General features: G+C 47.2%; 1 protein-coding gene across 3 annotated transcripts; it reads left to right on the top strand.

Annotated features, from left to right (window-relative positions):
- The first annotated feature begins 82,513 nt into the window (after nt 1-82,513).
- LOC100279629 (Zn-dependent exopeptidase superfamily protein) lies at nt 82,514-122,742 on the top strand. Of its 3 annotated transcripts, none has more exons than XM_020540463.2 (21): nt 82,514-83,057; nt 83,147-83,232; nt 91,016-91,117; nt 91,919-92,025; nt 92,117-92,217; nt 92,782-92,869; nt 93,962-94,050; nt 100,671-100,810; nt 100,889-101,048; nt 101,205-101,340; nt 105,165-105,261; nt 105,932-106,028; nt 106,915-106,974; nt 114,514-114,632; nt 114,970-115,094; nt 116,902-117,123; nt 121,299-121,459; nt 121,607-121,764; nt 121,850-121,932; nt 122,018-122,103; nt 122,366-122,742. In XM_020540463.2, exons 1-21 carry the CDS (start codon nt 82,812-82,814, stop codon nt 122,507-122,509), a joined length of 2,607 nt encoding a protein of 868 aa, XP_020396052.1. In that variant the 5' UTR covers nt 82,514-82,811; the 3' UTR covers nt 122,510-122,742. The 3 variants fall into 3 exon arrangements, with proteins under 3 accessions (XP_020396052.1, NP_001146097.1, XP_035816428.1); NM_001152625.1 differs by having other exon boundaries at nt 82,707-83,057; nt 105,932-106,010; nt 122,366-122,719; XM_035960535.1 differs by having other exon boundaries at nt 82,713-83,057; nt 90,973-91,117; nt 105,932-106,010.
- The last annotated feature ends 21,437 nt before the right edge of the window (nt 122,743-144,179 follow it).

Below are 144,179 nucleotides of genomic sequence, written 5' to 3'. Positions count from 1 at the left end.
CATGTTGTACCCTTTTCTGTGCTTCCTTCTTCTGTTTCTTGTTGGCTGGCTCTGAGGACGAACCACCTGTGATCGGGAGCACCAGCTTCGGGTCCGAAGCAGCTCCAGCTTGATTGTTGAACGAAGCCATCAGCTCAAAAAGTGGAAGTGAGTTTACCGGAGGTGGGCGCCAATGTTGGGGACTTGTTCTCAAATGCTATGAATTAAGAACAAGGCAACATAAAGTGTTAAATGTTAATGCCCTTCGTCCATGAAACATTATTCCCTTCAGGATAATGAGCCTTGGACGAAGGTAAATGAGAATATAATTACGAAGCTTAAGTCTTCGTAATAAAATTTCAATAGACATTATAAGATAATATAAATAAAAGGGTATAAAAAGGAGTAAATTAATCATAGACAAATTATATGTATTCATTTAACGTATTGAATCATTGAATACAATAGTACCTCTGCCTTGGCAAAGATTGGTTTCCGAAAGATGCGATTGCAATTATCAGAATGCCTGAACAGTAAAGGAATACTGTTCACTATTTATAGGCACAGGACACAGCCTGTGAGGAATTACAATTATGCCCCTCATAAAAGTTTACAACATTGACTCAGACCTTTATGGACTAAAAGGTCATTCTATCTTTAAGTCGGTTTGTAATACCGAAGCTTCATGAAAAGGAACCTTCGGCCATCTTATACAAACAGCTTCAGCCGAAGACCGCTTCTTCCTATAGGACCTTCGGCGATGAAGCACAGGCCCAACAAAGCCAATCACAAGTTTATTGAAGAATGACACTAAATTCAATTGGTCTTCTAAGTGTAATGAAGCCTTTGAGCAATTGAAGACATTATTGACCACTGCTCCGGTATTGGCTCAACCGGACATCACCAAACCTTTTGATGTATATTGTGATGCATCAGGCAGTGGACTCGGCTGTGTATTAATGCAAGAGGGCCGAGTAATTGCATATGCTTCAAGGCAGTTGCGCCGACATGAGGAGCATTACCCAACTCATGATCTGGAGCTAGCTGCTGTGGTTCATGCCCTGAAAATTTGGCGTCACTATCTGCTGGGAAATATCTGTCATATTTATACAGATCATAAGAGCTTGAAGTATATCTTCACCTAGTCAGAATTAAATATGAGACAAAGACGATGGCTTGAGCTTATTAAAGATTATGAACTAGAAATTCACTATCACCCAGGCAAAGCCAATGTTGTGGCAGATGCACTAAGCCGTAAGGCTTCCTGCCACTGTATTATGGTGAAAACCTCTGACAACACATTATGTCAAGAGATGGAAAAGCTAAACCTGGGGATGGTCCAGCAAGGGACCCTGAATCAGCTAAAGCTTGAGTCAATCATTTTGCAAAGGATAATTGATGCTCAAAATGATAATTTGGGTATGAAGCACATACGGGAAAAGATAAGGGCTGGAACAGCCAAATGTTTCAAGGAAGACGATCAAGGTGTGCTATGGTTCAATAACCGCATAGTAGTGCCAAAGAATGAAGAACTCCGCCAGCAAATCTTAGATGAAGCGCATCTTAGTCGCTATTCTATTCATCCGGGAAGCACTAAGATGTATCATGATCTAAAGCAGTACTACTGGTGGACGAAGATGAAAATTGAAATTGCACGCTATGTGGCTAAGTGTGACACTTGCAGACGTATCAAAGCCATACACATGAAAATTGCTGGTCCATTACAATCTTTGCCGATCCCAACATGGAAATGGGAAGATATAAGTATGGACTTTATCGTGGGATTGCCCAGGACCGCAAAAGGGTATGACTCTATTTGGGTTATCATTGATCGACTTACCAAGATCGCCCACTTCCTCCCTGTCAAAGTAAAATATCCCGTCATCACCTATGCGGAGTTATACATTGCTTGTATTCTTAGTCTGCATGGTGTTCCGAAGACCATTGTGTCGGACCGTGGATCCCAATTTGTAGCCAAGTTTTGGGAAGCACTTCACAAATCCTTGGGTACTAAGTTGCTCCATAGTTCGGCATATCATCCACAAACCAGTGGACAGACTGAGAGGACTAATCAAGTACTCGAAGATATGTTGCGAGCATGTGTCCTGGATTTCTCACCAAAATGGGATGAATGCTTGCCTTTGGCGGAGTTTTCACACAATAATAGTTATCAAGAAAGTATCAAGATGGCACCTTTTGAAGCTTTATATGGACGACGGTGTCGAACTCCGCTAAATTGGTCTGAACCTGGAGAAAGGTATTTCTTTAGGCCTGATATAGTGAAGGAGGCCGAGGAAAAGGTTCAGAAAATTATTCATAATATGAAGAAGGCACAAGCCCGTCAGAAGGGTTATGCAGACAAACGGCGAATGCCCTTATATTTTCATGAAGGGGACTATGTCTACCTGAAAGTTTCACCCATGAAGGGAGTATCGTGTTTCGGGGTTAAAGGGAAACTTGCACCCAGGTACATTGGTCCATTCCCGGTACTTGAGCAATGTGGACCAGTGGCATATCAACTGCAGCTCCCCGAAATTTTGTCTGCTATCCATAATGTGTTCCATGTATCACAATTGAAGAAGTGTCTACGGGTTCCCGATCGAACCATTGAAGTGACAGATGTTGTCCTGGAACCAGATTTAACCTACTCGGAACATCCTATTCGAGTTCTGGATCAAAAGGACAGGGTTACCCGGAGAAAAACTATCAAGTTTTATAAGATACAATGGAACCAACATTCTGAGGAAGAGGCTACATGGAAACCCAAGACTTTTTAGATAAGAATTTCCCAGGCTTTCTAGCCTCATGTAATTTGTAAAGTGTATGTAGTTACTGAATAAAGGAGTGAACCCCCACACCACCCCTGCCTTGTACCAGAAATAAGGGAATAAAGATGTGACACATTTCCTTTTCCATTACTCACCCTAGGACTTAAAATCTCGGGACGAGATTCTTTTATGGGGGGAAGGATGTAACACCCCTGGTGTTACTGTAACTAAAACTTGAGCATGACATCATAAACATTGGCATTGCATATGTTTGACACACCTAGAGTGCATCCACTAGGTAAAAATTTCGAGCAAGTTGTATTGTTATAGTATTTTGCAAATAGGACCCTGGATAGGGAACCTGACTCTAAATAAGGCTCAAAGGGGCAAAACTTAACCCAAGATGAGAAAACCTAAGGGCTTTAGGGGAAGAGTCATAAAATGTCCCCAAAAACAAAGTTGAATCACATTTATACCCCTGGGATACCAAAAATCTCAATTAGAACCCTGGAAAACTCTAAATCCCAACCCTAGGGACCTATGTGCAAAATTAGTCCACTTTTGGACTAAAAGTGCAAAAACCAAGTCAAATAAGTATTTTAAGTCATTTGGTTCACAAATGTGTGGACTTGTAAGCCAAACATTGGATTTTGGACTTAAATGCAAAATGGACCTCACTTAAGTTCTATTCTAAGTCTAAAATTCAGTGTTAAGGGCTCAACTTTGGAACCTTGTATCTTTAAAATTCTAAGGTTTTTGCCCTAGGTCACCACATCAAAATTGTAGCCCAATTATAGGAGAACAACTTTGCTTAAGAGTGCAAGCCATGTTCTTGTGAGAAATTTGGAGATAATCTTGCCTAAAGTTGGGCTGTCAGGATGAATAAGTCTGAAAATCAGACTAACAGATTGATGCCATCAACTTCAAGCTTAAATCCAAGCATGATCCAATGGGTTTTTGTGGCATCATCATATTACAAAGTTGTAGATGGAGTATTGCTCTACACTTTTGCTGCAGAGCTTGACTTGTGTTGTCATTAGGAATTTGGAGAAAAAGGGCTCTGAAGTTGCTCTGTCAGCTGCTCTGATGAATTGTTCACCATGGTACAGTATCACGACTGAAGAAGATCAGATCGCCAGCACACCCACCACCGATGACCGATTCCGTCGTGATTCGTGCTGTTGCCGGCCCAACTTGTGCTCGGGATGGGCAGATAAGGACACACGGTAAAAGATCCTCGCCGGCGGTGAGCTGGAGATCACTCCGGTGACTCCCGTGGCTCTCTCTTCCTCTTTACGGCTGGAACAGATGTGCTCGCCGGTAACCGCCGCCACCCGGCCGTGCGCCGCGTGGCCTAGCCTTTCTACCGCGTCGCCGTGACTCCCTTGGGCCATCCCATCATCGCCGGGGAGGTTGCCACGCCGTTAGCCACGAATTCACGTGCGCCGGTGTTTTCTTCCACCTCCGACTGCCGCGTGTCCTTCGTAAAATTCCCGGCCACCGCTCGCTCTACCTATAAATTGAGCCCTCGGCCAGCTGCGCTAGGTCATACCGAAGCCATAGCCACCACTCCCGCCTCCGATTAGCCCCCATAGCCGGAGAATTGCTCATTTCCCGCAATTCGAGTTTCCGCCACCCGAAACCGACCTCAACGCGGCCAGCTCCCTTCCCGGTCAGTCCAACCCTCCCTCTCCCTCGTTTAAGCTTTCTCACATGTCTACGATGCTTGCCGAACCACCCATTTGGACTGCGGGCTCACCAATCACCGGGAACGCACTTAACTGTCCGCCACCCATTCGGTTCACGCGGTCAGAGCTTGATAGCTCACCATTTGTACAATTAGGTTAGGGGAAACACTCGGGGTAGGTCCGATGTGATGTCCGCCGCTCGGGAGCGCCGGTCGTCGCCTTAATCGGCCAGTGCAGATGCTCGTCGGAGCTCTGCCGTGCGGAGCGCCGTCGTGGACCTCGGTCTGCGAAGGAATAGAAGCTTAAGGGCTTATCTGCAAACTGTCAGTGATACATAGAAACAGTGAAAGAACTCGTTCACTGTTAGACAAAAACGCAAGGGCCGTTCTGCAAAACCGCCAGCGCGGGCGCGGGCGCGCGCACGCTTCTGCGTGGACTTGGGCCGCTTAGGCCAGTTTGGGCCCAACACTGTTGAGTCTTTTTCTTTTTCTTTTTCAGAAGAACTTGGGAAATTTGTTATAAAATGTAGAAAAATCCTAAAATTGTGAAACCAATTTTCCTAGGTTCATTATTTTCCCTAGAATTTAATAAAAATAGTTTTGTGATTTTTAGAGGAAATAAGGAATTTTAGGGCATTTAAAATAGCTTAAAGAAATAATTCTGGATTTTTAAAAAGATAAATGGTACTCCCAAAAATGCTCAAAATTTTTATATGAGTTCCTCATATTATTTAGAAGCCTTGGGTAGAATTTGGGTTGATTTGGACCTTGTTTGATTACTAAACCCCAAAACACCCCCCCTGCCCTGTGAACTCCTTTACTGACTCCGGAAACCCTAAGTTCTCGGAGTTCCGTGAAGGAAAGTTGTATTCAAGACTTAGATAATAAGTTTATATTATCTTTGCACCCTCATGAGCATCCCATGGCATCCATTCTTATACATATGTATGGTTATGATTAGAACACGAAGAAGAAGTGGAAGCCACTGAAGAGCAAGTACCACCACCTTTGGAAACACAGGCTGAGAACTGTTTCTACTTCGATATTTGTGGATCTGAGCCTGACACACCCATAAACAAAGGCAAGCCCCGGTGCATTTGCCACCCCCCTTGTGTTTTAAAATCTTTCTGACTTGCTTGATGCGCTAGGTGATAGGTGTTGATTGCTTAAAACAATTCCTGCATTACTTTCCTTGGAATTGATTACCTTCCTTGATACCCGGGTTTACAAAAGGTTTTATTATGCTTAGTATTGCTTTAGCAAAACAAAAGGATTTGTTTTTCAAAAGATGTTTGGCAAAGTGGGAGGGTTGTTTTCAAAATAAAACTTGATGGTGAATCTGTCAAAGGCCTTGATGGATTCAACATCAGAAAAGATGTACCTCTGCCAGGTACCAACCTTTGGGGTTAAAAGATTAAGCTGAGACCGGGCGGGTGACTTGCACGAGAAAGAGAGTCTCGGTGTAGTGTCTCCGTCTAAGTCGATTAAGGACCTTGTCGATGTAGGCTTGATGATCGAGGACCCATTAACTGGTCACATGCCTCGTCATGGGTAAGCCTTGCCTCGGGCAGACTAAGGCCAGAATAAGATAACACGAAATGGGCGTGGAGCGGTGGCGAGAGTAGCGTGTACCCTCTGTGGCAAGAGGCTGGACGGTGGTGTATCTGTGCTCTCGGTTTGCGTGAACCTGATCTGGTCTTAAGAAACCTGGTGGCGGGTTGACATATGCAAGGGTTAAGTGCTACATATGTCGTGTGATCGGAGATCCTCAGCTGAGTATAATCGATTCGGATCGCCGTACCTTCACGGTTATGAAGACTTGGTCACTGCCCTACACGTAGCAATCCATTGAAGATGAAGGATTGATAAGAAATTGGCTAGTGCAGGTCAAGTGATTGAACTAGGGTAGAAAGAACTCTAGCTGCAGGTAACTTTACTTAACCTGACAAGTAAAATTGGAATTTTAAGGATCCACTCATAGTAAGCTTTTCTGCAAAACAGAGTCTTTGATTATTGAAAAGCCTTACCTTGACTCCCATATAACCGGCATACCCTTGAGAGTCTATTCTTTAGTCGGGTAAGACTTGCTGAGTAATTCCATACTCAGGGTTTATTCCCCATTGTTTTTAGGTGAGGAGACAACAAACTTTTGTTGTTTTTGTACCAAGGTGGTGAAAAATGAAGATAATCAAGAGTGAAGCTGCCGAAGGACCGGGTCCTCCTTAAAAACTTTTGTGTAAAGGAACTTAATGGGAGGAGTTTTTACCTCCCAAGTATTGTAATAATACTTTTCAGCACTCTCTGATCTGTACTAAATAACTTACTCTTACTTTTTAAATAAATGTAAGTTTATGTAATCACTTCCACATTTCCGCATCTCCGATGAGCATACTGTCTGTCAGACGGGTGAAACGTTCCTGGAAAGGTAAGGGAAATAGATACCGAACTTGTCAAGTGATTCAGGAACATCTACAGGGTTGTCTGATGTCTGTTGGACAAGGACAACTGTAGGTGGGCCTAATTACTTGGAAGGTTCCGTCACATGGACAATCCGCCGGTGCGCGCGGCGCAACAGACGCCCGCGCCCGGACCAAGCGGCAGGAGGCAGCGTCGGAGGCCGCGACAGAGCCAGCTGAGCCAGCAAGCCAGGCACACTGGAGCGGACGACGCTTGCGGCCAACCGGTCCAGCGTTGCCGAAGTTCGCCCCTCCGCAAGGTCGGTAAGCGCCTTCTCCCCTAAATGCTGAAGGAGGAGACGGCCTGCCGGCCCATGCGGGAGGAAGAACCCCGGCTCAGCTCTCCCTCCGCCTCAGCAAGGATGACGAAGATCCTTTAAGCTAAGGGCAGGGCGGAGGCCGCAGCCCGGCTTGCTTCTCCCCAACAAACTACCCATTGGTGAGGGAATGCAGCCGGGCTGCACGACGAAAATCCTTGAAGCCGAGCGATGGCTGAAAGGTGCCGATCTCCGCGAGGTCGCGCTCCCCCAACGACAGCAAGAGCAAGGCGACGCTGGTGCACCCCATCCGGGGGCTCAAAAGGTGGAAGGGCGCAATGCATGAGGGGAGAACGAAGGCATGGCCACTACCTAGGGGATCGATCCCCCTTTTATAGGCAGACCTCCTCACTTGCACCCCTTAGCGTCACGGGCGAAATCTCCACTGACATCCTCCATGGTTCTCCCCCTATGACATGGGGGCTGGGACCCACACGTCATACGAGCTGATCTGAAGCACGAAGAAGGCGAACCACCGCACGCGAGGCATGTAACCGTCCCGCGGTTACAAGCGCTCTCCCATCTTCGCAGAAACCGGTGGTCGAAAGGGTGGACTGCCACACGACAGGCATCCAACTGCACCGCAACTATGCACCCCTTCGGCTTCGACCACATCCGGCGGACCAGCGCAAAGGAAGCGGGCCCGCATGTCATGTAACCGGCGCACCGGTTACGACGTGCGAGAAGTTACACCGCCACTCGCGCCAATGTTGTGCCTCCTCGACTGCGGAACTAGTACCACGACTCGAGGTAGCCCTGCGCATGACCCAACAGTGCCGGTTAAAGGTGACGACCACGGGTCAGTCAGCCGCGGGGTAGGCACGACGGTTGGCATGGTCAAAAGCGGGCCGACAGTAACTGCAGCGGAAGACGAGTGGAGGCAGCGGTCAAGTCGCCTGCAGGCTCGTGTCCCCTCCTGAAGCGACGGGAGAGCCCTCCCCCATGGCGTGAAGACGACGCGCCCGTGCCCCGTTCCTCGAACGGCTCGCACGCGCAACGGGCGCCACGCGAATCGCCCGTCCCATCGCATTAACTCCCCGACGGAGCAGGCGACACCTCTGGCAGGCGAGGCGGGCGTCGCTTCGCCTTCGCCATAATGACCGCGTCAAAAAAGGTGTGCGACCTTATTTAAATTCATATCCTTCCCCTCCTCCTCCTCTCTCTCTCTCTTGCCACAGGGACCGGGAAAGGGGACGTTGTGGAAAGGATCCTTCTCGGCGAAGGAAGCGGGCCCCGAGCCCTCCTACTGATCAGGGGTTCGAAGGCTGGCCCCTCGGAAGGGTTTCGACAGCCGCCCCAGAGCACTCGGACTTCAAGCCCATTACTGATCAGGGGTTCGAAGGCTGGCCCCTCGGAAGGGTTTGACAGCCGCCCCAGAGCGCTCGGGCTCCGTGCCCACTACTGATCAAGGGTTCGTAGGCTGGCCCCTCAGAAGGGTTCGACAGTCGCCCTAGAGCACGCAGAGTGAGGGATGACTCTGGGTACGTTCGATACATAACCGAGGCTCGGGCTACGCTCCCGAGGTACCCTAGGACATTTCCGAGACCGGCGGGAACGATTTGTAATGGAATCCCACCGGAGGGAGGCATCGAGCCCTCGGACCCTGTCGAAGGGGTCTGGGTCCGGCAAATCACCTGCAGGTACTTTTGGAGCGCGCCTCTGGGCCACCAGCCGACCCCTAACGAACGGGGCACGGGCGTCCACTCGGATCACCCGTTAGTATCTCATTGGAAACACCATGTTCGGCGCCCTCCGAGGGCAACGTGGCGCTTTCCCCCTCCTCCTTGCGGAAAGGCGACGCAGGGGCGTATGATAAAAGTCGGGAAAGTCCTTGATCGTCCTCTTGCTCCGTGCAGAGCCTCGAGGGCTGCTCTCGCACCCGGCTACGGCCAAAACTGTTGACAGCGTCAACAAACCAGCTTGATAACTTGGAACCCGACCACGCACCCGGGCTACGGCCAGGCCGCATGAGGGAACGATCAGACCGACCGAAGCACCACGAAAAGCATTCAGACCTCAGAGGAGTCAAACCACTCCTCCGAGGCCTCGGGGGCTACACCCGGCGGGTGCGCTCGCGCGCACCCACCAGAACAAGGCAAAAACCGAGAAAGGCCGGTCCCCTCACCGAAAACGCGGCAAAAGCCTCCAAGCGAGTACCAACACTCCCTTCGAGGCTCGGGGGCTACTGTCCGGTACCATAATTAGGGGTACCCCCAACGCTCCTAATCACGGCTGGTAAACACCCTCAGACCAACTGACGGGTGCAGTTCAAGTCAAGACTTCGTCTACCCGAGGGACGCGATCTCACCCGAGCCCAGCGTCGGGTTGGAACAGCAGTCCCAGACAAGTTCACGCCTTGCCTGAGGGCCTCCTCAAGCAGCGGGCGCCCCCTCGGCTCTCCTGAGGCTCGGCTCGGGTAGGCTTCGTTGTGAAGCAACCTTGGCCAGACCGCCTCACCAACCGACCGCTTCGCAGGCGCATTAAATGCAGGGGATACCTAACGCCGTATCCTGACACACACGCCTCAGACGGGCAGGCCGAAGTGACCGCAGTCACTTCGCCCCTCTTCTTTACTGTCTGATATGACAGGAAAACAGCACCGCTCGCTCCGCTCCGACTTACGTGTCAGCCACCCCGGCGACGACTGACAATAAGTCACGATCAACCACCGAGTTCAGCCTCGGGCGCAAAGGAAGCTTCGCCTCGCCCGACCTCATGCTCCGGCCACGGGAGGAGGTTTCCGCCTCGCCCGACCTCAGGCTCCGGCCTCGGGAGGAGGTCTCCGCCTCGCCCTGACCCCCGGACTCGGCCTTGACCCCGGTCTCGGGAGTAACCGCATCCTCGCCCGACCCTGGCCTCAGCCTCAAGAGAAGTCTCTGCCTCGATCGACCCTGGGCTCAGATCGACCACGCTAACAGGGGATACATCATTTCCCTATTCCTAGCCTGCTCAGGCTACAAGGAACAAGACCGGCGTCCCATCTGGCTTACCCCGGCGACGGGTAATGATGATGCCCCACGTGCACCATGACGCTGGTGGCTCTCAGCCCCTTACGACAGCAAGGAGACATCAGCAGGATCCTCGTTGCACTGCCAGCTGTGCTCCTACAGGACTCAGGCGCTCCTCCGACGGCCACGCCATCACATGTACAGGGCCCAAGCTCTCCCCCAACGGCCACGTTGGCATGTACACAGGGCTAAGGCACTCCATTGTCGGACACGTTAGCGCATAGCTACGCCCCCTGTTGTACGTCTGGACCCTCTCCTTGCCTCTATAAAAGGGAGGTCCAGGGCCACCCTGAGGGGGGTTCGCGCGAGGGAAGCGACGGACGAACTCTGTGTCTCTCTCTCCCTCACGCGACGCACTTGTAACCCCTACTGCGAGCGGCACCCCTAGTGTAGGATAATACAAGGCTTGTCCCACCTCTCGTGTTCCATCCTGCACCAACCCATCTGGGTAGGGACACGCAGCGATTTCACTGGTAGGTCCAAGGGACCCCCCCGGGTCCGAGACACCGACAGGGCTCGGAACCGGGCAAGGAACGGCGCTCGTCGTATGGCCCGTCTGAAGACTCGTGGACCTGGTGGCTCGGGCGAGGGACTCTGATCCTCCTCACTGCGCAGCGTGCCCCACGCATGGGGTGGTAGCCTCGGCACACCTTCTCCTCGAGGCGGGCTCGATGGTCGCGACGGTGTTGCTCGTCGCCGAGGCGGTCCCGGGCAGCAGGTGTCTCGTCCCACGTGCACTCGGGATGGACCGAGGCCTCCCACATGCGTCGAGAGGACGCCGCGTGATGCTCCGAGGGGTCAGCTCGCCTTTGGGAGGCAGAGCTCTCGGCTCGTCAAACTGCAGCACCTTCCAGGAGATCCTTGAGTTCGCCCTGGATACGCCGCCCCTCGGTGGTGGATGGCTCTGGCATGGTTCGAAGTAGCATCGCCGCTGCAGCTAGGTCCTGGCCGGACCCGCTGACGGCCAGGGGCAGCGCTGCCCTAGCATTGTCAACGATATGGCGCTGGACGTCCCGGGCCTGATGACGGGCTCCTCCGGCGAGTGTTCGGTCTGCCCACTCCTGCTCGATGTTCTGTCGGAGCTACACAAGTCGCCCTGCTTCCTCGTCGACCTTGGCCTGTATCTCACGGATTTGCTTGAGCTGTGTGTCCTGACCCCCCGCAGGGACTGGGACCACAGCTAGCTCCTACAGGATGTCAACGCGAGATGCGGGCCCGGGGGGATCGCCAACCTCCAGCATGCCGAGGTGGTTGCCTTCGTCGTGATCTCCCTGATCAACGTGGAAACATTCGTGACTTGGGCCATAACCCTCGTCGTCAAGGCCATGGCCATCGTCAGAGCAACCGGAGAGGCAGTGGTCACATGCGGACATGAAGTCCCACATGGCACCGGGATCACCAAGGCCAGAGAAATCCCAACCGAAGTCAGGGTCATCCTCTTCCTCGAAACCCGTTGGTCCGGAGGTTGAGACGGCTATCAGTCGGTCCCAGGTTGACCACATATGGTACCCTGAAAGGTCTGGATACGCCCTCTTGGTCGATGGACGGTGGTGAAGTCGCGTTGGGGGCGGAGCACACCATCATCTCAGGTACGAGGGTAACGCCCAGCAAGTCCTTTGCGAGGGTGCTGGTGTCATCAGCCCGCTTGGGGCTGGCACGTTGCGGGGAAGCGACGCTCGTCATTGTCTCAGGCGCGAGGACAACACCCGACATGTCACCCGGAGGAGTGCCAGCGTCGTCGACTTGCTCTGGTTCGACAGCCGATAAGGTGCCGCCTCCTGCGTGGCCACGGTTGCCCCGTCTCCATCTCCTCCGGCGAAGAGGGTGGCGGGGACGACCCAGGTGTTCCTCTTCCGCCGCGGGGAGATGTCGTCGTCGAATTCACCGCCGCCGGGCGAGCCGACTATCGTTGTTGTCGTGCTGCGAGGGGAGGAGTACCATGTCGTAGCTGCCGTCGAGGGACATGAACTCGAGACTCCCGAAGCGGAGCGCCGTCCCAGGCTGAAGAGGTTGCTGAAGTCTACCCATCTGGAACTCAATGGGAAAGTGTTCGTTAACACGCAGCAGGCCCCTACCTGGCGTGCCAACTGTCGGCGTTTCGGACCCGGGGGGTCCCTAGATCGACTAGTAAATTTGTCGCTGCGTGTCACTGCCCAGATGGGTTGGTGCAAGATGGAACACAAGGGGGGAATGAGACTTGTATTATCCTGCACCAGGGTGCTCGTAGTAGGGGTTACAAGCGTTGCGAGAGAGCGAGAGCGAGAGAGAGAGCACGAGAAAGAGAGAGAGAGAGAGGGTTTGGCCCTGCTCGTCTTCTCCCATCCCTTTGTCGTGCGTCTACTCGTCCTCCTGTCGTGCGTCCGTCCCCCCCTTCCATGCTGCTGGACATCCCCTTTTATAGACATAAGGAGATGGCCTAGCTGTACAATGGGGGTGTAGCTGTGTGCTACGTGGCCAGCGGGGAAGTGCCTGGTCGCTATGCACGTGTTAACGTGTCCGTTGGAGAAGTGCATGAGCCCTATAGAAGCACAGTTGTTGGTGCTGCATGGATCCTGCTGACGTCTCCTTGCTTCCGTAGGGGGCTTGAGAACCACCGACGTCATGGACGCATGCGGGGAACCATCATTGCCTGTTACCGGGGTAAGCTAGATGGGACGCTAGTCTTGTTCCTTCGTAGCCTAAGCTAGCTAGGAGTAGGGTAATGATGTATCCCTTGTGGCACGGTCGATCTGAGCCTGAGGTCGGGCGAGGCGGTGGCTCCTCCGAGGCCGAGGCTGAGGCCGAGGCCTAGGGTCGGGCGAGGACGTGACTCTCCCCGAGGCTGAGGTCGAGCCCTGGGGTTGGGCGAGGCGGAGATCTCCTCCCGAGGCCGAGGCCGAGGCCGAGGCCTAAGGTCGGGCGAGGCGGAGCTTCCTGTTGCGCCCGAGGCTGAACTTGGCTATTGTTGGTTTCACCCGGGTGGTTGGCACAGCAGCCGAAGCGGGGCGGGCGGCGCTATTTTCCTGTCAGATCGGTCAGTGAAAGGGCGAAGTGACTGCGGTCACTTCGACCTTGTCGACTGAGGCACGCGTGTCAGGATAAGGTGTCAGGCAATCCTAGCATTAAATGTGCATGCAATACGGTTGGCTAGTAAGGCGATTTGGCCAAGGTCGCTTGCACGACAAGGCTTGCCTTTGGCTGAGCCGAGGGTGTGCTCACTGCCTGAGGAGACCCTCGGGCGAGACGTGAACTCGTCCGGGACCACTGTTCCCGCCCGAGGCCGGGCTCGGACGAGGCGAGATCGCGTCCATTGGTAGACGAAGCGTTGACTTTGACCCGAACTGTCAGTCTTCATGGTTTGCTTTGAAGGTGTTTACCAGTCGTGTTCAGGAGTGTTGGGGGTACCCCTAATTACGGTACCCGACAGTAGCCCCCGAGCCTCGAAGGGAGTGTAGGCACTCGCTTGGAGGTTCTGCCGGATTTTTGCGAGGGGACCAGGCTTTCTCGGTTATGTTTCGTTCCGGTGGGTGCGTGCGAGCGCACCCGCTAGGTGTAGCCCCCGAGGCCTTGGAGGAGTGGTTTGACTCCTCTGAGGTCTTAATTCTTGCTGTGATGCCTCGGTCGGCCTGGTTGTTCCCTCATGCGGCCTGGCCACAGCCCGGGTGCATGGTCAGGCTCCAAGTTTTTTGAGCTGGTTTGTTGACGCTGTCAACAGTTTTGGCCGTAGCCGGGTGCGAGGGCAGCCCCCGAGCCTCTGCACGGAGCAAGAGGACAATCAAGTACTGTCTCGACTTTTATTATACGCCCCTTTCGTCGCCTTTTGCAAGGAGGAAGGGGGGGGGAAGCACCACGTTACCCTCGGAGGGCACCGATCATGGTGTTTCCAGTGAGTTGCTAACGGGTGATCTGAATGGACGCCCGTGCCCCGTTCATTAAGGGTCGGCTAGTGGCCCAAAGGCACGCTCCAAAAGTACCTACTGGGGATTTGCTGGACCCAGACCCATTTCGATAGGGTCCAAGGGCTCGGTGCCTCCCTCCGGTGGGATTCCATTACAAATCGTTCCCGCTGGTCTCGGAAATGTCCTAGGGTACCTCGGGAGCGTAGCCCGAGCCTCGGCCATGTAACGGACGTACCCAGGGTCATCCCTCACTCTACGTGATCAGGGGTTCGAAGGCTGGGTACGTCCATTACATGGCTGAGGCTCGGGCTACGCTCCCGAGGTACCCTAGGACATTTCTGAGACCAGCGAGAACGATTTGTAATGGAATCCCACCGGAGGGAGGCACCGAGCCCTCAGACCCTATCAAAATGGATCCGGGTCTAGCAAATCCCCTGCAGGTACTTTTGGAGCGCGCCTCTGGGCCACTAGCCGACCCTTAACGAATGGGGCACGAGCGTCCACTCGGATCACCCGTTAGCAACTCACTGGAAACACCATGATCGGTGCCCTCCGAGGGTAACATGGCGCTCTCCCCCCTTCCTCCTTGCGAAAAGGCAATGAAGGGGCGTATAATAAAAGTCGAGATAGTCCTTGATCGTCCTATCGCTCCGTACAAAGGCTCGGGGGCTGCCCTCGCACCCGGCTGCGAGCAAAACTATTGACAGCGTCAACAAACCAGCTCAAAAAACTCGGAGCCTGACCATGCACCTAGGCTGCGGCCAGGCCGCATGAGGGAACAACCAGGTCGACCGAGGCATCACAACAAGAATTAAGACCTCAGAGGAGTAAAACCACTCCTCCGAGGCCTCGGGGGCTACACCCGGCGGGTGCGCTCGCGCGCACCCACCGGAACGAAACATAACCGAGAAAGCCTGGTCCCCACGCAAAAATCCGGTAGAACCTCCAAGCGAGTGCCTACACTCCCTTCGAGGCTCGGGGGCTACTGTCGGGTACCGTAATTAGGGGTACCCCCAACTCTCCTGAACACGACTGGTTAACACCTTCAAAGCAAACCATGAAGACTGACAGTTCGGGTCAAAGTCAAAGCTTCGTCTGCCAAGGGACGCGATCTCGCCTCGTCCGAGCCCGGCCTCGGGCGGGAACAGTGGTCCCGGACGAGTTCACGTCTCGCCCGAGGGTCTCCTTAGGCAGTGAGCACACCCTCGGCTCAGCCAAAGGCAAGCCTTGTCGTGCAAGCGACCTTGGCCAAATCGCCATACCAGCCGATCGTATTGCATGCGCATTTAATGCTAGGATTGCCTGACACCTTATCCTGACACGCATGCCTCAATCGACAAGGTCAAAGTGACCGCAGTCACTTTGCCCTTTCACTGACCGATCTGATAGGAAAACAGCGCCGCCCACCCCGCTTCGGCTGCTGTGCCAACCACCCGGGTGAAACCGACAACAGCCAAGTTTAGCCTCGGGCGCAACAGGAAGCTCCGCCTCGCCCGACCTTAGGCCTCGGCCTCGGCCTCGGGAGGAGATCTCCTCCTCGTTCGACCCTAGGGCTCGGCCTTAGCCTTGACCTCGGGGAGAGTCACGTCCTCGCCCAACCTCAGGCTCAGATCGACCGCGCCACAAGGGATACATCATTACCCTACTCCTAGCTAGCTCAGGCTACAAAGGAACAAGACCGGCGTCCCATCTAGCTTACCCCGGTAACAGGCAATGATGGTTCCCCGCATGCGTCCATGACGTCGGTGGTTCTCAAGCCCCCTACGGAAGCAAGGAGACATCAGCAGGATCCATGCAGCGGCAACAGCTGTGCTTCTACAGGGCTCATGCACTTCTCCAACGGACACGTTAACACGTGCATAGCTACCAGACACTTCCCCGCTGGCCACGTAGCACACAGCTACACCCACATTGTACAGCTGGGCCATCTCCTTATGTCTATAAAAGGGGATGTCCAGGAGCACGGCAGGAGAGGAGGGGGAGGAGACGCACGACAAAGGGACGGGAGAAGACGGGCAGGGCCAGACCCTCTCTCTCTCGCTCTCTCCTACTCGCTCTCCCGCTCTCGCTCCCTCGCAACGCTTGTAACCCCTACTACGAGCACCCTGGTGCAGGATAACACAAGGCTCATTTTCCCCTTGTGTTCCATCTCGCACCAACCCATCTGGGCAGGGACACGCAGCGACAAATTTACTAGTCGGTCCAGGGACCCCCCGGGTCCGAAACACCGACAGTTGGACGGCAAGGCCGACCGAGCCGAGGGAATCCTACGCCTCCGGGATACGGATACCTCGCTCGTCACCTTCCGTGAAGGTTGCGCCCTGTGGGGTCCAGCAGCCGCCCCAGAGCACTCGGGCCCCTGAGCCCTCCTACTAATCAGGGGTTCGAAGGTTGCGCCCTGCGGGGCCTAGCAGCCGCCCCAAAGCACACGAGCCCCCGAGCCCTCCTACTGATCAGGGGTTCGAAGGTTGCGCCCTACGGGGTCCAGCAGCTGCCCTAGAGCACTCGGGGCCCCGAGCCCTCCTACTGATCAGGTGTTCGAAGGTTGCGCCCTGCGGGGTCCAGCAACCGCCCCAGAGCACTCGGGCTCTGCGCCCATTACTGATCAGGGGTTCGAAGGCTAGCCCCTCGGAAGGGCTCGACAGCCACCCTAGAGCACTCAGGCTCCACGCCCATTACTGATCAGGGGTTTGAAGGCTGGCCCCTCGGAAGGGTTCGACAGCCGCCCTAGAGCACGCAGAGTGAGGGATGACCCTGGGTACGTCCGTTACATGGCCAAGGCTCGGGCTACGCTCCTGAGGTACCCTAGGACATTTCCGAGACCAGCGGGAACGATTTGTAATGGAATCCCACCGGAGGAAGGCACCGAGCCCTCGGACCCTATCGACATGGGTCCGGGTCCAGCAAATCCCCTACAGGTACTTTTGGAGCGCGCCTCTGGGCCACTAGCCGACCCTTAAGGAATGGGGCACGGGCCTCCACTCGGATCACCCGTTAGCAACTCACTGGAAACACCATGATAGGTGCCCTCTGAGGGTAACGTGGCGCTTCCCCCCCTCCTCCTTGCGAAAAGGCGACGAAAGGGGCGTATAATAAAAGTCGAGACAGTCCTTGATTGTCCTCTCGCTCCATGCAGAGGCTCGGGGGCTGCCCTCGTACCCGGCTGCGGCCAAAACTGTTGACAGCGTCAACAAACCAGCTCAAAAAACTCAGAGCCTGACCATGCACCCGGGCTACGGCCAGGCCGCATGAGGGAACAACCAGGCCGACCGAGGCATCACAGCAAGAATTAAGACCTCAGAGGAGTCAAACCACTCCTCCGAGGCCTCGGGGGCTACACCCGGCGGGTGCGCTCGCGCGCACCCACCGGAACGAAACATAACCGAGAAAGCCTGGTCCCCTCGCAAAAATCCGGCAGAACCTCCAAGCGAGTGCCTACACTCCCTTCGAGGCTCGGGGACTACTGTCGGGTACCGTAATTAGGGGTACCCCAACACTCCTAAACACGACTGGTAAACACCTTCAAAGCAAACCATGAAAACTGACAGTTCGGGTCAAAGTCAAAGCTTTGTCTGCCAAGGGACGGCTGGTAAACACCTTCAAAGCAAACCATGAAGACTGACAGTTCGCCTCATCCGAGCCTGGCCTCGGGCGGGAACAGTGGTCCCGGACGAGTTCACGTCTCGTCCGAGGGTCTTCTTAGGCAGTGAGCACACCCTCAACTCAGCCAAAGGCAAGCCTTGTCGTGCAAGCGACCTTGGCCAAATCGCCTTACCAGCCGACCGTATTGCATGCACATTTAATGCTGGGATCGCCTGACACCTTATCCTAACACGCGCGCCTCAGTCGGCAAGGTCGAAGTGACCGCAGTCACTTCGCCCTTTCACTGACCGATCTGACAGGAAAATAGCGCCGCTCGCCCCGCTCCGGCTGCTGTGCCAACCACCCGGGTGAAACCGACAACAGCCAAGTTCAGCCCCGGGCGCAACAGGAAGCTCCGCCTCGCCCGACCTCAGGCCTCGGCCTCGGCCTCAGCCTTGGGAGGAGATCTCCGCCTCGCCCGACCCCAGGGCTTGGCCTCAGCCTCGGCCTTGAGAAGAGTCACGTCCTCACCCGACCCTGGGCCTCGGCCTCAACCTCGGCCTCGGAGGAGCCGCCGCCTCGCTCGACCTCGGGCTCAAATCGACCACGCCACAAGGGATACATCATTACCCTACTCCTAGCTAGCTCAGGATACGAAGGAACAAAACCGGCGTCCCATCTAGCTTACCCCGGTAACAGGCAATGATGGCTCCCCGCGTGCGTCCATGACGTCGGTGGTTCTCAAGCCCCCTACGGAAGCAAGAAGACGTAAGCAGGATCCATGCAGCGCCAATAGCTGTGCATCTACAGGGCTCATGCACTTCTCCAACGGACACATTAACACGTGCATAGCGACCAGGCACTTTCCCACTGGCCACGTAGCACACAGCTACACCCCCATTGTACAGCTAGGCCATCTCCTCATGTCTATAAAAGGGGATGTCTAGGAGCACGGTAGGGGAGGGGGAGGGACACACGGCAGGAGGACGAGTAGACGCACGACAAAGGGATGGGAGAAGACAGGCAGGGCCAGACCCTCTCTCTCTCTCGCTCTCTCCTACTCGCTCTCCCGCTCTCACTCCCTCGTAATGCTTGTAACCCCTACTACGAGCACCCTGGTGCAGGATAATACAAGGCTCATTTTCCCCTTGTGTTCCATCTCGCACCAATCCATCTGGGCAGGGACACGCAACGACAAATTTACTAGTCGGTCCAGGGACCCCCCCCCCCCGGGGTCCGAAACACCATCGAAGCAGTCACTCTTGTTTCAGCAGCTAAAGAGGCTTCCTCGCCAAACTCTGGCACCACGGCCGGTTCAATATAACGCGGCCGGTGGGTAAGAACCTTCATCTTTTTGCCCTTCGGCACAGGCTCAACTAGAGCGACCGAAGCAGCAGCCTTTCTCTTTTTCCCCTGTCCCCGCAGCGGGTAGCGGTAGTCGGGGTAGACAAAGCCAATGGCGTCAAAAACTCTGTTCATTCTCTTTTTTCCCCGACCTCCGAAGGCTTCAGACAGTGCATTATCTTCTGCCTTGGAATATGCTCCAAGCAGATCATCACTTGTAGCTTCAATACATTTCAGCCAGTCGTCGTTTGGTTCATCGAACTTATCCCTAAACCTGAATGTATACATCAGCCGGACCAAATCATCTTCGCTAGACTTAGTGATGGTCTCCTTCGGCATTTCCCAGCTTTCTACAAGCGGCCACACTCTGAATGCTATATGCTCTTGAACTAAATCTCTTGTGCCGATGAAGGAGCAGACAGTACTGAAGGCCTTCTGACACGCTTCGACGGCGTCATCAATTTCGACCTTCGGCCTTCGAAGGTTGAAGCAGGACCAAATGGAGCGCATTATGACTTCCTTAATATATTCTCTCGCTGACAAATCATTCTTCACATAGAACCATTCTTCCATCCAAGCCCCGGGCCATCTCTTCCGAAATGTTGGCACTAGGTGGCTTGCATTGGGGCGAGCGATAAATCCAAAACGACCAAAGTTGTTGTGGTACTGTTCTTTACCCGTGGCCTTCGTCTCATATAGAAGTTCGTGCATACTGCAGAAGCACTTCGCACTTGGCTCTAGCCCTTGGCTCCTTACTGCCTAGACAAAAATCCCCATCCTTATTATGGCTTCGGGGGTGATCTGATGAAGGAAGATTTGGTAGGTCTTCAGCACTTCAACTACAAACTTACTTAAAGGGAACTGAAGCCCAACCTTCAAGAAGCTTCGGAAAATCACAACTTCGTTCTCCTCAGGAGCAGGGACGTTGTTGTCGCCGCCAGCCCTAACAATAGATATATCCCGAAAGTATCTTCCTCTCATATTTTCAAGATGACTATGTTTGATGGTTGATTTTCCGAAGATTGTATGACTTGGCCTCCAGGGCTGATCCTTCGAATCTTCGTCCCCACTTTCCACATCATAGCTATCGCTGTCTCCAGTATCTTCAGACAAGCCCTCCAGTATCTCTTTAGTAATTTTTTCTATATTTGTTTTTGCCATCGACTCCACAAATCCAGCAATATAAGGATCGACAGTCTTCCTCTCCTCAAATAGCTTCTCCTCCTCAGTCGGCTTCGTCTCAGCAGCAACCTTCTTGCCTTGAGACATTTTTTCTTCAGACACGGAGAAAACGCGTCTTTTAAACCGAAGCTCAAAGAGCTTGAAAAACTATCAAGCGCTAGTGAGCAAGAGCTATAAAATTGAGAAAATAAAACAAATGGCACAACTAGTGTATCAAAATGCTGCTGGTGTGAGTTCTTACTTATACGCTCAGCGCGCTGCAAGTTGGAGGGCCCCGTCTGTCATTGACTGTTGCTATTCTAGCAAAGGGAAGGTGTTTTTTCAGACCTTCAGCTTAAGGCCTTCATCCATGTCGCAGTCTGAATTCATTATCTTAACAAATTAATACTGCGAGGGGCTACTGTTGGGGGGCTTCGTCTTCTAAAGGTCCTCAAAAACATGATTAACAATGTTTTCCCAAGTGTAATATATGTACAGGAGCCTTCGGAATCGGAATGAAGCTGTCCACAATATGAAAAGAACGGTTGGGACGAAGGTTGAACCAGTTCCGAAGCTATGCGCAAGGAAGCTTCGGCTCAGTAGCATAAAAGGAACTGACTTAAAGAGGAAAAGGCTTTTTAGACCTCGATAGATTGTCCTAATGTCAATAGTAAACATGAAGGGCATGAATGTAATTTTGCACAGGCTACGCCCTGTGCCTATAAATAGATGAACAGTACCCCCGTACTGTTCACGCTGACTTGTATTCATTTGTGCGTCACACTTGTGCTTTTGTCTTCCATCAAGCCGAAGGTACATTTGTAATTCAATATTGTTTCTGTCTTTCAGTAATAATATAATGAGAATGAATTAATAATGTTATATGATTGCTTGTGTTATCTTCTATATTCTATATGCTTCTTCTTCTATTATCATATACTATGGTGATGAAGGTATGTCCTTCGTAACCTTCGTCTAAAGATCATTATATCTTGAGGGGAATAATGCTTCGAAGGACGAAGGGTATTGACATTTAACATTTTTGTGTTGCCTTGTTCTTAACTCATAGCATTTGAGAACAAGTCCCCAACAGACATGTTCATGAACCAACGATTATACTAGAAGCTGTCGCAGATAAAGATCTTTGGATTTGGCATGCATTCTTTGGGATGCCTAGTTCGCACAACGACATCAACGTTTTGCATAGGTCATCTTTATTCGCATGGCTAGCTGAAGGTCAAGCTCCACTGGTCAATTATACCCTTAATAACAACGAATATACAATGGGTTATTATCTAGTAGATGGCATATATCCCTCGTGGGCTACATTTGTGAAGACCATACCTGAACCACAAGGTAACAAGAAAAAATATTTTGCCACTGCACAAGAAGCTTGTAGGAAAGACGTGGAAAGAGCGTTTGGGGTTCTTTAGTCTCGTTTCGCTATCGTTAGGGGGGCAGCTCATTTCTGGGACAAGCACACTCTCGAACTAATCATGAGGGCTTGTATCATTATGCACAATATGATAATAAAGGACGAGCATGAGGATGAAGATGATTTTAATTATGATGGGGTGGGAGAAAAGGTGAAGATTTCTCGTGACGAAACACCAGAACTAGATGAGTACATACAAAATTATAAGAAAATAAAGGATAAACATACTCACAGTAAGCTTCAAGATGATCTCATTGAGCACTTGTGGCAACATCATCCAGACGTCTACAGATAAATTTCTTTATGTTCATTTGTTCTTTGGATACTTTTACTTTAAATAATTAACATACATTTTGTAATTTTCTTGGATTTATGTTCTAGTTTATAATAATATTTATGGTTCACATACTTAGTCCTTTATGTGCCTTCGCTGGAATGACAACTACATAAGCAGTAACTATGCCCTTATACATGTGAACCATGAAGCATGACAAAGATGACCACGACGGAATATGGTTGACAGTAAGCTTCGATGGTTCACAGTAAGCTTCCTTGAAGCACGACAAAGAGAACTATGGTTCACAGCAAGCTTCTATGGAATGACAACCAATAAGCAGGACAAAGTATATTCTGTTGCAATGACTACTCAGAACCAGAATAGGGAAACAAATGACAGGAATTGACATATGCACTATCAGACTACATGAAAATGCACTAACTTCATAAATATTCAGTTTCTCCATAGGTTTGCAGTAACTCCATGTCATGCTGGCCACCACCCAATAACTAAGTTATAAACAAATGTCAGGAACTAAGATAAATAAACAAATGTGAAAGAAGAGTGACACAAAGTAATCAAACCTAAGTTGAAGGTGTAGCTGCATTTCTCATGATCTTAGCCCGTAAGCCCATGTAGTAGCTCATCTGGCATAGCAGAAAGATCTAGGGTCAAAATTCTCTCTTCATCCCTCTGTTTCTGCAATTCAACCTCTTGTTTCTGCAGTTCGACCTCTTCTTTCCTCACCTCCAGAAGGAGCTTTTCATTTGTAACTCGCTCTTGTTCTAGCGCAAATGCTTTATTGAATCTCTCCTCTTTTTTAACTTCCTTCTCCCCATCAGTGACTTCTTTTGTGCCCACATGTTTTCTAAAATTGTTGTCACACTTTTTCTTTTTTCTTGTAAAATTGTTGCTTTTGAATTTTTTTTGTTGCTTTTGAATTTTTTCTTGCCAATTGGCCTAGTCAATGCATGATCATCTCTAGCTTGAACTTCACCATCTCCTTTTTCAGTTTGTAAGATTAGACTAGCATCAACATTTGGGTTTGTTTTCTGTTTCTTGTTGGATGTTCTACCAGCAGCTAAATCATCAAGTTTAGCTAACCATTTAGGTTGTGTTCTTAGCTTGTTCCAACAATGCATGAACTGAAAAGATTTTTGATGCTCATCTTCAGACTTGTACAAAGCACATGCATGTGCAACCTATTCAATATTTTTAGATTTGTGAGAGACATATAACGATATTCAAAGAAAACATGAGTGTGCAAATAATGATCTTACCATGTCTTGCATTGTAGTACCGCTCTGACGTCTTAACTCAATCCGTGATAGACAACCACAGAACTTATTGACACATTTTTGAATTGTCTCCCATTGGTGCATAAGAGAATTAAGTGTACGCTTTGATTGACACTTCTTATGTTCATGAAAGTACTCGTATATACGAGACCAATACCTTCCACCTTTTTGATCTTTGCCCACAATAGGATCCAAACTTATATTGAGCCACGCTGAAACCAAAACTTTGTCTTATTCATCACTTAAATTTTTGGATCTCTTATTGTTCGGTCTTGCGTTGGGGGGTATTGGACCAACTAGCATTGATTGTGACTGAATTTCGGGGCATGTATTGCTTTGAGTATCAAAACCTCTTTGAATGTTGTCATCCCTCATCATGCTAGAAAAGTATCCATTTCCTGCAAACATGAGAACTCAACCCACTACCATATCAATGCTTGATTTCAGTTTTACTCATCTCAACGTTTCAATTTCAGTTTGGTTAAAAAAGGTTCAGGGTTTAGGGTTTAACTGGTCCAGATAACTGCAGATTAGAAACTGGTCTAGATGGCTGTATCCCAAACAACGAATTTATATGAACTAAAAATGGCTATAGATTGGAAACTCATCCCAAAGGACATGGTTCTTGTAAAATATATCAGGAAAGAGGTCAGTGTTGCACATAGCAGCTGCCAAACTATCATAATGTTTTCTATTGATACGTAACGTTGCTGATAGTGTCACTCAAATGCTAGATATGGCTAAAATAGTAGTGATCAGCAGGCAGAAGCTACATATGAGATTTGCAAGACCACACGTAGCTCTGCTCCATTTAGAATGGGTAAATATTGTGCCTCACTGGTTCAATTCAAGTACTATCAGTCCACCATTGACGTAATATACTTTATTCCGTACATTCAATCAACTAAAAATTGAAGCATGAACAATCATTATATTTTTTATGATGAAGTCAATTAATAATTCAGTCAAGAACAACTCAATTAACACAAAAATGAATTTACAATCACCATATAGATTATCTGTAATACCCAAAAAATGAGAGTAATAGAATGTACAAGAAATAAAAAAAGGGTTCATTTGACCATGGGTGTTGTTATTCTCATTTGTGCATATCTCAAATCATGGGATCAACCCTGACTACCAATAAAAATACGAAATAAAAGGTTGGTGCATCATATTGGATTTTTGTGTTGAGAATTTAATACTAGCCATGTTACCATGAACATGCTAAAAAGATCAAACTAGGGTTTAACAAAAATGTTCAATTGAAGGATTTTGAAAATAACCTAAAAAAAGAGGCGGTGACAATCCTACATAATATAAAATAAAAATAAGAATAAACACCTCCTACACAGGTATTTTCAAATTGTACATTTAACCAAGAACAAATTCAGCACAAATTGGAAATTCAAATGGAGATTCAAAGATAAAAAAAGAAAACTAAACTCCTTAACAGGGCCGCCAGGGGGGAATTCTGGCCCAACAGCGGGGCTACCACGCCGCGCGCTGCTCCTCTTGGGTCACCGCCAGGTGGGGCCCAGGGGTCAGCTGCTTCTTCCAGACGTGTGCGTTGGCCTCCTCCGCATCTTCCGTCGCGCACCTAACCCCATCCATCGCGCCAGCCCAGGAAGGGAGCTCCTGTCGCCTGATGACCCAGTGCCGACCCCACCTGGCCCCACGAGTCAGCGGGTAATTCCCGACTTCTTCGCTGGACCGTGGACCGCGATGCCAGAAACTTCCTCCTGCTTGGATGGCTGATGGTGCCGCGCGGACTCCATGGGGTTCGTTGTACCCAACTCCCCGCAATCCGTGCTGGCTACTCAGGCCCCAAGACCCCGCACCTCGCGGCTAGATAAGGGAGGGCCACCGTTTCTTCCTCCATGCGCGACCCTCTTCGCCTTCTGTTGCAAGCGCTCGTGTAGACGCAGGTCCGCCATAGGCCGAGATTTAGAGCTAGCGCCGCCGACTGACGTGTGAGGCTTGGGTTTGGCGCCGGTGGTGGTGGAGTGTTCTGTTGGTGCGCGGAGTGACTGTGCGCGGCACCGGTGCATCAGTGTTGCCGCGGGCTGGGCGGAATTTCTCATCGACGTTGTCTGCCGCCGTGTGCCCGCTGCCCCGACGTGAGCGGCATCCTGGGCACTTCGTGTTGAGGTAACAAACCTGTAAACCAATTCGCTTTATCCTGAGTTTTCCCTTGCCGTGAGAATCATAGTGATTTGAGTCCGAATTTCGTAGTCGCCGCGGTCTCCGGCATGCGGCCGCCGTGGAGGACGGCGCTGCTGCATCTGGACAGCTCTGGGTAGAAGAAAGTGTAGGTGCCGTCCGATGTTGTTTGAACGGTGGAGATTAGAAGCAACGGTGTCCGTTGGATCGAGTTCTGGTGGTTGAGATTAGTTGATGCCTTACCCCTTCGTCCCAGTGAACCCTGGCCGTCCATCTGCGAACGAGCGGATACGGTTCAATATCAGTTATTTAAAATCCGAGCCGTAGATGCGAGATCCTGCGGCTGTGTGGGCGTACCGATTAGTTAAGCGTTCGGATCTAATCTGGGCGCCTCGTCTCAGATCGGACGACCGATATTAAGCGATACCTCTTCGGCTCTGGCTTTTTGCGTAAGAAACCCTGGGGTTAAAAGAATTCAACCCGCCGTCCACCCTGTCGGTGCTCTGAGTCTGTGGAAATCTTGCGCCAGACCCCCTGCGTTTTCCAGAAAATGAGGCTCCGTCCAGAGAATTATAAAATCAGGGAAATGAATTAGAAAATGAGTTTTTAATATAAAAACAATTCATATAATTTGTATAATTCATAGAAAATGCATAGGAACTCCAAATTGGTCCATTCCAGTTCCTAAATTTTTGTAATATTATTGTCTATCCATTAGTGCCTCTGTTTTAACATGAAAGACAAATTAAAATTTATCTAGCACTCAATCTTGTATTAAATACATAAAACCTTGGAAAAATCATAACTTAAAATCTATGACTCCAAATTTAATGATTCCAGTTCCTATGATCTTATATTAATGTCTAGATTATTTCTGTGTATTTTGTTTACATGGTTGGTGTAATGTTAATTCTTGCTATACTATGTATGTATTGTGTTGATGCGAGTAGACGAGCAAGCCACTGTGGAATCTGAGGTTCAACAAGTAGAAGTAGCTGAGCAGGAGCTCGTTGAAGGCAAGTTGTGCCCTTGATCACTTCTTTTACCCATTCATGTTCTTATTAATCATAATGATCTGCATAGGTTAATTTTGCTGGGACCCAATAGGATACCCTAGATTTGACTATCTTTATACCTTGCTTCACCACTGGTTTTACTACTAACGTTTTGGGTAGTACATGCTATTGCTTTATGTGGATTTGGGTATAGAGATATTCATCACTCATTGTTATACTATTTATTGTTATCTGTTTTATTCTTCAATGTTCATGTTAAGATCATTATGTTAATGGGAACATGGAGAACCACCCGGGAAAACAGTGCTACCACAAGGGTTTAATGGGACGCCCTTGGCTGATTAACTAGGAAAGCTAGTGGAGGGCTACCTTACCCGAAAGGGGAAAGGGCAGTAGGGGAGTGGTCAGTGTAGGGAGGTCCTTGGGTTGATTTTGCTGCGATGGCGGTCAGACAAGAACCCTGCACTGGAGCTTCCTATAAACTGTAGCGGGTAGTCTGAAGCTAGTGGAACTTTGTAAAGGCCTCGTTGTGGTACCCTGCCTCGCTTCCTAGGTAGAGGTGTATGGAGTCTGATCAACTCCGTGGCAAATGGGTAACACGACTTGTGGGTAAAGATGTGCAACCTCTGCAGAGTGTAAAACTGGTATACTAGTCGTGCTCACGGTCATGAGCGGCTCGGACACTCACATGATTAATATATGGAACTTAAACTTAATCTGTCATTTCATTGCATTTGGGATTATTTTATTATTACTTTTATTTATTATTTCTAAGGTTTGGTATTTACTTACACTTAGTAACTGCTAATAAAATTTTGACCAATTTAAAAGCAATGCTCAGCTTCAGCCTTATATCATTGGTCAGCCTTACACTTCATGAACTCCCACCTTTGGTGAGTTCATGCCACATTATTCCCCACAACTTGTTGAGCGATGAACGTATGTGAGCTCACTCTTGCTGTCTCACACCCCCCCAGGAGAAGAACAGGTGGTTCAGGAGGAGCCACAAGGCGAGGAGTTTGATCTGATCTAGGTGGCGTTTCTCAGTTGACATCTGCGCCGACGATCCTTAGTTCGTTTTATAATTATTATTTTATTTTGTAATAAGTCTTCCGCTATGTAATAAATACTATGATGTTTTACGACATTTATCTCTATACACTCTGTTATTGTATATGTTGTCTTCTTGGCGCATATATGAGATGCACCCGGCTTTGTTCCTTAAAACCGGGTGTTACAGAAGTGGTATCAGAGGAAATGTTGACTGTAGGACGAAACCTAGATAGAAATGGACAAACCCTCTCCTACTTACCTTACTCTGACTCATTCTATACTTATCTCATCTTGATCTTATCTTTTCTACTCTAAGACAAGATGGATTTCACACTTTGGAATCCTACATTTATAATTTTTTTTAAGAGATAGGAGACCTAAGACAAAAAAAATTAAAACTATTTTCTCTATTAAAAAAATTTGGTTGATTGTTCTGATGATAAATGCTTGATTTGCTTCTTTGATTGATTGAAACATTATAGTTGGGCATTTTAGCATTTACCACCATAAGGTAATGTATTAGCTTTAGAGGATAACACACTAATCTACTTAGCTAATAAATCCCCCGCAGTAACATTTCTCGTAATTACTCGCTTTGTCTACAATTCTTCCTTTCTTACCCTATATTTCTAACCCCAATGGGCTACCCATATACTGTTAGAAGAGAGCAGTATAGACTTGATCCTTGGTATGTCATGGTTAAGAAAGGCAGAGGCAGTATATACACTATGCTAAGGGAACCGTAGAACTCACCAGTTCCAAAGGACAAAGATTTGAAGTTGAAGTTGTAGTAACTACCACTACCTGACGTGTGGCATTCTTCATAGATGAGAAGTTTGTGGGTGACAACATTCATGCAGTTAGAGATTTTCTGGATGTTTTTCTAAGAGGAGTCATTAGGGATGCCACCAGATAAGGAAGTTGAGTTTGTCATTAATCTCTTACCTAGGACTGCCCCTATTTCTAAACGGCCATACATGATATCCGTAGAAGAGCTAAAGGAACTTAAGAAGCAGTTAACGGAATTATTGGATGTTTGGTACATTCGTCCAAGTTCTTCACCTTGGGGAGCACCGGTTCTATTTGTACAGAAGAAGGATGGATCCCAGAGGATGTGTGTGGACTATAGATCACTTAATGATGTTACTGTGAAGAACAATTATTCGTTACCCCGTATTGAGGATTTATTTGATCGGATGAGAGGTGCAAGGGTATTCTCGAAGATTGAACTCCGATTGGGTTACCATCAAATGAAGATTAGGCCATCAGATATTCCCAAGACGGATTTCTCGACTCGATATGGATTATATGAGTTCACTGTTATGTCGTTTGGATTAACTAATGCACCAGCTATTTCATGAATTTGATGAATAAGGTGTTTATGGAGTATTTGGATAGATTCGTCGTGGTATTCATCGACGATATTCTTATTTATTCTTAGAGTGATAGCGATCATGAGGAACATCTGAGGTTGGTGCTACAGAAGTTGCGAGATAATCAACTCTATGCTAAGTTTAGCAAGTGCGAGTTTTGGATTGACAAGGTGCCATTCCTTGGTCATATTATTTCTCATGGAGGAATAGCAGTGGATCCTGCTAAAGTGAAGGAGATAATGGAGTGGAGAGTGCCCACTACAGTTACGGAGATTCGGAGTTTCTTGGGACTAGCAGGATATTATCGGAGATTTATTGAAGGATTCTCTAAGATTGCCAAGCCTATGACATCGCTTCTGGAAAAGGAAAAGAATTTAAGTGGGATGAGAAATGTCATGAGAGCTTTGATCAATTGAAGGAGAGATTGATGTCACCTCTAGTGTTGGTAATGCCAGACTTACAAAAAGGATTTGATATCTATTGTGATGCATGTGGCCAAGGATTGGGATGTGTGCTCATGCAAGAAGGACATGTGATCGCTTATGCATCTCGTCAGTTGCGGAAACATGAATTGAACTACCCCACTCATGATTTGGAATTGGCAGCAGTTGTGCATGCACTTAAGATTTGGAGACACTACATCATGGGAACTAAGTGCCAAGTATACACGGATCATAAGAGTTTGAAGTATATATTCACTTAGAAGGATCTCAACCTTAGGCAATGCCGTTGGTTGGAGCTCATTAAGGATTATGATTTGGAGATTCACTATCACCCGGGCAAGGCGAATTTGGTCGCAGATGCCTTGAGTCGGAAAGAACGTGTTCACTCCGCTTTTGTTGTCCAGCTACCCGATGAATTAGCAAAAGACTTTGAGAGGCTCAACCTGGGAATTGTTACACACACGGAAGGAGTCACCATTGAATTGGAACCTACCTTGGAGCAAGAGATTCGTAAAGGTCAGGTTGGTGATGCAAAAATCCAAGAGATTAAGGATCTGATTACTGAGGGTCGAGTTCTGGAATTCACGGAGGATGAGCAAGGTACTATATGGTTCAAAGATCGGATATGTGTTCCAGAGATTGATAGCCTCCGTGAGACTATATTGAAAGAAGCCCATGATTCTGATTATTCTATCCACCCTGGTAGCACTAAGATGTATCAAGATTTGAAGCAAAAGTATTGGTGGTATGGACTGAAGAGAGATGTTGCTGCCCATGTGGCTAAGTGTGATGTGTGTCAAAGAGTTAAGGCTGAACATCAAAGACTAGCTGGACTACTGCACCCATTGAAGATACCTGAGTGGAAATGGGAAGAAATTGGTATGGATTTCATTGTTGGACTACCCCGCACCCCTGCTGGGTATGACTCTATTTGGGTGATTGTAGACAGATTGACAAAAGTGGCTCATTTCATACCTGTGAGGACTAATTACACGGGAGCCAAGCTAGCAGAATTGTATATGACTCGAATAGTTTGTCTACATGGAGTGCCTAAGAAGATCGTGTCTGATCGAGGATCACAGTTTACTTCTCGATTTTGGAAGAAGTTGCATGAAAGCTTGGATACAAAGTTGAATTTTAGTTCAGCCTACCATCCCCAGACTGATGGACAGACAGAGAGGACAAATCAAGTACTAGAGGATATGTTAAGAGCTTGTGCTCTTAAACATGGTGGCAGTTGGGAGAAGAGTTTACCATATGCTGAGTTTTCTTATAATAATAGCTATCAGGCCAGTTTGAAGATGTCACCATTTGAAGCTCTGTATGGTAGAAAATGCAGGACTCCCCTATATTGGGATCAGACTGGAGAAAGACAGTTCTTTGGGCCTGAACTTATACAAGAGGCAGAAGAACAAGCTCGAATGATAAGAGAAAATTTGAGAATTGCACAATCCAGGCAAAAGAGCTATGCTGATAATAGGAGAAGATTACTGGAGTTTAAGGAGGGTGATCATGTCTATTTGAAGGTGTCACCTCTCCGAGGTATGAGGAGATTTAAAGTTAAAGGAAAGTTATCCCCTCGCTTCATTGGACCTTTCTTGATCTTAAAGCGAGTGGGAGAAGTTGCATATCAACTGGAGTTACCCAATCATCTGTCAGATGTACATAATGTATTCCACGTGTCACAACTGAAGAAGTGCCTCAGGGTACCTGAGGAGCAACTACCCATGGAGGACCTTAGTGTTCAAGATGACCTGACTTATGCGGAGTACCCTATCAAGATTTTGGACACTTTGACTCGAGTTACCAGAAATAAGGTGATAAAGATGTGCAAAGTACAATGGAGTCACCATGGTGAAGATGAAGCTACTTGGAAAAGAGAAGAAGAGCTTCGCATAGACTTCCCCCACCTTTTCCTTAGTTCTTCTTAAATCTCGAGGACGAGATTCTTTCTAAGGGGGGTAGGATTTGTAATACCCAAAAAATGAGAGTAATAGAATGTACAAGAAATAAAAAAAGGGTTCATTTGACCATGGGTGTTGTTATTCTCATTTGTGCATATCTCAAATCATGGGATCAACCCTGACTACCAATAAAAATACGAAATAAAAGGTTGGTGCATCATATTGGATTTTTGTGTTGAGAATTTAATACTAGCCATGTTACCATGAACATGCTAAAAAGATCAAACTAGGGTTTAACAAAAATGTTCAATTGAAGGATTTTGAAAATAACCTAAAAAAGAGGCGGTGACAATCCTACATAATATAAAATAAAAATAAGAATAAACACCTCCTACACAGGTATTTTCAAATTGTACATTTAACCAAGAACAAATTCAGCACAAATTGGAAATTCAAATGGAGATTCAAAGATAAAAAAAGAAAACTAAACTCCTTAACAGGGCCGCCAGGGGGGAATTCTGGCCCAACAGCGGGGCTACCACGCCGCGCGCTGCTCCTCTTGGGTCACCGCCAGGTGGGGCCCAGGGGTCAGCTGCTTCTTCCAGACGTGTGCGTTGGCCTCCTCCGCATCTTCCGTCGCGCACCTAACCCCATCCATCGCGCCAGCCCAGGAAGGGAGCTCCTGCCGCCTGATGACCCAGTGTCGACCCCACCTGGCCCCACGAGTCAGCGGGTAATTCCCGACTTCTTCGCTGGACCGTGGACCGCGATGCCAGAAACTTCCTCCTGCTTGGATGGCTGATGGCGCCGCGCGGACTCCATGGGGTTCGTTGTACCCAACTCCCCGCAATCCGTGCTGGCTACTCAGGCCCCAAGACCCCGCACCTCGCGGCTAGATAAGGGAGGGCCGCCGCTTCTTCCTCCATGTGCGACCCTCTTCGCCTTCTGTTGCAAGCGCTCGTGTAGACGCAGGTCCGCCATAGGCCGAGATTTAGAGCTAGCGCCGCCGACTGACGTGTGAGGCTTGGGTTTGGCACCGGTGGTGGTGGAGTGTTCCGTTGGTGCGCGGAGTGACTGTGCGCGGCACCGGTGCATCAGTGTTGCCGCGGGCTGGGCGGAATTTCTCATCGACGTTGTCTGCCGCCGTGTGCCCGCTGCCCCGACGTGAGCGGCATCCTGGGCACTTCGTGTTGAGGTAACAAACCTGTAAACCAATTCGCTTTATCCTGAGTTTTCCCTTGCCGTGAGAATCATAGTGATTTGAGTCCGAATTTCGTAGTCGCCGCGGTCTCCGGCATGCGGCCGCCGTGGAGGACGGCGCTGCTGCATCTGGACAGCTCTGGGTAGAAGAAAGTGTAGGTGCCGTCCGATGTTGTTTGAACGGTGGAGATTAGAAGCAACGGTGTCCGTTGGATCGAGTTCTGGTGGTTGAGATTAGTTGATGCCTTACCCCTTCGTCCCAGTGAACCCTGGCCGTCCATCTGCGAACGAGCGGATACGGTTCAATATCAGTTATTTAAAATCCGAGCCGTAGATGCGAGATCCTGCAGCTGTGTGGGCGTACCGATTAGTTAAGCGTTCGGATCTAATCTGGGCGCCTCGTCTCAGATCGGACGGCCGATATTAAGCGATACCTCTTCGGCTCTGGCTTTTTGCGTAAGAAACCCTGGGGTTAAAAGAATTCAACCCGCCGTCCACCCTGTCGGTGCTCTGAGTCTGTGGAAATCTTGCGCCAGACCCCCTGCGTTTTCCAGAAAATGAGGCTCCGTCCAGAGAATTATAAAATCAGGGAAATGAATTAGAAAATGAGTTTTTAATATAAAAACAATTCATATAATTTGTATAATTCATAGAAAATGCATAGGAACTCCAAATTGGTCCATTCCAGTTCCTAAATTTTTGTAATATTATTGTTTATCCATTAGTGCCTCTGTTTTAACATGAAAGACAAATTAAAATTTATCTAGCACTCAATCTTGTATTAAATACATAAAACCTTGGAAAATCATAACTTAAAATCTATGACTCCAAATTTAATGATTCCAGTTCCTATGATCTTATATTAATGTCTAGATTATTTCTGTGTATTTTGTTTACATGGTTGGTGTAATGTTAATTCTTGCTATACTATGTATGTATTGTGTTGATGCGAGTAGACGAGCAAGCCACTGTGGAATCTGAGGTTCAACAAGTAGAAGTAGCTGAGCAGGAGCTCGTTGAAGGCAAGTTGTGCCCTTGATCACTTCTTTTACCCATTCATGTTCTTATTAATCATAATGATCTGCATAGGTTAATTTTGCTGGGACCCAATAGGATACCCTAGATTTGACTATCTTTATACCTTGCTTCACCACTGGTTTTACTACTAACGTTTTGGGTAGTACATGCTATTGCTTTATGTGGATTTGGGTATAGAGATATTCATCACTCATTGTTATACCATTTTATTGTTATCTGTTTTATTCTTCAATGTTCATGTTAAGATCATTATGTTAATGGGAACATGGAGAACCACCCGGGAAAACAGTGCTACCACAAGGGTTTAATGGGACGCCCTTGGCTGATTAACTAGGAAAGCTAGTGGAGGGCTACCTTACCCGAAAGGGGCAAGGGCAGTAGGGGAGTGGTCAGTGTAGGGAGGTCCTTGGGTTGATTTTGCTGCGATGGCGGTCAGACAAGAACCCTGCACTGGAGCTTCCTATAAACTGTAGCGGGTAGTCTGAAGCTAGTGGAACTTTATAAAGGCCTCGTAGTGGTACCCTGCCTCGCTTCCTAGGTAGAGGTGTATGGAGTCTGATCAACTCCGTGGCAAATGGGTAACACGACTTGTGGGTAAAGATGCGCAACCTCTGCAGAGTGTAAAACTGGTATACTAGCCGTGCTCACGGTCATGAGCGACTCAGACACTCACATGATTAATATATGGAACTTAAACTTAATCTGTCATTTCATTGCATTTGGGATTATTTTATTATTACTTTTATTTATTATTTCTAAGGTTTGGTATTTACTTACACTTAGTAACTGCTAATAAAATTTTGACCAACTTAAAAGCAATGCTCAGCTTCAGCCTTATATCATTGGTCAGCCTTACACTTCATGAACTCCCACCTTTGGTGAGTTCATGCCACATTATTCCCCACAACTTGTTGAGCGATGAACGTATGTGAGCTCACTCTTGCTGTCTCACACCCCCCCCCACAGGAGAAGAACAGGTGGTTCAAGAGGAGCCACAAGGCGAGGAGTTTGATCTGATCTAGGTGGCGTTTCTCAGTTGACATCTGCGCCGACGATCCTTAGTTCGTTTTATAATTATTATTTTATTTTGTAATAAGTCTTCCGCTATGTAATAAATACTATGATGTTTTACGACATTTATCTCTATACACTCTGTTATTGTATATGTTGTCTTCTTGGCGCATATATGAGATGCACCCGGCTTTGTTCCTTAAAACCGGGTGTTACATTATCACAGCTTGGTATTTGAATTAACAAACAAATGTTCATACTGTTTGCGCCCAGGTCGAATGAGGAACAGATTCCTTCCCCGGATCCAAAGAAGGCTGATGGTAATGGATCAATGTCAAATGTCCCACGTCCTAGAACCAGAGGGCGCGGACCTCCCCCACCTTGGCCTGTACCTCACCATGCGCCTCCTCCGTCGTGGTGGTGGCCATCGTCGCCGCCCAGCTGCCATGGGTGGCTCCTTCCACCGATGGACAGGACATCCTGCATCACTTCACTGTCCACGCCTCCTGGCTGCATCATGAGATCCAATTGTCTCTGTTGCCGCTGCAGAAAACTCCCTCTCCACAAACGCTTCACAGCTTCTCACAGGCAAGGAAAAAAGCGCGTGCACGACTAGGAAACGCGGGAACTAATAAGGATGCACGCGCGCAAGTGATTTGGGGGGAGATTCCACTCGCGCATATCTGCGGGGTGCCGTCCCTGGTTTGCGTGGCACCGAAATATGCGGGGGAAAAAAAGGAGAGCCTGTTGGAGTAAATGGAAATCGTGTTTCGCCATCAAAAATGTTTTTGGGAAGCTTTTGCGTTATTTCTTGGAGATGCCCTAATGTGGACACTACCATGACTTCACCCTCACCACGTCCAGCGTCCACAAAAAACAGTGTAGATTGAGCACTCGAACCCACCTCCTTTTTGCTCTAGAATGTGAGGCTAACCATCAGACCACACGTACCTTAGTGTTTAGAAATGAACAATAATTATATTTACAGTCTAGGCGCCGCTCCACCCACTCCCTCGCCTCACGGCAATGCACGGGCATATACCTAGTAATAATAATAATAATTTATTAAGAACTTAATATAGGCACCTGGTGATACCATAGCTTCACCCTCCGCACTACCACACCGTGCAAAAAATAGTACAAAGCGAGCACTTAAATCCACACCCCTTAGTTACAAACATTTAGGGGTAACCACCAAACTACACATACCTTAGTGTTTATAAATAAACAATAATTATATTTAAATAAACATCTTGATACATATTTATCTTACTACCCTATTAAGAACTTGATGTGGGCACCTGGTGCTACCATAGTTTCACCCTCCATGCTTACACTCTAGGCCCGCCCCACGCACCTCAACTGGTTCTCCCGTCCCTCTCTCAGCTACTGCCCTGTGGACACGCTAACACTCTAGGACCGTCCCACGCTCTCTGACTAGTTCTCCCGTCCCTCTCTCAGCTACTGCCCTGTGGATCCTAGTGCCCACACAACCAGCTACGTGCTTGCTCAGCACCGGACCCCACCCACGCAGCTACCACACCATGCAAAAAAGTGCAGAGCGAGCACTCAAATCCACACCCCTAGCTTCAGAAATGTGAGGCTAACCACCAGACCACATGTACCTTAGTGTTTAGAAACAATAATTATATTTGAATAAATATCTTAATACCTATTTATATTATATATAAAAACTGTAGCAAAGCACGGGCAATAGGCTAGTAAAGTATTAATAGGATATAGAAAAGTTGTTACAAATGTGAAAGATATAGAAATTGGTTTTATGTAAATGATTATTCAAATGATAATTTAGAGACTGAAATTTAGAAAGACTCTTGGAAATATATACTCTGTTTTTTCAGCAATCCGCAATCAGCTTTAACCTACAAATCGATTTTCAAGGATAATCAAAATACACTTTGCAGATGGTTTTTTAATCGACCTTCAACAACTGGTTCAAGAAAACAAACATTTATATAGGACGCACCTGAAAGGGAAATGTGCCCTTGGGCCATTTCTAAGTATTTTGGTGGTTTAGTGTCCAACACAAGTGCCTAAGTGTAAAATGGTGGACAAAGTACAAATCAAGGATAAAGGTATGTTTCTCAGACTTAATACATTGTTTTAGAGACTAATGTATTGTGTCTAAGTGCTGGAAACAGGAAAAATCGAATTGGAAATGAGATGGCCTTGTTCAGCCAAACTCTGCTGAGTCTGGGAGCACCGGACTGTCCGGTGGTGCACCGGACAGTGTCCGGTGCGCCAGGCTGGCTCGAGTGAACTGGCCGCTCTCGGGAATCCACCGGCGACGTACGGCTATAATTCACCGGACTGTCCGGTGTGCACCGGACTGTCCGGTGAGCCAACGGTCGGCCGAGCGATCTGCGCGGGACACGTGGCCGAGCCAACGGCTAGAAGGGGGCACCGGACTGTCCGGTGTGCACCGGACATGTCCGGTGCGCCAACGGCTCTCTGGCGGCCAACGGTCGGCTGCGCCAGTTAAGGAAAGAAATCGGGCACCGGACAGTGTCCGGTGTGCACCGGACTGTCCGGTGCGCCACTCGACAGAAGGCAAGAATTGCCTTCCCAGATTGCTCTCAACGGCTCCTAGCTGCCTTGGGGCTATAAAAGGGACCCCTAGGCGCATGGAGGAGTACACCAAGCATTCCTACAACATTCCTAAGCACCAAGACATCGATTCCGCGCCTTTGATTCTTTGCGATAGCAATTAGAGCTCTAGTTGAGTGGTGAACTTTTTGAGTTGTGTTGAGAGCTCTCTTTGCGACTTGTGTGCGTGGTGTTGCTGTGATTTCTTGTCTTGAGTGCGTTGCTAATCCCTCCCTTGCTCTGTGTTTCTTTGTGATCTTAAAGTGTAAGGGCGAGAGGCTCCAAGTTGTGGAGATTCCTCGCAAACGGGATTGAGTAAAAGCAAGCAAAACACCGTGGTATTCAAGTGGGTCTTTGGACTGCTTGAGAGGGGTTGATTGCAACCCTCGTCCGTTGGGATGCCACAACGTGGAGTAGGCAAGCGTTGGTCTTGGCCGAACCACGGGATAACCACTGTGCCATCTCTGTGATTGATCCTTGTTGGTTATTATGTTTTGTTGAGGATTCCTCTCTAGCCACTTGGCAATTATTGTGCTAACGATTAACCAAGTTTTGTGGCTTAAGTTTTCAAGTTTCACAGGATCACCTATTCACCCCCCCTTTAGGTGCTCTCAATTGGTATCGGAGCCGTTCTCTTCACAAAGGGACTAACCGCCCGAAGAGATGGATCCTAAGGGGAAGAGTATCGTGATCAACGATAAAGAGAAGGAATCTTTCATCAACGAGCCAAAGGATGACAAGCCTACCGACTCGGGCTCGGGTCATAGACGAAAAGATGGGAAGAAGAAGAAGACAAGGCGCATTAAGGAGATCGTCTACTACGACGACAGTGATGAGTCCACTTCTTCCCACAAGGAAAACGACAACAACGACTACGACAAACGAAAGACGGTTAACTCGAACTTTTCTTTCGATTATTCGCGTATTCCTCAAAGTGCAAATGCTCATTTATTATCTATTCCACTTGGTAAACCTCCTCACTTTGATGGAGAGGACTACGGATTTTGGAGTCACAAAATGCGTAGTCACTTGTTCTCTCTCCATCCTAGTATATGGGAGATTGTAGAGAGTGGAATGCACTTTGATAGTTCGGATAGTCCCATGTTCATTAATGAACAAATTCATAAGAATGCACAAGCTACTACTGTTCTTCTAGCTTCATTGTGCAGGGATGAATACCACAAAGTGAGCGGCTTGGATAACGCCAAGCAGATCTGGGACACCCTCAAGATTTCTCATGAGGGGAACGACGTCAACTTGCTCACCAAGATGGAGTTGGTGGAGGGCGAGCTTGGACGGTTCGCGATGATAAGGGGCGAGGAGCCGACACAAACATACAACCGGCTCAAGACCCTTATCAACAAAATAAGGAGCTACGGAAGCACGCGATGGACGGACCATGACGTCGTCCGACTAATGCTAAGGTCTTTTACTGTCCTTGATCCTCATCTTGTAAACAATATTCGTGAGAATCCTAGGTACACCAAGATGACGCCCGAGGAGATACTTGGAAAGTTCGTAAGCGGGCGAATGATGATCAAGGAAGCAAGATACGTGGACGACGCATTGAATGGTCCAATCAATGAGCCTCAACCCCTTGCTCTCAAGGCAACAAGAAGCAAGGAGACGCTACCTAGCAAGGTGGCACAAATTGAGGCAGCCGGACTTAATGATGAAGAGATGGCCCTCATCATCAAGAGATTCAAGACGGCGCTAAAAGGTCGCAAAGAGCACCCCAACAAGAACAAGATGAAGGGGAAGCGCTCCTGCTTCAAATGTGGTAAGATTGGTCATTTTATTGCAAACTGTCCCGACAATGATAGTGATCAGGATCAAGGGAACAAGAGGGAGAAGAAGAACTATAAGAAGGCAAAGGGCGAGGCACATCTTGGCAAGGAGTGGGATTCGGATTGCTCCTCGTCTGACTCCGACAATGAAGGACTCGCCGCCACCGCCTTCAACAAGTCATCCCTCTTCCCCAACGAGCGTCACACATGCCTTATGGCAAGGGAGAAGAAGGTATGTACTCGAAACTCTACTTATGCTTCTTCAAGTGAGGACGAATCTAGTGATGAGGATGAAATAGATTATTCATGTTTATTTAAGGGCCTAGATAGAACCAAGGTAGATAAAATTAATGAATTAATTGATGCCTTGAATGATAAGAATAGGCTTTTAGAAAAACAAGAGGACTTGTTGTATGAAGAACATGACAAATTTGTAAAAGCACAAAAATCTCATGCCTTAGAAGTTAAGAGAAATGAAATGCTTTCTTGTGAATTATCTTCTTGCCATGAGACAATTTCTAGCTTAAGGAGCATTAATGATGATTTAAATGCTAAGTTAGAAATAGCTAATAAATCAACAACTTGTGTAGAAAATGTTGTTATTTGCAATAGATGTAAAGATTTTGATATTGATGCTTGTAGTGAACACATAGCTTCTATTGCAAAGATAAATGATGAAATGGCTAGTCTTAATGCCCAACTTAAGGCTAGCAAAAGTGATTTTGATAAACTAAAATTTGCTAGGGATGCCTACACGATTGGTAGACACCCCTCAATTAAGGATGGGCTTGGCTTCAAGAGGGAAGCCAAGAACTTAACAAGCCATAAGGCTCCCATCTCCGCCAAGGAGAAAGGGAAGGCCCCTATGGCAAGTAGTACTAAAAGGAACCATGCTTTTATGTACAATGATAGAAGACAGTCTCATAGGAGTTGTAATGCTTTTGATTCACATGCCTATGATTCTTATGCTATGTCTGCTCCCAGTTCTTCCTATATACATGGTAGAGATATGCCTAGGAAAAATATTCATCATGTGCCTAGAAAGAATATTGTTCATGTTCCAAGGAAAGTTATGAATGGACCCTCTACAATTTATCATGCTTTAAATGCTTCCTTTGCTATTTGTAGAAAGGATAGGAAGATAGTTGCTAGGAAATTAGGGGCAAAATGCAAGGGAGATAAAGCTTGCATTTGGGTCCCTAAGACAATTATGACTAACCTTGTAGGACCCAACAAGAGTTGGGTACCTAAGTCCCAAGCCTAAATTTGCCTTGCAGGTTTATGCATCCGGGGGCTCAAGCTGGATTATCGACAGCGGATGCACAAACCATATGACAGGGGAGAAGGAGATGTTCACCTCCTACGTCAAGAATAAGGATTCCCAAGATTCAATCATATTCGGTGATGGGAACCAAGGCAAGGTGAAAGGTTTAGGCAAGATTGCAATATCCAATGAGCACTCTATCTCTAATGTGTTTTTAGTTGAGTCTCTTGGATATAATTTACTATCTGTTAGTCAATTATGCAATATGGGATATAATTGTCTATTCACTAATGTAGATGTGTCTGTCTTTAGAAGATGTGATGGTTCACTAGCTTTTAAGGGTGTACTAGACGGCAAACTTTATTTAGTTGATTTTGCAAAAGAGGAGGCCGGTCTAGATGCATGCTTAATCGCTAAGACTAGCATGGGCTGGCTGTGGCATCGCCGCTTAGCACATGTGGGGATGAAGAACCTTCACAAGCTTCTAAAGGGAGAACACGTGATAGGTTTGACTAACGTGCAATTCGAAAAAGATAGACCTTGTGCAGCTTGTCAAGCAGGTAAACAAGTGGGAGGAGCACATCACAGCAAGAATGTGATGACCACCTCAAGACCTCTAGAGCTGCTGCATATGGACCTCTTTGGACCCGTCGCTTATCTAAGCATAGGGGGAAGTAAGTATGGTTTAGTCATTGCGGATGATTTTTCCCGCTTCACTTGGGTATTCTTTTTACAGGATAAGTCTGAGACCCAAGGAACCCTCAAGCGCTTCCTAAGGAGAGCTCAAAACGAGTTTGAGCTCAAGGTGAAGAAGATAAGGAGCGACAATGGGTCCGAGTTCAAGAACCTTCAAGTGGAGGAGTTCCTTGAGGAGGAGGGGATCAAGCACGAGTTCTCCGCTCCCTACACACCTCAGCAAAATGGTGTGGTAGAGAGGAAGAACAGGACGCTCATAGATATGGCGAGGACTATGCTTGGAGAATTCAAGACCCCCGAGCGTTTTTGGCCGGAAGTTGTGAACACGGCTTGCCACGCCATCAACAGGGTCTACCTTCACCGCCTCCTCAAGAAGACGTCGTATGAGCTTCTAACCGGTAACAAACCCAATGTATCTTACTTTCGTGTATTTGGGAGCAAATGCTACATTCTAGTTAAGAAGGGTAGAAATTCTAAGTTTGCTCCCAAAGTTGTAGAAGGGTTTTTGTTAGGTTATGATTCAAATACAAAGGTGTATAGGGTCTTCAACAAATCATCGGGTTTAGTTGAAGTCTCTAGCGACGTTGTATTTGATGAGACTAATGGCTCTCCAAGAGAGCAAGTTGTTGATCTTGATGATGTAGATGAAGAAGACGTTCCAACGGCCGCGATACGCACCATGGCGATTGGAGATGTACGGCCTCAGGAACAATTGGAGCAAGATCAACTGTCTTCCTCAACTATGGTGCTTCCCCCAACCCAAGATGACGAACAGGTACCTCAAGTGGAGGCGCATGATCAAGGGGGAGCACAAGATGTTCAAGTTGAAGAGGAAGAAGCACCTCAGGCACCTCCAACCCAAGTTCGAGCGACGATTCAAAGGGATCATCCCGTCGACCAAATATTGGGTGATATTAGCAAGGGAGTAACTACTCGTTCAAGATTAGTTAATTTTTGTGAGCATTACTCCTTTGTCTCTTCTATTGAGCCTTTCAGGGTAGAAGAGGCCTTGCTAGATCCGGACTGGGTGTTGGCCATGCAGGAGGAACTCAACAACTTCAAGCGCAATGAAGTTTGGACACTGGTGCCTCGTCCCAAGCAAAATGTTGTGGGAACCAAGTGGGTGTTCCGTAACAAACAAGACGAGCACGGAGTGGTGACACGGAACAAGGCTCGACTTGTGGCAAAAGGTTATGCCCAAGTCGCAGGTTTGGACTTTGAGGAGACCTTTGCTCCTGTGGCTAGGCTAGAGTCCATTCATATTTTGCTAGCATATGCCGCTCACCATTCTTTCAGGTTGTTCCAAATGGATGTGAAGAGCGCTTTCCTCAATGGGCCAATCAAGGAGGAGGTGTACGTAGAGCAACCCCCTGGCTTTGAGGATGAACGATACCCCGACCACGTGTGTAAGCTCTCTAAGGCGCTCTATGGACTTAAGCAAGCCCCAAGAGCATGGTATGAATGCCTTAGAGATTTCTTAATTGCTAATGCTTTCAAGGTTGGGAAAGCCGATCCAACTCTTTTCACCAAGACTTGCGATGGTGATCTTTTTGTGTGCCAAATTTATGTCGATGACATAATATTTGGTTCTACTAACCAAAAGTCTTGTGAAGAGTTTAGCAGGGTGATGACGCAGAAATTCGAGATGTCGATGATGGGCGAGTTGAACTACTTCCTTGGGTTCCAAGTGAAGCAACTCAAGGACGGCACCTTCATCTCCCAAACGAAGTATACGCAAGATTTGCTAAAGTGGTTTGGAATGAAGGACGCCAAGCCCGCTAAGACGCCGATGGGAACTGACGGACACACCGACCTCAACAAAGGAGGTAAGTCCGTTGATCAAAAAGCATACCGGTCCATGATAGGTTCTTTGCTTTATTTATGTGCTAGTAGACCGGATATTATGCTTAGCATATGCATGTGTGCTAGATTTCAATCCGATCCTAAGGAGTGTCACTTAGTGGCTGTGAAGCGGATTCTTAGATATTTAGTCGCTACGCCTTGCTTCAGGATCTGGTATCCAAAGGGGTCTAACTTTGACTTGATTGGGTACTCAGATTCCGACTATGCTGGATGTAAGGTCGATAGGAAGAGTACATCGGGGACGTGCCAATTCTTAGGAAGGTCCCTGGTGTCATGGAACTCTAAGAAACAAACTTTCGTTGCCCTATCCACCGCTGAGGCCGAGTATGTTGCCGCAGGACAGTGTTGCGCGCAACTACTCTGGATGAGGCAAACCCTCAGGGACTTTGGCTACAATCTGAGCAAAGTCCCACTCCTATGTGATAATGAGAGTGCTATCCGCATGGCGGAAAATCCTGTTGAGCACAGCCGCACAAAGCACATAGACATCCGGCATCACTTTTTAAGAGACCACCAGCAAAAGGGAGATATCGAAGTGTTTCATGTTAGCACCGAGAACCAGCTAGCCGATATCTTTACCAAGCCTCTAGATGAGAAGACCTTTTGCAGGTTGCGTAGTGAGCTAAATGTCTTAGATTCACGGAACTTGGATTGATTTATAGCATACACGTGTTTATGCCTTTGATCATGTTCCTTATGCATTTTGTTGCTTAGTTATGGTGCTCAAGTTGTACAAACACTCCCTGGACCTCACAAGTCCGTTGCAAAGTGATGCACATTTTTAGGGGGAGTGAAAGTTCCCTTTGACCCGGGAATAGGATCTGGATGTCGCCTAGAGGGGGGGATGAATAGGCGAATAAAACTTATTACTTTAAAACTTAAATTCTTACTCTACTCGAAGACTTAGTACGCAGTGGAGTGAGAAGACTCTTCGAGTAGGTTGCAGCGGAATGGAAGATCCTGTCTCAAAAAAATGTCCTGCACTTCAAATAAAGCTTATACCACAGATAAGTATTGAAGTGCAGATATAAAGACGAGTAAGACAGAGAGTCAGGATACAATACAGAACAGAGCACACAGACGCAAGGATTTATCCCGAGGTTCGGCCAAGCCTGAAATGCTTGCCTAGTCCTCGTTGGAGTTAGCCACACCTGGGCTTGGAGTCTATTTCAACTCCTTCCTCCGTTTGCTCAGATCTGTCAGTATGACAGATAGAGCCTTTCACTATTGAGTGGGGTTACAACAGAACCGCGGCTGCTTACAAACTTCTTGGCAGCACCCCAGCAGAGTAACAATACGCTCAAGACCTTGCTCTAGCTCTAAGCAGCACTTCTCCTCTCTCTTAAGGCTTATAGTTGTGCCTTCTACACAAACTATAGAGTTACACACAAGAGGGAGAGTGAGAATTGATTCGAGTGAAGTCTACACTTGTTGGCTGCTCTTCTACTCCTCTTGGAGGCGCCTAGGAGTCCCTTTTATAGACCCAAGGGGCCTAGGAGCCGTTGGACTTCATTTGGAAGGCAATATCAGCTTTCTGTCGGGTGGCGCACCGGACAGTCCGGTGCACACCGGACACTGTCCGGTGCCCGATTTCTTTTCTTCTATGGCGAAGCCGACCGTTGGGGGTCTTGGAGCCGTTGGCGCACCGGACATGTCCAGTGCACACCGGACAGTCCGGTGCCTCCATCTAGCCGTTGGCTCGGCCACGTGTCCCGCGCAGATTGCGCGGCCGACCGTTGGCCCGGCCGACCGTTGGCTCACCGGACAGTCCGGTGCACACCGGACAGTCCGGTGAATTATAGCCGTACGTCGCCGGTGAATTCCCGAGAGCGGCTAGTTCGCCAGAGTTCAGCCTGGCACACCGGACACTGTCCGGTGCACCACCGGACACTGTCCGGTGCACCACCGGACAGTCCGGTGTGCCAGACTGAGCTGCCTTGGCTGTACATAGCCAAGCCCTTTGCACCTCTCTTCTTTTCTTCTTCTTTCTGTTTCTAACACTTAGACAAGTATATTAGTCCACAAAACCAATGTACTAAGTATAGAAACATACCTTCTCTTAAACATTAAATCTATAGCATTCCACATGCTTGAGCTTTGATGTTGGACTCATAAATCATCAAGTCGGCTTGACTTGATCTAGATTGACATCACTTGGCTCCAACATCCTGTAAAGGTCACATAGAACATCTCCAAACATGGGAACAACCCAAACTAAAGATCAAAGTGAACTTAGCTCTTTTGGGCTGCTTCCAGTTCTGATTTTGACACTTGTTCTCCTTCTAGTGACCTTGATTTCCTCCTTAAAGCTTGATCTTGAGCCTTATGACTTACACCACATAACTGTAGCTGTTACCTCATTGGCTGTAAGTCACGTCCTTATGTAGTGATCCTTGATGTGCCGTAGCTGTTCTCAACTCGATCACCCTTGACTTTGCAAGCCTTCTTCTTCACCCTTGGCTTTGGGTTCCTCAGCCTCCTTGACCCTCTCCCGTGCACTTGGTACCTCGAAGCTTTTCTTGCCTTCGTCCTTGGCTTGATCAGTTGTCTCCGAGCTACGCACTCGAGTCTCACTTTTGCAATGTCCATCTTACTTGTGATGTCCATTATGTATCCATAATCCAGTTCTTGGACCATCACATTTGTTCACTTGTGTTGAACCCTGTAGGCTTTACTTTAAGCACCTGTTCAACACTTAGTACACTTGTTAGTCCTTTAATTGAGTTGTCATCCAAACACCAAAACTCACAAGAGAGCTTTCAATCTCCCCCTTTTTGGTGATTGATGGCAACACAATTAAAGCTTACATAAGAATAAGATTTGAAGCACAAATTTGAATTCTAAGATTATAGAATGCTCCCCCTAAATAAGTGCTTACTTCAAAAACATAATTTTGGCCTCAGACGCCAATTTGCACATACTTAGGCAATTCGAAACATTTCTGAAAGGGAAATGTGCCTTTGGGGCATTTCTAAGTGTTTTGGTGATTTAGTGTCCAACACAAGTGCCTAAGTGTAAAAAGGTGGACAAAATACAAATCAAGAATTAAGGTATGTTTCTCAGACTTAGTACATTGTTTTATGGACTAATGTACTGTGTCTAAGTGCTGGAAACAGGAAAAATCCAATTGGAAATGTCTTGGCTCGAGCAGCCAAGAATCTGCTAAGTCTGGGAGCACCGGACTGTCCGGTGGGTCACCGGACTGTCCGGTGGTGCACCGGACAGTGTCCGGTGCGCCAGGCTGACTCGGCGTGAAGTGGCCGCTCTCGGGAATTCGCCGAAGGCGTACGGCTAAAATTCACCGGACTGTCCGGTGTGCACCGGACTGTCCGGTGAGCCAACGGTCGGCCGGGCCAATGGTCGGCCGCGGAATCTGTGCGCGACACGTGGCCGGGCCAACGGTCGGAAGGGGGCACCGGACTGTCCAGTGTGCACCGGACATGTCCGGTGTGCCAACGACTCCCAGATCTGCAACGGTCGGCTGCGCCATTTTAGGAAGGAGATCGGGCACCAGACAGTGTCCGGTGTGCACCGGACTGTCCGGTGCGCCCGATGACAGAAGGCAAGATTAGCCTTCCAGAATTGCTCTCAACGGCTCCTAGCTGCCTTGGGGCTATAAAAGGGACCCCTAGGCGCATGGAGGAACACACCAAGCAACCTTAGAGCATTCTTGATCATCCACACTCAGTCCTTGCGCACTCGTTTGTCATTCTCAGTGATTCGAGCTCCGTTCTAGTGAGAACTTTGAGATAGTCTTTTGAGCTCGATTCTTGGCCGTGTGTGTGCGCATTTTGCTGTGGATTTGTGTGTGTTGCTTCCCTTCCTTACTCCGTGATTCTTTGTGAACATCAAAAGTGTAAGGGCGAGAGGCTCCAAGTTGTGGAGATTCCTCGCGAACGGGATAAGAAAAGAAAAGCATAACACTGTGGTATTCAAGTTGATCATTGGATCACTTGAGAGGAGTTGAGTGCAACTCTCGTCCGTTGGGACGCCACAACGTGGAGTAGGCAAGTTTTGTACTTGGCCGAACCACGGGATAAATCACTGTGTCTTCTCTGTGTTGAATTCTTTGTGATTATCGTATTGTGCAAGACCTTCTCTCTAGCCACTTGGCGATTATTGCGCTAACACTTAACAAGTTTTTGTGGCTATAAGTTTAAGTTTTCACAGGATCACCTATTCACCCCCCCCCTCTAGGTGCTCTCAATTGGTATCAGAGCCGTTCTCTTCAAGAAGGGACTAATCGCTCGAAGAGATGGATCCTAAGGGGAAGGGAATTGTGATCAACGACAAGGAGAAGGAGTCCTTCGTCAACGAGCCGAAGGATGACAAGCCTACTGACTCGGGCTCGGGCCACAAGCGTAAAGATGGGAAGAAGAAGAAGACAAGGCGCATCAAGGAGATCGTCTACTACGACGATAGCGATGAGTCTACTTCTTCCCAAAAGGACGACGACAACGACTACAGGAAGACGGTCAATTCAAACTTTTCATTTGATTATTCTCGTATTCCACATAGTTCGAATTCGCATTTGCTTTCCATTCCTCTTGGCAAACCTCCTCACTTCGATGGGGAAGACTACGGATTTTGGAGTCACAAAATGCGTAGTCACTTATTCTCTCTCCATCCAAGCATATGGGAGATTGTAGAGAATGGAATGAAATTTGATAGCTCGGATAGCCCTATGCTTATAAATGAACAAATCCACAGAAATGCACAAGCTACTACTGTTCTATTAGCATCTTTGTGCAGGGAAGAGTACAATAAGGTGAGCGGCTTGGACAACGCCAAGCAGATATGGGACACCCTCAAGATCTCTCACGAGGGGAACGACATCACCATGCTCACTAAAATGGAGTTGGTGGAGGGCGAGCTTGGACGATTCGCAATGATAAGGGGAGAGGAGCCAACCCAAACTTACAACCGGCTCAAGACCCTCATCAACAAAATAAGGAGCTACGGAAGCACGCCATGGACAGACCACAACGTCGTCCGCCTAATGCTAAGGTCCTTTACCGTTCTTGATCCTCATCTCGTAAACAATATTCATGAGAATCCCAGGTACACGATGATGACGCCCGAGGAGGTACTCGGAAAATTCGTAAGCGGGCGGATGATGATCAAGGAGGTGAGATACGTCGACGACGCTCTAAACGGTCCAATCAATGAGCCTCAACCTCTTGCTCTCAAGGCAACAAGAAGCAAGGAAATGCTACCTAGCAAGGTGGCACAAATTGAGGCGGCCGGACTTAATGATGAAGAGATGGCTCTCATCATCAAGAGATTCAAGACAGCACTAAAAGGCCGCAAGGGGCAACCAAGCAAGACCAAGACAAAGGGGAAACGCTCATACTTTAAATGTGGTAAGCTTGGTCATTTTATTGCTAACTGTCCCGACAATGATAGTGATCAGGATCAAGGGAACAAGAGGGAGAAGAAGAAGAACTATAAGAAGGCAAAGGGCGAGGCGCATCTAGGAAAGGAGTGGGACTCGGACTGCTCCTCTTCCGACTCCGACAATGAAGGACTCGCCGCCACCGCCTTCAACAAGTCATCCCTCTTCCCCAACGAGCGTCACACATGCCTTATGGCAAGGGAGAAGAAGGTGAGTACTCGAGACTCCACTTATGCTTCTTCTAGTGATAATGAGTCAAGTGATGATGATGACATAGACTATTCATGCTTATTCAAGGGCTTAGATAGATCTAAGATAGATAAGATTAATGAGTTGATTGATGCTTTGAATGACAAGAATAGATTACTAGAAAAACAAGAAGATCTTTTATATGAGGAGCATGATAAATTTGTTAGTGCACAAAATTCTCTTGCTCTAGAAATTAAAAGGAATGAAATGCTCTCTGGTGAATTATCTACTTATCATAAAACCATTTCTACTTTAGAAGGTGTCAACAATGATTTAAATGCTAAATTAGAAGTGGCAAATAAATCTAATTCTTGTGTAGAACATGTTGTAATTTGTACTAGGTGTAAAGATTTTGACGTTGATGCGTGTAGTGAACACCTAGTTTCAATTTCCAAGCTTAATGATGAATTGGCTAGTCTTAATGCTCAACTTAAGACTAGCAAGAATGATTTTGATAAGCTAAAATTTGCAAGGGATGCCTACACGATTGGTAGACACCCCTCAATTAAGGATGGACTTGGCTTCAAGAGGGAAGCCAAGAACTTAACAAGCCATAAGGCTCCCATCTCCGCCAAGGAGAAAGGGAAGGCCCCTATGGCAAGTAGTACTAAAAGGAACCATGCTTTTATGTATCATGATAGGAGACAAACTAGAAATGCTTATAGGAATTATGATGCTTATGATGATTTTGATTCTCATGACATGTTTGCTTCTAGTTCTTTCTATGTGCATGATAGGAATGTTGGTAGGAGAAATGTTGTTCATAATATGCCCAGGAGAAATGTTGTTAATGTTCCTAGGAAAGTTAATGAGCCTTCTACAATATATCATGCTTTGAATGCTTCCTTTGCAATTTGTAGAAAGGATAGAAAGGTGATTGCTAGGAAGTTAGGGGCAAAATGCAAGGGAGACAAAACTTGCATTTGGGTCCCTAAGGATATTTGCACTAACCTTGTAGGACCCAACATGAGTTGGGTACCTAAGACCCAAGCCTAAATTTGCCTTGCAGGTTTATGCATCCGGGGGTTCAAGCTGGATTATCGACAGCGGATGCACAAACCATATGACGGGGGAGAAGAAGATGTTCACCTCCTACGTCAAGAATAAGGATTCCCAAGATTCAATTATATTCGGTGATGGGAATCAAGGCAAGGTAAAAGGGTTAGGTAAAATTGCAATTTCTAATGAGCACTCCATATCTAATGTGTTTTTAGTAGAGTCTCTTGGATATAATTTGCTATCTGTTAGTCAATTATGCAACATGGGGTATAACTGTCTGTTTACAAATGTAGATGTGTCTGTCTTTAGAAGAAGTGATGGTTCACTAGCTTTTAAGGGTGTATTAGACGGCAAACTTTATTTAGTTGATTTTGCAAAAGAAGAGGCCGGTCTAGATGCATGCTTAATAGCTAAGACTAGCATGGGCTGGCTGTGGCATCGCCGCTTAGCACATGTGGGGATGAAGAACCTTCACAAGCTTCTAAAGGGAGAACACGTGATAGGTTTGACTAACGTGCAATTCGAAAAAGATAGACCTTGTACAGCTTGTCAAGCAGGTAAACAAGTGGGAGGAGCGCATCACAGCAAGAATGTGATGACCACTTCAAGACCCCTGGAGCTGCTGCATATGGACCTCTTCGGACCTGTCGCCTATCTGAGCATAGGAGGGAGTAAGTATGGTCTAGTTATTGTTGATGACTTTTCCCGCTTCACTTGGGTGTTCTTTTTGCAGGATAAGTCTGAAACCCAAGGGACCCTCAAGCGCTTCCTCAGGAGAGCTCAAAATGAGTTTGAGCTCAAGGTGAAGAAGATAAGGAGCGACAACGGGTCCGAGTTCAAGAACCTTCAAGTGGAGGAGTTCCTTGAGGAGGAAGGGATCAAGCACGAGTTCTCCGCTCCCTACACACCACAGCAAAATGGTGTGGTAGAAAGGAAGAACAGGACGTTAATCGATATGGCGAGGACGATGCTTGGAGAATTCAAGACCCCCGAGTGCTTTTGGTCGGAAGCCGTGAACACGGCTTGTCACGCCATCAACAGGGTCTACCTTCACCGCCTCCTCAAGAAGACTTCGTATGAGCTACTAACCGGTAACAAACCCAATGTATCTTACTTTCGTGTATTTGGGAGCAAGTGCTACATTCTAGTGAAGAAGGGTAGAAATTCTAAATTTGCTCCCAAAGCTGTAGAAGGGTTTTTGTTAGGTTATGACTCAAATACAAAGGCGTATAGAGTCTTCAACAAATCATCGGGTTTGGTTGAAGTCTCTAGCGACGTTGTATTTGATGAGACTAATGGCTCTCCAAGAGAGCAAGTTGTTGATTGTGATGATGTAGATGAAGAAGATGTTCCGACGGCCGCTATACGAACCATGGCGATTGGAGAAGTGCGGCCACAGGAACAAGATGAACGAGATCAACCTTCTTCCTCAACAACGGTGCATCCCCCAACTCAAGACGATGAACAGGTTCATCAACAGGAGGCGTGTGATCAAGGGGGAGCACAAGATGATCATGTGATGGAGGAGGAAGCGCAACCGGCACCTCCAACCCAAGTTCGAGCGATGATTCAAAGGAATCATCCCGTCGATCAAATTCTGGGTGATATTAGCAAGGGAGTAACTACTCGATCTCAATTAGTTAATTTTTGTGAGCATTACTCCTTTGTCTCTTCTATTGAGCCTTTCAGGGTAGAGGAGGCCTTGCTAGATCCGGATTGGGTATTGGCCATGCAAGAGGAGCTCAACAACTTCAAGAGAAATGAAGTTTGGACGCTGGTACCTCGTCCTAAGCAAAATGTTGTGGGAACCAAGTGGGTGTTCCGCAACAAACAAGACGAGCACGGGGTGGTGACAAGGAACAAGGCTAGACTTGTGGCAAAAGGTTATGCCCAAGTCGCAGGTTTGGACTTTGAGGAGACTTTTGCTCCTGTGGCTAGGCTAGAATCAATTCGTATCTTGCTAGCATATGCTGCTCACCATTCTTTCAGGTTGTACCAAATGGATGTGAAGAGCGCTTTCCTCAACGGGCCGATCAAGGAGGAGGTGTACGTGGAGCAACCCCCTGGCTTCGAGGATGAACGGTACCCCGACCACGTGTGTAAGCTCTCTAAGGCGCTCTATGGACTTAAGCAAGCCCCAAGAGCATGGTATGAATGCCTTAGAGACTTTCTAATTGTTAATGATTTCAAGGTTGGGAAAGCCGATCCAACTCTCTTTACTAAGACATGTGATGGTGATTTGTTTGTGTGCCAAATTTATGTCGATGACATAATATTTGGTTCTACTAACCAAAAGTCTTGTGAAGAGTTTAGCAGGGTGATGACACAGAAATTCGAGATGTCGATGATGGGCGAGCTGAACTACTTCCTTGGGTTCCAAGTGAAGCAACTCAAGGACGGCACCTTCATCTCCCAAACGAAGTACACGCAAGATCTGCTAAAGCGGTTTGGGATGAAGGACACCAAGTCCGCAAAGACTCCGATGGGGACCGACGGACACACCGACCTCAACAAAGGAGGTAAGTCCGTTGATCAAAAAGCATACCGGTCAATGATAGGGTCTTTACTTTATTTATGTGCTAGTAGACCGGATATTATGCTTAGCGTATGCATGTGTGCTAGATTTCAATCTGAACCTAAGGAGTGTCACTTAGTGGCAGTGAAGCGAATTCTAAGATATTTGGTTGCTACGCCTTGCTTCGGGCTCTGGTATCCAAAAGGGTCTACCTTTGACTTGGTTGGATACTTAGATTCCGACTATGCTGGATGTAAGGTCGATAGGAAGAGTACATCAGGGACGTGCCAATTCTTAGGAAGGTCCCTGGTGTCGTGGAACTCTAAGAAACAAACCTCTGTTGCCCTATCCACCGCTGAGGCCGAGTATGTTGCCGCAGGACAGTGTTGCGCGCAACTACTTTGGATGAGGCAAACCCTCCGGGACTTTGGCTACAATCTGAGCAAAGTCCCACTCCTATGTGATAATGAGAGTGCTATCCGCATGGCGGAAAATCCTGTTGAACACAGCCGCACAAAGCACATAGACATCCGGCATCACTTTTTGAGAGACCACCAGCAAAAGGGAGATATCGAAGTGTTTCATGTTAGCACTGAGAACCAGCTAGCCGATATCTTTACCAAGCCTCTTGATGAGAAGACCTTTTGCAGGTTGCGTAGTGAGCTTAATGTCTTAGATTCGCGGAACTTGGATTGAATTGTAGCATACATGTGTTTATGCCTTTGATCATGTTCATTCTGCATTTTGTTGCTTATTGTGGTGCTCAAGTTGTACAAACACTCCCTGGACCTCACCAGTCCTGTTTGCAAGTGATGCACATATTTAGGGGGAGATGTGTTACAACTTGACCCTTTGAGACTAACCGTATGCTTGAGTTTGCTTGTTTTAGTCTCAAAGGAGAATTAAAAGGGAAAAAGGTGGACTTGGACCATGAAAGACTTCCACTGCACTCCGATGAGAGGGTAACTTATTCCAAGTTCATCTCATGTACTCTTATTGCCTTTGTATTCTTATTGAAGATTTTGGTGAGGCAATGGGGTTCTAGGGCCAAGATTGATCCCGTTTTGGTGCTTGATGCCAAAGGGGGAGAAAATAAAGGCCAAAGCGATAAATGGATCAGCTACCACTTGAGAAACTTTGAAAACAGTAGGATAGAGCTTTTGGTTTGTCAAAACTCTTGCATTGTCTCTCTTGTCAAAAGTTGGCCTCTTGTGGGGAGAAGTGTTGATTATGGGAAAAAGGGGGAGTTTTTGGAATCTTGAATCAATTTTCTTTGGAAAACCTCTCTTGATGTCTCTACAAGTGGATTTGACTTAGAGATAGGATTTTGAGGTTGATTTGCAAAAACAAACCAAGTGGTGGCAAAGGATGATCCATATATGCCAAAATTGAATCAAAATAAATTTGAGTTTTATTTGAAGTGATTTTGTACTTGTTCTACTTACTTTATGTTGTGTTGGCATAAATCACCAAAAAGGGGGAGATTGAAAGGGAAATGTGCCTTTGGGCCATTTCTAAGTGTTTTGGTGATTTAGTGTCCAACACAAGTGCCTAAGTGTAAAAAGGTGGACAAAATACAAATCAAGAATTAAGGTATGTTTCTCAGACTTAGTACATTGTTTTATGGACTAATGTACTGTGTCTAAGTGCTGGAAACAGGAAAAATCCAATTGGAAATGTCTTGGCTCGAGCAGTCAAGAATCTGCTGAGTCTGGGAGCACCGGACAGTCCGGTGACCAGGCTGACTCGGCGTGAAGTGGCCGCTCTCGGGAATTCGCCGAAGGCGTACGGCTAAAATTCACCGGACTGTCCGGTGTGCACCGGACTGTCCGGTGAGCCAACGGTCGACCGGGCCAACGGTCGGCCGCGGAATCTGTGCGCGACACGTGGCCGGGCCAACGGTCGGAAGGGGGCACCGGACTGTCCGGTGTGCACCGGACATGTTCGGTGCGCCAACGGCTCCCAGATCTGCAACGGTCGGCTGCGCCATTTTAGGAAGGAGATGGGGCACCGGACTGTCCGGTGCGCCCGATGACAGAAGGCAAGATTAGCCTTCCAGAATTGCTCTCAACGGCTCCTAGCTGCCTTGGGGCTATAAAAGGGACCCCTAGGCGCATGGAGGAACACACCAAGCAACCTTAGAGCATTCTTGATCATCCACACTCAGTCCTTGCGCACTCGTTTGTCATTCTCAGTGATTCGAGCTCCGTTCTAGTGAGAACTTTGAGATAGTCTTTTGAGCTCGATTCTTGGCCGTGTGTGTGCGCATTTTGCTGTGGATTTGTGTGTGTTGCTTCCCTTCCTTACTCCGTGATTCTTTGTGAACATCAAAAGTGTAAGGGCGAGAGGCTCCAAGTTGTGGAGATTCCTCGCGAACGGGATAAGAAAAGAAAAGCATAACACTGTGGTATTCAAGTTGATCATTGGATCACTTGAGAGGAGTTGAGTGCAACTCTCGTCCGTTGGGACGCCACAACGTGGAGTAGGCAAGTTTTGTACTTGGCCGAACCACGGGATAAATCACTGTGTCTTCTCTGTGTTGAATTCTTTGTGATTATCGTATTGTGCAAGACCTTCTCTCTAGCCACTTGGCGATTATTGCGCTAACACTTAACAAGTTTTTGTGGCTATAAGTTTAAGTTTTCACAGGATCACCTATTCACCCCCCCCCCCTCTAGGTGCTCTCAATTTCTACACCTTAGCACTTTTTATTATGCATTGGCAAGAATCAAACCATGATGCTATAACACACAAATGCACAAATTCTCCCCCTTTGACATTAAACACCAAAAACCATACTCGAGCAAGAACATAGGATGATGTCAAGGGACAGCAGGGTGTCAAGGGAAAAAAACGACTATCAAAAAACTCCCCCTTACTTATTGAACATATGCACTATCAACATTTAGGTAAGATACATATATGCAAAAAGATTAATACTCCCTTTGTACCTTTACCATGTTGTAGTGTGCTTCCCATCTTGAAAGTATCTGATCTCTCAAGAGCTTCTTCACACTTGTGCCTGATTCTGTATCTTTTTCTTGTTGCTAAGACACCAAACTTAGAACAAGTTATAGTATTTGGCACAAGAAGAAACTTCCAATCTAATGATTATCAAAAGATGTCAATTGAAGCGAACTATTACGGCTACCAATTGAAAGATACCAATTGCAAAGTTCATTTATCATCATGGCTCCATGATATTTAAGCATCTATTATCACCAGATATTATAGAGCATGAGCAATCTAAAGATATGCACTTACTCACAACTTGAGATACCAATTTCTTGACTTACAGAGGTACCCAAGTCAAGATTGCTCCATTTCTTGCTTATCTTCTCTTTTCCACCTAGAGACTATACAAGATCGCTCAAGAAACAGTTAGTCTCAAAGGACACAAGTTATGTGTGCTCCCCCTCAAGTTGTGCATCAAGTATTTGAATGACTTGCACTTTGCACATTCTAGCTTCTTTAGAACTAGAGGGGATCACAACATACCTTGGTCAAGGCATACTCTACCACTTTCATCACCCAAAGATGCCAATTTGAATATCAAATGAAACGCCACTTAACACCAATTGAAGGCTAAATGAAAGGTTGACTAAATACAGCAATGCACGCCTTAGTGACACCTAAGCGAATTGAATACTCACAGAAGTCTAACATTTTCTTAACCTGCACATGCTTCATATTTAACTATCCTTGCATATACCAATTGAAGATCAACACAATCATGTATATAAAGCGAAATATCTAAGCATGTCATGATTAAGAAGGTTTCTTAGATGCACAAAAGAAACAACATTTTAAAGGCATAAATTACCTAAACCAAGATATTACCAATTGAAAGACAAGAACCACAGCTATGATCACTATCAATGGAACTTCAAGATATTCAATAAAATTGCACAGTTCCATTTTCCATACCTTTGCCTTTATGAGAGCACTTGTTATCACCAATTCAGGGCTCCTTTTGCTCATGCACCTCATAGCTCAAGAGGGCACGACATGGATTTGAAATTCACACAGTACCAAACTAGGGTAATCATGTGAACATGGACTAAACAAAATGTCATAATTGCACATAGCATGACTTACAAAAAAAAGGTTTATCCATATGCACCCAGAGAGTTAATCGTTGTGGATATAACAAATGAAAGAGCTACCCATGAATGATTCAAAAGATATAGCACCAGTCATGATTAAGCAAACATCATTATGATTCATTTAGCAGAGGCAATCATAAAGCATAACTACTCTAAAGATAGGTAGCACAACAAGCCAACTTAAGAGCAATACTAAATTGCAATTATGTACTTAAAATACACGGGGTACCGTCCTTTGGAGAGCATGTTGTAGATTCTCATCAAGGTCCTTTACTTGATTCACCAATAATGATTCAGGACCTATACACCTTATTTCACTTGAGATGAACATGGGATTAGTGTTTCACAATAATTCAACCTTGGGTCAATAAACACCAAAACAATTAACAGCCTAAGTATAGAGATTTAGATAACCGTCTTAAGCTCTCCCATGGTCTCCAGTCCATCTCAAGGCACCTGCATGGTCTAGTTAGCACAGTTTGGTACCCATCTCGGGATGGGTCCATAATGATCATCTAAATGCGCTTTTGGTACCCAAATTGCCTTTGTGCTAGTTCTAGGTGATCTCGTTATAGATCTAGCACAAGTGTATGATTTGGGTCTCCTAAGCGAATGAGATTGACACACATTCACTTCTTTAGGAATCTTACCTTTATAACACACCTTTGATATATGACCCTGCTCACCACACTTGTAGCAGAAGCGTCGCTCAACCTGACATGACGCTTGCAGTTTGTCATTTTCCTTGGAGAGGGTCATCTTGGAGGATGCACAACCTTGATTCTTCATGACCGGACATAAAGTGATAAAGTGGTCCTTATTGTTGCATCTAAAGCAACTTCTTGTCCCTTCATCCTTGTCTTTGTACGGACAGGATGCGATGAGGTGGCCTATCTCCTTGCATTTGAAACACCTCCTTTTCCTCTTCCCTTTTTGTGCTTGAAGGACATGGAGAGATGATTAGTACAAACAACATGACTAATTGAATTTTTACCTTTTTCCTCGTTCATGTTGATTTCTTCATTTATAGCGTTGGGAACATTCTTCTTGTTGAGCTTAACACTTGCTGCAGTTTTTCCTTTCTCAAGCTTCTTCACCACGCGCCCGTGGATATCTTGAGAGAGTTGAGCAATGTGTCTTCTCCTTAGCTGTCTTTGCTTCTTGTTCCCACGCAATTTTCTTTTTGATCCTGCAACTTGTTTCTCAAACAAAGATTGGCCTTTCTTAGGGCGGTGGAGGTCAGCACATGATAATATTTTGACCAATTGATTACTAGTGCAAGAATGAGGTTCATATGAGTTTAAACTAGTAATTACTACCTCATGAGCAATATCGAGCATGATATGATCATCAACTAGTTTACTATGAGAGTATGACAACATATTATACTTTTCACTAAGCACAAGCTTTTCTAAATTCATTGTTTCTACTTGACTTCTAAGCATAGAATTTTCAGTTTTAAGTTGAGCAACATTAGATAGAGCGTCATAATTATTACTTTGCTCAATTAACATTGAATCATACCGTTGGACCAAGACATCATGAGAGCACCTCAGCTCCTCATGTTCTTTGGTCATTTTCTCCAGGCTGTTGTTTGTTTTGATGAGAGTCTCCTCTAGCCTGAGAAGCGTCTCGCCTTGTTCCTTGTTCCTTCTCAACAACTTAACCAAGAGAGCTTTGTCCGCTTTGTTGAGATGGTTGTAGAAACGGCGAATCTCCTCTTCTTCCACATCATCGGTCTCATTTTCCCTGTCATTAATGTCAGTGCAGGCAATATAGGAAAATGTACCTTGTGATGATGAAGATTCATCCTCGCTATCATCCTCATACTCCTCCTCACCATGGATTTTGTCTCCACCGTCATTGTTAGCAATAAAACACTTATTATTAGTGGAGACCAAACCTGTCGACGAGGTAGATTCATCGTTGGGTGTCCATCGTTCTTGATCTTCTCCCTTTGAATGGTTAGCATCACAAGCAATATAGGAAGTAGAAGTAGTACAATTTGCCACAAAATATTTTACTTTAATTCTATTCCATAAATCATGAGCATCAACAACCAAATCATTATCACTACTCATGATGGCAAAATAGGCACTTCTAGAAAGAGACTCAACTAAGATGTTGCAAGCACGGTGATTGAGAGATAAACATTTTAGTTCATCATTAGAGGGATTTTTACTAATATCAGATGGAAAAATACTTCTACTGAAGATCTGTCTCAAATCAGAATCAACACTCATGAAAGCATTATAAATAGAGACAGACCAAGATTTGTAATTAGAGCCATCGCTTAAAAGAATTTCTACAGTTACCTCTTGTGACGACATCGTTATCTCCGGACGGCTAAGCCCACACTGGAGAGGCCTAGCTCTGATACCAATTGAAAGTTCCCTTTGACCCGGGAATAGGATCTGGATGTCGCCTAGAGGGGGGGTGAATAGGCGAATAAAACTTATTACTTTAAAACTTAAATTCTTACTCTACTCGAAGACTTAGTACGTAGTGGAGTGAGAAGACTCTTCGAGTAGGTTGCAGCGGAATGGAAGATCCTGTCTCAAAAAAATGTCCTGCGCTTCAAATAAAGCTTATACCACAGATAAGTATTGAAGTGCAGATATAAAGACGAGTAAGACAGAGAGTCAGGATACAATACAGAACAGAGCACACAGACGCAAGGATTTATCCTGAGGTTCGGCCAAGCCTGAAATGCTTGCCTAGTCCTCGTTGGAGTTAGCCACACCTGGGCTTGGAGTCTATTTCAACTCCTTCCTCCGTTTGCTCAGATCTGTCAGTATGACAGATAGAGCCTTTCACTATTGAGTGGGGTTACAACAGAACCGCGGCTGCTTACAAACTTCTTGGCAGCACCCCGGCAGAGTAACAATACGCTCAAGACCTTGCTCTAGCTCTAAGCAGCACTTCTCCTCTCTCTTAAGGCTTATAGCTGTGCCTTCTACACAAACTATAGAGTTACACACAAGAGGGAGAGTGAGAATTGATTCGAGTGAAGTCTACACTTGTTGGCTGCTCTTCTACTCCTCTTGGAGGCGCCTAGGAGTCCCTTTTATAGACCCAAGGGGCCTAGGAGTCGTTGGACTTCATTTGGAAGGCAATATCAGCTTTCTGTCGGGTGGCGCACCGGACAGTCCGGTGCACACCGGACACTGTCCGGTGCACACCGGACACTGTCCGGTGCCCGATTTCTTTCCTTCTATGGCGAAGCCGACCGTTGGGGGTCTTGGAGCCGTTGGCGCACCGGACATGTCCGGTGCACACCGGACAGTCCGGTGCCTCCATCTAGCCGTTGGCTCGGCCACGTGTCCCGCGCAGATCGCGCGGCCGACCGTTGGCCCGGCCGACCGTTGGCTCACCGGACAGTCCGGTGCACACCGGACAGTCCGGTGAATTATAGTCGTACGTCGCCGGTGAATTCCCGAGAGCGGCTAGTTCGCCAGAGTTCAGCCTGGCGCACCGGACACTGTCTGGTGCACCACCGGACACTGTCCGGTGCACCACCGGACAGTCCGGTGTGCTAGACTGAGCTGCCTTGGCTGTACATAGCCAAGCCCTTTGCACCTCTCTTCTTTTCTTCTTCTTTCTGTTTCTAACACTTAGACAAGTATATTAGTCCACAAAACCAATGTACTAAGTATAGAAACATACCTTCTCTTAAACATTAAATCTATAGCATTCCACATGCTTGAGCTTTGATGTTGGACTCATAAATCATCAAGTCGGCTTGACTTGATCTAGATTGACATCACTTGGCTCCAACATCCTGTAAAGGTCACATAGAACATCTCCAAACATGGGAACAACCCAAACTAAAGATCAAAGTGAACTTAGCTCTTTTGGGCTGCTTCCAGTTCTGATTTTGACACTTGTTCTCCTTCTAGTGACCTTGATTTCCTCCTTAAAGCTTGATCTTGAGCCTTATGACTTACACCACATAACTGTAGTTGTTACCTCATTGGCTGTAAGTCACGTCCTTATGTAGTGATCCTTGATGTGCCGTAGCTGTTCTCAACTCGATCACCCTTGACTTTGCAAGCCTTCTTCTTCACCCTTGGCTTTGGGTTCCTCAGCCTCCTTGACCCTCTCCCGTGCACTTGGTACCTCGAAGCTTTTCTTGCCTTCGTCCTTGGCTTGATCAGTTGTCTCCGAGCTACGCACCCGAGTCTCACTTTTGCAATGTCCATCTTACTTGTGATGTCCATTATGTATCCATAATCCAGTTCTTGGACCATCACATTTGTTCACTTGTGTTGAACCCTGTAGGCTTTACTTTAAGCACCTGTTCAACACTTAGTACACTTGTTAGTCCTTTAATTGAGTTGTCATCCAAACACCAAAACTCACAAGAGAGCTTTCAGGGAGTTGTGTTACAACTTGACCCTTTGAGACTAACCATGTGCTTGAGTTTGCTTATTTTAGTCTCAAAGGAGGTTTGAAAGGGAAAAGGTGGTCTTGGACCATGAAAGACTTCCACTGCACTCCGATGAAAAGAGTAACTTTTCCAAGTTCATCTTTACACTCTTATTGCCTTTGTGTTCTCATTTGATGATTTTGGTGAGGCAATGGGGTTAAAGGGCCAAGATTGATCCCGTTTTGGTGCTTGATGCCAAAGGGGGAGAAAATAAAGGCCAAATCAATAGATGGATCAGCTACCACTTGAGAAATTTTGAAAATAGTAGATTAGAGCTTTTGGTTTGTCAAAACTCTTTTATTGTCTCTTATGTCAAAAGTTGGCCTCTTGTGGGGAGAAGTGTTGATTATGGGAAAAAGGGGGAGTTTTTGGAATCCTTGATCAAATTTCTTTAGAAAACCTCTCTTTATGTCTCTACAAGTGGTTTTGACTTAGAGATAGGAATTTGAGTTTGATTTGCAAAAACAAACCAAGTGGTGGCATAGAGTGATCCATATATGTCAAATTTGAATCAAAATAATTTGAGTTCTTATTTGAAGTGATTTTGTACTTGTTCTACTTGCTTTATGTTGTGTTGGCATAAATCACCAAAAAGGGGGAGATTGAAAGGGAAATGTGCCCTTGGGCCATTTCTAAGTATTTTGGTGGTTTAGTGTCCAACACAAGTGCCTAAGTGTAAAATGGTGGACAAAGTACAAATCAAGGATAAAGGTATGTTTCTCAGACTTAGTACATTGTTTTAGAGACTAATGTATTATGTCTAAGTGCTGGAAACAGGAAAAATCGAATTGGAAATGAGATGGCCTTGTTCAGCCAAAGTCTGCTGAGTCTGGGAGCACCGGACTGTCCGGTGGTGCACCGGACAGTGTCCGGTGCGCCAGGCTGGCTCGAGTGAACTGGCCGCTCTCGGGAATCCACCGGCGACGTACGGCTATAATTCACCGGACTGTCCAGTGTGCACCGGACTGTCCGGTGAGCCAATGGTCGGCCGGGCCAACGGTCGGCCGCGCGATCTGCGCGGGACACGTGGCCGAGCCAACGGCTAGAAGGGGGCACCGGACTGTCCGGTGTGCACCGGACATGTCCGGTGCGCCAACGGCTCTCTGGCGGCCAACGGTCGGCTGCGCCAGTTAAGGAAAGAAATCGGGCACCGGACAGTGTCCGGTGTGCACCGGACTGTCCGGTGCGCCACTCGACAGAAGGCAAGAATTGCCTTCCCAGATTGCTCTCAACGGCTCCTAGCTGCCTTGGGGCTATAAAAGGGACCCCTAGGTGCATGGAGGAGTACACCAAGCATTCCTACAACATTCCTAAGCACCAAGACATCGATTCCGCGCCTTTGATTCTTTGCGATAGCAATTAGAGCTCTAGTTGAGTGGTGAACTTTTTGAGTTGTGTTGAGAGCTCTCTTTGCGACTTGTGTGCGTGGTGTTGCTGTGATTTCTTGTCTTGAGTGCGTTGCTAATCCCTCCCTTGCTCTGTGTTTCTTTGTGATCTTAAAGTGTAAGGGCGAGAGGCTCCAAGTTGTGGAGATTCCTCGCAAACGGGATTGAGTAAAAGCAAGCAAAACACCGTGGTATTCAAGTGGGTCTTTGGACTGCTTGAGAGGGGTTGATTGCAACCCTCGTCCGTTAGGACGCCACAACGTGGAGTAGGCAAGCGTTGGTCTTGGCCGAACCATGGGATAACCACCGTGCCATCTCTGTGATTGATCCTTGTTGGTTATTGTGTTTTGTTGAGGATTCCTCTCTAGCCACTTGGCAATTATTGTGCTAACGATTAACTAAGTTTTGTGGCTTAAGTTTTCAAGTTTCACAGGATCACCTATTCACCCCCCCCCCCCTTTAGGTGCTCTCAGCACCTTCGGCCAACCCTAGAAAGAAAAGGACATAGTGGCCATCCAAAACCATACCCGTCTGTTAGGACCTATGGCCTCGAGACTCACTCCCTTCTCAGGGACAAGTCTGGTGTTGCACGTGTCCTAGAAGGGAAGATGCTTACAGACTACTCTCATGGGCTCGAACACATGAGTGGGGCCCAAACTCCCACATATGTCATTTGAACTCCTATGGGCGGGTCTAAGTCTCCACGTGTTTCGTCAAGACCCCTACACAAGGGTCCCATACCTCCTCGTCTATCATCCAGACCCTCAACGCGTGTGGGCCCAAGCCTTCAGGCCAGCATGCGTTCTTTGTCCCCACTCTCCACTCGGATAGGGGTCTAGAGCCGCCACGTGGCTCGTAGGCGCATGGTGGAAGCCTTCGGCTAGAAGCAACCTCGTCGCCCACATTTAATGCGAGCGGTCGTGGCATGCCCTACTGAGCACAAGATGTGGACATGCTTTTCTCAGGCCGTGCAGACATGAATGACCGCTCCACATGTTATTGAGGCGGACAATTGCATGATAGCGCCGCGCACATGGCTTGCACGATGCCGAAAGGGAAATGTGCCCTTGGGCCATTTCTATAAATGTTTTGGTAATTAGATGCCCAACACATATTGTTTTGGTCGGTATAAGCTAAGTATCCAAAAGATGCAAAGGGAAAAGCAAGTTATGATTCTAGCCTTAGTGAATTGTTTTTGGTACTAACAATATTCTACTAAGTGCTAGGAACCTTGATAAAACAGGAGAAAATAGATTGGAGAAGTTTTCCTAAGTACAACTAGACTTGCACCAGCCTGCGGTGCACCGGACTGTCCGGTGCTCAGGCTGGAGCCCCCGATGAACAGGCCGCTCTTGGGGAAAACTCAACGTGTCGCAGCTATAATTCATCGGACTGTCCGGTGTGCACTAGACTGTCCTGTGAGTCAGCCGCGTACACACCAACGGTCGGTCGCGTGATCAGCGGGCGACACATGGACTCCACCAATGGTCGAAAGGTCACACCGGACTATTCACTATCCGGTGGGGCACCGGACTGTGCGGTGCACCTACGGATAGAAGGCAACTATGGCCTTTCAAATGGAGCTCCAACGGCTCCTAGCTGCCTTGGGGCTATAAAAGGGACCCCTAGGTGCATGGAACAGGACACCAAGCACCCCTTGAACATCCTAAGACGTCGCGACTTCACATTCATGTATCTGGTTCGCTGTGATAGAAATTCGACCACTTTCTGAGTTGTAACTCCGTTGTGCTGTGTTTCGTGTGCTCGTTCTTGTCTTGTGTGCGTGTTGGTGCTGCAACTCTCGCTCTTGTGTGTGTTGTTATTCCCTCCTTACTCTTGTGTTCATTTGAGATCATCTGTGTATGGTGTGAGAGACTCCAAAGTGTGGAGATTCCTCACAAAGGGATATACTTGAGATAAAAAAGAATCGTGGTATTCAAGTTAATCTTTGGATCACTCGAAAGGGTTTGAGTGCAACCCTCATCTGTTGGGACGCCATAACGTGTAGTAGGCAAGTATTCTACTTGACCAAACCATGATATAAAAATTGTTGTGTCACTTGTCTTTATTCTTGTGCGATTCTCTCTACTTCTATTCACTTCACTTGCATAATTGCTCTAAGTTTAATATGCATCTTGTGAAGAGCAATTAAGTGAAGAAGTTTACTCCGCTTGTACTTCTCTCTTGAACTTGGACTTAGTTTTCACTAATCTAAAATCAGTCCAAGTTTGTGTTGTTAAGCTGTTTTTTACAGGATCACCTATTCACCCCTTAGGTGCTCTCAATTGGTATCAGAGCCGTACTCTTCATTCATGGACTAACCGCCCGAAGAGATGGATCCTAAAGACAAGGGGATGGTGATCAACGATAAGGAGAAGGAGACTCTCTATGTTTACGAGCCAAAAGGTGACAAGCCCACTGACTCAGGCTCTAGTCACAAGAAAAAGGATGGGAAGAAGAAGAGGCGCATTAAGAAGATCATGTACTATGACAGCGACGTCTCCTCCTCTTCACCAAGGGACGACGACGACGACTTGTCCATGAAAAAGAAAACAGTTAATTAGAATTATTCTTTTGATTATTCTCGCATGTCGTACAATTCAAATGCTCATTTATTGTCCATTCCTCTTGGTAACCCCCCACTTTGATGGAGATGATTACTCTTTTTGGAGCCATAAAATGTGTAGCCATTTATTTTCTCTCCATCCTAGCGTTTAGGAAATAGTAGAGAATGGAATGCATTTTGATAGTAGCGATAATCCTGTATTCATTACCGAGCAAATTCATAAGAATGCCCAGGCTACTACTATGTTGTTAGCATCTCTATGCAGGGATAAGTACAATAAAGTCAGTGGCTTGGACAATGCCAAGCAAATATGGGATACCCTCAAAATCTCTCATGAGGGTAATGACACCACCATGATCACAAAGATGGAACTGGTGGAAGGAGAACTAGGAAGGTTCGCCATGAAACGAGGAGAGGAGCCAACCGAAACCTATAATAGGCTCAAGACCCTGGTGAACAGGATTCGAAGCTACGAGAGCACAAGATGGACGGATCATGACATCGTTCGACTCATGCTAAGGTCATTTACTGTTATTGATCCTCATCTTGTAAATCTCATTCGTGAAAATCCCAGATACACCAAAATGACACCCGAGGAAATTCTCGGAAAGTTTGTGAGGGGGCGCATGATGGTAAAAGAAGCAAGGTATGTGGATGATATTGCAAATGGACCACTACTTATTTATGAGTCGCAGCCCGTTGCTCTCAAAGCAACAACCAGCAAGGAGGGGCTACCTAACAAGGTAGCACAAGTGGAGGCTGCCGGGCTAAATGAGGACGAAATGATGCTTGTAATCAAGCGTTTCAAGACCGCCTTGAAGGGACGCAAGGAGTATCCCAACAAGAACAAATCCAAGGGAAAGTGCTCCTGCTTCAAATGTGGTAAGTCCGGTCATTTTATTGCGCAATGTCCCAATAATGAAAATGACCAGGGACAAGAAAAGAAATGGAAAAAGGAGAAAAAGAAGAACTATAGGAAGACGAAGGTCGAGGCACACATTGGTAAAGAATGGGACTCCGACTATTCTTCATCCGACTCCGACGATGAAGGACTAGCTGCCTCCGCCTTCGACAAGTCCTCCCTCTTCCCCAACGAACGTCACACATGCCTCGTGGCTAAGGAGAAGAAGGTACATACGCGAGATATCCCTAAGTATACTTCTTCTAGTGATGAGGAATCTGATGATGATATAGATTACAATTATCTTTTTAAGGGGTTAGATAGATCTAAGGTAGATAAAATCAATGAATTGATTGATGCCCTTAATGAGAAAGATAGGTTGCTAGAAAACAAGAAGATATTCTTTTTGAGGAACATGGTAAATTTATTAATATTCAAAAATCTCTTGCTCTATAAACTAATAAAAATGAACTATTATCTTCTGAGCTATCTTCTTTTCATTATTATATTTCTAGTCTTAAGAGTTTAAATGCTAATTTAAATGCTAAGTTAGACAAAGTAGATGTTGCTAGTTTAACCATGGAGCATGTTGTTATTTGCAATAGGTGTAAAGATTTTGATGTTGATGCTTGCAATGAACATGCTTCCACCAGTCTTAAGTTGAATAATGATGTTGCTAATCTTAGTGCTCAACTTAAAATTTGCAAGAGTGATTATGAAAAACTAAAATTTGCCAGGGATACCTACACCATTGGTAGACACCCCTCTATTAAGGATGGACTTGGTTTCTAAAAGGGAACCAAGAACTTAACAAGCCAAAGGACCTCCAATCTCAACAAGGAAAAAGAAAAGGCTCCTATGGCTAGTAGCTCTCATTCCTCACATGACAAAAAGAACCATGCCTTTCTTTATGCTCATGTTAAGAATGTTCATCATGATAGACGATAGGTAACCCGACCATGACAAGAATGTTCACTATCCGGTGGTGCACCGGACTGTCCGGTGCGCCCACGGACAGAAGGCAACTATGGCCTTCCAAATGGAGCTCCAATGGCTCTTAGCTGCCTTGGGGCTATCAAAGGGACCCCTAGGCGCATAGAACAGGACACCAAGTACCCCTTGAACATTCTAAGACGTCGCGACTTCGCATTCACGCATCTGGTTCACTATGATAGAGATTCGACCACTTTTCTGAGTTGTAACTCCGCTATGCTGCGTTTCGTGTGCTCGTTCTTGTCTTGTGTGCGTGTTGGTGCTGCAACTCTCGCTCTTGTGTGTGTTGTTATTCCCTCCTTACTCTTGTGTTCATTTGAGATCATCTGTGTATGGTGTGAGAGACTCCAAAGTGTGGAGATTCCTCACAAAGGGATATACTTGAGATAAAAAGAACCGTGGTATTCAAGTTGATCTTTGGATCACTTGAAAGGGTTGAGTGCAACCCTCGTCCGTTGGGACGCCACAACGTAGAGTAGGCAAGTATTCTACTTGACCGAACCACGGGATAAAAAATATCTGTGTCACTTGTCTTTATTCTTGTGCGATTCTCTTTACTTCTATTCACTTCACTTGCATAATTGCTCTAAGTTTAATACACATCTTGTGAAGAACAATTAAGTGAAGAAATTTACTCCGCTTGTACTTCTCTCGTGAACTTGGACTTAGTTTTCACTAATTAATATCATTCCAAGTTTGTGTTGTTAAGTTGTTTTTTACAGGATCATATATTCACCCCCTCTAGGTGCTCTCAAGTGCACCACGTGATACCGTGGCAAGCAGTTGTGTCTTGGCGCCTCGCGCTAGGTGGCGTCATCATGGGCGACCATTTGCTCGAGCAGTGCGTGCCCATCCATCGAATTAACTCCCGCGCACGTCAGCGTGCCCGACCCTTACATACATCAGCATACTAGGTACACTCTGCGACTGGCACAAGTCGGCAAACGGGGCAGAAGACATGCCTCGTCAGAAGATCTGAACGACGACTGAGGAGAAGATATCTGTCCGCGCGTAGCCTTTACTGCTTCATGTAGTATATATTTAATACTAATTCGCTGGAGCCCACCTGTCGAGGCTGCTCAGCTCCCTTGTACGTGCCATCCTTAGACTATAAAAGGGAAGGCACATGCAATACAAGGGACAAGCTCTCCCAGCCAGACTTGCTCTCACTCAAGATCACAGTTGGACGTTGGGTATTATGCTCTGGCAGTTCGAATCACTCTAAATCCTTGTGTGTTCTTGTGCATTGTGTCACCCGATCGAGTAGGAGCAAGTGAGCAGCTGTGGGGGATAGATATCCCCCGGGTCCACTAAAGAAATAAAAGATCTCCCGAAAGGCCCAAGGGCCCAATAAATCGTAAGATCGTTCTTTCGTGGGCCTGGGGAAAGACGATCAACAAAGTGGAGAAGACGTAAGGCTGGATTGGAGCAAACCCGGACGGCCCACAACGTCGAACAAGTAAATCCCAACGGAGACCCGACTTTCCCGCGCTGAAGCCCCCATGCAATGGAGCCATGCGAGGATAAGTCGGCGAGGGTCACGTAGGGATAAACTCAGGAGATTCACTACCTTTCAGCTACTTGTTGTTATCATATCCACGTGTACTGTCCCACGGTCGAGTATATAAGGCCTAGGGGGCACCCCTTCAGAACGATCGACCCTATTCTTGACCAAGCCACTCACGAAAACTCTCTGTGCCTTCAATCCAGAGAGCCCTCTTGTAACCACACTCGAATACTCACCAGGACGTAGGGTGTTACGCATCTCTAAGCGGCCCGAACCTGCAAATCTTGTCCACTGTCCCACGTGCAATCAGGCACGAACCATTTTGCTACAGTCGTTGACACCGTCCTACTCCTAGAAACACCTTGAGGGGTAACCCCGGGTGTGCGGTCGGACCTAAAACACCGACAGCTGGCGCGCCAGGTAGGGGGTGTGTCGACGATCCAAGCTAGCTCAATGGCCGTCACCTTCTACAGCAAGATCAACATACGTCCCGGATCCGTGTTCCGCTTTGGGACGATCTTGTCTGTAGCGGATGAAGAGGGAATTCTACACCGTATCGCGGATCCGCCGGAAAAGAAGTCTCCTCCAACAAACCCCAAAAATGCCGGAAAAGCGCAACTTCCTGCTCTTCGGAAAAAGATCGCCTCCGGAAGGTCAGGAGCCGAGGGCCCGCTAAACCGGAGGACTCCACTGCCTACCTCTCCGACAACAGAATGGACGCGAATTGCGAGGAAGAAGAAGACTGGGGAGACGCGAGCCGTTCTTTCTGTTCCTCCGACCTCAAGGGAGAACGGAAAGAAAGTCGTCGCGACAGCAACACCATTCTACCCCGACATCCTCTTCATCGGAAGGGTGGAGTCGCCCGCCATCTCTGACGACGAACCAACAGCGCCCGGAGAAGAACCACCTCAACGAGAATCCTGCCGACGGAGGAACCTGCGCAGGAACGTTCGACGACATCACGCGGCCGGAGAACGGGATCCGGAGCAGCCTGTCTCGCGAGACGAGGTCTCGGAGATAGGAGAAACTCCGGAGGAACGCGTCTTCAGAGAACGAAGGAACTCCCGACGACGTGATCGCCGACGGACTCAGGAGCAAGCCGAACAAGATGCAAGGCAACGCCGGGAGAATCCGCTCTTCGGGCGCAACCTGAACCCCGACTTCGCCCGAGCTATGAACACACCAAGCGAAGTCGGAGGCGTACTAGCTCGGATAGCAGATGGACTTCCCCGGACTCCCGACGCCGAAGGCTACCGACGTTTGTTCACCCAAGCAGCCAACCATCTTCTACCGCTCGCTCACCCGCCGAACGACCTACGACACGCCATCAACAGTCGCCGAGACGCGCGAAGCTCTATCAATGCTTCGCGCGAACGGCGGCATGAAAACGAAATTCACCGTCGGGAGGAGTATGATCGAGATCATGGCTTTCCGACTCAAAGCCAGGCCACCAGGACTGAGTCGGCAACAGCTTCAACTGGCGGTACCACCCGGGGACGGTCGAGGAACCACCGTCGCCACTCCCCTCCCCGGGATAAACATCATCCCCGACGACAGGAGGACACGTGCGGAGTATCCGCTCTTACTCCGTGCCTTAGAGCCATCCAATGGCCTCCCAACTTCAAGGTATCCAATGTCGACAAATATGAACCGAAGCAGGATCCAGGGGGTTGGCTAGTCGTCTACACCACCGCTGCTCGGGCTGCCGGGGCATCTGAGGACGTCATGACCGCGTATCTGCCCATTGTCCTTGGGCAAGATGCGCTGCAGTGGCTACGACATCTACCCCGACATTGCATCGACGACTGGGGAGACTTCAGTCGACGTTTCACCGCCAACTTCCAGTCCCTCTCCGACAAGCCAGCGCAACCATGGGACCTCAAATCCATCAAGCGCCGAGGGGACGAGACTCTCCGGTCGTACCTCAAAAGGTTCCAGACCATGAGAAACCACATCCCCGAGGTCACGGAGGCGGCCGTGATCGAGGACTTCTACAGAGGATCCAATGACTCGGTTTTCGTCCGAGCCATACTACAAAAGGCGCTGACTACCTCCGAGGAGCTGTTCCGGGAAGCCGACCTCTACATCACCGCCGACGAGCGGGCCCAGGATCTCATTGGAGGAGCAAAGCCCGCACCGGCAGCACCACGACGTGACGCGAACCAACCGCCCGACAAACGCTGGGAGAAGAGGCCTCGTGAAGAAGTACACGCCGCCGGACCACCCGCCTCTCGCGCCCGAGGAGGACCTCGTGGAGGCGAGCGCACGCTGGACGACATCCTCGACGCCCAGTGCCCGTACCACAAGGACATGCGCCACACTCTTCGTAACTGCCGGGACTTCAAGCACTCCGTCGGGCACGGCCGACCCTTCCAACCTCTACCGCCTCCTCCGCCGAGGGGAGGACCAGATGAACCACGACAGCCCCATCAGCAGGAGGAGGGGGGAGGAGGAGCCTTCCCACGCGTTGACAGGGAGGTCAACGTCATCTTCGGCGGACATGGGTCGCAGGAGAACAAAAGACAACAAAAGCTCAACGACCGCCAGATACTGGTGGCGACCACCGGTCCTCCCGCCCCATACCAGTGGTCGGAGCACCCAATCACTTTCACTCGGGAGGATCAATGGCTCAACTTCGACCATCCAGGCAAATACCCACTCCTCGTCGGTCCGGTGATCCGAGAGAGCCGGGTAAAGAAGGTGCTAGTGGACGGGGGGAGCAGCATTAACGTCACCTTCCCCCGGACACTCAAGCCTTCATTGGGAGGCCGGGGCTGGCTAAGTTCATGGCCATTCCACACTATACATACATAATACTGAAGATGCCAGGACCGCAAGGAATCATAACTGTGCGCGCCGACTTCCAAGGCGCCGCAGAATGTTTCCGAGTGGCCATCCAAGCAGCCCTCACCACCAAGTCGTCAACGGTTCCTTCTACACCGGCGAACTCTAAGCCTGAGGAAGACCTCGTTGTACCGGCAAAAGAAGCTCAGGCCGCGACCTCTATGCGGCCGACTGAAGAAACCAAGCGGATCAACCTGGGGTTCGCTGATGAGCGCAAGACGGCCATCATCAGCTCCAGTTTGAATGACAAATAGGAAAGCGCGCTCGTCCAGTTCCTGCAAGATAACCGAGACGTATTCGCATGGCAACCTGCGGATATGCCGGGAGTCCCAAGAGAACTGGCCGAGCACAAATTGAAGGTCTATCCCCAGGCGAGGCCGATCCGGCAAAAGCTACGTCGTTTCACGCCCGACAAGAGAGAGGCCATTCGTGCCGAATTAGCTCGCTTGGTCGCAGCGGGATTTATTAGAGAAGTATTACACCCCGAGTGGTTAGCCAACCCTGTTCTTGTACTCAAAAAGAATAAAGATGATTGGCGCATGTGTGTCGACTATACTGATCTCAACAAACACTGTCCGAAGGATCCCTTCGGACTCCCGAGGATAGATCAGGTGGTGGATTCCACCACTGGGTGTTCTGTGCTGTCTTTCTTAGATTGCTATTCTGGGTATCATCAGATTAGTTTGGCAAAGGAAGACGAGGAGAAAACGACGTTCATCACTCCGTTTGGTGCTTTCTGTTATACCTCCATGCCGTTCGGCCTCAAAAACGCTGGAGCGACTTATCAGAGAGCCATTCAAACATGCTTAGCCGATCACTGGGGCAAGCGTGTGGAGGCTTACGTAGACGATGTGGTAATCAAAACAGAGAATTCGGAAAACTTCATCAAAGATTTACAGCTAGTTTTCAACAGCCTGAGAAGATACAGATGGAAGCTTAATCCTGAAAAATGTGTTTTCGGGGTACCAGCAGGAAAGTTGCTCGGGTTCATCGTCAGCAACCGGGGGATTGAGGCTAATCCGGATAAGATTGAAGCTATCATGAAGATGGAAGCTCCCCGTTCACAAAAGAAAGTTCAGTGACTCACTGGATGTATGGCAGCTCTGAGCAGATTTATATCCAGGCTGGGAGAAAAAGGTTTACCATTTTACAAGCTACTCAAGAAGGTGGATAAGTTTCAATGGACTTCAGAAGCACAAGAAGCTCTAGACGCACTGAAGAAATTCTTGCCAACACCACCAGTATTGAAACCACCCCGGCGAGCTACGCCGATTCAACCGGCTGAAGATTTGTTGTTGTATATCTCTTGCACGACTCACGTGGTAAGCACCGCGTTGGTAGTCGAGCGAGTAGAAGAAGGGCATGCCTATCCAGTACAACATCCCGTTTACTTCATCAGTGAAGTTCTAGGCCCCTCAAAGAAAAAGTATCCTCAGGTTCAGAAGCTGTTATATGCAGTACTTCTAACTGCCCGCAAGTTGCGTCACTACTTTGACGACCATAAAGTCATAGTAGTCACTGGTTTTCCAATAGGGGACATTCTTCACAACAAGGAAGCCATTGGCCGGATAGCCAAGTGGGCCTGCGAGTTGGGATCCCACGATATCGAGTTCCGACCTCGCACTGCCATCAAAACTCAAGCACTGGTTGACTTCGTATCAGAGTGGACAGAGCAGCAAGTACCAGACAATCCAGAAACTGCAGAAGTATGGCGAATGTATTTCGATGGCTCGCTGAAGCTGCAGGGAGCAGGAGCAGGGATTCTCTTCACTGCACCAGGAGGCGAGCACCTCAAGTACGCTCTCCAGTTGTTATTCCCTGCCTCTAACAATGCAGCCGAATATGAAGCTTTGATACACGGATTGAACATCGCCATGTCACTGGGCATCAAGAGATTGATGGTATACGGAGATTCTCTGGTAGTCATCAGCCAGATAAACAAGGAATGGGATTGTTCAAGTGATTCAATGGGAAAATATTGCGCTGTCGTCCGAAAGCTGGAAGATAAATTCGAGGGTCTGGAGTTTCATCATATAGAAAGAGATCGGAACACGGCGGCCGATGTACTGTCCAAGCTCGGATCCGGTCGGACTCAGGTCCCACCCGGGGTCTTCGTGCAAGAAATTCTTCAGCCGAGTATCTCAATGGATCAAACAGAAGAGTGCAACATCATAAATCAACTCGAGTCAGATTCTGATGACTGGAGAAGACCGATTATTAAGTATATAAAGAACGAAGAAGAACCGGACGACAAGAACTCGGCAGAGCGCATTGCCAGACAATCAGCTCACTATACTCTCATTGGGGAGGTATTGTACAGGAGAGGCGCATCAGGCGTCCTCATGAAGTGCGTTCTCCCGTCCACCGGAAAGCAACTTCTGGAGGAAGTCCATGCGGGGCAGTGTGGAGTACATGCAGCATCCAGAACACTAGTCGGGAAGGTCTTCAGGTCAGGATTCTATTGGCCGACGGCAAAGAACGATGCAGCCGAGTTAGTTCAGAGATGCGAAGCTTGCCAATACCTGTCAAAGCAACAGCACATGCCAGCACAGCAGCTACAGACCATACCAGTAACTTGGCCTTTCGCATGCTGGGGACTGGATATGATTGGACCTTTCAAGAAAGCTCAAGGAGGATATATCCATGTATTGGTGGCGATTGACAAATTCACTAAATGGATAGAGTTCCAGCCCATTGCTTCTTTAACCTCTGCTAAAGCTGTAGAATTCATACAAAGCATAATATTCAGATTCGGGATACCAAACAGTATCATCACTGACTTGGGATCCAACTTCACCAGTTCAGAATTCTTTGACTTCTGCGAGCAAAAGAGCATTCAGATCAGGTACGCATCTGTAGCGCATCCAAGAGCCAACGGGCAGGTTGAGCGAGCCAACAGAATGATATTGGAGGCACTCAGGAAAAGGGTCTTCGATAAGAATGAAAAATTCGCAGGAAAATGGATAAGAGAACTGCCTTATGTCGTTTGGAGCTTGAGAACCCAACCTAGCCGAGCCCTGCATGGAAACACTCCTTTCTTCATGGTCTATGGGTCGGAGGCAGTGCTACCTGCTGATCTCAAGTTTGGGGCGCCAAGATTGATCTTTGAAAGCATAGCAGAAGCCGAGGCCACCAGGCTGGAGGATATTGATATACTTGAGGAAGAACGACTGAATGCAGTGATCCAATCAGCACGATACCAGCAAACTCTAAGGCGCTATCACGACAAGGTTGTGCGACAACGCTTCTTTTCGATAGGAGACCTCGTCCTCCGCCGAATTCTAACGGGGGAAGGACGGCACAAGTTATCACCCTTATGGGAAGGGCCTTTCATAGTAGCAGAGGTTACTCGGCCCGGATCGTATCGCCTCACCCAGATGGATGGCACAGAAGTTGGGAACTCCTGGAACATAGAGCACCTCAGAAAGTTTTACCCCTAGCTGTATTTCAAAACAGCTGGGGCGACCATGTATTCTGTAAAATGGAAGTACGTCATCAATAAAGAGAGATTTCAAAGATACTCGGCTCGTTTACGATTGACTTGCATTCTTACTTAACTCGGGGTGACCACTATGCCCTACAAACGGAGCAATCGACTTAAGTCGGCAACGACTTAAGGCGGTGCAACATGCTCACGCTTACTTAACTCGGGGTGACCACTATGCCCTACTAACGGAGCAATCGACTTAAGTCGGCAACGACTTAAGGCGGTGCAACATGCTCACGCTTACTTAACTCGGGGTGACCACTATGCCCTACTAACGGAGCAATCGACTTAAGTCGGCAACGACTTAAGGCGGTGCAACATGCTCACGCTTACTTAACTCGGGGTGACCACTATGCCCTACAAACGGAGCAATCGACTTAAGTCGGCAACGACTTAAGGCGGTGCAACATGCTCACGCTTACTTAACTCGGGGTGACCACTATGCCCTACAAACGGAGCAATCGACTTAAGTCGGCAACGACTTAAGGCGGTGCAACATGCTCACGCCTACTTAACTCGGGGTGACCACTATGCCCTACAAACGGAGCAATCGACTTAAGTCGGCAACGACTTAAGGCGGTGCAACATGCTCACGCTTACTTAACTCGGGGTGACCACTATGCCCTACAAACGGAGCAATCGACTTAAGTCGGCAACGATTTAAGGCGGTGCAACATGCTCACGCTTACTTAACTCGGGGTGACCACTATGCCCTACAAACTGAGCAATCGACTTAAGTCGGCAACGACTTAAGGCGGTGCAACATGCTCACGCTTACTTAACTCGGGGTGACCACTATGCCCTACAAACGGAGCAATCGACTTAAGTCGGCAACGACCTAAGGCGGTGCAACATGCTCACGCTTACTTAACCCAGGGTGACCACTATGCCCTACTAACGGAGTTATCGGCTAAAGTCAGTAATAGCTTAAGCCGATGCAGCATACTCGCACCTATATAATTCAAGGGATGATTTCCATATCCCACAAACAAATTTCATAATCATCATGCGGCATCACCACAAATCTACGAACTAACAAATTCTGATACAATAAGGGAGTAATCATATCATTCGAATGATAAGCTGATGTTTTCTAACGAATACTTGATCATGCTAACCGCGCGCCCAGAGCACGCAAAATGTTTCTCTATTTTCCAATGTCTTTCTCAGGAACGACCGACGAAGAAGGGCGATTCGAGGAATCGGGGGCAGCATTCACATCAGCCCTTATGTCTTCAGGAACAACCACGCCGGGTCTCCTCATCAAGATTCGTCCCGCCCGAATAGCCTTGTCCATGGCTCTGTCGCGCTGGGCTCTGAGAGTAACAGAAGTCTCTTCGGCAACCTTAGCAGCCAGTCGAGCAGTTTCTAACTCTTGAACAATGGATTTCTTGGAAGCTCGGAGTTCTTTGATGGTAGCATCCTTTGCTGATATCAATTGCTTAAGGCGGGTCACTTCGTCCACAGATTCTTGCAGCCTACAACACTGATTGTCCAGTTCCTCCATTGTGAAGCGGTGGCTCCTCTCCAAGATGGTCAGCGAGTTGCTAGAGTCACGATACAGTCTGTCCAGATTGTCACGAGAAGCAGCAAGGATACGTTTTTCTTCCTACAAACAAAAATCAATTCCTTCAGAATCCAAGCAAGTAATAAGAGCATAGCAAGACGAGGCACGGTTTTGTAAGCTACCTTTTCAGAGTCAAGCCGAGCATGAAGAGAAGAACTCAGAGCGTTGGCGTCATCCAAAGCAGCGGAGACCTGATTCAGTTCAGTCTGGCTCTGAGAATACTTCTCCTCGAAGTCAGCACACCGTTGAGCCATTTCAGCTTGATCTCGGGAATGTTTTTCCTCAAGAACTGCAATCTGCCGAGTCATTCCTATCAAGAGGTAATCAAACGAAAGGAGGTCAGAAGGTAAAACAATCTACGAATAAAGGCAAGGAAGAAGAAGAAGGGCACTAACCAGCATTAGTTGCCTCCAACTCGGATACACGACGATGAAGCGACACTGGATTCCAATGCTCAAGAGACGAAGCGACCTCTGGGATAGAAGCACCCTGCGATCTCAGCTGGTTGGCCATCCCATCCACCAAAGCCTGATAAGAAGAACAAATGAACATAATAACAAAAGTTCGCGCAACGTAAAGACCAAGCTAAAGTGCAGAACAGTACCTGGAGGTTGGAAAAGAACGAAGGGATCCCCAAATTAGGAGAAATCAACTGATAACCAGGTGCAAGACCACCATCCGAAGCAGCTTGCAACGGACCAATAGGAATCAGCTCAGTGCCTTCAGCAGAGCCAAACGCCAGATCAGCGGGGACGCTGCCCTCTAAAGCAACCCCCTGGCTCGGAGTTTGGGCTACAACCATACAGCCAGAGTGTGGAGGCGAACCCGCATGAACGTCCATGGAAGTGCAGGAAGGAGATCTTGCTCGGGCACCCTCGGGGGCTGGGTCACAGTCGGCACTGCCCACTTGAGCCGGATCATCCCCGGCAACACCCTCGGGGGTTGGGCAGTGGCTTACACTCTTCGCCCGAGCTGAGTCATTCCCGGCGACATCCTCGGGGGCTGAGCATATATCAGCACCATTCTTGGGGCCCAGGCTTTCTGCAGTAACCACCTCTAAGGTTGACAGGCCTTCAGCCACTTCCATGGGACCAGGACAATCCAAGTCAGCATCCTGACCCTCGAGATCGCGCTCTAAGGTCGACGAGGCACGGGATGACCTCAACCCAGCATCAGGCACGACAGCACAGATCTCTGTTGCATCAACATCCACATGCTCTGATAACAAATCCTCTGGGACCATATCCTCTAGAGTTTGATCAAAGTTGGCCAGGGACAGTTCTTGCAGACCAATAAGGGCAGACAAAGCAGGAGAAGGAACTCCACTACTTCCACCGCTGGCGATGAACTGCCGACTGTTTTTCCGAGTTAATAGAGCTTCATTTTCCTCCTCCTCATCTTCCACAGTGACAATGCAAACAGCACCCCCATTGGGGTCAGCAGCAGATGGAGCACACCCATTGGGATCAGTGTCAGCAAGGCCGGTTGCAGGCACTACTTCAGCAGCAGGAGCTAAGGTACTGGCGTCCTCATCAAAGCTGGATACTCGCCGTAGGCGTCTTCTCTTCTTCTTTTGTTCATCAGCAGAAGGTTCGGGCTGACTGGTCCGGCTAGGGCGCCTCGGGCGAGTACTGACAGGTTTTGGGACATCCAAAGTTGTATCAACCTCTGGAAGGGGCACCACTGCCAACGTACCATCAGGAGCAGCATCGGATGAATCCTCAGCTAACAGATCAAGCATATCATTTATGTCGGCATCACTAGGGTTCAGAGGCACTTCAAAATAAACCTGCCGTTCATCATCAGGAATCTCCCCGAGCGAAGCAACTAAAGTACTGACTTCTTCAGCAGAGGGTCGCACTCTAAGGCCCAAATTGCTATCAGTCACAGGCGGATTTGACACAAAAAGGGTGAAAGCTTTGGAAGGAGGTAGGTTCCAGGCCGAGTATGCCACGAGAGCACCCACATTTGAAACTTTACCCCTGAGAATCATCTCAAGTCGGCTTACCAAGTCAACAGAAGGAATTCTCCTATTGGTAACCCGAGTTGAGTCGGCCAGCCCTCGATACAGATATGCCGGATAGGCCCTGTCTTTCAGTGGCTGAATGTTCTTGAAAACAAAATCAGTGACCACAGCTTCGGCAGTCAGACCTCCCTCTTTCAGTAATCCGACTTCAGTTAGCAACACACCTGCCTCGGCTACTTCCCGATCTGTGGGAGACTCAGTCCAACTCGGAGTGCGGACGTCCGGCTGTCTCCCCGACCGGGAGGGGAGAGAATTTCCATAATTATCAACTATAAACCACTCTAGACGCCACCCCTTAATGCTATCTTTGAGGGGAATCTCAAGGTACTCAGTCTTCCGCCCACGGCGCATCTCCAAACTTGCACCTCCAACCAACTGATGTTGTCCCCCGGCCATCCCAGGGCGACAATGATACAGATACTTCCATAAACCGAAATGCGGCAGCACGCCGAGATAGGCTTCGCACAGGTGAACGAAAATGGAGATTTGCAGAATGGAATTAGGGTTCAAATGGGTCAAGTTGATGTGATAGAAGTCAAGGAGGCCGCGGAAAAAAGGAGAGATGGGAAGACTGAGGCCGCGGAGAAGAAAAGGAGCGTAAACTACAGACTCGTGGGTATCTTCTGTTGGGACAGTAGTCCCGTGGCAAATCCGCCAAGAACAGAGTTCCCGCGGAGGAAGAACCCCGATGGAGACGAGGCGGAGAAGCTCAGCTTCGGAAATAACGGACATATGGTTACCTGCGAAGGGTAACTGACTGTTGGGGTCGATTGCGGGGATCACCGCTGTAGACGAGTTCGCAGTTTTCCTCTTGGGCGCCATCTTGCTTCTCACCGGCGAACAGAGTAGGAGGCGAGTGGCGGAGAAGATTCAGATGCGGAAATGCAAGAAATAGGGCACGGAAAGCAAAGGCGGCTAAAAGCGCAACTCTTATGGGATATTCCCGAGCCAGATACCGCTTCAAAAAGTGCCCAGTCATCAACCGGCAGTTATTTCTGAAACCTCAGCATGCCACGTGGACATCTAGCAGTTATTTCCGAAAAAGCCGACGTGCCACTTCATCACTCGGTTATTATCCTCAAAATAACTCGTGCGGCCAGCTATTACTCAGCGTTGCCTCTAAAACGCTGACCTCGTATTCAATCGCTCGGCATTACTTCTAAAATGCCGACGCCGACCTTCAATCACTCGGCGTTGCCTCCCAAACGCTGAACTCGTATTCTATCGCTCGGCATTATTTCTAAAATGCCGACGCCGATCATCTATCACTCGGCGTTGCCTCTAAAACGCTGACCTCGTATTCAATCGCTCGACATTACTTCTAAAATGCCGATGCCGACCTTCAGTCACTCGGCGTTGCCTCTAAAACGCTGACCTCGTGCTCAATCGCTCGGCATTACTTCTAAAATACCGACGCCGACCTTCAATCATTCGGCGTTGCCTCTAAAACGCCGATCGCGTGTTCTATCGCTCGACATTACTTCTAAAATGCTGATGTCAACCTTCATTGACTCGGCGTTGCCTCTAAAACGCTGACCTCGTGCTCAATCGCTCGACATTACTTCTGAAATACCGACGCCGACCCTCAATCGCTCGGCATTACTTCTAAAATACCGACGCCGACCTTCAATCACTCGGCGTTGCCTCTAAAACGCTGACCTCGTGTTCAATCGCTCGGCATTACTTCTAAAATGCCGACGCCAACCTTCAATCACTTGGCGTTGCCTCTAAAACGCTGACCTCGCGTTCGATTACTCGATGTTATTTCTAAAATGCTGACGTCGACCTTCAATCGTTCGGCAAGTCATCTACTGTCTCAAAAGAATCAGTTCTACAATAAGGAAAAACAAGTCATTGATAAGGGGCAAACGTCATTTTTTCATTAAAGGGAAGATAAAAGCTTACAAACCAACTCTTCACGAGTTGGTGCTTCCCTACTACTACTAAACTACGCTATACTATTCTACATTACTGCTACATTATTCTAACTACACTATACTAATATCTAAAGACCAGTGGCGTTTAGCCACTGGCCTTGCTGCTGTTGCCCTTGCCGCCGCCGCCCCTGGTGCTGCCCGTGCTGCTGCCGCCTCTGGTGCTGCCCGTGCTGCTGCCGCCTCTGGTGCTGCCCTTGCCGCCGCTGCCCCCGCCGCCGTTGCTGCCGCCACCGTCGTCGTCGTCGCCGTCGTCGTCGTCGTCGTCATCTTCGTCCTCGCCGCCGTCCGAGTCCTCCTCGTCCGAGGAGAACTCGGACTCATCCGAGCCCTCGAGCCCGGAGCGCTCAACGGCCCGGATGTACGTCCAGACCTCCGCGGCAATCCCCTGGGAGTCATCTGAATCATCAGACGATGCCGGGGGAGAGGCGGGAGCCGGAGACTTCTCGGACTCGAAGGAGAACTCCTCCTCCGAGTATTCCGAGTCGCCGAAATCCTCCGACGGAGGAGTCGGCTCACGCTTGCGTTTGTGACCCTTGCCCATGGCGAAAGCAGATAGAAGGGAGGAGAGGGATGCAGTAAAGAACAGCGAAGAGATGTGAAAAAACCAGAGGAGCAAGGGCGTTATTTATAGAAGGGAAAGGCAACCGCTCACTTCCAACCGCGGTCACTGAACAGTCGCAAAGCATTCAATAAGCACTCCCACCCATCTGAAGACACGTCAGACGGCTGACGCCGTTTCATGCAACACTACACCCATTGGGACTCCAGTCAACAGTGCAAAGGATATGATTACACTAGCCGTCCCATCACATTACTACTCAGAAGCAGCCGGCTAAAACACTCAGCGTACCAAGCCGTCCCTTGCCCACACCCATTGGGGGGGGGGGGGGCGCCCAGGAATTATCAGTATATTTTCCAAAACGGTCACATCCGTGCAGGGCACGCAGTAAATACCTCAAGACAAAAATGAGATGTCAGTAAGGATCAGAGGAAAGCCAAATATAGCCAGCAAAGTACAAGATATGGCCGACAGAAGCGATGTGAAGACTAGACAGAGAACGTCCATCAAACGTCCAATCAAGTCGCAGAAGCAAATAAATTGCATTACCTAGCAAGATATGGATGGATCGCAAACTCGGCTGCTAAAGACAAAATATATGCTGACCTCTGCAGCAAAATTTTGATGACATAATGCTGACCTTCAAAGCATAATGCGAATAGCTTCGTGCCAGTTTTTACAAGCAAAGGGAAGACCTTCGAATGGATTATCCTTAAAAAATTCATTTGAAGGTCGGGGGCTACACCCATTGGGTGCACCTCCGGTGCACCCCATGGATTATCATTCTAAACCGATATAGTGCCGACTTCTAAGGCGTGGGACAAGATTGAAAAGACCAATCCTCAACCGAGGTACAGGAGCGCACATGGAGATAATTTCTGGGGAAGACCTTCGAGTAGATTACCTTCTAAAAATATACTCAAAGGTCGGGGGCTACACCCATTGGGTGCACCTTCGGTGCACCCAATGAAGTTCAGAATCCTACGAGTCAAAATGCCGACCTCTAAGGCACAAGCACAGGACTAAACTTCGGTCGAACGAGCGATCGGAGCAAGAGAAGACAGTAGGAAGTCATTTTCCTGGACCTTGGATCTCTGGGTTGATTACCTCTAAATCAACCCAAAGATCGGGGGCTTGTGGGGGATAGATATCCCCCGGGTCCACTAAAGAAATAAAAGATCTCCCGAAAGGCCCAAGGGCCCAATAAATCGTAAGATCGTTCTTTCGTGGGCCTGGGGAAAGACGATCAACAAAGTGGAGAAGACGTAAGGCTGGATTGGAGCAAACCCGGACGGCCCACAACGTCGAACAAGTAAATCCCAACGGAGACCCGACTTTCCCGCGCTGAAGCCCCCATGCAATGGAGCCATGCGAGGATAAGTCGGCGAGGGTCACGTAGGGATAAACTCAGGAGATTCACTACCTTTCAGCTACTTGTTGTTATCATATCCACGTGTACTGCCCCACGGTCGAGTATATAAGGCCTAGGGGCACCCCTTCAGAACGATCGACCCTATTCTTGACCAAGCCACTCACGAAAACTCTCTGTGCCTTCAATCCAGAGAGCCCTCTTGTAACCACACTCGAATACTCACCAGGACGTAGGGTGTTACGCATCTCTAAGCGGCCCGAACCTGCAAATCTTGTCCACTGTCCCACGTGCAATCAGGCACGAACCATTTTGCTACAGTCGTTGATACCGTCCTACTCCTAGAAACACCTTGAGGGGTAACCCCGGGTGTGCGGTCGGACCCAAAACACCGACAGCAGCTGCCAGGGCAGAGTCTGTTTGGTTCAACTTTTTTCTAAAGAGTTTTTTTCCTGAGAATCTGGCTATGAGAAGAATCTAGATATGGAAAGAATATGAGTATCATGAAATTACGTGTGGAGAAAGATAAAAAAGTCCATAGAATTTATGTTGTAGAAAGTGATGATTTCCTATTATCGCAACGACTTGATCGATTATTTGTTTATGTTAATTTTGGACAGTTTTGACTAAAATGATTTTTATAGAAACAGACTTAAAAGCTAGATGTTTAATAATCTGCAACAACTTCTAGTGACAAAAAGTGAAAAAAGTTAAAACAAACCATGCCAATGCCGAGGTAGGGATTGGTGAGGCGTGGACGTCAGCTAAGAGGTTATTGGACCCGTGGGCCATACTTTTTGGCTGGGTATAGAAAGATTTTTGGCCTATGTCTCAGACCGTGGCCCGGGTGACCACCTAGGCTCAAATCCGCCGCTGCCCAAATCGTCCGATAATTTTTGCGATCCAAAATCCTGATGTGAACGTAGGCGAAGGTGCGAAGATGAAGATTTTCCTCCCAAAAGCGACTTGCTGAGTTGCTGGTCCATCGTCCAAACTGCCGGGCGGCTTCCGTCTCGTACGCTGCCCGAGTCAACAATTTCCGGCCGCGCAGTCTCGTCCACCTCCACGGGCCCTGGCACAGCCGCACGGGGCGTCCACGGTACCCCCTGTCATGGCGTCATCCCACCAACTCTGAACCAACCCGGGACACCCCCCCCCCCCCCCCCCCCCCCCCCCCCCCCCCCTCCGGTCCTCCGCCCCGCTGCTCGGCTCCGCCTTCCCCCAATAAACCGCAGAAAATAAAGAAGAGAAAAATTCTTCCATTCGCAGCAGCGGGTCACGAGAGGGGTCCCTACGCCCGCCTTTCCAAATCCTCGCTCGCTCGCGACGACCGCCGGCGGCACCGCCGAGGCTGACCCGCCTCTGTCCGATGCCCCCACGCGCGCCGCCGCGCCGGCGGCCTGCTCCCGCCGCGGGAGGCCCCGGCTTCGGCGACTCCGCGCGTGTGCTGCTCGCGCTGGCCGCGCTCTACGCCGCCATGTCGCTCCTCGCCTACCGCGTCATCCACATGCGCCACGTCGCGCCGCTCGGCGCCGACGCGCCGCGGGGAAACTTCTCCGAGGGACGCGTGCTCCAGCACCTCCGCCGCCTCGCTGTTGACATCCCTGGCCGCCAGGTCCCGGCCCCCACCCTTGGCCCCGCCGTTCGCTCGTGTGGCCTGGCGATGCTGATTTGTTTTTACTGCTTCTACTGCTGTTGCTGCAGGAGGGGAGCCCAGGGTTGGAGGCCGCCGCGCAGTACATCAAAGGGGAGCTCCAGGGTCTCGCCGCGCGTGCGGGCCCGGAGTACAGGTGAATCTCCCGTTGCCCCCTTCCCTGCTTCTTTCTGCACTTGTTCTATTCCAATCGGCCACGAATGTTTGTTGGAGCGCGTGCTCTGCTCTGGCCTCTGGGTACCAAAGATTGTGGCTCCACTGATAGTGATAGTTTTGCTGTTCTCGGGCGTTGGTTTGTGGTCCTTGCACGCTGGGTGCTCGACTGCTCGCTGGAATACTTCTCCTAGTACGGCATTAAATTTGGAGCAATGGAACCTGGGATGTGACAAAGTATTGGTTTCTATGCTTTGCTAGCTGCAGTGCAGCAGTATCTGGTATTCAGACTTTAATTCGTTTCTAAGATGCTGAAGTGATTCTTCTTAGGACAAAAGGACATGAAAGTGTGGTCCATGGCTCCAAGCAGAACAAGTAGGCCAGATCATGGTAGCTTGAAATTAGTATTTCAAGCCCCTCGTTTCACCAATATTACCAAGCCTAGCAGATCCTGCCATTTTCTTAGCATTGCATTACTAGTTGCATTAGGTTTTTGCAGTGGTTTATACATTGACTTGAGATAGCTGAAACTTAAACTCTAGTACTGGGTCGGTGGGTCCAATAATGCCCAAGGCACTGTAATCAAACTACTACATTCCATGTCCTTTTCTTTTTTACACATGTACTGTTGGAATGAATGCCTATAGTGGTGTGGTTTTTGGTAGGTGATGTGTTGTGATCCTTTTGTGGTGTGCACATGGGAGAATAGAGCAATAGAGAGGATTGTGGGAGAGAAGCATAGAATACGGTGGACGAACAGAAGGTCGGATTCCATTATCGGTCACTCTGGCGTGAGACTCCGCTAGGGTGCCGAAGGAATCGTCTCTCTGGGAGATCCTTATTTCTTCAGTGTTCTTCCTATTACATCCTACAATGCTTAAATACAGGTATGCACCCCTGACTCAATGGGAAAGCCATCTAACCAATCCAAACAAACTAGGAAACGACAATTCAACTCACAATAGGAAGCAACAAACTGACTCCTAACTAGGAAACAAACTATTTGAGTATCTCTGTTTCTAAACTTATTTGATTGCCAAATCTTAGCCACTTCTGTTGCTATTTCTTTCTTGGTTTGGTTTTCCTGCCTAGTCGTGCCTTCTTTGGTATTGGCAACCATAGAAAGACTCCATAACATTTCCCCTTCTCCAACAAATAGCTTGTCCACGAGCTGTACATCTGGAAATCTTCGTTAAGTTCTTACAACTGTTCCCATGAGAAATCTATAGCTGACCTGCCTATCCAATGCACCAAAACTTTCCACACTCTACTATTCAGTCGAGCTTTAATCACTTCTTCAGGGGCAGGGATGTTGTAATATTCAGCCAAACCTATTAACCTAGTCACCTACCTCAATAGCATGTCTCTTTGTGACTTATCTTGGAGTTGCTTCATTGTTACTTGGGCCTGAACCGGTTGATCCTTGATCTGCTCCAAAAATTCATATCTGTCCACCATTTGGTGATCCATCACTGCTATCCATGTGGACCCCTTATGGTATGGTAGTAATGTGGGGGGCTCTTTGCCATATATGACTTGAAACGAAGAACACTTAAGTGTAGTTTGAGAAGTACTATAGCAGAATTTAGTCCAAGACAACCATTGTAACCACGATTTAGGATGATCACCAACCAAACAACGGAGGTACTTAATGATCCTGTTTGTAATCTCTGATTGTCCGTTAGATTATGAATGGAAAGCGGAACTCATCAGCAATTTAACTCCAGCAAGACGAAACAATTCTAACAAAAAAGAGCTAGTGAAAACTGTATCGCAATCACTCACTATGGAGCAAGGAAACCAATACAGTCTGACAATATCTTCAAAAAAGGCTTTAGCTACCGAGGCAACTATGTAAGGGTGGCCAAGTAAAATAAAGTTAGCAAATTTGGAGAACCTACCTTAGCAAACTTTTCAATAAAATTCATGGCTATATCACTCCATACCTCAGACGGAACGAGAAGGGACTGCAATAATCTAGTAGGATGTTGGTGTTCTGATTTGTGCCGTTGACAGATGGAGCAGCCCCACACAAATTTCCTGACTTGTGTGACAATATGGTGGTTATAAAAAGATGCCCGCAGTCTGTGTAGCATTTTCAACACTCCTTCATGCCCGTAGTCACGTGCCTCAGCTAGAATAGTCGACCACAATGTTGATGTATATGGAACAAAAGCTTTCTTTTGAACAACAATAGATCATCCATCTCTGTCCATCTTTCTAGTGCTGTACCGTCGGCCATCTTGACCCTTACAACAACTACTTGTGAATCGGAAGAGTATCCAATCCACAATGTATCAAATAACTGGAGGACTGGGACCAAAATACTATGGATAGTCGCCCCTTCATCCTACCGTGACAATGCATGTGTAGATTCATTGAGTTTGCCTAGTTGATACTCTACCATTAAATCATCCCCGAATAACTTGCTCACCCATGTATGCTGTGGAATAGTAGATAGACACTGATCAAGGATGAACTTGAGGCTGTAGTACCATGAAGACACCCCCATAGGGATGCTAGTGACACACCACCTTGACGAGCACAATCAACTCTCGCTCGTAAGCTAAAAACTTCTGGTAGTGAGGTGCCATTGCTCGGCTAAAGAAAGCAATGGTGCCATTACCTTGGTGAAGCATCACATTGAAGCATGTACTGGATGCTTCACAATCTACGATGAAGCATTTGGAGAAATATGACATTTGTAGTAGAGGTGTTGTTGTTAGCGTCTGCTTAAGTTGGTCAAATACGAGCTCGGTCTCATTTGTTCACGAAGGCCTCTTGCTTCAAGAGCGTCGTAGCCACCTCCCCATAGCCCGCAATGAACTTGCGGTAGTATCTACTATCTAGTGAGCCCAAGGAAGCCCCACAATGCCTGCAATGATTGAGGGCGTGACCAAGCTTCCATAACTGAGATCTTCGCTGGATCCATGGCCATGTCGGCTGCTAAAAGATCTGACAAAGGTAGGTCGCCGATTCTGTGTCGAAAGAACACTTTGATTTCTTCAAAAACAAGTGATGCTTCCGCAATGCCTAGAGAACTTGTTTCACATGTTGCAAGTGCTCCCACCAGGATCAAGGACAAAAGAAGAGGACATTCAAAGTTCCCTTGATTTAATGGCAATTAGATGTCACAAATAGGAATTCATCGCCTAGTGTATGCATGCATGTGCTAAAAGAAGACATAAAACTGGGGAATCACTTAATAATATAGTTTAACTATTTATTGTTCAAAACTCAAAGTACCACATAAGAAAAAGAATGAAATGGTTAACGAAGAATGAGAGAATGAAAACGCTGAGTAATAAACAAGGATTGGTTTGCTATTTATGATGACGAAGAGCTGGTACAAGCCTTCTTCATGAAATGATCTTGCGATGGATGCAATTTACATTCCTAGATGGTACATAATAGTAAGAAAGTGGTGTGATGAATTAGTATCGTTTACTAGTCATTCTAAAACCGTTCCAATTCATTTCACATTTTGTTACCTAGAGCCTGAAAGTGCCTCTTGGGATAATGATTGAGCCATTATTTACTATCTCGTTGTTCCTTTCCATCTCATCGCACATCTCTTAGAGACCAACTCAATCGACTTGTCTAGCTGTACCCAACATTGTGTTGGAGAAGGAGTAACCACCCGTGGAAATTGCTTAAAACCTCACTCTGTAGAAGGGCCTTCCAATTTAAGATAAATATGAGTCTCTCTGCTTGGAGAAGAAGCGGATAAAAAAATAAAGCTTTCTTTATTTTCATTTTTGGATAGCCAATCAATTTTAAAATATAGTTGGGAGATTTTACCTAAGAAATGGGTACATAAAATGAAAAGATTGGAACATGGGAGTAGATTTTATACCAATACCGACTACCTATTTCCATTGTTGTGCTTTCCAAAAGGGCATACCTATACGAGGGTTCAAATTTCGATCGATATTTGTGGAGTGGATCATCCCTCTTTAAGATTTGAAGTTCTCTAGAAATTTTTAAGTACTTGGTATTTTTGGTCTACTTTTAACAAGCAAAAGGCATAATACCCTTAATGAGTCAGGAATAGAAGATGCCAATGTGTTGAAACTGACCTAAAGATCTTGTCAAATAATACATGCTTTCTTCTAAAGATTATCCCACTTTGTTGGTTGTCCTGGAAAATCTTCCTAGCCTTGACTACTGTTGCGTTTAACAAGCTTCACAAAACTACCTCTAGCTTCTCAAAACAAGGGAGATTAAGGGAGAATGACATCTTTTTCGTCGATAGTCTAAGTTCGTTCTATTGGATTGGCTTCAACTTCTTCCTTCGAGTTAAGAGGGTCCAATGCTAATATTCTCTAATGCGTTAACTTTAGTTTTCGTTGAGTTGTTTAGACTTCATCCTGTATATGCTTATGGACAGGCAGAAATCAATTGATACCATTCTCTAGAGGTAGTAGTTTAATTAGCTTAGGTATCAATCCTAACGCACGAAAAGGAAAACAAAAAGCATGAGACTTCTATTTCTATTACAATAGGACCGATATGTCTTGAAGGCTATCTTGTCGATATCGTCTGGGTGCATGCGCACTTGGTGGTAACCCCTGCAGAGGTTGAGCTTGGTGAAGAACATAGCACCTCGCACCTCATCCAACAACTCGTCGATCACCAAAATCGAAAACTTATCTTTTACTGTCTTCTTGTTAAGCTCGCGGTAGTCGATGCAGAACCTCCGTGAGCCATCTTTCTTTTTCACTAGGAGCACCAACGAAGAGAATGCTGATGTACACTTTCCAATGATGTTCAGTTGTAGCTTATCGTCGCACTGTTTTTTTGATCTCCTAGTGTGCTGATGTACACTAGGAGCATCTAACAATATGGTCGTGACAGTGGCTGTGCTTGACAACAGTCTGATGTGATGATCATGCCGACGAGGTGGAGGCATCCCACATGGATTTGTGAAGACATTGGGAAGGACTCCAGTAGTGCCTCCAGTCGGTCACGTGATGCTGAGAGACTGGTGCCCTAGGGTGTTGTGTTCCTGGTCCTTGTCCACCACACCGTGCGACCCTGGTACCAAAATGCCATAGGTCCTGTTTGGCACAGCTTATTTTCAGCTTCTTCACAAATTTAAGCAAAAGTTCTGCCAAACAGACAGCTTCTGCAGCAGCTTATCAGTTCAGCAGCTTCTCAAAATGAACTAAAAGCAGCCAACAAGCAGAAGCTGCTTTTTACCAGCTTATCAGATAAGCTGCTTTTTCAACAAGCAGCAGCTGTGCCAAACAAGGCCATAGATAGGTCCTTGGAGACTCTCTTGGTGCCAATGTTGACAGTGAGCATATGGTAGACCCCATAATTGGTGACCCGCTCGTCATTGGCCACCTTAACAAAGAGGCCTGGACATTGCTCCACTTGCATATCGAGGAGGGACACCACTGTCTCCTAGTCTAAATGAAGGTGTGTGTCGAGTAGGTGTCTACGAGTGCCACCAGTGGTGTGCTGTTGATGATGGCAAACAACTTCTTGGTGTTGCTGATGTCGGTGTCAGTCAGGGCATGCAAAGAGATGCCTGAGTTGTCCATGGCCTCATGTTCCTTTGTCTCATCATCCAACTCGAGTAAGTACATACCTTTTGAGGCACACTTGTGGTGGACAATGTACTTTTTTGGGCAATCATAGCACTCCTAGTTGACGCACTTGGTCGCCAGTTCTTTTTCAGTTGTCAGTCGTTTAAAGCATGATCTGGCAGTGCCTACTGCCCTCGGCTTAGCTCCGGTGTTGGTGACATGGCCTACTAAACGAGAAGCCATGTTCTTGCTAGTTGGTGTCGTTTTCGATCGACGCTCGTATGCTTGCACAAGGCTCATGTCTGTCTGTAGATTAGAGGGACAATAGAGCTCGACGTCGGTTCACAATGGCTCACTGAGTCCTGCAGTGAATAAATTGACCTGCTGTCGAAGTGACAAGTCTTCGTAGTTGCACAACAACAAGGAGAATCGTTGCGTGTATTTGTCCACTGTACCCGTGCAATATAGGTCCTTGAGCTCGACCAAGCCATTGGTTCAGAGAGGAGGCCCGAACTTCATGTTAATGAAGTTCGCAAAGTGAGCCTAGGAGAGGATACCCTAGTCGTGCTCGATATAGTAGTACCACTCGGCTGTTGCGCTCTCCTTATGAAGAGCCACGAGCTAAACCTTCTCCTCAACGAAGTGTGCACATACCACGAATGTAGGTTTCACACTTGGTCATCAGGCCAGACTCGTCATCATAGATGGGTAACATCAGCTTGTGGCGACGAGGGCCGAAGTCGTTGTGGAAGCCTCGGCCAAAGAAGCCATTGTCGCCGCCGCCACCGCCATCTGGAACATGGCCACTGTTGTTGTTGCCCCCACCAGTGGGGAGGGGATCAGTCAGTGGTGTCTCGGATATCGAAGCATCCATGGGTCACTTCTCCAGTCATGCCAACCTGCGATCATGGGAGGCCATCCGATTGTTGAGGGTTGTAAGATGTGCCAGGATTAGTCCAATTTTGTCATGTCAAAAGTCGTTGTCTTCGGATCGTCCATGACGCCGAACATGGTTGTCGATGCGTCGATTGTTCCTGATACCAATTAATGTGTTCTGGTCCTTATAGGAGGTGTGCGCAGGGATGAATAGAGAAACGAAGAGGATTTTCAGTTCGAACACAGAGACTATAGTGGACGAGCAGAGAGTTGGGTTCCTTCTTCGGTTGCTCTGGCATGTGACTCCGCTAGGGTGCCGAAGGAATCTACCCTCTAGGGGATTCTAATGACTTTGGTGTTCTCCCTTTTACATCATACGACACTTATAGAGGTATGCACCCCTGACTCATTGGGAAAGCCAACTAACGAATCCGAACAAACTAGGAAACAACAAACAATCTCGCAATAGGAAGCAACAAATCAACTCCTAAATAGGAAGCAAACTATTTGAGTATATCTGTTTCTAAACTTACTTGGTTGCCAAATCTTAGCCACTTTTGCTATTTCCTTTTCGTTTGCCCGTCCTGCCTAGTTGCGCCTTGTCTATTATTGGTGGCCATAGAAAGAATCCATAACATAGGTCAAGGGTAAATGGTCTGGACATGGGGAAATGAACATCATAGGCCCTATTTGGCACAACTGCTGCTTGTTGAAAAAGCAGCTTATCTGATAAGCTGGTAAAAAGCAGCTTCTACTTGTTGGCTGCTTTTAGTTCATTTTGAGAAGCAGCTGAACTGATAAGCTGCTGCAGAAGCTGTCTGTTTGGCAGAACTTCTGCTTAAATTTGTGAAGAAGCTGAAAATAAGCTGTGCCAAACAGGGCCATATTCTTGATCCTTAGCTTATGGGCTTCAATAAGGCTAGTTAAATTTTGGGGAATGACTGCTGTGCAAGCAGGTTTTAGGTGCAAGCGTTCAAGCAAGCCTTCTAGGCCTTTAGATCATGATCCAACTGTAGATCACATTTAACACTTTAACCCTCCCACCATCAGCTCGTGCAGCTTTATAAAAAAACCCCGACAAACTACAACTACATCTGGTTGGATCATAATCTGGCCCATGAACTCGTTTGCACGCTTGCACCTAAAACCTGCTTGAACCATGGAGAAATTAGAAAGTTCTAGTACATTAAACTGAATCGTCAAATTTTATAATTTCGTTTCTTTTGTATTTGTCGTCTTTTATTGACTTTACTTTCATTTCCTCTGAAATAATAGAGGTGGTTACTGACTTCACTTTTGGTTTCCCCTTGCAGAATAGAGGTTGATACTGACTCCAATTTTTGTTTCCCCATGCAGAATAGAGGTTGAGGAAACACTTGTTAGTGGCTCTTTCAGCATGATGTTTCTGCGTCATAGAGTAACACTAGGCTACAGGAATCATAAAAATATTGTCATGAGGTACACATGATTTTGCTCTCCCATTTTACAATACATTACTTCTGTATGAACTGTATCTGAATTTCAAGCCCATGTGATAGGTGATAATGAATTTGAAGAAACTAAAACTATTGAAACTACCATAGTTTGATAGTTCCTACCCTGACAACATTAACTTCAATGTATGTTACTTTCTTTCCGTTGTATAATTTATGCATGTTATGTATCTGTATGCAATTAAGCATATATCTAACATTCTAACTTATAATGTTTCTTGAGCATGTCATGTTATGTATTGCCTCTACAATGTTATCTTCTTCAAGCATATTGACTGAATCTGGTAACTACATCTGGTCTGGTTCACATGAGTTCTTAGAAGCAGCTGTGCAAAGAGTGAAATAGTTTTTAATTGCGTACGGCATATGGTAGGAGTGGAACCATTGACCTCAGCTACCTAGATGCATAAGCATAATAAGTACTCCCTTCGTTCTTTTTTATTTGTCGCGTTTTAGTTCAAAAATGTACTAGCGAGCTACAAATATTCGAGAATAGATGTAGTACTATTAACTATAAAGTTTCTACCACGACAGTGAAAGGATGAACCAGTTATTAAGCTGGTCTATTGACCTACCTTGTTTTAATTTACATCTTCGTGGCTTATGTGGCCCGGCTTGTGTAATTAATCATCCAATTTAGTAATCCATCAACAGGGTCACTTTACCTCTGGTTGGGCTTCTATAGGGACATTATTGTACCTATCTTGTATCCTTTTAAAGAGTAATTTAAACAAATTATTTTCTAAGGTATAACAATTAATTACAGGGTTTCATCAAATGTTTCAGAAGATGATGATCCATCCTTGTTGGTAAATGGTCATTTTGACAGCCCGCTTGGATCTCCTGGTGCAGCAGACTGTGGTTCTTGTGTTGGTAAGTACCCTTTTTTATTTTGTATGAAGTCCCCTGTTCTCACTATGCAGACTTGTATGAGACTGTACCTTATGGAGCATTTCCTGTCTAGCATCTATGCTTGAGCTATCACGACTCCTCATTGACTCTGGGTGGGTCCCTCCTCGACCGGTGATTTTCCTTTTCAATGGTGCAGAGGAACTTTTTCTTTTGGTATGCTACCTAGCTGCTTTACCACTTTTCACATGCATAATTTTTTTTTCTCGAACACGCATGGAAGCTGTGTATCATTGCATTAAGAAGTAAAACCAGGGTTAAAGAAACCTTTACAAACCCACACAAGCACATGCCCGGAGGCACATACACTCCACACTAGCTTAACTAAAAACTGAGACACAGAACTTCACATGTATAAAATGCAAATGCATATATGAAAAATGATGATAGTTGTGCTGGGATTTACAATGAAGGTCCATTTTGGTTGGCTCTGCTTGAATTTTTTCTAAGCTGATTGCGTTTGAAGGGCTGGATACCATTTGATCTTATCAGATGGGAGAAGATCGCCTCTGAGAAATTTCAAAATTTGTCATTTTCTTGCTGAAAATAGTTGTTGAGTTGTCCATCCTGGAAATTTCTGTCACTATAAAGAAACATTGAGGTCTGCAAAACAAATTTTCTTATGGAATATACTTTTTTAAAGAATTAACGAAATATTATAATCTAAAAGGAATATGCAAATCTTGTGTTGATTTGTTCCTGTGCATGCTTTTTAACCAGGGCTCACATGGTTTTATTAAGACACATAGATGGAACAGGACAATCCGTGCTTTCATCAATATTGAAGCTTCTGGGAGTGGGGGTACAGGTAACATTTTGCACTTATTTATTATGTGTTTTGTGCTACTCAAGGCAACACTAGTTCAAGACCAAATTCAAATTTTATTTTGGTTGTTCCTACTGAAGTAACTTTTATAGCATATATTAGTTTCACTAGACATACAAGAAGAAACATTCAATGGAAATAGAATCACTCTATTCCTCTGTTGAAACCAATTTACTCAATTCCTCTCTGCTCTTTTTTTTTCTAGTACACACAGTAGAGCTGCGTGTGTCTTTATATTAAGAAGACATAGGGACAAGAACCATTACAGCACACATTCACACACCTTACCACTACCTGAGCACTCAATTCCTCTCATTAGCTTGATCGCAAATTATATGAGAGATAACATAAGTTGCTAGTAAGACAACTTTGTACTCCCTGCATTCCAAGTTATACGTCGTTCTGACTTTTCTAGATACATAGCTTTTACTATGTATCTAGGTGCGTAGCAAAAGAAAAGCCAAAATGACTTACAATTTGGAACAGAGGATAGCTTCACTTACAACAACTCACCTGATCTTCTCAACCAAGCACTACTACTAACTTGATCTTCAGTCAAGCACTACTACTGTACTAGGTAACTCTTACATACCATTAGCAAGCTTCAACGTTTCCGATATCATATGGCTTCAACTTTTTTTACAGCCATAAGAGTGCTGCCCCTTTTATGGTAATGTAGGCCAGTCTGCTACAGTACCTACCTAAACAACACACTTCATCTTTTGACTACTTTTACAGCTCAAGTTTATAATAAACTTTGTTACCAAATGCTAGCTAACCTTTTATTATGTGGGTCATTAAGGTAAAAGCTAAGACTTTCTTGTGAAAAATATGAATTAGCTCTATTTTATTTATCCAAACTTCTTGTCGTGATTTATGACTTTTCATTAAGATCTAAACATGTTCTTGAATTGCTGGATAGGGAATAATAAAATTATTAGTGAATTTTGCCTTTTGGTTTTGTTAAGACTAACAACCATACCTCATAAGCATATTGACATTTTTTGTTGTTTGACTACTTCACTGATCACAGGTTTGAGTTTGATTCTAGCAATTTATCTTTTCCCTTAACAGATTTAGTTTGTCAATCTGGACCTGGATCATGGCCTTCTCGTGTTTATGCTCAGACTGCAAAGTATCCCATGGCAAACAGTGTTGCTCAGGTTCTTGCTTCTTACCTAGTTTACTCAACATCATTACCTATGTAAGTTGTGGAAGGTTTAGTATACTTCTGTATGTCTGCATGTTTAGTGAGTGGCTGAGTGCTGGCCTTGAGCCGGTGTGTGTGTGTGCTGTTGCTTCATTTACTGCATTGATGTTTGCAAGATTTATAGGCAGCCAGATATATTTTGAATATCTTATCACAATAATCTTTATTTGAGTGGCTGACAACTGACATGATACCTTAGCGGTGGGCATGTCGGTGACCAAACAAGGCTGTAAGTTAGGAGTCACAGCCACAGGTCTATAGGAGCACCAAATTGCGAGGACGCCAACCAAAAAATGCGGAGTGGGGTGGGGGTAGTGATCCCAAATTGCGTATTTTCATGTGGCTTTTCTTTCTCAAAACCTCATTCTCTTGGCTGTAAAATAATGGACAAAGAACATCCAAATTGATAACTAAAGAAAAAGGTGAGACCACAGGAACAACATCAACAACAAAGCCTTTTATCTCAAGTAAGTTGGGGTAGGCTAGAGTTAAAAACCCAATAGAACCTACAAGTCATGGTTCGAGCACATGGATAACCTCTTTATATGCACTCCTATTGAAGGCTAAATCTTTGGGTATATCCCATCTTTTCAAGTCTCCTACTACTCATGTCAACTTCGGTCTTTCTCTTCCTCTCTTAGGATCCCACTACTCACTGGCGCATCTCGAGGTCTCCATTGGACATGTCCAAACCATCTTAATCAATGCTGAACAAGCTTTTCTTCATTTGGTGCTACCCCTAGCCTATCATGTATATCATTATTCCGGACTTGATCTCTTCTTGTATGAACATGTCGTCCTTTTGTAGGCCAACATTCTGCACCATACAACATAGTAGGTCTAATCATCGTCCTCTAAAACTTGCCTTTTAGCTTCTTTGGTACCCTCTTGTCATATAGAATGCCACATGTTTGACGCCACTTCATCCACCCTGATTTGATTGTATGGCTAACATATTCATCAATATTCTTGTATCTTTATAGCATTGATCCTAAATACCTAAAGGTACTCCTTCCTAGGCACTACGTACCTTCTAAACTAACATCTCATATATTCTGCTTTAGTTCTATTGAGTCTAAAACCTTTGGATTCTAGAGTCTCCCACCACAACTCTAGTTTCCTATTTTCCTTCTTGACTTTAATCAACTATCATTACATCATCTTCAAAAAGCATACACCAAGGGATATCCCCTTTATATCCCTTGTGACTTCATCCATCACCAAGGCAAATAGATTAGGGCTCAAAGTTAATCCTTGATGTAGTCCTATTCTAACTTGGAAGTCATTTGGCTCTCCATCACTTGTTCGAACACTAGTCACAAGATTGTTGCACATGTCCTTAATGAGTCCAACGTACTTCGTTGGAACTTTACGTTTGTCCAAAGCACACCGCATAACATTGCTTGGTATTTTGTCATAACCCTTCACCAAGTCAATGAAAACCATATGTAGATCCTTTTTTTGTTCCCTATACTGTTTTATCACTTGTCTTATTAAGAAAACGGCTTCCATGGTTGACCTTCTAGGCATGAAATCAAATTGGTTTAAAGCGATCCTTGTTATTCCTCTTAGGATGTGTTTGGTTGCGGGACAGTCAGGACAGGGACGTCCCCTGGCGTCCTCTCTCGTCCCTCTAATTTTGAGGGATAACAGGGGACAACACTGGGATAATCCTATCCCAATCCCTTACCCTGAACCAAACAACCTTATTTGAGGGATCGTTCCGTCCCATCCCGTCCTGTCATCGCAACCAAACACACCCTTAGATGATGCTCGATAACTCTCTTCGATAGCTTCATAGTATGGCTTATTAACTTAATTCTCCGGTAGTTAGTACAACTCTGTATATCTTCCTTATTCTTGTAGATCGGTACCGATATACTTCTCCACTCATTAGGTATCTTGTTCGATCGGAAGATATGGTTGAACAACTTGGTTAGCTACTATAGCTATGTCCCTGAGGCATCTCCATACCTCAATTGGGATACCATCAGGGCCCATCGACAAGCGTTTATTAGTGTCATCAAAAGAGTCATCCAATTGAAAGGTTGTGCCTTCATAGGTGTGGCATTGCATAGGTGCTGGGGTGCAAAGTAACTTGCACAGGTCGGAAGACGACAAGCGCACCGGAGCAACAGGTTGACCCAAATGCTTGGATGCAAAGCCATACAGAGAGCAGACGACATAATCTGAATTCCCGTCACTGGTGGCGCTCTGAAGGTTTACAAGCCACAAAAGTGCAAGAGTTGGTTGAACGTCTGGATAAGGGTCTCGCGGATGTGGCAGACCCCGACCAATGGTGACACTAAACATCATGACGACGGCAACTAAGACGACATGCATGGTAACTGATACTGACCCTAGATTGGGTGAGACACACAACCCTACTCATGGACGAGCTTCAGCGTCGAGGTGTCCTCCAGGCCACCCAGAGCAGATATGGCCATGATGGTGGAGTCATTGAGTGGCCCTTGAAAGAGGTTGGCGTATCGTAGGAAACGGTCCTTGTCGCCTTCATCTTTTAGTTCGAGGCGGTTCATGAGGACCTTGCAAGCATACTTCTAGTCCTTTCCCTTGTCCTGACCGTGATGCGTGCGCTACGCCGGTGGAGAAGGGTAGGCGAAGCTAGGCCGGGGGGCACCTGACTAGAGATGGAGGCCAGGAAAGCCCCGACCGCACCCCACTAGGAGACAACGCGGACACAATCAGGCTGGAACAGCCACGACGAAGTGATGTGCCACCAGGTCCCCGCGGACGGCGTCTGAAGACGCGGCCAGGTTAGAAGCGTCTGAGCGGTGTGGGCGTAGGCGCCGCCGTGTCCACCTGTCCACCTTTACGACGTCGGCAGAAAACGCCCGGCTTGAAGCGTCCTCTTGTAGTCCGTCTAGAGACCGGCACGTCTCCTGCAGGTACAATGTGCAGCTCGACATTCGCGTGCAGCTCAGCAACAATGGCCGTCGTCGCCACGTCCCTTCCTGGTCACTGAGAGTTCCTGCACGGAGCCGGTGGGTCAGGCGGGGGGCGCCGCTGGTGGGCTCGGAGAGCGGTTGACACCACCAAGGATACCGACCGGGAGGCACCTGGAGTTGCAGCGCAGGAGCTAGCCGACGGGAGTAGGCGATGATTTGGTAGGCGAACATTGAACACGGCGACTGCGTTCTCGGCTGCGTCACACTCCCACATAGCCAACACAGCCGTCGAAACCTCCATCGACCCACCCCCGGATTCGTTTTCGGTGCGGGGACAAGGACTGACGTCGGCTGGAAAAGCTCCTGTGGCGCCCGTCGTGCACATTGAGGTGGAGGGGGCAACAGTAGGTCGGTGACGCCTCCCCGCCGATGACACATTGTCCTTTTGGAGGCCGTGGTGCGACACAGACCGGTCACGCTCCCAGTCCAAGGTCGGGGCGTGTGAGACTCCGGAACATCCTGGACTTCCAACCTCCATTGTCGCCGCGACAGCCACGACCGTGGTCGTCGTCGTCGTCATCGCGACGCCTGTCCCGTCGGCTGTCGGGCGGTGGGGGGTCGCGGCGGTCATGCGTGTTGCGTTTCCCATCGACGACCTCGTAGCGCCAGTCCATCTTCCGCGGTGTGACTTTTCCATACTCGTTTGGCGGGGGCTAGTTGATGTCCAGGTGAACAAGCACCCTGAAGGTGAGACCCTTGCGGCCGCTTGGTGGGGCGTGGCCGTCGAGCAGCGCCGTTGAACCATCTGTCAGTGTAAGCCAGGTTACCTTTGGGATGTCCGAAGGGTCGTAGGTCCATGCCCAGAGGCAGAGTGCTCTGGAGTCATCTCGGTGCAGGGAGCGTGTCTCGACATACTCAACTGAGCAAGCCCTCGTGACTGCCCTCTTGGCGATGCTTTCGTTTCAGGCGTGCACCGGGATCCCCTCCAAGTAGATGCAGATGTGGTAGCGCAGGTCGACGAGGTCGCATTAGGGGAGTATGCGCCATGGCTTGATGCGGATGTCGATGTCGGTGCGGCCGACCCCGATGCGCCCCAGCTCCAAAGCGGCGTTGCGATGGTGCTGGTGCACGAAGGTGATGAGAAAGGCCCCTAGACGGTGGCGCGACACCTTGATGTCCTCCTATAGGACTCCAAGTCGAGAGCAGAGCGCCAGACCAATCACCTCCGGCTCGATGTCGTCCTTCTTCCACAGGCAGGCTACTACTGAGCAGGCGGACAGACACAATAGCTCCTCCTCCATAGCCGAGGTGGACGACGCCACGGCAGCTGTCTCCATCGGCCAGAGCTCTGGATTCCCGGGCAGCGACATTCTGCCCACCGGGAGCATGGGGAAGGTGGAAGCGTCGTCGAGGCGAGGTGGGCGCTGAGCAAAGAGACAAGGAAAGCGAATGCTGCAGCTGCTGCGAGGAAGTGCTGCCATGCAGTCCCAGGCTTTATGTCCGACGCGGTCGCAGGTCATGCAACGGACGCCCTGCAGGCCACGGCCAAGTGTCCACGACGAAGGCAGCGGAGGCACCTACCTTGAAGGGATGCATTGAAGACGGGGCGAGGAGTGCGCCTGGAGTCTGACGAATTGAAAGTCTGCGCCCGGGGGACTTCCCACTTCTTGCGCCTGTAAGGCTGTAAGAGATGGAAATCTAGCCGGTGTCGTCGTCCTCTAGCCGAGTAGTTGTGTCGTCGATTTGGGAAGGAGTTTCGCCATAAGTGTTTTGGGGCGGATTGGAGACCAGGATCCGCTCGCAGAGACGTTAGTCGACCCGCCGCCTGCAGCCCCTGTCTTGTCGTCATGTCGGTAGGGATGGTCGCCAACAGGGCGGTCTCTAGGCTTCAATGCGCCGGATTTGGCCGCAGCAGCGCTGGATCCCGTCGCCGTACAGAGTGAGGGAGGGGGTGAGTTATGGCAGACATGGTGCTGGTGGGGTTGACAGGGCGAGGTGGGGTAGGAGCGAAGCTCACCCGCCTGTGATTAATGGCGGCGCGGGCAGCCGAGATCCTGAGAGATCCGATGATGGACTTGAGGGGGGTAGGATGTGGGGGGTGGGGCTGCCGGGGAAGGTGGTCGGGGTAGGCTTGGACTGGGTGGCCGCTGTCGGCGGATCTACGCCCGACCGGTCGCCATGTGGGAGGCGCGAGGTGTGGACGGGGGTGGAGAGGCTAACAACTCCATACATTTGAATAGGATATGGCGCCCAAGTTGCCATATTCTCCCACATGTTCTTTGCGTCATTTTATTCTTTCCAAGTGCCCTCTTTGATGGTGCTTTTTCTTGAAGATTTCTGCCTTCTCCCATTTCAATTTCCACCACTTTGTTCTCGCTATCTTGGCTTGTTTATCCTTATAGGCACACACCTGAAAACGAAAGACCGGCCCCACAAGCTTATGTTGAGAGACAACACACTCCTTTAGACATCACATTATAATCCAACCATGCTTTTTTATCCTCTCTTCTTGTAGGACAAAGTCAATTTGACTAAAGTGCTGGCCACTACTATAGGTTAAATGTGAGTCTCTCTTCCTAAAGGTGTTGGCTATCAACAGGTCAAAAGCTTTTGCATCTTTGCATTAAGAAGAATAAATAGGTTACATCACACGCACCCACCCATAGCTACTCACAGCCTTTTGATGTACATGAGCGCCAATCCAAAAACAGCGATTAGCAAACTGCTTGTTTGTTTGGCTTCTGCAAAGCCATAAGCTGAAACAAACAACCCAGCTATTGAGTTGGTTTTTGAAAAGTTTGGAAAGCTAGCTTATGAGGAAATGAAAAAAAGCTGAAAAGCACATTGAGAGTAGCTTTTCTGGCTTTTGGTGTTCTGATATGCTAAATTTTTATTAAGGCAATAGCAAAAAGCCAACAGCCAGGAGCGAAAAGGCAGAATGCCAGCTTTGGTGCCAAAAGCTAAAAAACTGCAGCTCAAACAAACATGCCCTAAACAACATGACCACTGAAGCTGTAGCCACTTCCAACTGCACTAACCCCCTAGCCCCCACTAAGCAGCACATGTTACTCTCATCAGTGACCTGTCAGAGAACCTGCTGCATATTGGGAGATGCACCGGTAAAATCAAGTGTCTCCACAATATCTTGTTACATGCCCTTCCTGATGGTACCTGGTGTCGATGCATTGATCCCAAGCCACCAATCAAAGAAGATAACATCAGTCGCTTGTGGAGATAGCTCAGGGAAATCCATCACCAGAGAATGGAGAATCAGACCTGCCTGGAAAAAAGCACAACCTAACAAGATATGCTGGATGGTCTCATCTTCCTGGTTGCATAATGGGCTGCGACTTTTGTGGCAGCCTCCCTCTGTGCAAGCCTGTAATCCATTATCCATCCAGCATCTATTGCCTGGAAAGACATTTCTATTGCAATTAGGCAGTTATTTCTCTTATATAGATCTAAATAAGTTTAAGCTTAATTTTTAATTGGCTAACCTCTAACTTCTACATGAATTAAGCTCAAAATTGGTAAGGTTCTCTTTTCTGATGCTTGGTCCATCCTTTGTGTTGATCTTCAATGCCATATCGCAGCCAGTGTCATCTAAGGCTAGTACTTCTGTGCAATCTAGCTGATATATTTGGATTCTAATTCCTATATGCAGGATATGTTTGGAATAATTCCAGGTGATACAGATTATAGAATATTTGCTGAAGACATTACAAACATTCCAGGACTTGATATAATTTTTGTTCTCGGTGGTTATTTCTATCATACTTCATATGATACATTGGAGAATCTACTGTATGTATTAAACTATAGAAAAAATCTAATATTTTATATGAAAGTAATATAATTGAAGAATTATCTTTTATGTACCAGTCCTGGAAGTATTCAAGCACGTGGTGAAAATTTATTCAACCTTGTGAAGGCATTCACAAATCCTATGTTGTTAAAAGAGAACGAGATATCTAATAAAGCTGCTAAGGATGGAATTGAAGATGTGGGGGCGGTCTTTTTTGATTATTTGACTTGGTTCATGGTAAGTTACTCCGTATTCTTGCATATTTGCAGGATGACACTAATTGATGTGAACGCTGGTTCTAAACAATAATATCTTTTCTCACTTTTCATATGCATTTCTGCCATTGCTTGTGAATTGCGATTAATTTTAATAATGTTCTTCATTCCTACACAGGTATTTTATTCTCGTGATATATCTCTGATTCTTCACAGTCTACCGATAGCCATTTTTCTTCTTGTACCGCTGTTCCTGAAGTTCCCAAACATTACCTTGATGTCATGGTTTGTAACTCTCCTAGGTTTCATGAGAGGTAAGACTGAAATGTGGAATGTACATTGAAAATGATACTTATTGGTGGTTCTATTTTTTATATGAGCGTGCAATTTAAGGAATTAGAAGGGGATAGAGGATATGTTTGGTTGGACACAACATGGTTCATGCATAATTAGTTTGACATATATATCCAAACTACAAGAAACTTAATTGACAAGAGAATGCCAGACAATTTATTTTTAGAATATTTTTTGAGGTTAGAGAGGCATTGAAAATGATGATTGGGGTAAGGTGATGGGTCCTGATTGTATCCCAATTGAGGTATGGAGATGCCACTGGGGCATGGCTATGGTATGGCTAATCAAGTTCAACCATATCTTTCGGTCGAACGAGATGACTAATGAGTGGAGAAGTATATGTTACTAACCTTGAGTTGGACGAAACACGCTTGGTCCATAGGGACTGTAGAGAATATATAGCTAACATGCCTTAGCAGTAGTATGGGCCTTAACACCTCCCTCAACCTCAAGGTGGAAGTGGAGGATCTAAAGTATTGAGTTTGATCAAGTGAAAGTGATGTTGTGCTTTAATTTACACTTTTGTGAAGAAATCTGCCAATTAATTTTCTGAGGGCACATATTGAGGATCAATGATACATCAACTTGAATGTGTTTAGTAAGTTCATGCTTCACAGGATCATGAGAAATCTGCATAGCTTCCATGTTATCACATAAAAGAGGTGGTGTCACAAGGGACACCAAGATCAGCGAAGAGCCATCACAACCAAATAATTTCAGCAGTCTTAGTGGCAAGAGCTCGGGTCTGTTTCTTTCGGCTTCTAGTTGGATTCTGGCCGTCGAATTCGGCTTCTAGCAGCCAAATGCTTCGCTTCTCAGCTCACTTATGTGAGAATCACTTGTTTGAAAATCGCCCAAATCAACGTGGATCCATAATCCGTCGAGTTGGTGCGACGGGAGAGATCCGCCACTCCCTAAACCCTAAATCGTGCAATCCCCTTCATCTTCCTCCGCATGCAAACCCCGCGATATTTAGATTCTCGTGACAACTAGATTATCTAGGAATCCTCAGAAAAGTTCTTTAGGAAAAAATTGTCCCAAACAGCCCCCGCAAAGTCCTATTTCATTACTAGATTGAGATATAGCTGCTTGTTTCTTGGATTTCCATGCATTAGGAGAGGATCCAAGAAGAATACAGTAACCTGTAATAGTGCGGCGTTCAATGGGATGACAATTTTGTGCTTGACGACCTTGACATGGATGATGAAGAAGAAACAAACAACAGTGGTGGCCGTGGTGATGAGCAAGACAAGGATGATGTTGGTTTAGATGATTTGGATGATGGTTATTGAGTGTTTGAGTAACTCTTGTGTGCTTGTGGTTGTGGACATGGCATTCTACTTTAGTTGCTTTTGTGCTATGTTTGTGTTTGTGGACTATTAGACATCTCATTCCACTTTGTTTGCAGTTGTCGACTTGCTATTAGTTGAACTTGTGTTATTGTGGTAATGTGGTTGTGGACATGTCATTTTGCACAATATTATTATGTGAACTTATGTTGGTTGTTTGATATTTGACTTGATATAATTGCCTGAAATTATGATATATTGAAATTTCCCTATGTTGTTTAAAACTACGTTTAAACTTTGTTTAAACCGTTTAAAAGTTAAAACTCACCCATGAGTGTTTCAACGTTTCGTCGTTTTAATAACCTTGGGCATCAGAGTAAGCATGAAGTTGAAGAGGGCTATCAGAAGCATAGAGTAAACATCTGATGTTGTCCCTCGTAAATATCTCAGCACACGAAGCAAATGACCATAATGAACTAAGGTAGGTGTTGATACAAATTAACTCAAAACATGAACAACGTGAGCAATACCAGGCCTGTTGGTTGTGACATAAACTAGACTGCCCACAATATATTGATTTGAAGATGGATCCTTTAGAGGTGTCCCATTGGTCATACAAAATTACAAGTGAATATTCATTGGTGTCACAACCGTGCGTGTATCAGTAAGACCAGAACGATCAAGAAGATCCTGTATGTACTTGGGCTGTGAGAGATAAAAACCTTTTGGAGTCTGTAGAACCTCAATAGTCAATACCTAGGAAATAACTAAGAGGACCCAATCAGACATTTGAAATTCCTTAATAAGGTGTTTCTTTAAATGAGAAATACACTCTTAATCATCACTTGTAATTAGCATGACATCCACATATAATATAAGTGTGGCCTTTTTGAGAGATATGAACGAATAATGCAGGATTATGATCACTAGAAGAGAAACCAACAACCTTGATTACATAATAAATCTCTCAAACCAAGCACGAAGGGCATTTTTTAGACTAGATAAGGCGCAACAGAGACGACAAACATGCCTTGAGGGAGCATCAACACCAGGGAGTGGATGCATATAAACTTCATGCAGGTCACCACGAAGAAAAGTATTTTTGACATCCATCTGAGAGATAGTCCAAGAGGATGAGGCCGTAACAGCAATCAAAGTACGAACAAGTCATATGTGCAACTGGTGAAAAAGTTTCATCATAATCAAGCCCCTGAGTCTGTTGAAAACCGCGAGCCACAAGACGAGCTTTATATCTCTCAGTGGAACTATAAGATTTTTGTCTTGACTTTGAAGACCCATTTACATGTGATTGGTACAACATTCGAGGGTAAAGGAACTATAACCCATGTACCCGTGCGGTAAAGATTACACAATTCCTCGATCGTAGCAAGCTGCCACTCAGGTCTCCCAGAAACCTCTTGATAAGAGGATTGTTCAACAATTACCGAACCAACTCGTGGAAAAGCATAGCCTTCTGGAGGTTCAATGGTGCCACGATCACAAAGATGATATCCCTGATTAAGAATAATATGAGACTCAATATTGTTAGTACAAGAATTTGCAACAGGATCAACATTAAGACTACCCATGTGAATAGAGCAAAGACGACGAGTGTAGGTCTGGGTGACATGTGGTTTAGAAGAGTAAGATGAACATGATGTTGAAGTGGAAGGTGGTGTGATGGGAATGTGGACATCAGGTGTGGATAAAGTAGAAGATGATGGCGCAAATGAAGGATCATGAATGCGAGGAAGACAGATGAAAGAGGTGGATCCTGTGGGAAAGCATGAGTGGGTGGACGAGTTGCGAAAGAAGGGTCGATTTTCATTGAAACTCACATCTCATGAAATGCAAATGCGAGAGAAGATGGATCATAACATCGATAGCCTTTATGTTCAGGACTGGATCCAAGAAAAATACAGTCAAGTACTCAACCGATGGAACAGTCAATTTAGTTTGCTCACAGGGTGCTAACAAGACATAACATGTACATTCAAAAACTCGAAGATGATCATATAGCATACTGTGAGAACCCACACTAATAGAACAAGACATAGACTTAAGATGAGTCTCTTCAACAAGTAATTCAGACAATGCCTTAGTCATGGTGTGTCAGAACTAATGCAACAATCGTGCACGAAGTGAATCAAATTCATATTGAACTCCTATAACAAATCTGTAGGTGAAATTTCTCAATGAACTGATGAGCTAGACTTTGAACAACGATACAAGCAGGCACCATAGAGATCAATGTATCCATCAGATGATCAAAAGCCGAGTAATTCTCATCAATAGACACATATTTTGTGAAGTTTATGGGAAGTGCTCAATCCCAGGAAAAGATGTATGGACACTGTAATCCCCATATTTTGGCAAATTGAACCAGATTAGATACTAGCATTAGTGCTAATCAATCTTGAATGACATTCACATGATTATGATGTATGTACAATATTCTGCTGGCCGATTATAATGCTTCTCACATATGGTTGCAGGAATGGTACTCCATACGTTTGGTGTAATCCTTGCAATATTTATTCCTGCTCTGGCTGCAGCATTAAGATTATTATTCACAAAGAATGCAATGAATTGGTAAATATTTATTTTTATATAAGTTTTAGTGTCCATAGGTAGCCTACACCAACTTGCTTGGGACTAAAAGGCTTTGTTGTTGTTTTAGTGCCCATAGGTGTTTTATTGATCTCCTAGGAAATTGAGATCGCATCGAAGTGTTTGAGTCCATCTACTCAGTTGTGACAGTATTGCTTCTAGATTTGTGTATCCTGCACCTCAGATGTCATATCTATTCATCTTTTGGACATTCTCATTCCCTTCTTTAACATGTTATCTGTTGTTCATAATAAGATATGCATTTAAATCTACAAGTCTAAATAGTATGGATTTGCACGTCCCAGTGGACATTCACTATGATCCATATTGAACTATCTCGTCTTTACAATGTTATTTCACTTGCATGCAAGAGTATGCAATGAATCTATTTATGAACTAGTCGTGAACAGTTGCTGCAGTAATGTTTATCTCCTTTTTGAAACCTGAGCCACTGGTGCAGTTGAGCAGTTCGGAAAATGAGTTCAGTTCATTATGTGATTTTTTCTTATTACATATGTCACCTATATGTTATCTATTTCTTTATGCTACAATCTGAAAATATATGAAACAAACAAATTCTGTTTATTGTATTTTTACTTAAAATGCTACCAATCAAATTGTATGTTATTACATATTCATTGCATTGATGCAGGTTTGCTCACCCTTATTTGGCGTTCCTAATGTTTGTCCCTACTTCATTGATTGGTCTATTGCTGCCAAGGCTTACATGGGTATTTCCTTATAAACATGTACTTTGTGGTACCCTTTCTGTTATTCTTTTTGGGTATGCTCGTGCATGTATGTATATATCTGGTCACTTCCCTTGTTGAAAAAGAATACAATATATGATGATGTTTCTTTGTTTGTATTAGCAGTAACAAGTTGATGTTACAAACAGTAATTTACATACATGATCATGTATTTCTAAATTAGCTTACTTTATGCACAGAGATTCACTGGTTATGTTTTTGCTTTTGACCAGTCTGCCTCAACCACATACCATACTGTTCCATTTATTTTCTTTTATATAGCACCATTTTGGTCAAGAAACCAATAAAATGGTATAGGGAGTCAACTATAGTACTTTGTTAACGAGACTGAATGGTTATTATGAATGTTTATGGTTATAGATACATGTTCGAGAAAAAGTCTATGGCTATAGATACACAAATTTGTTTTCGGCCGCCGTAATGGGGTTTTTTGTGTCTCCCTGTATTGATCCTTTATGGATCTTTTTCCTTTCTCTTCTTAATGAAATGATGCGCATGCCTCTTGCGCGTTCGAGAAAAAAAAAGATACACAAATGTTGAATAGATGTAAAATATTGTGTCTGCATATGGAAGAAAAAGCCATTTAACCTTTGTTCAGCCATGCATATGAATATGAGCAATATTGCAGAAGTTATACGCCATATATCTTGAACTGGATCTAGTAGTCATCTAGACTACTAGTGCACTACTGCACTATATTTGTCCTGCACTACTGCTCCAGAATTCTTATGGTACATAAGTTCTGCAGATAAAAGATCTGATAACATTCTGAAATCTGCATAAAACATTTATCTGTTGGTTGTGAAACTGCAGTTTAACTGAATATAGTTTGTTCCTTCTAATCGATTTTGTTATTAAACTCTAGGGGCTATCGGAGCAAGCACACTTTTGGGGTGCTTTTGGGTTGTATTCTTTAATAACTATGGTAAGGTTTTCAACATTTTTATATTCCTGTTACATTGACACATCAGGACACAATAGGTTATAGTTACATTTTTATGGCAGGCCTAAAGCCTCCAACAGTAACACACACGAGTACAAGTGTTTTGGTGTTTGGAAACTTATCCTTTTCTGATTTCCCCTTCTAATATAGCCAATGTGAGCTACAGATCAGGCTGCGATAGCCTCTAATAAATTGTTAGAGTACCTGTTAGGGTTTTGGGGTTAGCCCCTTGTAATTACAATCTCACCCCTGTGTAATGGGACAGACCCATCTAACTTGTCTATTAATACAATCACCCTGCTTGTTCCCATGCCTATTAATGGGCCAGGCTGTGATTGTATTTTGGTCTGTTCCCAGGCCTTCACTCTTCTTAATATACTAATACACAGCTCTCCTGCGTGCTCGCGAAAAAAATACAATCACCTAACCCTGAGTTAGGGTTAGGGTTCCCCATCCAACTTAGTACCAGAGCTAGGTTTACGTTTCTCTCTCTTCCTCCCCCATCCCCACAGCCGCCGGCCACCTGGCCTGGCAGCCAGAGCGCGGCCCCTGCTCCCTCCTCCGTCGGTGCGCGGACCTCCCCTCCCCCTCCAGGACGCGCCCCAGTGTGCGCCGCCTCGGCTCCGGTGCGCCTCTAAGCCACCCCTGCTGCCGGATCTTCCCCTCCCGCCCCGAACCTTCCATGGTCGAGCTCCCCCTCTCCGGCCAGCTCGTCGTCACCCTCGGGGCCGACATCCCCACGGGCCTGGATGCTGCTGCCGCGGCCCGCGTCGCGGCGCTGCTCCCAGCCTCGACATTGGCTCGCCGAGACCTACGCTCGAGCATGCGGTATGCTTTGGAACCTTCCCCGTAGCCTTATGATGACCATTTGGGTTCTACGATCGTCAAGTTTGTGCAATTTCGACCACGTATCCTTCACAAAGCTAAGAGAGCCAAATGTACATAGGAAGCTCACCGCCAACTTGTGCTCATACCACACCGCAAAAGGCGGACGCTGAATCTCTTCGTCAGCGTCCGGTTGAGGAAGACTGCTGTGCTCACAGCCTCCCCCAAAACGTAGTGTCTCCAGGAGGGCGCACACGATGACAAGGATTGACGGGTTGCGCCTCTCCACCACGCGGTTCTATTGTGGCATATACGACATGGAGAAGTGTCGCTGCACACTGTGATCCTTGCAATAGTGGCCAAACTCGATGGAGGTGAAATCGTCGCCGTTGTCCGAGCATAGGACATGGAGCTTTCGTCTGCTCTTCATCTCTACATCAGCCTAGAACTTCTTGATCGCGCCGTTGCATCACTCTTAGCTAGGAGAAGCGACAACCACATAATGTGGCTCGTGTCATATCTACCAACAAGTAGTGGTGCCCGTCGGGTGTTGTCGTCGAGATAGGTCCACAAAGGTCGTCGTGGATGAGGTCTAGGACGTTGTCCGTGCAGTACTTCGCCTTAGCTGGAAATAGAGTGAGATGATGCTTTATCGTGATGCAGGTGTCACAGAGTTGCTCCACGTCATCCAGCTGCAGTAGGCCCTAGGTCGCACACCATGTCTAAGCGACCAAGTTGACGCAACAAGTGAAAGCTTATGTGGCTGTAGCGAGCGTGCCAACACCACACTTCGTTGTCATGTTACATGGAGAGACAAATCGGGCGAGCAACGTTGAACCATAGGATGTAAAACCGATTTCGGCCATGGTTCACTTTTGCAAGGGGATGGTGCTGGCGAGATCCTAGATCCGCAACACACCATCCTTGATGTTCACCTATGAGCCACACTCATCAAGTTGACCAGTGCCGATGATGTTGTTTTTTAGGCGCGGGATGAAGTAAACATCAAAGAGCGCCCCATGTTCACTATTCTTCCCCACAAACATGCCGCATCGTTGGATCTCGACGAGCGAGCTGTCGCTGAACCGAATGGTTCCTTGCACAACACGATCGAACTTGTAGATGTTGCGGTCCGTCATGTGGTATTGTGGTTGGTAGCGCCGGTGTCTTGGTACCAGCCTCCTGGATCTCGTTGGCGTCTACCTCGCCAAGGTATGCTCTCGCTTGTGGTACAACGAGGTGCACAGTTGTTGATGCTGGCAAGTGAGTGTCGTTCAACACCACCAACACTTCATTTAAACGTTTTATTCTATGTTGTTTAAAACTACGTTTAAACTTCGATTAAAACTTTGTATTTTTCTTATGTTGTTTAAAACTACGTTTCAACGTTTAAAAGTCATAATTTCACCCATGAGCGTTTCAACGTTTTATCGTTTTAATAACCTTGGAGGAAGGAAAGAAGAGGCTTGATACCATTATAGAAGTAGAAACACTAACCCTAATTAGGGTGGGGCTGCTATATTAATAGATAGAATAGTATAAGGGCTGAGCCTAAGCTCATTACAGCTGTGACACACCAAAAAAAACTCGAACGAGGAGGGAAAGACCGCTCTCCCGGTATTATATTAAGAAGAGACCGAAACCAGGGGCGGACCCAGACAAAAAACTAAGTTGGGGCACACTTCTAGCCATATGTGAAGTTTAGCTGAATATGTACATGAGTGAGGGCCTCTAATTTGCTTGAGATGGGGCACTAATGGTGAAAAGTTGTCTGCTAACTCCAGTTAACAGATTTTGAGCCGGGGCCTGTGCCCTCACTGGGACCAACATGGGTCCGCCCCTGACCGAAACAAAGCCCCGGCCGAGAAAGCCCCATAACCCTGATCCCAATCACTAACGGGCCGAGTCAACTGACTACTCTTCAACGGCCTAGCCGGAGGGTGGCGCGCAATATATCGATCCCCGGGAGCGGGTGGGGCACAACGAGGTGATTTTTTTAACCAAGCCCGAAATTCGCTTACGAGAGGGATCGAACCTGGGACCTGGAGGTGCTACTCGGAAGCCTTAACCGTTACGCTAGAGGCCCTTTCGCCTGTGACACGCACCAACAGTCTAATATCTATGAACTTAGACACTAGCATGCACCTAGACACAAGATTATTCCAACATTTTAGATACCATGGGCAGGTTGAAACGATGCTTTAGTACTGCCTATTGTACCTAGGATGGCACTTTTGCGAATAGTAGTCAGGGTCTACCTATCTAGAACAAAGAAACTGATCATGGTTACATAATTTATGATGTGGATTTCATTCTTGGGAGGTGATTTGTGATAGTTTTTTTTGGATTTTTGTTTGCTGGTTTATTTTAGCTGGGGGAGAGAAAAAGGACATACTTACTGTTTTTTCTCGAAAAACGCAGGAGAACTGCTTGCCATTATATTAAGAAGAGGGGAAAAAAGGTCTAAAGAAGACCAGATTCAAGGACTTCCTTATGGAGGTCGAAAACTCAGAAACCAAAAAAGATCCATCTAGGAAACTACACTACATTGAACTAAGCATCAGGGGTGGAGGCCACCAAGTAGGGGAGGCTTTTTGCCCCAGCCATTTCCCACATCAATCTCTTTTCCCTAGCTAAACTAAGAGCTAGAGAAACATTGGGGGGTCCAACCCTCAAAGGTACATTTGTTTAGATGATTCCAGATGATCCAAGCCCCCAAGGAAATGAGAGAATTTAGCCCCTTCTTGATAGGTCCATTGACAGACCCTAAAGCTTCTTCCCACCATAACATAAAGGAGGGCAAACATGGCTGTGGGGCAAGAAATTGCAGACCCAATTGTCTCAGTAGCTTGAACCAGAACTCCTTGAGAAAACACAAGATACTAAAAGATGGTCCAAGGTTTCAGCTTCTTGGTCGCATAAAGGGCACTTGAATGGGTGGTCAAGACCTCTTTTAGCAAGCCTGTCAGCAGTCCAACACCTCTTGTGAGCTGCAAGCCAGAGGAAAAATCTGCACTTTGGTGGGGCCTAGGTTTTCCACACCCTATGGTAGTGGCCAAAAGAAGTTGATCCTGCAAAAGACCCTTTTTTTCGAAAACGCAGGAGAGCTGCGTATCATTATATTAAGAAGAAAAGGTGCGGTAAAAAGAGAAACCTCATACAACTCCCACACAAACCCACACACTAGATTATAGGTAGAAATACAACAATATAAACAGCTAGACCCGTGACCATGGAGACCCTAAACAAAGATCACCGATTGGTTCGCTGGAGCGTAAGGATGCTAGATGAACCACTGGCTCCAGCCCTACACCAGAGGTGAGACTCCTCCTTGACCCAATTGATGACTATGCTAGAACTAGGCTGCACACCATTGAATACACAACGGTTGTGGTGATTCCAGAGAATTCAGGCCCTTGTGCAGCCCCTTATATGCTGGATCAACAGGAACTGTGGCAACTCCTTCCCACCAATCCTCAAAGGAAGAGTTCTCATGCAATGTTTTCAAGTCAGACGACTTGCTGGTCGTTCTAGATGACCAACTAGGACGATTAATCGCGATTAATCATGATTAGTCGGACGACTTGGACGATTAATCGGGATTGGTCCAAACCGACTTGGACGATTAATCACGACTAATCGCGATTAATCGGACGACTTGAAAACATTGTTCTCATGGATAGGACCAAGGTGTTGCAACCAGACATATTTCATAATCTGAAACCAAACTTCCCGTGAGAAAACGCAGGAGACTAACAAATGGTTTAGGGTCTCCTCCTGATCACGCAACAGACATAATTGAGGGTGAGGTAGCCCCTTCTTTGCCAGACGGTTTGCTGTCCAGCAGCGACCGTGAGCCACAAGCCACATGAAGAACTTGCATTTACCAGATGCCCAAGTTTTCCAAATTCTCTCGCAAGGTTTTAAAATTGTTGCTCCAAGAAAGAAACCGGCATATTCCGATTTGGCAGAGTAAAAACCTGAGCTTGAGAGCAGCCATATATGCTCATCCTCTTGATCCGGGTGTAGGGCCCTGCCTGCAGTGAGGTCCCAAACTTTGAGAAATTCAGACAAAACACTTACAGTGATAGCTCCTCTTATGTCTTGCACCCAGTTCCTTGATGTGAGAGCATCGTGGACACTCCTCTTTTTAGCCCTAGAAGAGACCAACTTGACCAGATGATGGGCCAGTTGACTTAGACTCTGGCCATCAATCCATTTATCTATCCAAAACATGGTGTTTCTACCGTTGCCCACCACCGAAGAAACCGTTGCCGAGAAGGCCTTAACAGAAGGATGAGCATTTATTTTAAAGGATGCCCATGGCCGGCCAGGTTCAGTTTTTTTTCAACCAGACTAAGAGCCCAACTCATCTTTTGCAGGTTTGAGATGCCCAATCCTCCAAATTCTTTTGGTCTAGTAACCTTGTTCCAAGCTACCAAACAACGCCCTCCCATAGATTCTTTCTTTCCTCTCCACAGGAAACTTCTTCTGATTTTGTCAATTGCTTTGATAGCCCGAGAAGGAAGGTCCATGGCCATAATTAAGTAAATAGTCATTGAAGACAAAACAATCTGGACAAGAATCAATCTTCCAGCTCTGGTCAATAGATCGGCTTTCCAACTGGGTAGACGATTTGTAATCTTATCAATGAACAGTTGGAGGTGCTGTTTACCAAGCTTTAGGAGATGCATCGATGGGAAATTGCGGGGGCAAAAGGCATTTCTTACCTGGCAGCCCCCTTAGCTGAGCCCTAGGGACTTCCCTGGCAGTGTGTGGTTTTTTTGTTTTCCTAGATGGATTCCTTCCTGTATGCGTGTTCTGGCCCCTGTAAGGGGTCTTTTGTATTGGGCCTTCCTTTAGACCCTGGTTTCTTTTTCTTCTTAATATAATGAGGCGCAGTTCTCCTGCGCGTTTTTGAGAAAAAAGGATAGAGGCACCCCCAAGTATTTGTAGGGGAAGTTGGCAACAACGCATGGCAGCAGGTTATGAATGGTATCTAGATTTTCAACAGCACAGTGGATGGGGAAAACGCTGCTCTTTGCCATATTTGTTTCAAGCCCAGACGCCTCACCAAAAATCGTGAGAATGTCCATGGTGATCTCAAAATCAGATGCCACAGGGTGGAGGAAGATCACCACATCATCAGCATAAAGAGATATACGGTTATGATCAGATTTAGCTGAATAAATACCATCTGAGGCTATGTTGAACACATGTTTGTTTTCTAGTTCTTGCTGCAGCACTACTTCAGATAGGAGATCCCACAGCTGAATATATTCCACTAATACTCCAACAAATAAGGCTCCCTTGATGTCTGAGATCCATCTTCTATTTAGTAAGGCCTCTTGGACTGTTCTTTGTTTAGCAATCTTCCTTGGTATGGTTTGGAATAATCTAGGAGCAATATCGCTGATTTTTCCCCGAAAGCCACTTATCTGTCCAAAACAAGGTATTGGCCCCATTTCCCACCTCCGAGATCAGAACAGTGGAGAAGAAAGCCCTAGCTTTATAGGGAACTTGGATTGGCATGTTAGTCCAAGGACGCCTTGGATCAGTTTTATGCAGCCAGAGCCATCTCATACGAAGCGCCCAGCTCATCTCATGTAAGATGGAAATACCCAAACCTCCCAGCTTAAGGGACCGACACAATCTTGCCCAGGACAGAAGGCAATGCCCCCCTATGCTTCTTTGCGTCCACGCCACAGGAAACCCTTTCTGATTTTATCAATGGCATCCAAGGCCCAAGCAGGGAGATCAATAGCCATAGCTAGGTAAATGATCATGCCTGTGAGGACATGTTGCACTCGAATTCTTCTGCCTGCCCTTGTTAATAAGTCAACTTTCCAATTCAGGAGCTGTCCTGAATTCTGTCCACAATTGGCTGCACTTGCTCTTCAGTAAGCTTGTAAGAGACAGGGGGAGACTGTGATAGCAGCAAGGGAAAGAAGATATCTCACAGGGCAGCAGGTTTTGCACTACCATAATGTCATCCTCTGAGCATTTGCTGTCCCAAAATGCATGCAATTGTAGCCCAAGTCGAATAGCTGTGATGGTGGGTCCCACTGTGAAACCATCCACCACCACTCATTTCTGGCCACATGTCCTCCCCGGTCCCCACCACGATGAAAGAGAAAAAATTGTCAAAATTGTATTGTGTAGTGGTTGGATAAGGGCACATGGTCTTTTTTCTTATCTGCTAACTTCACCTTGGGACGATTAAGTTGCAAGCTTTCTCGGACAGACGGAGTAGTGAATAACAATTTTTAGTGTTTTTCCTTTTGAAGTTATTTTAGTCAACTTATGCTCACATTTTACATGCATATAGATGTGACCATGATAAGCACATTTATAAATTTTTTAGAGGAAATGGTTTTATCTTCATATGGTCTAAAGTTTCTGTTGAAGGAATATGGTAGGGGAAGGCCCCTGCTGTATATGGTCCTGAAGTTACCTTTTATTTCAGGAACAATTGGATCTATACCATTAAAAGATCCAAACTTTAGATATATACCATGGACCCCACATGTCATTGACTCATGTGGACCCACATGTAAGTGAGATAGTAATGGTATGGATCTAAAGTGGTGATCTTTTAATGGTATGGATCCAAATTTCCCTTTATTTCAATGTACTATTTTCATCTAATAATTTGTATGATCATAGCTCATGCTTGGTCAATTTCATTTTATGCAGGTCTACACACTAGCTGGGCTGAGTGGAGGTTTTCTAACATTTTTCATTTCCATGTCCATGCTTCTTGGACGATTTGTCTCTAGAATCATTAGGAAGCAGTGGAGCCAACAATCACCTAGGTGAGAAATTCTTCTGTCATCAATGGAGGTGTTTCCCGTAGTGCTTTTGCTTTAAAAAATGGTAACTTCTGTTGCACATTGCATTGCATTGCATTTTTGACCTCTTATTTGTTCTATATCAAACTGTGGATATCTCATGTTCTTGTACTTATTTAATGTTCGTTTTGGCCCCTGTTATGATCAGAGTTGACGATTTTACATGAAAATATGTCACCTATCATCCTATACTGTAGATTTTTTAAACAGAATGCCTATGCTAAGCCCACATCCAACCATGACAATATGTTTACTTTGACATCTGGTTTGAATATCTTTACTTGAGACCAATAATGTACAGGTCGTTGGTTGCGTATGTGCTGCCTATGACCCCATGTCTCCTTTACGGTCTTTACTATGGTGGATTCCTTATCCAGTTCCTGATTGAAAAGATGGGCATGATGGGATCTCTTCCAAAACCATATGGTTAGTATGCTACTGTTGATTTTAATTGAGAATTTCTTCAAATACTTGTGGCATTAAAGTTTTGTGAGAACAGTTGAATATCATGCTTGCATTAAGGCAATTATCGTCTGTGACTCCCTAACTTTGTGTTGTTTGCTTATTGACACCTGTAAACTTGGTTCGCTTCCAGTAGTCCTGTGTCGTGGATCCTTAACTGGAAGGCACTCTGCTTGTTAAATATGATTTCTTTTTCATCTCCCATATTCTCTTATGATGATTTGGATGTTAGTTTTTCAAATGCAGTAGGACATGTTTTTTTTCTCGAAAAAGCACGGGAGAACTGCACCCCAATATATTAAGAAGGGGATAAAAAGGTCTAAAAAGACCAGGTACACAAGGACTAGACCTCCTTACGGAGGTCTAAAAACCCAAAACTGAAAAGAATCCATAAGAGGACAACAACCAACTACAGGCCTAAACCACCTCCAAGACTAAAGCCTCGAGGAGAGGGGCAGACAGGTAGGAAAGGCCCTTAGCCCCAGCCATTTCCCACAAAAATCTTTCCTCTACCATCCTAATAGCTAAAGACACATTAGGGGTCCAATTATCAAAGACACATTTGCAGTAGGACATTTTGTACCTGACTTGACAAAATATAGGAAAAACTAAGGAGAATAAAAATGTGAAGTACTGGTTATTGGGCTCTGCCATCAGACATGCAAGATAGAGACCTTTAACTCGACCTGTGGGGTAAGACAGCTCTGGCCTCTGGGCATTGTATTAAGAATAAGATCTTCTCATGTAGGTCGAGAAAATCCTTGAACCCTGCCCGGCTGCCCCACCCATACATAGCATTACTGTAGCCTATGTGAAAACAACCATGATCAGGGCCGGGCTTTAGACCTGTGCTTTGGCATGAGACAAACGAGAGAACTTTTTTAACCCCAACCTAAAATTTGCTCCCACAGGGAGTCGAACTCAGGTCCTAGGGTTGCTACTCTACCTAACCAATTCAACTAGAGACCCTTTCGACTTTCGTAGATAACCCTTTAACACAAAGACATTGAAGATTGAACATATATTTAAGATTGGGCATGTCAGAGAAGGGAGCACCTAAACTTCAGGCCCGGGCTAAATGAGGATCTCTCCTTAATAATTCATTGCTTAAATTTAACTGTACATTCTGCCAGCAACCACTATAGACTATAGGTGCCTAGGCCCATACCTGCGGGATGACTGGCGTCTATGACACCTTGCTTTGGCTACAATTCACTTTCGATTCTAAACTCCAAAACCTTCAATACGACATGTCCTTGAGCAGACTCGCGATGGAACAATATTTTATCACAAACACCACAATGACGTATATCATGTAGTGAACTTTAGTTTGTGTCAATTATGTGGTGTTTGGTTTGAGGAATCACTTCATCCAAAATGAGGTGGTGTATCATGGGTCCATTCCTCAAATTTGGTGGTATGACCCCATCCCTCATATTAGTACTAACTAACTATGAGTATGAGGAATGAGGTGGTGATGGATCAACTCATTCCATTCTACAAACCAAACAAAAAAAATGGAAAGTGAGAAGATGATGGACTAACTCATTCCTCAAACCAAACACCCTTTTAGATAGTCAACTTGCCTTGATTTACTTGAGTACTGGATATGCTACTAGACATTATAAGCTTGACTAGGTTATGTTCTTCATTGGATATATTGAATGGATTAATAGTAGGTTAAGAATAATTTTGTAATCTAAACAGTAGACTCCAGCACTCGACATCAATGGTTATGCATTAACGGCGTCATGATTTGGCCTTTTTGCAGGATATTTTGTGCCTGATGTTATTGTTGGAGCTGTAGTTGGATTAGTGGTTGGTTGGTGTTTTGGTCCTCTATCACCTGTTGCTAGTCGTTGGTTGTCGAAGACTTCAATTATCCATGGCTTCCTGCAAATTACAGTGGTTGCTTTGGCTATCTCATCCCAACTGTTTCCTTACAGCACTGGAGCACCAAAAAGAGTTGTTCTTCAACATACTTTTGTTACAGGTTTGCTGCTTGTAGGTTCCTTTAATTGTAGCAAAAGTAAAAATAATGTCTCTCAAATTGTATTGTGCAACCAAATTAATATAAAGAACTGAGACTAGCTAAGTTTGAGGTTTGGAGTCCTCTTCTGCTTAAATCTTGGTGCCTTCTTTCTTAGTACAAGAAGTCATCTAATTAAAAAAAACTCGACCTGCGGGGGGTAAGACAGCCCCCGAGTATTGTATTAAGAAGAAGACCTTCTCACATAGGTCGAGAAAACCCTCGAATCATGACGCCGAGCTTTAGACCTGTGCTTTGGCATGGGATAGACGAGGGGATTTTTTTAACCACAACCTGAAATTTGCTCCCACGAGGAGTCGAACCCAGGACCTGAGGAGTGCTACTCAGACCACCTAACCAATTCAGCTAGAGGCCCTTTTGCAAGAAGTCACCTAATTAATATGGGTGGGTTTTCCAAGTTTTGAATCAAGTGAAATGAAACTCTTTCCATTTCTTGGTCATCTTTTTCAGCGTTTCATTGTTTAAAAAGCTGTAATGATTTGCACATATGGGTAGTTAGATTTGCAGCAGGTATTTTTCTTTAGAGTTTGTTGCTGGTCTAGTTTCAGGATGTTCTGTCTGTTTTATCTAATCTTTTCAGGTTGGTTTGTAAGGGTGTGTATGGTTGTTGTGTTCTCTGTCCGGCCATGCTGGACAATCCTATTTCTACTCTTCTTAACGAAATGACACGAAGATCTCCTGCGTCGTTCGAGAAAAAAAACTGTATTGATTTAAATATTCATTTGATCCTTTGAAAGTCACTTTTTGTAGAGCTGCTTCGCTTTAGATTGAAGAACACTAGTCACTTTGAAAGTCTCATTTACGAGTCCTGGAATCAGGTCTAATTTTTCACTCTGTGGAATACTATTATGGGCACTGGGTCCACGGTGCAGTGCCAGGTCAGCCGCTAGTACTGCTCACGCGCGTGAACAGTACCGTCCAGATAGGGTTTGTTAGAGTTACACGCGCGGGCACGGTAGCGCGTGAACAGTGCTGCAAGATAGGGTTTGTTAGACTATCTCCTTACCTATCCTCATACCTATATTCAAACGCCACTCTACGAATAGTGTAGTCTACTGTTCGGAACAGTGCAAAACAGTGCATATGAGTAAACTTTAGGTAATCTGCTGGAGTCGGCCTTAGAGTTGCTTAGCCATTAAGTTAGGGTTACCCTTCTATATAAGGAGGGGCAGGATGTTATTAGAAGACAGGCAAGAATAATAGATCTGGGCTTACTCAAGGGCCTTCTACGGGATGGCGAGTACCGGATCTATCTTGTCAAATATCCGTTTTGTAACAGTTTCAAACTTATTTCTCTACTTGTAAAAGTTGCAGTGCCTCTGTGGATAAGATCCTAGTTTTTGGCCCCTGCTGCAGAACATTTGTCCACTTCGGGAACCTATTTTACTGTTTATTTGACTGTAGTCAGAGGCTCTGATTATTTGACATTTGTAATTTGATGCCTTTAAACATTGCATTTCTTCCAAAATATCTTTGGCCTTCCCAAAATATTATTTCTTCTAGGTATTCATTACCCTGCTGCCAAAACATAATAATGCTCTACTTGCCAAGGATTACAGGCCCATTAGTTTGATCCACACTTTCGCCAAGTTGGTTACTAAGGTTCTTTCTAATAGGTTGAGGTGCCACATGGAGGGGCTGCTCTCTAAGGCTGAAAGTGCCTTCATCAAAGGCCGTTTCATACAAGACAATTTTATACTCGTCTAGCAGACGACAAGTTTTCTGCATGCTAAAAATCAGCCTAGAATTCTCTTGGCCTTGAGGACCAAGTTGGTTACTAAGGTTCTTTCTAATAGGTTGAGGTGCCACATTGAGGACATTTCCAAGGTCTTCGACTCGATCTCTTGGCCTTTCCTTCTTGAAGTATTGGAGACATTGGGCTTTGGTCCCGTGTGGAGGGATGTGATTAGTGGTATTCTTATGACCTCTTCCACCCAGATCTTCTCAATGGGGTGCCTGGGAGCTTCATTTCTCATAAAAGGGGTTTGCGGCAAGGCGACCCCTTGTCTCCGCTGCTTTTTATTCTTCTTATGGATGTCCTCAATGCGCTTATGGTCAAGGCTGAGGAGCATGGGTTGTTGCAGCCCATTTCTTCCAATTCCATCCATCACCGGATCTCGCTTTACGCCGATGATGTGGTGTTCTTCCTAAAACCAGAGCCCTGTGACTTAAATACGGTTGTGAGGATTTTGGATTTGTTTGGGGAAGCTTCATGGTTGAGGACCATTATAGCGATGTGATATCCTGGCCCCTGGGATGGTGATATCTTGGCCCAAGGCTTAATAGAATTAATAGAGTATCCATACAAACAAGGTGCATCTTCTTTTTCGGAAGCCTATCTCGAAAGAACCACCAGGTTAAGCGTGCTTGACTTGGAGCAATTCGGGATGGGTGACCGACCGGGAAGTTTTCTCGGACGCGCATGAGTGAGGACAAAGTGCGCACAAAATACCTGTGTTGGTCTGTGGGGACGATATATGATCCTAGAGAGCTGCTAGGAGTAAGTACCGCCGGTCTAGGGATTGAACGAGGTGTTAAGAGCGAAGAGCATTATCACGCCCATTCGATGCACCCCTGTTGATCTGAACATGGTCCAGCAACTTCTTCCCTGCAGATTTGAAGTTTTTCCAATTAAATACTTGGGCCTACCTCTCCCTGAAGAAGTTGTCTAAGGCTCAGCTTCAGCCTCATTGATAAGCCAGCGGACCTCTTACCGGTTTGGAAAGATGACTTGATGAACCATGCTGGCAGTGCTTTCCAATTAAATACCGGTTTGTGCTCACTGCTACTGTTATCTATCATATGATGGCGCTGGATCTGCCTAAGTGGGCTCTTAAGGCCATTGATAAAATCGGCCGCGAGTTCCTCTAGAGAGGGTGTAAAGAGGCTAATGGTGGACATTGTATGGTGGCATGTGGCAAGGTAACACGTTCCAAAGAGTTGGGGGCCTTGGTATCTCTAATATTCAGTGTTTGAATAGGGCCCTGCGTGTTAGATGGATCTGGCTCCAAAAAACTGATTCTTCCAAACCTTGGAAAAATTTGTCTATCCAGTCAAATTGGTTTTTTGATAGTTTGTGCTCTATGGCAATGGCTTCCATGGTGGGCAATGGGCAGTCCTCTTTTTTGGCATGATAGATGGCTCATGCGTCAGAGGATTGCAGACATGGCCCCTCATGTTTTTAGTTTGGTTCCTAAAAGATTGGTGAAGAGAAGGACAGTGGCTGATGCTCTGCGTTGCTCTTCATGGCTTGTGATTTAAGAGGCATGGTGACGTGGGAGGTCATTGCTGACTTCCTCATCCTGGCAGATGCTATTGCTGATGTTGCTCTTCAGCCATGGGTTTCTGATAAACATTATTGGAGGTTCTCTAGCAATAATCTTCCTATGAGTTGATGTCCTGTGGCTCTACCTCCCTGGCGGGCTTTGAAAGAATGTGGAGCACCTGGGCGCCTCCTAAGTGCCATTTCTTCATCTGGTTGGTCTTACATAACAAGTGTTGGACGACTGACCGACTCGCTAAAAAAGGTCTTCCTCGTCCTAATAGTTGCCCTCTATGCGATCAGGAAAGGGAGGATATTCATCAATTGCTTGTTTCCTGTGTTCTTGCGAGGCAATTCTGGTTTCTCCTTCAGCGAGTCGGCCTAGCAGCCCTTTCCCTGGGGTTGGATGATATAAATTTTGAAGCTCGGTGGAGTAGATCGGGTGAGGTTGTTCCTAAGGATCTCAAAGATGGTTTTAATTCCTTGGTGGTCCTAGGGGCTTGGAGTATCCGGAGACACCGAAATGATTGTGTTTTCAATGGTGCTCACCCTAGTATAGCTAGATTGCTTGCCTCAGCTGGTGATTAGTTCAATATGTGGTGTTTTGCTGGGGCCAAAGGTTTGACCCTTCTTTCGGACCTTGCCTTTGTGTTCAACCCCTGTTAGGAGGCGGATGTGCCTTTATGAATGCACGTGATGGGCCATCAATATGTGTGTGTGCGTGAGTGTTTTGTTAGGTCCCTGTATGTACTGTGTTCTGTGTGTTTTTTTCCTCCTGCTAATGAAATGATACACAACTCTCCTGCGTGTTCGAGAAAAAAAATCATGTGAAACCTTATGCTTGATCTTTTTTCAGATGCTAATAATATCGTGGATTCAAGCTATGGTTTCTCTGTGGTTGATTCTAACTCATTGGAGTTCCTTTTCAACAATGCACCTGAGGCCGCCAAATGGCTGAAGGATAACTCTGAGTTGTCCTTTGAAGAAAAATATCGGTCTGATAGAAGCTCATGGTTGGTGAGTAAACATAATTGTAGAGCGGGATAGTGTAACGTTGAGTGACCTTGCAAGTTCCCTTAATTTTCAACATATTGTGCCTTTATGAATGCACGTGATGAAAGTGCACCAAGCAATATTCAGCAATATGATCGTTTCATTTTGCAGGCTTTGTATCCTGTCCCATTCTTGTTCTCTGGAAGTTTAAAATTCCAGGCACAAACTGAAGAGATTAAAAAGTACTACCAGCATTTCCCTCAGTTAGCTGTTCAGGAGATCTGGGATAACAATGGACAGCGAAGGGTGCATCTCAAACTTGCACTTGGGTAAGAGTTATATGCATATTTATGGAACCTGTAAACGATACCTTTTTTAAATGCATACTTCAATTTACAATTTTATCTTCTTCAGTTCCTTATCAGAAATTTGGACCTCTGTGCTCAATATTACTGGGCCACTATCAAATTGGTCCTTCGCTGATAACATGCTCCCAGGTGGTTGCAATTTATGCTGTTTACTTTTTTTTTTGGCTTTCATTAGGCTTGCTGGATAATAATTTGTTCTGTTTATCCTTATTAGCTCCTCAAACTGTAAGTGGTGGGCCACCATCATATATTTGTCGACTCAGTGGAAAGAGCGATGTGGATTGGTCTTTCTGGTTGGAGGTAATGGATAATATGCTCTGTCAGCAAACCCATGGGCCATGGGAATCACTGCCAGGCTTTTTTCACACGACCTGACTATGTTCTCATCCACACAGCACTGTTGTCCTCACTCCAACTTGGAGCATATGTTGATGTTTTATCACTGCATGCTGTTTTTTTCAGTTGTTGGCTGTCAATCTTTTTTGGAGCTTCTTTTCTTGCTTCTCATTGTTATGTTGTTTCTGCACGATTTGTGAAAATATCTTGTTTATAATCATGACAGGCAAACTCTTCTGAAAGTCTGAGAGTCGATGTCGCAGTACTTGATCAGTACCTTGTTGATAGTACAAAGAAACTCAAGAGCCTCTTCCCAAGTTGGGCAGACTTGACAGCCTTCACAACATTTTTCTCAACGTATCATTTATGAGGAGGTCAAGTATTTGATGTTCAACAAGTGTAAATCATTTTCTCTTTGTAGCCCTACGTTTCGGGGCTATATGTGGTTTTGTCACCATGATCAGCTGGACCTGAGCCCCGAGGCTGGTGTTTGTAAAATCTTTGTAAGCGTGCCTTGATGTATTCATGAATCACACAAGATTGTAAGAATCTCAAGTCAGTCATAAATTTTTTACCACTTAGTCATTCACGATTGACGGTATGGCATCACTGATCATTCGTGTTCTAAGTTTAAAAATTCTAAAAAGAAATGTTGCATCGACATAGAAGTACTGCGTTTCATTTTGTAATCGATACCACCTGAGGTGAAAGGTTAGATTTTTTATCTACAGTTCGCAATCCCACTTGAAAAAGGAACACATTATGCAGGTTCAAGGTTTTGGAGTGATTCTATTAATTCCACATGTTGAGTTCAGTTGATATTGCATAGATTCTATTAGTTCCACTTCCACATGGTGAGTTCAGTTGATATTGAAATAAAAATTATTTACCAGACCTTTTGTACTAGGAATTGACCAATTTACTTAGCTAAATCAAATTATCATCCCGTTTGACTGGCTTGATTTAACCTAATTAAATTGGTAGACTGAGGAAACATGTCACGTGTTGAGTGTAATATGATTATGAGTTGCAACAAAGTTTGAGTGTCATATATGATTACCACAGGTTATTAACAATACAGGAAAGGTAACTAAGTTATAACAAGTGGTTCTTACATTTGCTCCCCACAATCCCACATCAAAGTCATTCATTTTATGGCAACAGAATAATTTAGGCATCGGCAGAGACCATTAGGCCTAAGAGGAAAAGCGGTGAATTAAGCAAATTTAAAACATTATTGCTAGCTAGAACTTACTCCCTGCTTTCATATTCACAGCCATGACTATGTACTCAGTTCTAAATATAAAACATTTTGGCTTTTTTGACGCTTCTAATTTTGTTATATAGCTAGACATATCACAGTGTAGATCTAAGTGTACAAAAAAACTAGTTGTTTAGAAAAGCTAAAATACCTTATAATTTGGAAAGGAGTACTTATACACAATATATATGGTGGTCCGTAGTAAAATATATGTACCTAGAAAGACGAATACAATTTGGATAGGGATTATCAAAACCTTTGCAAGCTTATTTATATGTGAACTATGGTGTTGCCAAGTGTTTATTAACTCTAACGTAGAAAGGTAAGGCACACACTAATATGGAATGCAAAGTAAAAGCATAATCAAAAAGTAATTTAGAGAAATAAAGCAAACTATTGCGTCGATTTTTCCCAAGTATCAATAATCTTTGGATACCCTTGCAAGGGCACATAACTTTGCGAATCATCCAAAAGCCTTCCCCACACATGAATGGGTCTCCATATGGCCTTCTCCGGGTCGCTCCCCGCTATCTTTACTATTGAGCTTTGTCAAATGCCAAGGACTTTATATCCTAAAGTACAACACATATATGTGATCTAAAGGTCTCCGTTGGTGACAGGCTAGGGGTACAACACATGTCATAAAAGGTCTTTGTTGGTCATGTTCACCAATTTTCTTCAATTGGAGGTACTCCTAGCCTATCACATATATCATCGTTCCATATTCAAACCTTTCTTGCATGTCCACAAATCCAACATATCATACACATTTCCACAACACTTATCAGTTAATATGATGTATTTTATAGATCAATGTTCAACACCATTCAACGTAGAAGGTTTAATCTCTGTCCTATAAGACTTGCCTTTTGTCTTTTACGGTACTGTCTTATCACATAGAATATCAGATGTTTGATTCCACTTTATCTGCGCTGCTTTGATTCTATGTCTAACATCTTCATCAACATCCCCTTCTCTCGGTAGAATTGATCCGAAATACCAAAAATTATTTTTCTTGGGCACTACTTGACCTTCCAAACTAACATCTGCTTCCTCATGTGTAGTAGTACCAAACTCACATATATATATTTATTTATTTCTAGTTCTTCTAAAACCTTTGGGTTCTGGAGTCTCTCGTCACAACTCTAGTTTCCTATTCACTCCTACTTAACTTTCATCAACTAGGACTACATTGTTCAAAAACATTCACTAAGGGATATCCCCTCTGTTGGGGACTTGTTCTCAAATTGTCGGTGTCTCGGACCCGGGGGGGGGTCCCTTGGACCGACCAGTGAAATTGCTGCGTGCCCCTGCCTAGATGGGTTGGCGCGGGATGGAACACAAGAGGTGGGACAAGCCTTGTATTATCCTGCACCAGGGGTGCCGCTCGTAGTAGGGGTTACAAGCGCGTCGCGTGAGGGAGAGAGAGACATAGAGTTCGCCCGCCGCTTCCCTCGCGCGAACCCCCCTTAGGGTGGCCCTGGACCTCCCTTTTATAGAGGCAAGAAGAGGGTCCAGACGTACAACGGGGGGCGTAGCTATGCGTTAACGTGTCCGGCAGTGGAGTGCCTAAGCCCTGTGTACATGCCAACGTGGCCGTTGGGGGAGAGCTTGGGCCCTGTACATGTGATGGCGTGGCCATCGGAGGAGCGCCTGAGTCTTGTAGGAGCACAGCTGGCAGCGCGGCAAGGATCCTGCTGACTTCTCCTTGCTGTCGTAAGGGGCTAAGAGCCACCGGCGTCATGGTGCACGCGGGGCACCATCATTACCCATCGCCGGGGTAAGCCAGATGGGACGCCGGTCTTGTTCCTTGTAGCCTGAGCAGGCTAGGAATAGGGAAATGATGTATCCCCTGTTAGCACGGTCGGTCCGAGCCCAGGGTCGGTCGAGGAGGAGACTTCTCTTGAGGCCGAGGCCGGGGTCGGGCTAGGACGCGATTCCTCCCGAGACCGGGGTTGAGGCCGGGGTCCGGGGGTCGGGCGAGGCGGAGACCTCCTCCCGAGGCTGGAGCCTGAGATCGGGCGAGGCGGAAACCTCCTCCCGAGGCCGGAGCATGAGGTCGGGCGAGGCGGAGCTTCCTGTTGCGCCCGAGGCTGAACTCGGTGGTCGATCGTGACTTGTTGTCAGTCGTCGCCGGGGTGGCTGACACGGCAGTCGGAGCGGAGCGAGCGGCGCTGTTTTCCTGTCATATCAGACAGTAAAGAAGAGGGGCGAAGTGACTACGGTCACTTCGGCCTGCCCGACTGAGGCGCGTGTGTTAGGATACGGCGTCAGGCATCCCCTGCATTTAATGCGCCTGCGAAGCGGTCGGTTGGTGAGGCGGTCTGGCCAAGGTTGCTTCACAACGAAGCCTGCCGGAGCCGGGCCTCGGGAGAGTCGAGTGGGCGCCCGCTGCCTGAGGAGGCCCTCGGGCGAGGCGTGAACTCGTCTGGGACCACTGTTCTCACCCGAGGCTGGGCTCGGGTGAGATCGCGTCCCTCAGGTAGACGAAGTCTTGACCTGAACCGCACCCGTCAGTTGGTCTGAGGGTGTTTACCAACCATGATTAGGAGCGTTGGGGGTACCCCTAATTATGGTACCCGACAGTAGCCCCCGAGCCTCGAAGGGAGTGTTGGTACTCGCTTGGAGGCTTTTGCCGCGTTTTCGGTGAGGGGATCGGCCTTTCTCGGTTTTTGCCTTGTTCTGGTGGGTGCGTGCGAGCGCACCCGCCAGGTGTAGCCCCCGAGGCCTCGGAGGAGTGGTTTGACTCCTCTGAGGTCTGAATGCTTTTCGTGGTGCTTCGGCCGGTCTGATCGTTCCCTCATGCGGCCCGGCCGTAGCCCAGGTGCGTGGTCGGGTTCCAAGTTATCAAGCTGGTTTGTTGACGCTGTTAATAGTTTTGGCCGTAGCCGGGTGCGAGAGCAGCCCCCGAGCCTCTGCACGGAGCGAGAGGACGATCAAGGACTTTCCCGACTTTTATTATACGCCCCTGCGTCGCCTTTCCGCAAGGAGGAGGGGGGAAGCGCCATGTTGCCCTCGGAGGGCGCCGAACATGGTGTTTCCAGTGAGCTGCTAATGGGTGATCCGAGTGGACGCCCGTGCCCTGTTCATTAGGGGTCGGCTGGTGGCGCAGAGGCGCGCTCCAAAAGTACCTGCGGGTGATTTGCCGGACCCAGACCCCTTCGACAGGGTCCGAGGGCTCGATGCCTCCCTCCGGTGGGATTCCATTACAAATCGTTCCCGTCGGTCTCGGAAATGTCCTTGGGTACCTCGGGAGCGTAGCCCGAGCCTCGGCCATGTATCAGACGTACCTAGAGTTATCCCTCACTCTGTGTGCTCTGGGGCGACTCTCGAACCCTTCCGAGGGGCCAGCCTACGAACCCCTGATCAGTAGTGGGCGCGGAGCCCGAGCGCTCTAGGGCGGCTGTCGAACCCTTCCGAGGGGCCAGCCTTTGAACCCCTAATCAGTAATGGGCTTGAAGTCCGAGTGCTCTAGGGCGGCTGTCGAAACCCTTTCGAGGGTCCAGCCTTCGAACCCCTGATCATTAGGAGGGCTCGGGGCCCGCTTCCTTCGCCGAGAAGGATCCTTTCCACAACGTCCCCTTTCCCAGTCCCTGTAGCAAGAGAGAGAGAGGAGGAGGAGGGGAAGGATATGAATTTAAATAAGGTGGCACACCTTTTTTGACGCGGTCATTATGGCGAAGGCGAAGCGACGCCCGCCTCGCCTGCCAGAGGTGTCGCTTGCTCCGTCAGGGAGTTAACGCGACGGGACGGGCGATTCGCGTGGCGCCCGTTGCGCGCTCGAGCCGTTCGAGGAACGGGGCACGGGCGCGTCGTCTTCATGCCGTGGGAGAGGGCTCTCCCGTTGCTTCAGGAGGGGACGCGAGCCTGCAGGCGACTTGACCACTGCCTCCGCTCGTCTGCCGCTGCAGTTACTGCCGGCCCGCTTTTGACCATGCCAACCATCGTGCCTACCCCGCGGCTGACTGACCCGTGGCCGTCACCTTTAACTGGCACTGTTGGGTCATGCACAGGGCTACCTCGAGTCGCGGTACTGGTTCCGCAGTCGAGGAGGCGCAGCATTGGCGCGAGTGGCGGTGTAACTTCTCGCACGTCGTAACCGGTGCGCCGGTTACATGACATGTGGGCCCGCTTCCTTTGCGCTGGTCCGCCGGATGTGGTTGAAGCCGAAGGGGCGCACAGTCGCGGTGCAGTTGGATGCCTGTTGCGTGGCAGTCCACCCTTTCGACCACCGGTTTCTGCGAAGATGGGAGAGCACTTGTAATCGTGGGACGGTTACATGCCTCGCGTGCGGTGGTTCGCCTTCTTCGTGCTTCAGATCAGCTCGTATGACGTGTGGGCCCTAGCCCCCGTGTCATAGGGGGAGAACCTTGGAGGATGTCAGTGGAGATTTCGCCCGTGATGCTAAGGGGTGCAAGTGAGGAGGTCTGCCTATAAAAGGGGGATCGATCCCCTGGGCAGTGGCCATGCTTTCGTTCTCCCCTCATGCATTGCGCCCTTCCACCTTTTGAGCCCCCGGATGGGGTGCACCAGCGTCGCCTTGCTCTTGCTGTCGTTGGAGGAGCGCGACCTCGTGGAGATCGGCACCTTTCAGCCATCGCTCGGCTTCAAGGATTTTTGTCATGCAGCCCGGCTGCATTCCCTCACCAATGGGTAGTTTGGTGGGGAGAAGCAAGCCGGGCTGCGGCCTCCGCCCCGCCCTCAGCTTCAAGGATCTTCGTCATCCGGGCTGAGGCGGAGGAGCACACCGAGTGGGGGGTTGCCTCCGCGTGGGCCGGTAACCCTTTTCTTCCCCCAGCGTTTGGGGGAGAAAGGCATCCTCTAGCCCTGCGGAGGCATCCTCCAGCCATGCGGGGGAAGGCAAACTGCTGCTCCCTGGACAGGGTGCAGCTTTCCGTCCTTCGTCCGGGCGGCGGTCGTGTCGCGCACGGGCCGACCACGTCCAGGTCTTCCTCGCACCGTCAGCCACGCCGGAGGGTTGCCCAGCACGTCGTACGCCGCGAGGGCGGTGCTCGTGTTCTGGGGAGGCCTCGGCGAGGACGGGAGCGAGGACCTGCCGATGCGCTTTGGGGCGTCCGCCATTCGTTGGCGTGGCGCCGGCGCGCAGGTGGCCGCTCTCGTTGGTGCTGAGGTGGTGGCAGCCGGAGAAGGTTTCTCCGCTGACGAGACCATCGGCACCAGCTGAGGCTGGACCCCCGGCTCTTTGGCTCTGATGGCTTGTCCTCGCCCCTCGATCGGAGACGTGGGCGAGGGCCTTATCACAGCAGCGTCGGCCCTGAGGTCATCGCTGCTGCTGTTTAGCCGCCCGGAGCAGGGGTCGTTGTCGCCGTTGGCGTAGTGGCTACCGGCGAGCCACTCGGAGTTTGTTATCCCGCAGGCCCTCTGGTGTGAGGTCGTTCATACCCGCGGGAACGGAACCAGAGCCCCGTTTGTAAGGAGATATACCGGGTTTTTGCCGGAGCAAAATGTAACCGCTTCAAGTACTTAGACACTTGTCGTAGGTCAGGAGAACCGCTGAGGGTTCTACCGACGTCTAAGTCTGTGTAGCATAGTTACCGCCAAGTATATGTGTTTGTTCTTTATGGCTGTCGAGGCCTGAACATTTGGGTATTCGAGAATGAAGCTGTGTGTCTTCCTCATTCCGAGCGCTGGGACTTGCCTGTTGGCTAGCCAAACCACTTAATCGAGTGTTGGTTGCCTTTTGCGGAAGGTGACGAGTGAGGTGTCCATATCCTAGAGGCGTAGGGGTCCCTCAGCTCTGTCGGCCTTGCCGCTCTAGGCTTCTCTTGCTCAGTTTTTGGAACCCTCGGCCGCTCTGCGATGAGCCGGAGCCGGAGGCAGCGGTGTTAGCGCGGACAGAAGCGGAGTCGGCTCGGAAAGAGACTTCGTCGGCCCGGGAGATGGCGGCTTCCTAGGCCGAGGAAGATGTGGTAGCAGCCGCTTGAGCTTGGCCAAGACATCTGCTGGCACGGTGCTGGCGTCCTCCCTTAGGTGAAGGTCCTTTTGCCCGGGTCGCCGTCCGAGGCTGGGCCAGGTTCCGCCGAGGGTGGAAACAACGCCGAGGGTGCTGCTGCTCCCCCTGCCGATGGCCGAACCTGCAGGAACAGTTTGTCTGTAGCATGCGCATGCTTTTTCGCGGCCGGCGAGGCCTAAACACTTTATCGTCGTGTTTAAAAAGCTGCGTCTTCTCTCCTCTTGTTTCGAGCATCACGACTTGTCTGTCAATAGCAGAATCGTTTATCCGAGCGAGAGTTACTTTTCGCGGAAGGTGATGAGTGAGGTATCCGTATCCCGGAGGCGTAGGAGTCCCTCGGCTCGGTCGGCCTTGCCGCTTACGTGCACTCTCATTTGGTCAAAGGATTCCATTATTGGTACAGTCGAGAAGGTGCGAAAGTCGTTTTCTACTCGAGTGTTAGGACTTGTTCGGTAGCAGGATCACTTATCCGAGCGTGAGTTACTTCTCGCGGGAGGTGATGAGTGAGGTATCCGTATCCCGGAGGCGTAGGAGTTCCTCGGCTCGGTCGGCCTTGCCGCTTACGTGTACTCTCATTGTTCTCAGGATCCCACTATCAATACGGAAGTCGAAAGCACAAAGGTTGTTTTGGTAGAAAATTTTTCCGAGGAAAATTTTGACGCAAAGGGGGTTCCCCCTTCTAGCCCCCGAGGGAGGGTCGGGCTTTGCTAAGGCAAGGCCGACCCTTCCTTGACGGTTAGACTTTGTGTATGTAAACGAGGTACATGAACGACTTAAAAAATCTTAAGGGTTGAAGCGACGTAGCTGTTGGATGTTCCAAGCGTTGCTGTAGACCTCGCCTTGGTCGTTGGCCAGCTTGTATGTTCCGGGCTTCAAGATCTTGGCAATGATGAAGGGCCCTTCACAGGGAGGAGTGAGCTTGTGGCGCCCTCGGGCGTCCTGTCGCAGGCGAAGCACCAAGTCTCCCACTTGGAAGCCTCGGGACCGAACGCTTCGGTCGTGGTAGCGCCGCAGCGACTGCTGGTACCGTGCCGAATGTAGTAAGGTAACACCTCGAGCCTCCTCGAGTTGGTCCAGCGAGTCTTCTCGGTTGGTCTGGTTGCTTCGGTCGTCGTACGCCTTGGTCCTTGGGGAGCCATATTCTAAGTCCGTGGGGAGGACAGCCTCGGCCCCATAGACTAGAAAGAATGGCGAAAAACCCATGGCGCGGCTCGGCGTCGTCCTCAGACTCCAGACTACCGAGGGTAGCTCTTTCATCCACCGCTTGCCGAACTTGTTGAGGTCGTTGTAGATCCTTGGTTTGAGCCCCTGCAAAATCACACCGTTGGCATGCTCCACCTGCCCATTCGTCATGGGATGAGCTACGGCGGCCCAGTCCACACGGATGTGGTGGCCGTCGCAGAAGTCCAGGAACTTTTTTCCGGTGAACTGCGTGCCATTGTCGGTGATGATTGAGTTTGGGACCCCGAATCGATGGATGATGTTGGTGAAAAATGCCACTGCCTGCTCAGACCTGATGCCGTGTCAGAATCACTGCGTAGAGCAGCTTCTGGATCTGTGGGTAGTGGACTTTGGTCTCGGAAAGCACTTCGCTGATGAAGTAGACTGGCCTCTGGATAGGCAGTGCATGCCCTTCTTCTTGTCTCTCGACTACGATCGCGGCGCTGACCACCTGAGTAGTCGCGGCTATGTAGATCAAGAGGGCTTCTCCTGCAGCGGGGGGCACCAGGATGGGTGTGTTCGTAAGGAGCGCCTTAAGGTTTCCGAGGGCTTCCTTGGCCTCGGGGGTCCAAGTGAAGTACTCGGCCTTCCTTAAGAGGCGGTACAGAGGCAAGCCTTTCTCGCCAAGGCGTGAGATGAAGCGGCTCAGAGCCGCAAGGCATCCCATGACCCTCTGTACTCCTTTCAAATCTTTGATCGGTCCCATGTTGGTGATGGCCGCGATTTTCTCCGGATTGGCCTCGATGCCCTGCTCGGAGACGATGAATCCAAGGAGCATGCCTTAGGGGACTCCAAAGACACACTTCTCGGGATTGAGTTTCACGCCTTTCGCTCTCAGACACTTGAATGTCGTTTCAAGGTCAGAGAGGAGGTCGGGGGCTCTCTTTGTCTTGACAACGATGTCGTCGACGTAAGCCTCGACCGTTCTGCCGATGTGCTCTCCGAACACGTGGTTCATGCACCTCTGGTAAGTGGCGCCTGTATTCCTCAAACCAAATGGCATTGTAGTGTAATAGTACATGCCAAAAGGTGTGATGAAAGAAGTCGCGAGCTGGTCGGACTCTTTCATCTTGATTTGGTGATAGCCTGAGTAGGCATCGAGGAATGACAGGGTTTCGCACCCAGCAGTGGAGTCCACGATTTGATCGATGCGAGGTAGAGGATAGGGAACTTTCGGACATGCCTTGTTTAGACCAGTGTAGTCTACACACATCCTCCATTTCCCATCCTTCTTCCTTACAAGAACTGGGTTAGCTAACCATTCGGGATGGAATACCTCTTTGATAAACCCTACCGCGAGTAGCTTGTGGATCTCCTCGCCTATGACCCTACGCTTTTCTTCGTCAAAACGGCGCAGGGTTTGCTTCACGGGTCGGGCTCCAGCCCTGATGTCCAGTGAGTGCTCGGCGACATCCCTCGGTATGCCGGGCATGTCCGAGGGACTGCACGCAAAGACTTCGGCGTTTGCGCGGAGAAAGTCGACGAGCACTGCTTCCTATTTGGGGTCGAGCTCGGAGCCGATCCGAACTTTCTTGCTGGCATCGTTGCTGGGGTCGAGAGAGACGGACTTGACTGCCTCAACTGGTTCGAAGTTGCCGGCGTGCTGCTTCGCGTCGGGTGCCTCCTTGGAGACGCGTTCTAGGTCGGCGATGAGGGCCTCGGACTCGGCGAGAGCCTTGGCGTACTCCACGCACTCCACGTCGCATTCGTACGCGTGGCGGTACGTGGATCCGACGGTGATGATCCCATTTGGGCCCGTCATCTTGAGCTTGAGGTAGGTGTAGTTGGGGACAGCCATGAACTTGGCGTAGCATGGTCTTCCCAATACCGCATGGTAGGTTCCTTGGAACCCGACGACCTCAAAGGTGAGAGCTTCCTTTCGGAAGTTAGAGGGAGTTCCGAAGCAGATGGGTAAGTCGATCTGTCCGAGGGGTAGGATTCGCTTCCCGGGCGCGATCCCGTGGAAGGGTGCCGCACCGGCCCGGACTTCGGACCGATCAACCCCTAAGAGTTCCAGGGTCTCGGGGTAGATGATGTTAAGGCTGCTGCCTCCGTCCATGAGGACCTTGGAGAGCCTAACGTTGCCGATAATTGGATCGACGACGAGCGGGTACCTTCCTGGGCTTGGCACGAAGTCGGGGTGGTCGCCTTGGTCGAAGGTGATAGGCTTGTCGGACCAGTCTAGGTAGACTGGCGCCGCCACCTTTACCAAGCAGACTTCCTGGCGCTCCTGCTTGCGGTGCCCAGCCGAGGCATTCGCCGCCTGCCTGCCGTAGATCATGAAGCAGTTATGGACTTCCGGGAATCCCTCTCCCTTGCCGCCCTCCTTCTTGTCGTTGTCATGGCCCTTGCCATCCTCCGCCGGGGGCCCGGTCTTATGGAAGTAGCGCCGGAGCATGACACATTTTTCGAGGGTGTGCTTGACGGGCCCCTGGTGATAGGGGCACGGCTCTTTGAGCATCTTGTCGAACGTGTCGGCCCCTCCAGGAGGTTTCCGAGGGTTCCTGTGCTCGGCCACAGCGACGAGATTCGCGTCTGCGGCGTTGTGCTTCGCTTGCGACTTGTTTTTAGCCTTCTTCTTCGTGCCTCGCTGGGCGGACGCCTCAGGGGCGTCTGTCTTCGGCTCTCCCTAAGGCTGCTTGTCCTTTCAAAAGATGGCTTCGACCGCCTCTTGACCCGAGGCGAACTTGGTGGCGACGTCCATCAGTTCGCTCGCACGGGTGAGAGTCTTGCGCCCCAGTTTGCTCACCAGGTCTCGGCAAGTGGTGCCGGCGAGGAAAGCCCCGATGACATCCAAGTCAGTAACGTTGGGTAGCTCGGTGCGCTGCTTTGAAAACCGCCGGATGTACTCTCGGAGGGACTCCCCTGGCTACTGGCGGCAGCTTCGGAGGTCCCACGAGTTCCCAGGGTGCACGTACGTGCCTTGGAAGTTTCCCGCGAAAGCTTTGACCAGATCGTCCCAGTCGGAGATCTGCGCAGGAGGCAGATGCTCCAGCCAGGCTCGGGCGGCGTCGGAGAGGAAAAGGGGTAGATTACGGATGATGAGGTTGTCATCATTCGCCCCTCCCAACTGGCATGCCAGTCGGTAGTCCGCGAGCCACAGCTCCGGCCTCGTCTCCCCCGAGTACTTGGTGATGGTAGTCGGGGCTCGGAAACGGGCAGGGAACGACGCTCGTCGTATGGCCCGGCTGAAGACTCGCGGACCAGGTGGTTCGGGCGAAGGACTGCGATCCTCCTCACTGTCACAGCGTCCCCCACACCTGGGATGGTAGCCTCGGCGCACCTTCTCGTCGAGGCGGGCTCGATGGTCGAGATGGTGGTGCTCGTTGCCGAGGCGTTCCCGGGCGGCAGGTGCCTCATCCCGCGTGCGCTCGGGATGGACCAAGGCTTCCTGAATGCGTCGGGAGGACACCGCGTTATGCTCCGAGGGGTCCGCTCGCCTGCGGGAGGCGGAGCTCTTGGCTCGTCGAACCGCGACGCCTTCTAGGAGATTCTTGAGTTCGCCCTGGATACGCCGTCCCTCGGTGGTGGATGGCTCCGGCATGGCTCGAAGCAGCATCGCCGCTGCAGCTAGGTCCTGGCCGGACCCGCTGACGGCTGGGGGCAGCGCTGTCCTGGCATTGTCGACGATGCGGCGCCGGATGTCTTGGGCCCGATGACAGGCTTCTCCGGCGAGTGTTCGGCTTGCCCACTCCTGTTCGATGTTCTGTCGGAGCTGTACAAGCCGGCCTGCTTCCCCGTCGACCCGGGTCTGCATCTCACGGATTTGCTCGAGCTGTATGTCCTGACCCCCCGTAGGGAATGGGACCACAGCTAGCTCCCGCGGGATGTCAACGCAAGATGCGGGCCCAGGGGGATCGTCAACCTCTGGCATACCGCGGTGGTTCCCTTCGTTGTGATCTCCCAGATCGACATGGAAACATTTGCGACTTGGGCTGTAACCCTCGTTGTCAAGGTCATAGCCATCGTCAGAACAACCGGAGAGGCAGTGGTCACATGCGGACATGAAATCCCGCATGGCACCGGGGTCATTGAGGGCAGAGAAATCCCAACCGGAGTCGGGGTCGTCCTCTTCCTCAGAACCCGACAGTCCGAAGGTTGAGACGGCTGTCAGTCGGTCCCAGGTCGACCACATATGGTACCTCGGAAGGTTTGGATATGCCTTTACGAAGGCGCTCACCATAGCGGGGTCGCTAGGTGGATCGAAGCTATTGAGCTCCTCTTGCATTGCCAACACCCAATCCGAATCTCTTAGTGCATCCTTCACCCTGTATGGCTCAATAGAGGACACAAAAGAATAATGTTCATAAAAATGAGCAACTCGAGATCTAGTGGTTACCCCCTTATGGATATCACCAAGTATGGAGTTGAAGGGGTGATCTCGTTGAATTGCTTGGTGGACTCTTGGATGTGGTGGTCTTTGACCCTGAATCTCTTGCTCATCTTCCTTGTCCTTATTGACTTGATCTCCCCCTTGATCATTGTCCTCCTCTTGAGGTGGCTCATCCTCTTGATCTTCATCATCTTGAGCCTGATCCTCATCTTGAGTTGGTGGAGATACTTGCATAGAAGATGACGGTTGATCTTGTGCTAGTGTGGGCTCTTCGGATTCCTTAGGACACACATCCCCAATGGACATGTTCCTTAGCGCGACACACGGAGCCTCTTCATCATCTAATTCATCAAGATCAACTTGCTCCACTTGGGAGCCATTAGTCTCATCAAACAAAATGTCACAAGAAACCTCAACTAATCCAATGGATTTGTTGAAGACTCTATATGCCCTTGTGTTTGAGTCATAACCAAGTAAAAAGCCTTCTACAGCCTTAGGAGCAAATTTAGATTTTCTACCTCTTTTAACAAGAATAAAACATTTGCTACCAAAGACTCTAAAATATGAAACATTGGGCTTTTTACCAGTGAGGAGTTCATATGATGTCTTCTTGAGGATTCGGTGAAGGTAGAGCCGGTTGATGGAGTAGCAGGCGGTGTTAATCGCCTCAGCCCAAAACCGGTCCGGTGTCTTGTACTCATCAAGCATGGTCCTCGCCATGTCCAGTAGAGTTCTATTCTTCCTCTCCACTACACCATTTTGTTGAGGTGTGTAGGGAGAAGAGAACTCATGCTTGATGCCCTCATCCTCAAGGAAGCCTTCAATTTGTGAGTTCTTGAACTCCATCCCATTATCGCTTCTTATTTTCTTGATCCTTAATCTGACCTCATTTTGAGCTCGTCTCAAGAATCTCTTTAAGGTCTCTTGGGTTTGTGATTTTTCCTGCAAAAAGAATACCCAAGTGAAGCGAGAATAATCATCCACAATAACAAGACAATACTTACTCCCGTCGATGCTTATTTATGCTATCAGGCTGAATAGATCTATGTGGAGTAGCTCGAGTGGCCTGTCAGTCGTCATGATGTTCTTGTGAGGATGATGGGTGCCAACTTGCTTTCCTGCTTGACATGCGCTACAAACCCTGTCTTTCTCAAAATGAACATTTGTTAGTCCTAAAATGTGTTCTCCCTTTAGAAGCTTGTGAAGATTCTTTATCCCAACATGGGCTAGTCGGCGATGCTAGACCCAACCCATATTAGTTTTAGCAATTAAGCAAGTATCGAGTTCAGCTTGTTAAAATCAACTAAGTATAGCTGACCCTCTAATACTCCCTTAAATTCTATTGAATCATCACTTCTTCTAAAGACAGTAACACCTACATCTGTAAATAGATAGTTGTAGCGCATTTTGCACAATTGAGAAACTAAAAGCAAGTTGTAATCTAAAGAATCTACAAGAAAAACATTGGAAATAGAATGGTCAGGTGATATAGCAATTTTACCAAAGTCCTTTGACCAAACCTTGATTTCCATCCTCGAATGTGATAGCTCTTTGGGGATCTTCGTTTTTCTCGTAGGAGGAGAACATCCTTTTCTCCCATATCATGTGGTTTGTGCATCCGCTATCAATTATCCAACTTGAGCCCCCAGATGCATAAACCTGCAAAACAATTTAGGCCTTGTTCTTAGGTACCCCAATAGTCTTGGGTCCTTTCACGTTAGAAACAAGCACCTTGGGTACCCAAACACAAGTCTTGGAGCCCTTGTGTTTTCCCCAACATATTTGGCAACTACTTTGCCTGATTTGTTAGTTAAAACATAAGATGCATCAAAAGTCTTGAATGAAATGTTATGATCATTTGATGCAGTAGGAGTTTTCTTTTTAGGAAATTTAACATGGGTTGATTGCCTAGAGCTAGAAGCCTCATTCTTGTACATAAAAGCATGGTGAGAAACAGATAGAGATTTCTTAGCATGAATTCTCCTAATTTTGTGCTCAGGATAATTAGCGGGATATAAAATATAGCCCTTATTATCCTGAACCATGGGTGCCTTGCCCTTTACAAAATTAGACAATTTCTTAGGGACATTAAGCTTGACATTGCTTCCCTGTTGGAAATCAATGCCATCCTTAATGCCAGGGCGTCTCCCACTATAGAGCATGCTTCTAGCAAATTTAAACTTTTCATTTTCAATTTTATGCTCATTAATTTTAGCAGTCAGTTGAGCTATATGATCATTTTGTTGTTTAATTAAAGCAAGGTGATCATTTATAGCATCAACATTAACATCTCTACATCTAGTACAAATAGTAACATGATCAACAATAGATGTAGAGGGTTTGCAAACATTTAATTCATCTATCTTAGATTTTAGCATGGCATTTTCATCTCTAAGATAGGAAACAGAGTCTTTGCAAACATTTAAATCTTTCACCTTAGGAATTAAACTAGCATTTTTAGTTCTAAGGCTAGAAATTGATTCATTCAATTTATCAATCTTAGCATTTAAGCTAGCATTTTCATTACTAAGATTGATAATTGAATCATGGCACATGCTAAGCTCCTTGGTCAAATTTTCACATTTTTCAACTTCCTAAGCATAAGCATTTTTTTACTTTAACATGCTTTTTATTTTCTTTAATAAGGAATTCCTCTTGGCTATCCAAGAGTTCATCCTTCTCATGAATGGCTCCTATCAATTCATTTAATTTTTCCTTTTGTTGCATGTTAAGGTTGGCAAAAAGGGTAAGCAGATCATCTTCATCTTCACTAGAACTACCCTCATCACTAGATGTAGTATACTTGGGGGTGGTTCTAGATTGTACCTTCTTCTTTTTGCCGTCCTTTGCCATGACACATTTGTGGCTAACATTGAGGAAGAGGAGTCCCTTGTTGACGGCAATGTTGGCGGCATCCTCGTCGGAGGAGGAGTCGGTGGGGCTCTCATCGGAGTCCCATTCCCGACACACGTGGGCATCGCCGCCCTTCTTCTTGTAGTACCTCTTCTTCTCCTTATTTTCCCCCTCTTGTCGTTGCCCCTGTCACTATCACTAGACATTGGACATTTAGCAATAAAATGACCGGGCTTACCACATTTGTAGCACACCCTCTTGGAGCGGGGTTTGTAGTCCTTCCCCCTCCTTTGCTTGAGGATTTGGCGAAAGCTTTTGATGATGAGCGCCATCTCCTCATTATCGAGCTTGGAGGCGTCGACGGGGAGCCTACTTGATGTAGACTCTTCTTTCTTCTCTTCCGTCATTTTGAATGCGACAGGTTGCACCTCGGGTGTGGAGGTGTCGCCTTGCTCCAAGTCGATGATGTGCTTGGAGCCTTTGATCATTAGTTCAAAGCTCACAAACTTCCCAATTACCTCCTCGGGAGACATTAGCTTATATCTAGGATCACCACGTATTAATTGAACTTGAGTAGGATTACGAAATACGAGGGATCTAAGAATAACCTTGACCATTTCATGGTCATCCCATTTTGTGCTCCCGAGGTTGCACACTTGGTTGACCAAGGTCTTGAGCCGGTTGTACATCGCTTGTGGCTCCTCTCCTTAGTTGAGGATGAATCGACTGGGCTCCCCCTCGATTGTCTCCCGCTTGGTGATCTTGGTCACCTCATCTCCTTCGTGCGTGGTCTTTAGGACATCCAAAATTTCCTTGGCACTTTTTAGTCCTTGCACCTTATTATACTCCTCTCGACACAAGGAGGCGAGGAGTATAGTAGTTGCTTGGGAGTTAAAGTGCCGTATTTGGGCGATCTCGTCTGAGCCGTAGCCCTCGTCCCCCATGGTAGGTACGTGCGCTCCAAACTCAACAATGTCCCATATGCTTGCGTGGAGTGAGGTTAGGTGATGCCTCATTTTATCACTCCACATACAATAATCTTCACCATCAAAATATGGTGGTTTGCCTAATGGAACGGAAAGTAGAGGAGCGTGCATAGAAATACGGGGATAACGAAGTGGCATCTTACTATACTTCTTGCGCTCATGGCGCTTAGAAGTGACGGACACGGTGTCGGAGACGGATGTGGAGGGCGACGAAGAATCGGTCTCGTAGTAGACCACTTTCTTCATATTCTTCTTCTTGTCGCCACTCCGATGCGACTGGACGTGAGGAGGTGATTCCTCCTTGCCTTTGGCGCTAGACTCCCTTGATGGAGCCTTCCTGTGGCTTGTGGCCTTCTCGTCGGTTTCCATCTCCCTCTTGGCTATGACGGAACCTCCCAAGTCATTAGGCCCACCTACAGTTGTCCTTGTCCAGCGGACCTCGGACAACCCTGTAGATGCACCTGACCACTTGACAAGTTCGGTATCTATATCCTTTACCTTTCCCAAGAGCGTTTCCCCCGTCATGCAGATATTACAACACATCAGAGGAACGAATAAGCGGAAGCAATTACAGTAACTTAATTTATATTAAAATATAGAAAGAGTGTTATTATTACAGACCAGTAGTATATGAGTGCAGAAGTATTATTATTACAAACTCAGGAGGCAAAAACCCCTCCCGCTTAAAAGTATAATGTTTTTAAAAGGAGGACAACATCCTCCCGAGGCTTCACTCTTGAGATTCTTCCTTTGGCACCATCTTAGAGCAAAAGCAACAAAAGTTTGCTGCTTCCTCACCTACAACAACATGGGTTTGAAAACCCTGAGTATGAAGTGTACTTTCGCAAGTCTTACCCGTCAAAATAAAAGACTCTCAAGGATATGCTGGTTTGAGGGAGTCAAGGTAAGGCTGAATCAAGAATCAAGACTCTGTTTGCAAAAATGCTTACTAATAGTGGATCCTTAAAAATCCAGTTTTATTAGCAAGTTAAGTCATTACCTGAATCTAGAGTTCTTTCTACCCTAGTTCAAGCACTTGTCCTATACTAGCCATCTTTTATCAACCTTTCTTGTTAATTGGAATGCTACGTGTAGGGCAGTGACCAAGTCTTCATGTCCGAGAAGTAACGGTGATCCAAATCGATTAATACCCAGCTGGGGATCTCCAATCACATGACATATGTAGCACTTAACCCTTGCATATGTAACCTCGCCACCGGGGTTCTTAAGACCAGATCAGGTTCACGCCAACCGAGAGCACAGATACACCACCGTCCAGCCTCTTGCCACGGAGGGTACACGCTACTCTCGCCATCTCTCCACTCCCATTGCGTGTTGTCTTATTCTGGTATTAGTCTGCCCGAGGCAACTCGATCAGCAAGCCAACATCGACACGGTCCTTAATCGACACAGACGGAGACACTACGCCGAGACTCTCTTCTCGTGCAAGTCACTCGCCCGGTCTCAGCTTTATCATTTCAACCCAAAGTTTGGTACCTAACAGAGGTACATCTTTTTCGATGTTGAACCCATCATGGCCATGATGGATCCACCATCAAGTTTTATTTTTGAAAATCATCCCATCCCACTTGAAGCATCATCTTTTGTTGAAAACAAACATTTTGTTCTTCTAAAGCAAGACTAAGCATCAGAAAAACCTTTTCATAAAACAGGTGATCAAAGAAAGGTAATCGATCTTCCAAGGAAGGAAATGCAGCAATTGTTTAGCATAAAACTCCTATTACCTAATGCATCAAGCAAGTGAGAAAGATTTTAAAATAGCAAGGAGGTGGCAAATGCACCAGGGGCTTGCCTTGTGTTTGAAAGTAGCCTAGAGGGGGGGGATGAATAGGCTACACCTGAAATTTTTCACTAAAAACTTCGAGAAAGGTTAAATTAAATTTGCACTGGTGCAAACTGGTTCGGTTGATTTTGTTTACAACTGAACAAGTTTGAACCTGCTCAACTTAGATAAACAAATATTGCGAAGTAGTGAAAGATTTTGCTAATGACTTGCCCTACGCAAGATCTACTCGAATAGATAATATGAACCAACCAACAAATTTAAAGTGCTTAACAAGAACACACAAGAACACGCGATATAACCTGAGGTTCGGCAACCACCACAAAGGTGTCCTACTCCTCGTTGAGGAGCCCACAAAGGGCCGGGTCTTTTCCAACCCTAATCCTCCACAAACCGACCACAAAGTTCAAGGCAATCTCTTCTCAAATATGCTCAAAGAGCAGGTGATACAAACTTCTTGGGGTCGTCCACAAATTTGGAGACTCCCAAGCAACCTCTAACCGTCAAGGAACACGAGGTTCCAAGAGTAACAAATCCGCACAAGGTTAAGTTTGCAACGAGCTCAAGAACAAAGAGAATAGGAGAATCGAGATGAAAATGACTGCGTGTTAGATCGAGTTCACCTCACACCAAGGATCCTTCAAGCGATTGAAGGAGATGTGATTGCGGGTGTGAAAGGTGAAATGAATGCACTTGTTGAGAGTTTGGTCAGCCAAGATTTTGTGGGAGGGGCAGAAGTAAATGAGAGAGAGAGTGTGAGCGGGTATATAAAGGATCCCCCAAAAGCTGGCAGCCGTTGGGAGAAAAGGAGTAAAAACCGGTTGAACCGGTTTTCAAACCGGTTGAACCGGTTTCTGCCAGGGGGATCCCGGTTCACTATCCTACTCAGCCGGAGACTCGACCGGTTTCAAAACCGGTTGAGTAGGGAAAAAATCCGGTTGAACCGGTTTTCCCAAAAAATCTGCGACGACTTTTCTGACAGCTCTGACTGTTAGACAGGTCAGAGCAGGGATGGCAGAGGAGCAGTCCCAAAACCGGTTGAACCGGTTTCAGGACCGGTTGAACCGATTTTCAGGGATGAAACCAAATTTTGAGTATTTTGAAGAGAACAAAAGTGGAGTTTTTGTGGGAAGTAAAATTTGTTTTTCTTAAGGGCATTCATGATCTGGAAAAATGTTCTCGAAGATGTTTTTCAAAGGATTTTGAACTTAGCTCATTGCATGACTTAATTAACCATTGCGAATCCCTCTTAATTGTACGACGATTCCTATAACTCAAGAATTATAAATTGAGCACTGCCGAAATTTTTAAGCACTTGGAGCACGCCACTTGATGTAGAATTTTAAATCCGCTGTGCTTTCTATTTTTATGCTCGTAAGATCTGTGCTTCTCCTGTCTGTAGAATTACTGCGTACATGCTAGGAGCAAACTTGTTAGAATCTCTATTTGTTTTGTCATTTAATCACCAAAACCCTTAATTAGGGTTGATTGCACTTACAATCTCCCCCTTTTTGGTGATTGATGCCAAAACAAACTAGAGTTGAGATAAAAATTTAAAAATTACGAGTACTTGCGAGATAAAAACATTTGTGTATGTGTAGCTCCCCCTAAATATGTGCATGAGTTTTGTGATATTAACATTGACTCGATATGTCAATTTGCAACATATTTAGAGAGAGTGAACAATCAACACCATACACAAAACAATGAGGGATGAAACACAATTATGGAGTGTGATGATGGAAAGGGTAAAATTACACATACAAGCTCATTATTGCATAGCATATGATATGAAAAGTTACTACTGCTATTACAATAATGATATCACATCTCATCACATCATAAAAAAGTTTATGGCTTCAGAGCCATGCATGCATCACAATATAGACTAATGATTATTACAAACCGATGTTCGTTACATAAATAGAAGGTACTGCCAAGGTACAGCCAGGCTAAGAAACCTTCTCCCCCTTTTTGGCAACAAGAACCAAAAGGAGAGAGAGCCGCCAATCCAAAGATCACCAATTAGGAGGAGGCTGATGAGGAGCAAAGAAGTGGTGCGCTAGGTGAGAGGCAAAGTGTTCTTCCCCAGACTGATCCGGGGGAGGAGCACTGCCAGAAGGATCCTGGGGCGGAGGGTGAGAGGATGATTGACCCGGATCCCCATGGTAGGGCGGCGGGGCAAACTGCTCACGATCATCAAAATAGGTTTCTTCTTCTTCTTCATATGCTGACATAAAGGGCACCCCGTAGGCCTGCTGGTGCCACTCATTGATCTCCGGGGGAGGAGGATGGAGAGGCACGTTAGGCGAGCGAGGGGCAAAGAGCATACCCATAGTGGAAGCTTGACGACGAAGATTGTCGTCAGTCTCCCACTGACGCCTTGCCAGCTCATGTACATCAGCAGAAATGTTCCGGCACATAGAGAAAAATGCCGCAATCCCATGGGCCAAGCGGGCACCCATCCCTCGGCCACGACCTCGACCACGACCACGACCACGTGGCGTGGGAGATCCACGGCCAGGGGAGGGACGCGCGGCGCCGGCAGCAGCAGCAGGACCAGCAGACGGACCAGTAGAGGTATGTGCACGGGAGCTGGAAGGGGCTTTCCTTAAGCGCCCTGCTGGATTGTTGGGATCAATCCAGAAAGGGGTATATGATTGATGTCTTGTACTTTTATCATATCGAAACTGTGTCACAACTTCAATCATATTCATGATAAAAGGTGCATGAAGACATCCCTTCAGTGGAAAGCAGGCAGCATGAATGATTTCCTGCCAGATCATATCAAAGACGTTGATACTCTCTGAGCTGCTGGGCTTCATGAATGAGAGCAAAACCTTGCTCTCTCCAAGAATATTCATCTGATTACCCCCTTTTGGAATGAGGGTCATCCTGCTGAGGGAGTTGATGTATCTATAATACTTGTGAATGTTGGTGGACTCCCAATATTTCCCAGACTCAGAGAGATGAAGTTCTCTGGCTTCATCTCTGGTAGGTTGGCGGAAATCATGGATCTTGATCTTATGCCCAGAAATATCATTGTCAGTGAATCCAAGAATGTGAGCAAACCGACGGTAGCTCACCTTGTACCAGCTGCCCTCAATGTAGAAGTGAAGATAAGGATAGTTGTATGGACTTTCCTCATCCGCCAGCTTGACCCACAGAGTTGAGTAAAACTGGGCAATGACCTCATCATTCCAATCATATTGGAATGTCATTATATCCTTCATCTTCTTTCTTTCATAGGCCCTCAATGCCTGTGTCATCTCTGGGTCCCCAATTGCCTCACATCCTTCCCAGTTGATATAGCGTTGATGTAGTATGGGTTGATGTTTCTTGGGGAGGATCACTGAGTTGTAAAAATCCACATGGTGAAGCGTCCAAAAACGGTTTCCATCAATTCTGGCATCACGAATGTGTAATGCAGGATTCTGGAAACGGATGTCCTGCAGAAGAGCAGAACCTCCACTGGCAGTGAAATCAGTCACTGGCTCATTGCCAGCGCGACGGGCCTCCGCCCGGTGGAGGACCAAACCTCGAATAACAGGGGCATGGGCAGGGGGAAGATCAACCTCATCATCTTTCCCACCCTCATCATCACTTGT

Source organism: Zea mays, chromosome 7, assembly GCF_902167145.1.
Source record: "Zea mays cultivar B73 chromosome 7, Zm-B73-REFERENCE-NAM-5.0, whole genome shotgun sequence".
NCBI classification, from domain to species: domain Eukaryota; kingdom Viridiplantae; phylum Streptophyta; class Magnoliopsida; order Poales; family Poaceae; genus Zea; species Zea mays.
Note: the sequence above shows the minus strand (reverse complement) of the source record. Positions and strands in the feature narration are given on the sequence as shown.

Coding starts and splice junctions, on each gene's coding strand:
- LOC100279629 (XM_020540463.2), top strand. CDS start 82,812: ATGCCCCCACGCGCGCCGCCGCGCCGGCGGCCTGCTCCCGCCGCGGGA. Junction 92,218..92,781: donor CAGAGGAACTTTTTCTTTTG/GTATGCTACCTA, acceptor CTTTTTAACCAG/GGCTCACATGGTTTTATTAA. Junction 115,095..116,901: donor ATCTCTTCCAAAACCATATG/GTTAGTATGCTA, acceptor GCCTTTTTGCAG/GATATTTTGTGCCTGATGTT.